This window comes from Schistocerca serialis, chromosome 7, assembly GCF_023864345.2.
Source record: "Schistocerca serialis cubense isolate TAMUIC-IGC-003099 chromosome 7, iqSchSeri2.2, whole genome shotgun sequence".
In the NCBI taxonomy this organism is placed as follows: Eukaryota; Metazoa; Arthropoda; class Insecta; order Orthoptera; family Acrididae; genus Schistocerca; species Schistocerca serialis.
Window position 1 is genome coordinate 340080978 of NC_064644.1, and position 144179 is coordinate 340225156.

The following is a 144179-nucleotide window of genomic DNA, read 5'->3' on the forward strand; positions in this document are numbered from 1 at the left end:
CTATGGTAATCTTTCTGTGGATATTATTACACAGAATATGGTCCAGATAGAGTGACAAGTACACTTAAATAAATGGTGAACGCGAACTTCATCGCCCGAATTTCGGACATTAGTTCAAAGGCATAATCTGAGAATTGTTATGGAAGATGCCTTTGGTCTCTGTTGAATCCTAACAATATGCGTAGTTTATCACCGTACAAACTAGTTTCACTCGTTCACTGTACATATCATTGGCCTGCTTTATTCTTCGGCCCCAACCTTGCGCGCGCTAGTGCTGCGTTATGTCTCGCGCTAGATTTTCGAGCAGCGTCAGTTATACGTTAACAGTGATACATACCAGTGTGGATAGGCAGAGTAATGAAGATTTAGTAGATTTACGGCTCGTTTTGCACCATGGTCTGGGGCAGTGTCTTTGTCTAGTAAGGGAAAAGGCATCGGTCACAGTTTAGAATATAGCCAGTGCTAGCATTGTGAATCAGTACTGTCAGGAATGGTAGCCGAAGACTTCCAGAGTTAGAAGATGCAATCGTTCTGTCAACGGCCTTGTCAAAGATAACAGAGGAGTGGGCCGAGGTTCAGGACACTCTCTTGCCTGTGAGCTGGGAAACTGCCCCTGAAAGGTGAAAGAATCAGCCATGATCAACGGTGTGAGGGTCCAGAAGGCAACGGAAACCACTGAATTAAAGACACATAATGTGCATCCACAGGACATGTGGCCTGTAATTGGAAAAGAGTCATAATGCGTGGCCCATTGGTAAGAGATTCTACATTTTGATCCCCAGGAGTTGAGTGCCATGGGCGAGGTGAGCATGAGAAAAGGATTGAATAACCAATGAAACAGTAACGTCCTGTGACTCGGACTTGGAATATCAAAAGTGTAAACGTGGTGAGGAAGCTAGAATATCAGAAAAGGGAAATAAAAAGGCTCAGTCTTGTGTGTCGGTGAAGTGAAATGGAAAGAAAAGAAGTATTTCTAGGCAGACGAGTATAGCTTAATCCAAACAGCAGCAGAAACAGTAGATCTCATTATGAGTATGAAGATAAGACCAAATTGAGTTAACGTGAACGGTTCAATGACAGGGTTTTTCTCATCAGAATCGACATCAAGTCAGCAGCGACAACAATAGTTCAGGTATACATTCAAACATTGCAAGCAGAAGATTACAGGATAAAGAAGGGACATGAGAAGCTTCAAAAGTTAATTCAGTAAATAAAGTGAGATAACAATCTAACATTCATGGGGAATCGGAATGGGGAAGGAGCAGAAGACAAGTCTACAGGACAATATGGACCTGGTAGTAGTAATGAGAGAGGAGAAAGACTGCTACAATTCGAGCTAGGAGTACCGATTAATCTGTTCAAGAATCACAAGAGGGGGACTTATACAATCAAAAGACTGGGAGATAGAGGAAGATCTCAGGTGAGTTGCGTCGTTGTCAGTTAGACATTCCGATATCAGGTACTGGATTGTAAGGCGTATCCAGGAGCGGATGTAGACTAAGACCACAATTTCTCCATCTAATAAAGGCCCTCTTTCTTCCTGTCCGCTCTTTCCTCAAAATTTAACATTGGGATTCCCATTGCCCTCTTACTGTTTTGTTTTTAATATCACAGAGGTTGTTTTGCATTTTCTAAATGCTAAGTCAGTCATTTAGGCTGAGTCAGTCATTTAGGCTGATGTTAATGAGAGCAATTGGAAAGAATCAAGTAGCATAGAAATCGGATACGAAAGTACTAAAGAATGAAGAGACATGGTTTAAGTTTTCTGAGCCTATAGGTGCTGCGATAACGAATAGTTCCGTAGGAAGTTCGGTTGAAGAGGAACAGTCATCCCTAACAAGGGGCACAGAAGTGGGAAAGAAAAACATACGCACAAAGAAGGTACAAGGAAAGAAACTATGGGTAACAGAGGAAATACCGCAATTGATCGACGAAGGAAGGAAGAACCTTAATGTTCATGGAAATTCAGTAATATAGAAATATTCGTCAGTTAGGAATAAAATAAACAAGAAGTGCAGGGAAGGTGAGGGTAAACGGCTGCATGAAAAATCTCAAGAAATGGAAAAAGCAATGACTATCGAAATGACTGACTCATCATATAGAAAACGCAAAACAGCCTCTGTGAAATTAAAAGCAAAACATTAAGAGTGCAATGGGAATTCCACTGTTAATTACTGAGGAAAGCGCGGAGAGGAGGAAAGAAGACCTTTATTAGATGGGGAACTCGTCTGATGACGGGACAGAGGAAGAAACGGGAGTTAATGGGAAGGAGACAGGGGATCCAGTATTAAAAGCATTATGTCAAAGAGTTTACGAAGACTTCAAATAAAGTAAAAGGGGTAGATAAAATTCCACATCAATTTTTAAGATCACTCTGGGAAGTGGCAACAAAACGACTATTCTTATTGGTGTGTAGAATGTGTGACACTGGCTATATACAATCAGACTTTCGAATAAACGTCTTCCACAAAATTCCGAAGATTGCAAGAGCCGACAAGTGCTTAGCAGATCACGCATAAAAGTTGCTGACATGAAAAGTATACCGAAGAATGAAAAAGAAAATTCAGGATCTCTTAGATGACGATTAGTTGGGCTTTAGGAAAGATAAAAGCGCAAAAGAGGCATTTCTCATATTGCGGTTGATAGTGGATACAAGACTGAAGGAAAATCAAAGGTGTACATAGCTTCTTCACGGCGAAGAATCATCCGACATTGTAAAATAGTGTAAGATGTTCGAAATTCTGAAAGTAATCTAATTAAACCATAGCAAAAGGCATGTAGGATAGACTATGTTCAAGAACCAAGTGGAAATTTAAGATTGGAAGATCAAAGAAGGTAGTGTTCAAATTAAAATTGTTCTAAAACTGCGATACAATCTTTCGCCACTACTGTACAGTCCATACGTGGATGAAGCAATGATGGAAATACAAGAAAGTTTCAGGAGTGGGATAATGCGATGATACCACAGCTATTTTGCATGAATGTGAAGAAGAATTACATGATCTGTTGATTCGAACGAGTACAGAATATGGACTGAGAGTAAAACGAAAGAACGTGGATATTTTGAGAAGTAGCAGAAACGAGAACAGCGAGAAACTTAACATCAAAATTGTTGATAAAGAAATTCTTCTACCTGGGTATCAAAATAAGTCATGTAAGCAATGACGGATGCAGGAAGGAGGAAATAAATAGCAAAAGTGGCATTCTTGGCTAAATTTGGACCTTAATTTCAGGAAGAAATTTCTGAGAATGTACATTTGGAGCACAGCACTGTATTAACCGGGATGTGCAGGAAAACCGCAACAAAAGAGAATCAGAGCATTTGAAATGTGATGATACAGAAAAATGTTGAAAATTATGGATGGAATGAGGAGGTTCTTCGTGGAATCGGTGAGGAAAGATGTATATGGAAAACACTGACGAAAAGAAGGGACAAGATAACAGGACATGTGTTACGATATCAAGGAGTAAGTTCCATGATAATACAGAGAGGTGAAGAGCATAAAATCCGTAGGGAAAGACGGGGATTAGAATCCATCTAGCAAATACCATAAGACACATGTTACAAGTGCCACTCTGAGGTGAGAAGTTTGGCACGGGTTGCATCAAACCACTCAAAAGACTGACGACTCAGAAAAAAAAGCTCCTCAACGAAATAAATTAAGATTTTGTATTTGTGGGGATCCACAGCCTCCAGATGTTTAACAAACGTAAACGTGGACCGTAGTAAGCTGTAATGTGATTTTTATTTATTCGTGCGATTAGCTAATTTCGACTACGTGTCATTGTCAAGAACCTGTAAACCCAACATGTAAAAGCATTACACTGTCTGCATACATTGCCATATATAAATAAAACTTAACACACCTCACTTTAAGATAAAACTTAAGTGCACCAATATGCAAGGACCCCGTTTACGCTTATTAAATAAATTAAGGTTACGTAATGATTCTGTAACGAGGCACCAGAGGCTCCTCATCCCTTATACAGGTTGCAGAAAAAATGCCACATGCAGTTCGTGACAGAGATTAAAACAAAACTTTGACTGTAAAATCAGATCATATGAAATTTGAAAACACATGTACGACAAAGATGCTGCCACGTCTTGCAGTGTGTTGGAATGTACATAGGCACATGTATCATCCCGCACTGCTGTAACAGTTGTAGCTCAGTGAATAGAGTGCAGGGACATAGAACCCCACGTACACCATGGGGCTATGGTCCAAATCCTCCGCTCCCTAGTTCCCGTCATTTATAAGCAGAAAATCATTTTGTCACATAACAACAATGTATCACGTGACAGTGGGAAGCCGGAGGTTCTAGTCCTCCATCGTGTATGGGCGTATGTGTCGTTCTTAGCATAAGTTAGTTTCAGTAATGTGTAAGACTATGGGCCGATGACCTCAGCAGTTTGGTCCCTTAGGAATTCACACACATTTGAACATTTGAAATTACATACATGTGTCTACTAACTGCTCAGTGCACAACCATATCTGCTCGTGTCAGTTTCACATAGGCCGCCTTCCCCACGGGGTACACAAAATATAAACACGTCCTTATTCCTTTGGTGCTTTGTGCATTCGATAATCAGCAGCTGGTGCTGCTCGTGCGTGTGCTGCACGGAACCCTCAAAGACGCCATCCCATTAAGAATGTTCTTCCTTGCCTGAAGCAACGCCTTGACAAATGACATGTTATGGCCTGACACATCTAGCTTCTGTCGTGGAGGTATTTTTAATATCCACAACAGCAATTACTGGTAGTGACACAACCTATGTGTCATCCGGGAACGTGGCTTTCAGGGACGATTTGGCATTAACTGTGGACTGGAATAGTCGGAGAAGTGCTTTTGGGGCCATACCCGCTGTCGGCCAACTTGTTTCTCTGTCTGACGCATTAGAAAACTTTCTAGTCGATGTTCGGCAACAGCTATGGTTTCAGCGTGATGGTGCACAGTCACATGTTGGAATGAATGTGGAAAACTATCTAATCAAAGTGCTTCCAGGGAAATGGATTGGTCATGGAGATTCAATATTCTGAACGACACGTTTCCCGAACCTTATTCCACAGGGTTTTTATTTGTGTAGACACATAAAGGAACGAATTTCTAGTACTCCATCCATGAACGTACAAGACTTAATATCTTGCGTGTATGCCGCTTCCGCAATGGTGGATGCAGATGAGTTGCGTAGGTTTTAGCAAACCATGATTCAGCCAGTGGCGAAGTGTTTACAAATGCAAGGTGCTCACGGTTAAACTATTGCTATGTTGCTGATACGCCTATCTACCGGCTCTGTGAAGATGAGAATTGACTTCAAACGTAAGAATTGACTTCAAACGTACGGAATGAAATCATCGTGCATAACATAATGTGCAGTGTAGTGTAGCCTTCCCAACATGTTTTTGTACCTCATTGGATACACACGAAGTTTCTGTATTCACTATTACTTTATGTTAGCTTTAATTGAGTCATGGACGACAGAAAGTGGTCGATTCAGTCTGGAAGAAGTTCATGTTATGTCTTAATGTTTTAATAAAGGTAACAGTGACAGAAAGAAATGTACAACATATCTCATTGTGGAGGGGTAAAATGAACACAGTTAACTGAAAAAAAATATTTGGAACGAATATGATTCGAACATCAGACGTCTGCATATACGTTCCCAAGGACATTGCCGGTCTCACTAAGATAAGGGAACTGCTCTGGTACAGTGCAGAGTCCGTGTTACCTGTTCTTGGCTACGCTGCAGGCAGTTAACAGCATTTCCAGGGTATTGATTTTTAAATCACAGTTCTATTAAAACTATTGTCGGGATAAGTTTCGCTAAGTAAACTTTAGACTTGAACTGAGATGAAGAATCGCATGCATTTCTTCAAGAGCGGCATTTTTTCTTCATCCAGTATAGCGAATCCCAAGAAAACATCGCATAACAACCTCCAGAATTTTGTCCATCGTTTTTAGGTTCACGTGTATTACAAATATTTGCTTAGAAGTACGATCCTCAAATGGTTCAAATGGCTCTAAGCACTATGGGACTTAACATCGGAGGTCATCAGTCCCCTAGACTTAGAACTACATAAACGTAACTAACCTAAGGACAACACACACATCCATGACCGAGGCAGAATTTGAATCAGCGGCTGTAGCAGCAGCGTGGTTCCAGGCTGAAGTGCCCAGAACCGCTCGACCACAGCGGCTGGAAGTACTATCCTCGACCTAGGTAAAAATATCATAAAAGACAGCAGCATCACCAGATTTTTTGACACACTTTGAACTACAACTTTTCATCCATTCTGTATCCCAGAAATCCTAAATTTCTGTTCGTTTCATACTGGCACCACGCGAAGCATATTTCCACCCATAGAAAAGAGTAAGTATGAAACTGAATATATTTGTCGATCTATTACTCTCTCTTTACCAAGCAGATTCGCACTTTGGCTTTATGTGTTAAAGTAAGCTGTTTGTGGGGCATGAAAATTTGTGCCAGACCAACATTCGTGCCCACAATTCCTACTTCTTGTGAACGCTCGCCGTAACAACTTCGGCTATCCGAACACGCCTCCAAGACAGATCCAGATTTCATATGTCAGGTATTCACAACCCATGTGTCCGCGCAGTTCGAGATTCGCATATAGGGGACATATATTATCATTTTAGCCTACAGGTGCATGGACACATCATTAATGTTAACAATGTTTGTATTTATACAGTACCTGTATCTTGACAGGTAATGTTTACCACAGCAGAATCAGTGACAGTGTCTCTTCCTTTACACACTTGCATGTGATGATACGGACATTGTATAAACACAGACATTATAACCCTCACTGATATTACTCTGTCATTGTGTTTAACAGAGTAAAGTCATAGCAAGGATATGAAGAGCAGCTCAGGTATTGCAGAAAACTTTTTCCCGTAGGTGTCAGCCACCTTTTTTTCGTTTTCGTGAGGGATATAGTAGTTTCTATTGGGTAACGAAGTTCTTTGCGATGCGAGTTGTTCAGTATCGAGTTTTCTACGCGTCACTGTTAATAAGTGAAACGACGTCTTGTGCGGGGAACCCCCGCTGCTGTGGCAGGTAATGGCTCGGCGCGCCAGCCACGTGCTGATTACGTGCGTCGCCTCTTTCATTAACCGCTGGACAGCGCCGGCCAGCTATAATTGACTTTCATTGTAATTTACTTATGCTTCATTAATAAAACAAGGGGGACCCGTGTATCACATTAATTGATCAGAGTAGTTCGCGCGCGTGGGCCACAGCAGCAGAAGGGTTGCCGCATTTTAAAATGGCCTCTCTCGCAGCCGGGTCGCCCCGCTGCAACGGTCAGTGATCAACGGCCGCCAGTCCCCACTCTCCTGGTGGGACTGGGGACGGCAAGCGTTGAAAATGAGCCGCCACCCCTTTGGGAGAGATGGCCCGCCGCACGTGCTGCACGGCTGCATACTTTTGCGGGGACGCGAACGGTCGGCTGCTCCTTGTCGCGCTGATGATTGTCGCAGAACAGCGGTCAGAGCTAAGCCCTCACTTGTTCTAGCCAGGCATTGTATTTTCGTAACAATGTGTGCCGTGCATAAATATTATATGTGCAAATCAGAAAGGTAGTAGAGCTAAATAAAGATAATAAAAAAAATTTTGCAGTTACACTACTGGCCATTAAAATTGCTACACCACGAAGGTGACGCAAAATTTAACCGACAGGAAGAAGATGCTGTGATATGCAATTGATTAGCTTTTCAGAGCATTCACACAAGGTTGGTGGCGGTGGCGACACCTACAACGTGCTGACATGAGGAAAGTTTCCAACCGATTTCTCATACACAAACAGCAGCTGACCGGCGTTGCCTCGTGAAACGTTGTTGTGATGCCTCGTGTAAGGAGGAGAAATGCGTACCATCACGTTTCTGACTTTGATAAAGGTCGGATTGTAGCCTATCGCGATTGCGGTTTATCGTATCGCGACACTGCTGCTCGCATTGGTCGAGATCCAAGGACTGTTAGCAGAATATGGAATCGGTGGGTTCAGGAGGGTAATATGGAACGCCGTGCTGGATCCCAACGGCCTCGTATCACAAGCATTCGAGATGACAGGCATCTTATCCGCGTGGCTGTAATGGATCGTGCAGCCACGTCTCAATCCCTGAGTTGTCTTGTGACAGCCAGAGCGAGAGCACCAGCAGCAGCGAGTACTGTTTGTATAAAGCGTTTTTGTACTTATTTGCTGCGCTTAGCTTTTAAATAGTTTTTCTGGGAAAACCTAGCGTAGTTTTCGCGTCTCGTATTTCAGTGAGTGTTTCTTGATTATCAGAGTAGCTCATCAGAAGATTATCTTGGGAATTTGTCACCGTATAGAGTAGGGTAAACATAGTCATGTGTAGGGACTGTGGTTGTTGTGAGCGGACGCAAGGAGAATTGGCCACTCTTCGGGGGCAGGTGGAGGCTTTGTCTGTTAGGCTCATCGAGCTCGAGGCGCAGGCGTCGGCTCGTAGTGGCGTTGGGGCAACTGTGGTGAGACCTATGCCTACTTCGGTGGCCTTGGAATCACATGGAACCCTTGATGTCGCTGCGTCTTCCGGCAGTGAGCATCTTACCGGTCAGCCATCACTCCAGGGTGAATGGCGGACAGTGGTGGGCTCGCGAGTGCCTGGCCGAAAGGCGAAGGTGGGATCTGGCCGCGTGGCAGCTGCCTTACCCCTTTCCAACAGGTACGGGGTGCTTCCTAGTGGTGATGACATCGTTTCCGAGCCACCACAGGATGCCTCGCCTGTTGGGCCAGTGGCCGATTCTCCGGCAAGGTCCCGACAGTCACAGAGGGCGGGCCTATTAGTTATAGGGAGCTCCAACGTTAGGCGGGTTATGGAGCCCCTCAGGAAAATAGCGGGTAGGTCGGGGAAGAATGCCAGTGTGCACTCGGTGTGCTTGCCGGGGGGTCTCGTCCGTAATGTGGAGGAGGCCCTTCCGGCAGCTATTGAACGCACTGGGTGTGACCGGCTGCAGATAGTAGCACATGTCGGAACGAATGACGCCTGCCGCTTGGGTTCTGAGGCCATCCTTGGTTCCTTCCGGCGGCTGGCTGATTTGGTGAAGACAACCAGCATCGCACGCGGAGTGCAAGCTGAGCTTAATATCTGCAGCATAGTGCCCAGAGTCGATCGCGGTCCTCTGGTTTGGAGCCGTGTGGAGGGTCTAAACCAGAGGCTCAGACGACTCTGCGACTATAATGGTTGCAAATTCATCGACCTCCGTTATTGGGTGGAGAACTGTAGGGCCCCCCTAGACAGGTCAGGCGTGCACTACACACCGGAAGCAGCTACTAGGGTAGCAGAGTACGTGTGGCGTGCACACGGGGGTTTTTTAGGTTAGAGGGACCCCCCCTTGGGCGAAACGATAAAATACCTGACGGCTTACCAGAGAGGACATTATCATCGTTGATAAAGAACGTCCGTCCTCAGAGACCAAAAACAGGAAAAGTTAACGTAATATTGGTAAACTGCAGGAGTATCCAGGGCAAGGTTCCTGAATTAGTATCTCTTATTGAAGGAAATAGTGCGCATATAGTATTAGGAACGGAAAGTTGGTTAAAACCGGAAGTGAACAGTAACGAAATCCTAGACACAGAATGGAATATATACCGCAAGGATAGGATAAACGCCAATGGTGGAGGAGTATTTATAGCAGTAAAGAATTCAATAATATCCAGTGAAGTTATTAGCGAATGCGAATGTGAAATAATCTGGGTTAAGTTAAGTATCAAAGGTGGGTCAGATATGATTATAGTCGGATGCTTCTATAGACCACCTGCATCAGCAACCGTAGTAGTTGAGCGCCTCAGAGAGAACCTGCAGAACGTCGTGAAGAAGTTTCGTGATCATACTATTGTAATAGGGGGAGACTTCAATCTACCAGGTATAGAATGGGATAGTCACACAATCAGAACTGGAGCCAGGGACAGAGACTCTTGTGACATTATCCTGACTGCCTTGTCCGAGAATTACTTCGAGCAGATAGTTAGAGAACCAACTCGTGAAGCTAACGTTTTAGACCTCATAGCAACAAATAGACCGGAACTTTTCGACTCCGTGAATGTAGAAGAGGGTATCAGTGATCATAAGTCAGTGGTTGCATCAATGACTACAAGTGTAATAAGAAATGCCAAGAAAGGAAGGAAAATATATTTGCTTAACAAGAGTGATAGGGCACAAATCGCAGAATATCTGAGTGACCACCATCAAACGTTCATTTCTGAGGAAGAGGATGTGGAACAAAAATGGAAAAAATTCAGAAACATCGTCCAGTACGCCTTAGATAAGTTCGTACCGACTAAGGTCCAAAGCGAGGGGAAAGATCCACCGTGGTATAACAATCATGTACGAAAGGTACTACGGAAACAAAGAAAGCTTCATCATAGGTTTAAGAGTAGTCGAATCATAGCTGATAAGGAAAAGCTGAACGAAGCGAAAAAGAGCGTAAAGAGAGCAATGAGAGAAGCATTCAACGAATTCGAACATAAAACATTGGCAAACAATCTAAACAAGAACCCTAAAAAGTTTTGGTCATATGTAAAATCGGTAAGCGGATCTAAATCCCCTATTCAGTCACTCGTTGACCACGATGGCACCGAAACAGAGGACGACCGAAGAAAGGCAGAAATACTGAATTCAGTGTTCCGAAACTGTTTCACTGCGGAAAATCGTAAAACGGTCCCTGACTTCAGCCGTCGCACGGACGCCAAAATGGAAAATATTGAAATAAACGATATCGGAATTGAAAAACAACTGCTATCACTTAGTAGCGGAAAAGCATCCGGACCAGACGAGATACCCTTAAGATTCTACAGTGATTATGCTAAAGAACTTGCCCCCTTTCTATCAGCAATTTATCGTAGATCGCTGGAAGAACGTAAAGTACCTAGCGACTGGAAGAAAGCGCAGGTCGTTCCCATTTCCAAGAAGGGTCATAAATCAGATGCGAATAATTATAGGCCTATTTCGCTTACGTCAATCTGTTGTAGAATAATGGAACATGTTTTGTGTTCTCGTATTATGACGTTCTTAGATAATACAAATCTCCTTCATCATAACCAACATGGATTCCGCAAACAGAGATCATGTGAAACTCAGCTCGCCCTATTTGCCCAAGAAATTCACAGTGCCGTAGACACTGGCGAGCAGATTGATGCCGTATTCCTGGACTTCAGGAAGGCATTTGATACGGTTCCGCACTTACGTTTAGTGAAAAAAATACGAGCTTACGGAATATCGGACCAGGTTTGTGATTGGATTCAGGATTTCCTAGAAGAAAGAACACAACATGTCATTCTTAACGGTTCAAAATCTGCAGATGTAGAGGTAATTTCGGGAGTACCGCAGGGAAGCGTGATAGGACCTTTATTGTTTACAATATACATAAATGACTTAGTTGACAACATCGGTAGCTCCGTGAGGCTATTTGCAGATGACACGGTTGTCTACAAGAAAGTAGCAACATCAGAAGACTCGTACGTACTCCAGGAGGACCTGCAGAGGATTAATGCATGGTGCGACAGCTGGCAGCTTTCCCTAAACGTAGATAAATGTAATATAATGCGCATACATAGGGGCAGAAATCCATTCCAGTACGATTATGCCATAGGTGGTAAATCATTGGAAGCGGTAACGACCGTAAAATACTTAGGAGTTACTATCCGGAGCGATCTGAAGTGGAATGATCACATAAAACAAATAGTGGGAAAAGCAGGCGCCAGGTTGAGATTCATAGGAAGAATTCTAAGAAAATGTGACTCATCGACGAAAGAAGTAGCTTACAAAACGCTTGTTCGTCCGATTCTTGAGTATTGCTCATCAGTATGGGACTCTTACCAGGTTGGATTAATAGAAGAGATAGACATGATCCAGCGAAAAGCAGCGCGATTCGTCATGGGGACATTTAGTCAGCGCGAGAGCGTTACGGAGATGCTGAACAAGCTCCAGTGGCGGACACTTCAAGAAAGGCGTTACGCAATACGGAGAGGTTTATTATCGAAATTACGAGAGAGCACATTCCGGGAAGAGATGGGCAACATATTACTACCGCCCACATATATCTCGCGTAATGATCACAACGAAAAGATCCGAGAAATTAGAGCAAATACGGAGACTTACAAGCAGTCGTTCTTCCCACGCACAATTCGTGAATGGAACAGGGAAGGGGGGATCAGATAGTGGTACAATAAGTACCCTCCGCCACACACCGTAAGGTGGCTCGCGGAGTATAGATGTAGATGTAGATGTAGATGTCAACAGATGGGGACGTTTGCAAGACAACAACCATCTGCACAAACAGTTCGACGATGTTTCCAGCAGCATGGACTATCATCTTGGAGACCATGGCTGCGGTTACCCTTGACGCTGCATCAGAGACAGGACCGCATGCGATGGTGTACTCGACGACGAACCTTGGTGCACGAATGGCAAAACGTCATTTTTTCTGATGAATCCAGGTTCTGTTTACAGCATCAAGATGGTCGCATCCGTGTTTGGCGACATCGCGGTGAACGCACATTGGAAGCGTGTATTCGTCTTCGCCAAACTGGCGTATCACCCAGCGTGAAGGTATGGGGTGCCATTGGTTACACGTCTCGGTCACCTCTTGTTCGCACTGACGGCACTTTGAATTGTGGACGTTACATTTCAGATGCGTTACGACCCGTGGCTCTACCCTTCATTCGATCCCTGCGAAACCCTACATTTCATCAAAATAATGCACGACCGCATGTTGCAGGTCCTGTACGGGTCTTTCTGGATACAAAAAATGTTCGACTGCTGCCCTGGCCAGCACATTCTCCAGATCTCTCACCAACTGAAAACGTCTGGTCAATGGTGGCTGAGCAACTGGTCCGTCACAATACGCCAGTCACTACTCTTGATGAACTGTGGTATCGTATTGAAGCTGCATCGGCAGCTGTACCTATACACGCCATCCAAACTTTGTTTGACTCAATGCCCATGCGTATCAAGGCCCAATATTACGGGCAGAGGTGGTTGTTCTGGGTACTGATTTCTCAGGATCTATGCCCCTAAATTGCGTGAAAATATAATCACATGTCAGTTCTAGTACAATAAATTTGTCCAATGAATACCCGCTTATCATCTGCATTTCCTCTTGGTGTAGCAATTTTAACGCCCAGTGGTGTAGTTCATAAACCAGTTTTAAACTGTGGGAGTCGCAGCACATGACTGTGAGGCAGTAGTTGCAAAGGAGTGAGATCGATTTGTAGCACTGAGGTGACATAAGTCGTGGGATACCACCTAACACAGTATCAGACCTGCTTCTTCCCGGCGTGGCGCTGCAAGTCGACGGGACAAGGACTCAACAAATCGCTGCGGTGGAGGATTTTGTACACGAACTGACCTCCCGATTAAGTGCCATAAATGTCCGATGGGATCAATGTCACGCAATCTGGGTGGCCAGACCATTCACTCGAATTTGGACCATTAGAAGGTGCACGTAAATCGGTTGCTTTCCCACTTTTTCTGGGATCGTATCCTCGAAAATGGGAAGAATTTTAAAAAGATATGATATCAGTCGTGTGTTTCGTCCGCCAGCAAAAATTAGAGCGCTCCTTGGCTCAGTAAAGGATGACTTGAAGTGTACAAAATCCCCGGCCGTTGTGGTAAATCTTATATTGGTCAGACAATTGGCACCATTCAGAACCCATGTGTTGAGCACCAGCGCCACTCACGTTTGTATCAGACAGGAAAACGTGCGGTCGGAGAACACTGACTTACGGTGGGACCTAGAATGCTGTATGAAAAGATACAAATAGTTGTCCATGCGTCTTGCTACTTTTGGGGAGTGTTTTAAGATACTCCATTGAAATTCGACTATCTGAAAAATATTTTTAATGAGGACGAAGCTTACTCTTTAAGTAAAGTTTGGAAAACTTAAAAACAAGGGTCTTTGGGGCAGCCGTCAGAATAGTCTTGGTGGTGATTTACCGACGTCGGATGTCTTGCTCACGTGCTGTGGGCGTTCTGCAGGATATAAAGGAGCCTCCACTTGCAGTCTGAATTCAGTTTCGGCGAGTAAAAGCTCATACCTCTCGCTGCCCTTTGCGACTTGTGCACCACACTGCTCTGCTTCCTCTGACTTGTGGATGGATTTTTCAATTCCTCTCCATAGTGTAGACTGTCACCAACTGGCGTCGTACCTATCAGCCACAGAGTGGGGCTGCAAAGAGCCCCGAGTTGCGCATGTGTCTTCTGAACGATACAGGCGAGACCGCGATTGGAGAAGCGTGCCGTGAAATTCAGTTTCAAGACACACCCCATTGTTTCATGTGAACGATTCAAACTTCAATCTACTCTTCTTCACCACTAAATTGCGACCTGAGTCTCTATCTACTACTGAGTAAACTGAACGATCTCATATGCGATTTCGGTATCTGTCTCTAACCAGCTGGAATCTTCCTTTACATCCGGGTCTTTTCCAGGTACACCTCCTCTTCTTGTGATTCTGTGCAGCGTATTCCTTACAAATGGTTGAAATTTATTACAGGAAGTCATTCCTGTTGTCAAGGCCATATTCTCTGGTAAATTTGTCATGTATTCCTCTTCTCAAATCAGTATTCTTATAAACCATAATTAATACATTTCATCTCCCTCTACATATTGCATTATACTTTCAGTATATTGGTTAACTTTACCTATCTCTCCATTATTTGTTTGTAGCATCGGACCTATACCCCAACTTTTATTGTGGGCATTACATTACTGATGATTCTGATGAGAGTAATCCTAACACTGAAGTGTTTGCAGTAACTCACTCTGGTCCTGTTTTTGTGTTTATGACGAATCCTGCTCACGTTCAATCATTTTCAGCTGCTGTTGGTATTACTCTCCCTTCGCCTCCTATTCTTATTTACGTTTCACTTCATATCCACTTCACATCCCTTTCATATCTTGACCGACCATTTTTATTTCCCGTTTCCAGTCTTCTAGCTTCCTTAATACTTTCAGACCTCTGTATTCCATGGTCAGAGTCTTGGAATGTCGCTCCTTCATTGTTAATCAAATCTTTCGGAATAGGAGATGAGCTACCGGCGGTAGTAAGGCTGTGACGGCTGATCACGAGTTCTGCTTGGATAGCTAAGTCAGAAATCCGTTTCTCAAGAAATACTCGGTTTCTGTTTCGAGTCCCTGTAAGGCATAAAGCTTCAGTCTGCCAGAAAGTTTCAAATCAGCACACACTCTGCTGTAGAGTGACCGATCATTATGAGGCATTTTTGGTTACTGCCCACATTCCACTGGATATACATTATCCTTTCCTCCTCTATCTTTGACAAGGCCTTTGGTAGAACGAGATCGAAAGTCTTCGGCCATCTGCTGATGATTTTTATAAAAAAACTAGGAGAATTTGCCTGGTATTTATTTATTCTAGTCCTCTCCCACCTCCTCTCTTCTCTCTTGATCCATTTTCTCCGACTCCCTATCCCTGTAGAGCAACTCTTCATCCCTGCTTCCGCCACTCTCCTCCACGGTCCCCTTTGCACCCACCACCACCTCCCCCTCTCTCCTTAACGATTCCACTTTTATAGCCTCTTGTATTGTCTGCTGAGTGATCGGACATTTTGTTCCTTTCATATTTAATACACTAGCAGAAGTAATTACGGCAGTCGCATTTGGAAAGAAGTTGTTACTTGTAACATTGTAACAGATATTGCTACGTTACCAGACTGTGTGCCGTTTAGCGACAACATTCATAAGAATTCATATAAAAGGGCTAATAATTATATTAGTTTAAACGGGTCTGGAAATGTCTGAGAATAACATGTCAGGTTTCACTCTGTATTGTACTGCTCTGGCTCCTTCCGAATTAGTACCTCTGAACATCTCTTCATCTCATCTTCAAATTGAAAATAGCATTTCAAGCAGGAAACTTTTACGAAGCATTAACTGAAAACTGGATTTCTTACTATCAAAAGGCCCCAAATCCGACTACGACTTTGCCGATAATATGCATAAAGCTATACTCTACTTTTACTGTAAATGTTGCCACGCGACTGTTCTCTCTACTTCCATCATTAGAAAATCATACTTCGCGATACAGCTTCTGCGTGTTTGTGTTTTATATTGTGCGTTCACTGATTGTTTGCTGAAGTATGGAACTACAAAGTACAATAATATTGAAAAACAAGAGTTACAACGATACGAATTATTTGTGTCTGAGTTATGCGTAACCACTGTACTGCAGGTAATGTGTGGAGTTTGTCTGAGGGCTGTGCGAGCGTGAGCTGATGGTAAATACCTTTTTATCAGACAACAATTTACAACATGGGAGCACATAATAAAATTGAAACTTTGGCGGTCAACAATAAAAATAATGAATTCAGAAAACTTCTGGTACCAGAGAAAAACACAGTTCACCCACACAGAATACTGGCATCTAACAGAACCTACTCTATAACACTTTTTTGTCCTACTTATACAAAATAATCTTATTTGTCCCAGGTAACTATACAAGTGGATATCTTCTAAGCCACAATTTACTTACATTTATGATTAACTTTACAAGCGGAGACAGTGATTAACTAAGACTAACAGCCAAGTCATTCTCATATCTACAGCTACTACTATCAACCTCCACCGCCTCCCAGACCAGCCCAAAAAAGATAGCACAGCTACATAGAATTACCAGACGCACTACAAGGAAAAACAGTACAATACAAAATAAAATCACTAGCATACAATCAAGGAACCATGGTCGCACCAGTTATATAATTTCACAATGAAAATGCTGTACTTCCGTACACCACACTCATGAATGCAATACTACATTTCACTCGACAGTATTGTTCACTGCTTCGCCGTGCCTCTACTGAAGCACAACAGACGTAAGTTGGCTTCACCTATCTAGGCGCATCCTGCTGTGCCGTAAACTAGTCGGCCAAATATATCAAGGCTAACCACTAGCGGCTACGGCTGCTAAGGGCACACGTCATTTAATGCTCTGCACAATCTTTTGGTAGCCAGTTTCTGCACACTTCCTCCTCACTGGCTATGTAGCTGCAACTTTCTCCTGGATACCGGCAAGAAGACGACATCTGCAACCCAGCTCGATGTTGACAACATACACCAGATCAAGCCCTTCACTGACTGTTGCAGGCTGCTGCCTTATGAAACAGCTCGGTTCCAGAACGCTCTCCACTGCAGTCTGTCGTGGTCTGTCTTCGTCAACGAATGCTCTCCTACGTACTGTGGCCAAACCGAAGATGAAGAAAAGCAAGGCCGACGTGCCATCCAGGCCCTGCTCTGCATACGTCGCTTCTATGTCGCCACCCACAGCAGTCCTTTATGTTGGCACAGGATGAAGTGCCCACCTCCACGTTGTCCTGCTGACTGTCTTCCAAACCGGACTCTGACCTGGCAACTGCTTGGGCTAACCACGCCAAAGCAAACAGTGTTTCGAAAATAGGATGCCAGGCACTGGCATTGCTCCATAACTTATCCGTTGCTTCCCCCTTTGGCGTCTGGCTCTGCTTTAAGTCGGTGTTACCACACGGTATCCAAACTGTTGATCCCTTCCGTTATCTCAGTCACTTGAAGTAAGCTGAAGGTGGCCCTGCGGCTACCCTCACACTGCTACACATACCTCTGGCTGGAAGTGAGTGCCTGGTGTCTACACGCATGACGGACAGAAAGAGAAGTGTGCAACGAAATTTCAGTGTTAATGGCTCACCATTGTTAATATCGAGAACTCATATCTGCAAAAACATTCATTTTAATCCTGTCGCCGTTAATCGTTCCGTCATTTTACAAATATTAAAACTGGAGGAAAAATACATGCGAAGTCCGGACGAAAAGTTTATGTAAGCACTTGAGAATATCAAGTGCCAGTTGTACGTAACTCAGTCATTTCTGAGTCTGTGACTGAAAGTGATATTTTATGTTATTATCTACGTTGGCATATCTACGTTGGTATAGCTACGTGTAATTCCACGATTACGACTCAGAATATCCTACCATGAGAGTTAATGGCACATGGTGCCGTTGCGGATATATGGTGCAGTAACAGAGGTATATGAAACGAGCAGAGATGAATGGCGAATCATTCCAGCGACAGTGCGAGATAACTGCAGAAATTCACTGATATACGGGATTTTTCACTGCCTGATAACATGAGAAAGAACACCTCGGAAAGGGGGAAGCTGTTCGCATATCACTATGGTCAGCACCTGTGGAATGTTGTTGAAAGACTGTGAAACCATTAGTAGGATCAGGCTTGACCACAAAACGTGGGACACGGTACATTTGTTACACTTTAAACCATGATGTGCGGCCATCTGACACATCTGACGACGAAGTGCTGGCACATATGATTTTAAACAAGCAAACGATCCCCATTGCAGTGGGCACAGGATCATTGAGACTGGATCGTTTTCCTTGCTAGGACGAATTACTTTTTTTATTCCCCCCAAGTCGATGGACGTGTCCAGTTACCTGTCATCCTGGCGAACGACTGTCCTAAACGTGCACCGCATAACGGACATAGGCCGGTATACAGTATTTTGCTGTGGGTAGATGTACCTGGACTTCAATGGACCTGTGGTACCGATTGTAAGCACCATGACGGCTGTTAAATGCATGAACATTACTGTTGAGCATCTCCATTCCTTCATGCTAGATGTCGTCCCCGACAGTGCTGCAAGGCCAGAATCGTTGACAGTGGCTTGATGAGCATGATAGTGAATTCGCGCCAATGTGTTGACCACAAAATTTACCTGGTCTGAACCAACGGAATACTTAGGGGTGATAACAGTTGTTAGTTCCATAACCACTATCTATCGGCCGGTAATACAGTGTAATTGCGTGACCTGAGCTATACCTCTGATACCACGTACGTCCGGAAACTTAACGAACCCATGTGGACTATAATCGGTATAGCGTTCCAAACGTCAACCAGCGTTCTATTACACAGGTGGTCATTATGATGTGGATCAACACTGATTGTACCAGTGGACAAAATAGGAGATACAGATACAGAATAATTTTTTTTTTGGTCAGGTTACGCTTTGGATAAATACAATTCTTTCTTCCCTTTACCCCGATATACGTCGCTGAAGTTACAGCAAGATCAGTGGAGTCACCATACACAGTCGCCGACTATCTGTGCAGCTGAGATATTTTTATGTACAGAACATTGTCATCTGTTCCACATCTATCTTTAAACTACTGCGCATTTTATTTATTTTTGTTGTTTCAATTTGTAAAAGTGTTGTAAATTAACTGAACTGCCAACTGGTGGCAGCTTCAGTGAACAAAAGTCCGTACACACATCACCGGTCTGTTTGCCTATTGCAGTCAGCTAGATAGCTTCTTCTGATATTGTCGACAGAAAAGATGGCTACTGCTTTTGACCGATTACTTTGGATTATTTCTGGATATTGTAATCGATTTCCTCTTACAGTTTGAAACTGTAGACATGAATGCGACAAAGCTCCTCGCTTTAAATTTAGATGTAGATGTTGCTTTCTGTTATGTGATTTGTATCCATACAACTATTATTGAACAATTAATTTCGTCTATTCTTTATCCTCGGAATATTGGCAAGTAGCGTCCTGTATAGTTTCAGAGATGAAGTGGGGCATTGAAATGATCGAAACTAGTAATCGTATACTTCCTTGCGGACTTGGCAAATAAAAGAAGACTGCAACATTATATTTAAAGAACGGCTGCTGCAGCCCTGACAGTGACGGCAATTATAGGATTTTTTATTTTCTTTGAGTCATATAAGAGGAAAGTTGCATTTCGCTGCTTGTACATATATAAAATCAGTGTGCAAGTAAAGTATTCACAAATTTAACAACAGGAAATTATTTCATTGTCACTTTTTAACACAATCTGCCGTTTCTGTTGCTTTGTGTATTTTTATTTATACATGTTTTCCTTTTATAGTTTGTCATCTATTATCATGGAGAACTTAATGTATCGAAAACTACGACCGAAAATGTTAAACCGTTGTCGTTCACATTATGTGAAAGAACTTGTGTTTCTGACCGGGTAAGCAAAATGTTTGCTCTTATTTTTCCAGGTTTCCGCGCTGTCCTCACGGTGAAAACTACGCTTTACACTTACACTGTCTCGCTATGACGGGAAAAGAAATGGCTAGGAGTTAAGTATGTTCTGGGCGTTAGTTTTGAATCTTATTTTGGCCTTAAGCATCTGTACAACCTTTGAGAGGAACATCTCTCTCTCTCTCCCCCTCTCTCTCAGTGTATATATATATATGTGTGTGTGTGTGTGTGTGTGTGTGTGTGTTTGTGAGTGAGATAGTGAGTGAGTGACAGAGAGAGAGAGAGAGAGAGAGAGAGAGAGAGAGAGAGAGAGAGCGAGAGGGAGATGGTTCGAGCCAAAACCTAGACAAAGACAAATTTACTTACAAGCAAAGACGGACACAACACCTTAAAGCGAAAATACACAGAGATTTATCTTTAATTATACATGAGGCACTCTTTCGCGAGTATTTGGTTGCGAAAACACAGTTTGTCCGTGTCCCTGATCGCACTGCCACTGGACAACACTTGAAGCGTCAGCCGTGTTAAGGCCAATATGCCCACACAGAGCGACTGCACGACATGCACTAAGGCCGAACAATCCCTTCGGTATCGACCGTCGACGGCAATTAACTGCCACAGTTCATGTAGCGGCGGCGGTCGAGCAGCAACAGCGGCGCAGGTGCGCACCATCCGCCATTACTCTCAACACCTGCGGCTACCCTCAGGGGTCAGTACCCGACAGTTGTCCGAGAGGGCAAGTTCTGACGTACTATTCAGTACTATTCATATCTCCACAAATGATGTAAACGGATGGTTCAAAATCAGAAGACGCTCGAGCCTGAGCAAGGTAACCAAACTGGAAAATCTCAACACCAGCAGAACCATTAATACGAGAAATGCTTACTACACAGATTAAAATTTCTGGATCATAGAGAATTAAGAAGATGGGACCTGGTTAAATTCAGCGCACCAGGAAACGTTTAGAGGTTCAAAATGAGAAGAACCAAAAATTGATGGGAATATGGGGAAGAAATATAAAAAACTAGTGGCTAACATTGAGAGAGCCAATAGTTAAAGCAGCGTAGAATGAAATGGGCAGAAAGCCGCACAAAAAATCCTTCGATAACTCACGAAGTATTGAATTTAATTCGCAAAATCAAAAATATAAAAAATTCGGCATATGAGAGAGGCAAGAGAGAACACACTTGTCTAGAACATATCATTGACAGGAAGTGCAGAATGGCTAAGACGCTATGGGTAAATGCTAGGCTAGAAAATCTGTATAAGTATGCAAGACTAGGGGAAGAGATATTTGCTGCCCATAGGAAAATTTATGAGACGTTTGTAGGAAAAAGGAACAGCTATACCAATATCAAGAGCTCGTATGGCAACCAGTACTAATCAAAGAAGTGAAAGCTCAACAGTGGAAGGAGTCGCAGAGGACTATGTAAGGAAAATGCAAGAAAGTACAAAGATGGAAAAGAGAAAGTAGATGAAGATAATAAGGGAGATATTATGACAAAGTTTGACAGAGAAATGTAAAATCTAAGCGAAACGAGTCCTCTATAGTAGACGACATGCTCTTCAAAACTGTTGAATCCCTGGGAGAGCTAAGTAGGACATAGTTATTTCATCTGATGTGCGAGATATACACTGCTGGCCATTAAAACTGCTACGCCACGAAGATGGCGTGCTACAGACGCGAAATTTATGCAACAGGAACAAGATGCTGTGCTATGCAAAAGATTAGCTTTTCAGAACAAACACACAAGGTTGGCGCCGGTGGCGACACCTACAACGTGCTGACATGAGGAAAGTTTCCAACCGATTTCTCATACACAAACAGCAGCTGACCGGCGTTGCCTCGTGAAACGTTGTTGTGATGCCTCGTGTAAGGAGGAGAAATGCGTACCATCACGTTTCCGATTTTGATAAAGGTCGGATTGTAGCCTATAACGACTGCCGTTTATCGTATCGCGCCATTGCTGCTCGCGTTAGTCGAGATCCGATGACTGTTAGCAGAATATGGAATCGATAGGTTCAGGAGGGTAATACGGAACGTCATGCTGGATCGCAACGGCCTCGCATCACTAGCAGTCGAGATGACAGGCATCTTATCCGCGTGGCTGTAACGGATCGTGCAGCCACCTCTCGATCCCTGAGTGAACAGATGGGACGTTTGCAAGACAACAACCATCTGTACGAACAGTTCGACGACGTTTGCAGAACCATGGACTATCAGCTCGGAGACCATGGCTGCGGTTACCCTTGACGCTGCATCTCAAACAGGAGCACTCGCGATGGTGTACTCAACGACGAACCTGGGTGCACGAATGGCAAAACGTCATTGTTTCGGATGACTCCAGGTTCTGTTTACAGCATCATGATGGTCGGATCTGTGGTGTCACCGCCAGACACCACACTTGCTAGGTAGCTTTAAATCGGCCGCGGTCCATTAGTACATATCGGACCCGCGCGTCGCCACTGTCAGGGATCGCAGACCGAGCGCCACCACAAGGCAGGTCTCGAGAGACTGACGAGCACTCGCCCCAGTTGTACGGACGACGTAGCTAGCGACTACACTGACGAAGACTCGCTCCTTTGCCGAGCAGATAGTTAGAATAGCCTTCAGCTAAGTCTATGGCTACGACCTAGCAAGGCGCCATTAGCCTTACATAGCTTGTATCTAAAGAGTCTCACTTGTATCGTCAAGAGCGATGTATACAACAAGGATGGATTAAAGTTAAGTATTCCAGAAGCTACCTACTTTTCTTTATAGCATTCATTACGTATCCTGTTACAGACCTATCTCTTGCCTGCGTGAACTAAACGCGTGCCTTTCGGCTACTTCCGTGGCGTGGCTGTCTTGCTACGCCACAACAGGATCCGTGTTTGGCGACATCGCGGTGAACGAACATTGGAGGCGTGTATTCGTCATCGTCATACTGGCGTATCACCCGGCGTGATGGTATGGGGTGCCATTGGTTACACGTCTCGGTCACCTCTTGTTCGCATTGACGGCACTTTGAACAGTGGACGTTACATTTCAGATGTGTTGCGACCCGTGGCTCTACCCTTCATTCGATCCCTGCGAAACACTACATTTCAGCAGGATAATGCACGACCGCATATTGCAGGTCCTGTATCGGCCTTTCTGGATACAGAAATTGTTCGACTGCAGCCCTGGCCAGCACATTCTCCAGATCTCTCACCAATTGAAAACGTCTGGTCAATGGTGGCCAAGCAACTGGCTCGTCGCAATACGTCAGTCACTACTCTTGATGAACTGTGCTCTCCTGTTGAAGCTGTATTGGCAGCTGTACCTGTACACGCCATCCAAGCTCCGTTTGACTCAATGCCCAGGCGTATCAAGGCCGTTATTATGGGCAGAGGTGGTTGTCCTGGGTACTGATTTCTCAGGCTCTGTGCACCCAAACTGCGTGAAAATCTAATCACATGTCAGTTCTAGTATAATATATTTGTCCAATGAATACCCGTTTATCATCTGCATTTCTTCTTGGTATAGCAATTTCAATGGCCAGTAGTGTATGATGCCGGTGAAATAACGTCAGGCATCAAGAATTCCGAAAGGCGCACGAACTCATTACAAAAGATGCAAGCACTGCTACAAATCGATCTCAGGGAAGATTAGTTTAGTTATGGAGAAATGTAAGAACTTGCGAGTCGATTGTGACCCCATGACACATCTTACGAAATACGTGAAGAAAATCAGCATTTTTAGATGAAGAGAAAGCTTCGTGGAATTAAAGACCAGTAAAAGAAGCAGAATACAGGCAGTATACGATATTATTTAACTATTAACAGTTACTTCGGAGTACAATGGAAGTAAGATACAATGTGGAAAACGTGGTGCTTCATTAAAGAAAGTAAAACACCTAGGACGAACATATGATTTAGAGTAGGTGTATAAATAACTTAAACATAATGCTGGTTTTTCTTTTTTCAATTCGTCACATGTAAAAGGGACTAGCAGATGCAAATAAAACGTATTCTGTAAATAGTGGATTCCTCTGTGTGTTACGGTCCAAACAGAGTTGCAGGTTTTATGTTTGAGACGCAATGAGGCTCGTAAGTCAGCCTTCTAATGTTAATAAGTATGTCCTTCAAATAGGCCCTACTGTTAGAGATGTAACGCAAGAAAACATGATAATTGTTGTTGAAGTAGCAATGGAAGTAATAGTAACAAGAAGTTATCCATAACTTTTGAAAGGAGTGGCAGAATGAAGGCTGGACTTTTCAAAGCATTGTAGCTACCAGCATAATTTAAAAAGACGAAGAGTACAAGGCATTGTTAAGCATCTCTACTTAGTTTTTAACTTTCTTCGACAGCATATTTTAGAATCTACCAGTTATTTTTTTTTCTTCATACTTCGTACAGTCCACATGTTACATCCATTTATCCCTGTTGGCCAGCTATACTCTTTAGCAAACTTTATTTTCATATCAATATCTGCGTTATTGGAGGAACCTCTCTGAGTCCATGCCAATATACTTGTCATACATCCCTTGCTTCGGCAATGCTACACTTGAGAAATCTCCGTTTTTCCACTACTGTCTAGTTCTTCCTTCTACTATTCTTCATCACCTTCACCTTAATTTGTTTATTCTGAAGGCATGTTCTTTGCTACCTATGAGGGTAGCTCAGAAAGTGATGCACCGCATTTTTGTCTTCAACAGTTCTTCATTGAACATAATGAGAATTCCACACACGAAAGAATGGTGTATTATCTACATACTCTATTTTTCCACCTAATCTCAATCCCGTTCTATGACCTTCCTTCGAAACAAGGGCGTGCATGCCCTGTCGGTACCAATTCTTGTCCCGGTGGCGGAGCCAGTGGTTCACTGTGTGAACTTCCTTTGCTGACTGACAGATGCAGCGCCAACTGCCGAGTTGCAATGCGTCTGTCCTCGCGAATGACATCAGCTCGCTGCATCATGTCACGTGTGACAGCCGTGGATGGTCTCCCCGACCGCTGCAAATAATGGAGCTCCGGCGAACCGCCTTCTGATGACCTCACCCTCCATGCCCAGCTACTAACGTACTTCTGTCGACACCAGATGCTCCATACACTTTGCACAAGCGTTTGTGAACATACTCGGCAGTTTCTTTCTATGCAGTGATAAATTCAATGGCGGCACGATGCTTGTAACGTACGTCACCTACACACGCCATTTTGAATCTGTCCTGCAGCTACGCTATCTGTCGGAAGTGACGAAAACTTGGCGCGCTCACTCAGGAGACTTCAATTAATACATACGTAACGATTCGAATTCGTAGCTTTTCGGCTGAGAAAAGAATGCGCTGCATTACTTTCTGGGCAGTCCCCGTATATTGTCAATTAGGGATCCGAAATGGGGCAAGTTCGAGTCTAATATCGAGAGTTGCATACTTCACATGACAAGATGCCGCTGTCACATCAGTTCTAACGGGCTTCCTTCGTTTCCGCTGTAGTTCTGTGAGTATGTTGACTCTGAGAACTTTGGCGCTGGGGTCGCGTCATGCTCGTCGACTCGTTCTCTGTTAGTGAAACTTGCAGGAGTGTAAAGTTAGTCGCGACTTATTGTTTCAAAAGAAGAAGAGTACAAGATCTTACTGCTGTAAAGCAGCACTAAAAAGGCGAAATGACGGACTGTTGAGATCACATGGCCCATAGAGACGCTACGTTTCTTTAGACTGTGGAGGATGTAAGACGAAAATTAGTTGATGCAAGTTATACAATTGCAGATATGTTCCATTAGAGGAAGAGTGATATCTGGAATAAGTTCCAATCTACAGTCCACGCTTCAGGCGAAAAACATACGAATTTCATAAAATGCAAACAAAATGGTTGCATATTCGTTTGTTCGACCTCCCAAATGAGAAAAAAAAATGTGCTGTTTAAAATGAAGGCTAGGCCCAGAATGATGTCAGTGTTCCACCACTGTGATAAAAACCGCATTACTTTTGTATTCATTTGGTCATAACAACTTGAGTTTACGAACTAACAGCGAGTTGAGGTTATCATTAATTTATTTTAATAACTAATTTCCTTTTAGTGATTGCATTTCATCTACATGTCATGTTTTCTGGTACTGTCGTTGCCAACCCGCTAATATGTGTAAGTCAACTTAATTCCTAGATATTTATGATTAGATACTAAATATTAAAATAAATTTACAGCAGTTATATCTACTTAAATGTACGCATAAACAGAACGATAGTCACTGCTAACGATTAGTCATTATGTTGGTATATAAAAACTGTCATCCCCAATGTTGCTTCTGTTATTGATGTAGGTCAGACATTTTGTGATACGTGCACTGAAGAATGGTTATACACTTTAAATTATGATTTTGTGAAATTAATTAATATAATTTACTATTTTATGGCGAAAATATCTTTTAGAACGGTTGCGAATGTAGCGGGAATGCTGTGGGTACGGGGTTATACCTGCGAACTCGTTTTTTCCGCTCTCCTTTAGAGCGACTCGAGTCCCCTTGATCCCCACGACAAGCTAGGGTCACGAGAAGGCAGCGGCGGAAAGTCACGAGTCGAGACTACGGGCACACGGAGATGGCGAGTTCGGAGATGACGTCACAGCACCCGCTGGCAAGCCTAAGGCGAGTATATGGAGCTCATTCCTGATCTCTACTGTGCATACTTTCGCCAGCCATGCCTTACAACCGGCCATACGGGCTACGTCTTCTAAAAACGTATTAATTACAATCAACATTTTTGCCATAGTTGCCAAGAATGAACGTTGTTTCCGTTCGAGTCGACATCGACTAGAGTTGTATATTTAAACGGCAGTCGTGTGTTGTATACACGGGTGACTACAAAATTACAAGGCCTTGAGTAAGCACCTGAGAGTAGCTGGCCAAACACGAGACGTGAGAGAACGTATGCGATGGGCCAGAACCTCGGCCTAATTACGACGATTCTTTCACATACCCAGCCCGCCCAACTCATGCCTATAGTTCCCCGCTAACGTGTTGTCTCTCCCGTCGGATCTAGCTTACAGATCTTTCCGGAGGCCGTGTTCCTTCGTGTATGGGGCATATCGACGAATTTTTAGGGTTTATCCGCGGACACAGGACTGCGGTGCATGTGACACAGGCGACAAGTCTTTCGAGAGATGCGACTGCCTCGCCGACATTATGTTGTAAAGCGTGGCGTATTCAGCATTATCTGATTGTAGTACATCTTCGGATTTTTAGACTAATACGTCCATTCGAGAAGAAGTTATTTTGGACGATAGTAGGGAGAAAGTTTTAGAGGTCGCCCGCAGTTTGACCGCTATCAACTCATATTTATCGAAAGAAAAATGACACGAAATGGGAGAAAAAATGGACTGCCAATAGACGTCTGAGATTTGTGAAAGTCTGATACCCTGGGATGTGGAATTTGAGCAGAAAAGAAGCCCGTAATACTTGCAAAATAATGGAAGCAACATAGTAACGCGCAGTTAAACAATAAATGTGTACTTTTTGTTCAAACTTCCTGCTTGATCAGAGACTGTGTGTGCCATCAAGAAGCGAACCTGGGACCCTCCCTTTTCGTGGGCAAGTGCTCTACGGACTTGCTTTGCTGATCTCGTTTTGTTCGTTGCATTTCTTCGGGGTGGACGTCCCTTGACACTTCTTCACATTCATCGTTGATCGGTTCACTCCAATTTTTTTATTACAGAAGACAGCTAATACTCTGACCGTACACGCAGAGCTACCGTGCCGGCATCGACTGAGCTATGCAAGCACGACTCGGCTGTCATTAATTACGCCAGTAACTCTATCTTCCAAAGGAAGAGGTAGGAGTCCAAATCGGCCACACAGTTTTAATCCGTCAATAAGTTTCAAGTCAGGTCACACCGGTGTAGAATGAAAATTTATTCTGGGAACTTTCATCTGGTTTATACAATTCATTCCTTCCTTATTTCGCTTTCTTCAGTGACCTCCACGTTTTGAGCTGTTTTATGTGAATTTGATCTAAGATTTTGGAGCTTTTTTTATTACACTTTGGTCCACAATTAGATTATCACCTCTAAATCTTTCAATCAACTCTTCGTAGGCGGTATTTTATGTACAGGCTGGCTCTAATTAAACCTTATGTACTTGAGCCAGTGTTGAGGGAAATTTATTTATCGTATGGGTACCCAGCTTTATAGGAAGGATGTTCAGACTGTGCTCTGCAGGACTTGTGTTCTTACTGGTGTTACTGTCATGACCTGCTGTTAGATGACGGAAGTGGTACGGCGACGTAGGATTGGATCCCCGGGCAACATTGTGTCTTACAGTTACAGACAGGTCAACCCGGGTCTGGGAAAAGTGAGCAGTGATTTATTCGTAAAAGTGTTTTATCAAAGCAATAGCAACAGTATTGCAACTCTTCACGTGTATCGACATTTTAAAGGTATACTGAGGGACTCTCTTCTCGCAGTGGGGTTGAAGAACATGACTTGGAAGTTTAATTTAACTGGCCATTATGGAATTGCGTCTGGGAGAGGCCAACGGCCAGTTGTGTCTCAAATTGTAGAAGAAGTTACTATTGCCATGCAAGAGAATGCTGGACGCAATGACCGATCTTGAAGCGGCGCACTAGTTGTGTCACGACATCTGAACATTTCATGGTCCACCGTTGTTCAGGGCAGCCGTAGAGCGATCCCCAGTGCCGCCCCACGCTGTTGTGGATGCAGATGTTCGTCATCAAAATGAGCAACGATTGTAACCTGAAACGGAAACTTGGTACGCAATTAATAGAACTTACCCTACCGTGTGGAGAATAAAATGTGTTTCTTTAAATGGTTTATTCGTTGTTTCTCTCCCGCATGTCCTTGCAAATGTTTCCAGAATGTTTAATTGTCCTACGATCACTCCGTAGTCATGGGTGCCCTCCAAATAGCGAAAGCTAAATTACACGATCCTGTCACTTTAATGTGACCTCCACCTCTGTTCGATGCCAAAGTGCAGTAACCACTCACGGACGGCAAGTAGCATCACTTGCAGTGTACGGCGTATAAAGGGTGTCTGGGGGCGGGGGGGAGGGGAGGGGCGGGAGCGGGGGTCACGGTTAAGAAGGCAGCCGTCTTGATAACACGGAAATGGAACTGTTTATCTGACGTCCTAAGGGGCGTGATTATTGGCGCTCGTGCCGAGGGCGGAATCATTTCCGAAATTACTAATTTTGTTAACTGTTTGCTTGCTGTCGTGGTTAAAGTATACCTTGCATGGAAAAATGGCGCTATCCAAAATTGGAGCCAAGGCAACTCTCGTGCACCACCACTTATAGATGACAACGTGCAACTGTTGAGCAACTGATCACCCAGATGGACCAATTGCCTAACAGCAGTGTTACCTCAACGAATATTCGGCGAATGTTTCTATGTGTGGTCTCGACAGCATGTGCGCGGTTCGTGCACGTATGGTGACTGCAGTTCATCTGCGAGAGATGCAGGCATCGGCGCGTCAGTCCTCCACTGGACCTTCAACGAATGCTGACAGCTTACTTTTTCTGATGAATCGCGTTTTATGCTCCAATGAGGAGACGGCCCTAGGCGTGTACGGCCCTGCAACATTCCTCGGAAGAGTTCTGGCCAAAGAAGAGAGCATTATAACCTGGGGAATGGTTTCGTGGCATTTCATGGGTAATTTAGTTGTTCTAGAAGGCACAAAGAATCAACACTAGTATGCATGTATCCTTACCGATCATGTCCACTTCCGTTTACAGTGTGTTTTTCTTTGCGAGGAAGTTATCTACCAGTAGGACAATGCAATATATCACACAGCTCGCAATGTACGTACGTGTGTCGAAGAATGCCGGGATGAATTTACCGTACTCCCCGGGTCACCTAACTGTCCGGATTCAAACCCAGCTGGGAATTAATGGGACCACGGGGCCAATTCGATTGGGTTGTTCTCGCCGTGTTTCTCAGCAGAGAAACCTAGTACAGATGGCTACGGCAATGGAGTCGGTATTGCTCCACATCTCTGTAGGTACGTTCAAGAATATCATTGACTCTTTTCCTGCAGGTCTGTCTACGGTCCGCGCATCAAAAGATGGTTACTCTGGCTATTGACAGGTGTAGACGTAAATCTGACTCAACAGTTTGCTGACGAGGGGAGTAAGGTAAACTCATCCAGGTGCTCTCAGGACCATGGTTACTCTGGCTTTTGACAGGTGGTGACGTAAATCTGACTCAACAGTTTGTTGACCAGGGGAGTAAGGAAAACTCATCCAGGTGCTCTCTGGACTATGCATGTACACTGGGATTTGTTTTGGTACGTTGCTTTGTATTGCTGGTAGATGCCATAGTGTTAATGGAACGCAAAGGATGTGCACGGGTAAACGCGGTCCCCAAGCATAGATGCATTCTATTCTTGACCCATTGTGCCTTCCACAATGATGAGATCTTCCCTGGAATTCAACGATAACATTACTCTTACCACAACGCCCCTTTTCGGCCCTGGAACCTTCAGAGGATTCTTGAAAGTGCAGTCATGGACTGTGCGGCTGGTCCCAGCGGAGGTTCGAGTCCTCCCTCGGGCGTGGGTGTGTGTGTTTGTCCTAAGGATAATTTAGGTTAAGTTGTGTGTAAGCTTAGTGACTCATGACCTTAGCAGTTAAGTCCCATAAGATTTCATACACATTTGAACATTTTGTTGATTGTCAAACGCTGATGGAGCATAAAGGTGATATAGGTGAAAAGGCAAATTGTCGCTAATCAATGGACGTCCAGTCGTGGTATTGACTTGCAAACCTCAGCCTTATTTGCCGATGAACAACAGTCAACAAAGGTGGATGAATCAGGCACCTGCTGCAGAGCACAGTGCGCTGCGAAGTCCGCTGCACGGTCTTTGAGGACTCACAGTCGTTAGGGCCTTGGCTCATATGGGCGTTCTATTGCTCAACAGTTGCATGTCTATTCGTCCATACCCATCCCTACAGCTGTCTTTCGCCTCTGACACATATGGTCAACGGTTAAATGGGCGCCGGTTTTCGATAGCGCCATTTGACACGGGAACAGTTTATAAACTTAGCCACAGCGGAAATGCTGCAACGTAGCGTTCCAGTACTGGTGGTGGTATAAGTCCACCTAAGTAGGTAGATTACCGTCGCTTTGACATGTCCTAACGCTCCTGCAATCTACCGTCTGTAGTAAATGGTTTCTTAAATTCGTGTGGTCCACGAAATTACTAGCCCATGCGAGTTATTGCTGAGTATTAATAATTTCTAGCGGAAGGTTTTAACGAACCGGTAGAAATTTGAACGCAACGGGTAACGCATTTTTGAACCACTACAGAAGGGACCTATACAGGGCTTAATAGGCATTATATAGCTTTTGTTGGCTTTCATGACGCAGAGTTCGACTGTGGTACTGACTGCCACCTATTCTTTATGATGGAAGGAGTAAATAATCAGTCGAGGGTAGAGATTAATTGACATTTATTTAGTACCGATGGTATTTCAACAACTAGTAGTGTTTCTCTTGCAATGTACATCATCAAAACCGGTCTCTAGTTAACATGGTTCAGTTTCGCCACGTAATTATGGAATGGGACAGAGGAGCGCAGACCTGGCTTCATTGTAATTCTATACAACCGCACAATTATACCTAAACCCACGGTTATTATATTCAGTTACTATACATTACTCCGAACAAGTTCCGCAAAGACAATACAAGCAAAACTAGGTCAGGGTGGAAGAGTATTTCGCAAATATTAATCAATTCAGCGGGCATTAAAATCCGATACTTTTCCTAGTGGCACGAGTATTTTACTTAACGCACAACACCGCCTACAAATCAAATCGTTATGGGGGTGCACAAGAAACATCATTTCAATGCTGTTCAACCCACATGGCGAAGTTTCAGCAGCCAACAGAAACCCAGAAAAATATGGACACACACGATTATTCCTTCCCTATTTTATACTCGCTCACTATCGTATGATTATTCATCGTGTACGATATATTTTCAGACCGAAACTACAGTTTATCAATGCGGCGGTTGCTCCAACCGACCACATGGCGCGAAAGGAAGTTCACAAAGAAAACATATGGAAAATAAATAAAAAAAACCCAAAATATTACTGTAAATGAAAGAGCAGATTAAAATACATTGAATGAGAGTATTTCCGTTAAGCACAGAGCAATAACGTGACCGTGAGCTTAAGGCACATGGTGCGTTGCCTGAACAAGGCACTAACGCAAGGTCTACTGAAATTCGAGTAAATTAAGACAATCAGTTCCCTTATGGGGTTCAGTGGTGATTTCGCACTTGATTTCAACATCTGGACTTCATTACAGAGCAGATTTCAGACAATCTAATACCTAGGTTAACATTACCAAAACGAGAGCTGCGTCTCCATGTCTGTCCAGCACCACGACCCAATAACAAGTGCTCTTCCAACCGAATTCGCCTAACCGTTCCGCTTACAAACGTGGTGGAGGTGGCGCGCCAACCTGACAGAGCCAATTCGCGCGCCTACGTGTCATCTTTGCCCTGACCTGCAAACTTGATCTCTGCTAAACTTGTTCACGCTTGGTGGGTTGGTACTACCCCACCCCAGAACGACCATTCATGCAGTGTTACTATCTGTGCCTAAAGCTTTCTGCTAGTTCACACACTCACTCATTTATACCGTCCAGGCCGCGCAAAGGAAAGGAAAATGGGAAACGTGGTACACAACAGAATATAATTCAATAAATAACCCTGTTTAGTCCATTCTCTCCTTTTGGACACCAGCTGAGGTATTACCTGCAAGAGAAGAAACTCTTGCTAATAATTTCTGCGTGCTAGCTATTTAATAAAACATTGGAACGGTATAACAAGTTCCGTTCCAATGCTTCCACCCTTGGGCTTGCCTTTGGTACGTAAGGCAAATCGCTCCGTTCCCGCATTACGACAACGACTGCTTTGTTTGTCGCGTCCCCCAGACACGCTTAATATACCCTCCAATGCAGGTGCTGCCACCTGCCATAGGTGAGTGGTTATTGTACTTTGCCGTCTAATACAAGTGGTAGTCAAATTAATTGGACGGCGTATTTTCTCACAGCTGTAAGCTGCCTTTTGTTTCAGTAAAAGGAAGTGAGAGACAAAGAGACCGTGGTTGGCTAACACGAGGCAGAGCATGCAGACGAGAGGGCGCAGGTAAGACTGGGGCACACGAGGGTGCTTGGCTGCGCGAGCCGTCAGGGCCGGCGCTGCCGGCGTGCGCCGCGCCTGAGGAGGAAGCGGCCGTATGGTAATGCGGCGGCGGCAGCCCCATTAACGCCCATCAGGCGCGCCGGCGCCCGCGACAATGCGCGCTGATTGGTCACCTTGTTACCGCGCCGCGGCGCCTCCATTTGAATACATAACTTCCGCCCGGCGGGCCCTTTCCGCCGCCACAAAGACGTGTAATGAGCCTTACAGCGGCGCGGCCAAGGAACTCTCCGCGCGCGCTAGCCTCTAGCCGCCAGCCGCTGTGTAGTTTCCGCTGCCGGCCGAGACAGCCTCGGGCCGCTCGTTAACGCGCGTGCTGCACCCTTTGACCCCTACGGGCAACTCGTCCGCAAGTGCGTGTCTGCTCAGCCGCGTGCACGTTTTAGTGTAAGAACTGTGCTTTCATATTCTGCTCTCTTCAGGCCGAGTTGGCATAAGGGTCCGATGCCAGTTACTCGTCCGCTTTGGAAAAATCTGTTCACAATGAGAGCTTTCACACTCATACTTCCTCCGCTTTTTCTGTGTCGCCAGTAAGAGGGGAGCTCAATAAGTAATACTTCTCTCTCTCTCTCTCTGCCACTATTTATGTATGGTGGTGTAATACGCGCAGGTATGATAAGCACTGTGTCCCTAAGGCTTAGGATAGGTTCCATACAATTCATATGACGAATACGCCACTGTATCCACAGTGCAGTGTTACAGATACAGAGGAACATCGCCTGATATGTGTGCATTCGGCTGCTGTGTGATGTTTAGTCCAAAAATGATCGCCTTCCACCTTCGGGTGGTGCCGCAAGCTTTATAACCACTGATATAACACGTTATCCCCGAACGAAGACCAATGCAGTGACTTGGATTCGAAGTCTGACTGTAATTTAGCTTTGGCATACTACACTTTTGGGTCGTACTACAAGACCACCACTCACTGATAATGCAAAGTCCGAGATATCGAATATATTACGCTATTTTTTTTAGGGAGTGCCTCGCTTCAGCCCCCACCCAAATGGAGTGTATCGAGTAGGAGAACGTAATTATTCCATATATGTATTCAGAACAAGAAAGGACCAGGACAGTGGAGAGGATCCGCCATCATACGTGAAGACGTACGTGGCACCAACGCGAGGTGCAACGGGATTGGCAAGGAACTCGCGAAGAGGAGGGAGGTAGTTCGTTATTGTTTTGAGCTGAAAGAAGCTGTTTATGTTTATTATTGCTACAACATTTGTGTAGAAGGAAGTGATGCTGAAAAAGTCCACTTATTCACGTTTTCCAGAAATATTTTATCTTATAGAGAACATCTTATTTTTTCACCCAATAGAAATTTTTATAAAGAAAGAAGGAAAACAGCAAAAAACCAAAAATAGAAAAACAGGAGTCAGAGCGTCTGCCTAATAAGCAGAAGATCCGGGCTCTCCTGCCTGTCTGGCACAAATTTTCAACTTTCTCCATTGATTTAAATCGATGCCTTCTCGCAGACAATTTATGTAAATCATTCGTGCCGTAACTTTTTCCTCTGCCAGTTTACGCTGAAAAATTACGGAATTTGGTTTGGGACATCGCGATATATTCCCGCTTCAGCCCCGACAGTTTCATGATATTTCGTTTGGTGGCGGTGCTATTAGCAGCCTTCAAAATGGCATCTATAGTGGAGGTGCGTTCCAAGTAGAGAGCTGCACTTGAGTTTCTTTTGGTGGAAAACCAGAACGTCGCAGATATTCCTAGGCACTTGGAAAATGTCTACGGAGACTTGACACTTAGCTTAAGCATAAAGAGTCTTTGGTTGCGGCGTCTGTCATATCGTAACACGGTCGCGTAAACCTCTCCAATTTACCGCAAGCCGGCCTGCCGCACACAGCTGTGTTACCGTATTGTTGGACCGTGCGAATACTCTCGTTCGACGCATCCACGGATTACAATGAAACACCTCGCTGCTCAACTGGATGTCTCTGCTGGGATTGCTGACGCACTCGTCCACCAGCTGCAGTACTTAAAGTTGTGAGCCCGTTGGGCTCCTCACAGCCTAGCAGGAGAACACAAGGGACAACTAAGGACCTTCTCTAGGGATTAATTGCGTGTTATAGGGCTGACAGTGACAATTTTTTGTCGAACGTAATCACAGGTGATGAAACATGCAGTCATCACTTCTAACCGGAAAGAAAACAGCAATCCATGGAGTGGCGCCATATCACCTCTCCTCCGAGGAAAAATTTAAAAACCGTCAGGCAGTTAAGTCATGGTAACGGTCTTCTGGGACTCTCAGGGGTTGTTCTGTTTGATGTTCTCCCTCACGGTGCAACGATCAACTCTGAAGTGTACTTTTCTGCCATCAGAAAACTGAAGAAATGACTTCAGCGTGTTCGCCGCCACAAAAATAAAAGCGAAATTCTCCTTCTCCATGACGACGCAATGCTTCACAAAAGTGTGCGCACCTGATAGGAGCTCACAAGACGTGATTGGATTGTTCTTTCTGGTCCTTCGTACAGCCCACATCTTGCATCTTCCGACTTCATCTGTCTGGCCCAATGAAGGATGCACTCCACGGGAGGCAGACGTAGATGATGAGTAGGTTATTGATGCAGAAAATCGTTGGCTCTGACGGCGACACGTATGCGGACGTACAGACCATCCTAAAAGGTGGCGCAACGTCGTCGTATTGAGTGCAGATTATGTTGAAAAACAGGGTTTTATAGCCAAAAGAGTGGGGAATCCTGAATAAAACCAAACGGCTTTCAGGAAAAAATGTGTTGCATTAGTTATTGAACGCCCCTCGTACACTGCAAAGATGTTTTGGCGAGATGACGCGGCAGCCAGTTGTAAGTCATAGCTTCCGCGTCGTTTCGGCGTGTGTGCCTGTTAGGTGTTCTATTCGTTTGCTGTCTGCGTTTCTGGGAGGTTGTCTGCTGCAAGCAGTCTTGTCTGTTGCCTTAAAGTTTCTACTATGGCTTCTGATGGTCATTCCCAGATAACTAGTCACAGACAGATAGTGAGACTGCGGCTCGGATCGTGCACCTTCAGTTAATGTTGCTGGCAGTTTTTAAAGATGTTTGATGAGTCTCACTTGTGATAACACTTAATGCCGTTGTTCAGCGAAGTGGTTAGCTTTAGACGCACATGGTGCAGAATCAAGTTTTCATTAATCCGTCAGAATAACAAGCTTGTTCAATACATCAAACTGTTGTTTATTTATATGTTTAGAGCGTATTTGTTGCGTCTAGAACTTTTTGTTTACCAGTTCTTTCTTATGTGGTCATCTGTACACTTGTCGTTTCATGTAGGGAAAATTATTGTATTCCGTCTTATATCAATGATTGAGTTTTGAGACGAAATAATTACCAGTTGAACTGAAGATTTTCTGATTTGCTCATATTCTCTTGCTACTAGTGAATTAATTTTTAAATATTTGATTATTTTCACGGTATTGTGCGCATTTTGTTTTCTGCATTTCACTTAAAGCATGAATATGTTGTTTTCCATTTCATCACTTGCACTTTGATATAGTCCTTAATTTTTATCTTTGCTTGGTTAGTTGCAATCCCTGTATCTAAGCAACCGGGAATATGTCAAACGTAGCGCAGGCAGTAAAATGGAAATGTGAAATAGTTTGGCTAGGAACACAGATTAGAGAATAATACAATACGAAAGATAAGTTGAATAGCGAGGCTTTCAATCTTTACGCGGTGCTAGAAAACTTTTTATGGCCCCCACAGTCGAAGACGGAAACACGAAGTAAGAAGTATTTATAAACAGACACAACAAAATTTTCAATTTATTCTTAGGTGTAAATTTGAATGTTGGAAACGAAGTGACACACAAAAAGGTACATAAATTTTGTGGCAGGGCTGTGAATGTAACTGTAATGGTATTCACAGGGTATGAAAAGAACGTCTTAAACAAAGGGCTGCACTATAACCTAAGCCCCACATGCGATACTAAAAAAATTAAGCAGACTGCAGTGAAATACCGCAAAAATGAGTACCTATGAACAAACCAATATGGCAGTTAAAGGAAGTTGACCATAGCCTAACTGCACTCTTCTTATGAGAACAGAAAGGAAATGGAGTTACTTAATGATTTAGATAAGAAACTATAATTACAGAAGGCTGTTATAATTGAGGCATATGAGGGTGCCTATGTGGTCATAGCACGTGATACTTACTGCACCATGAAAAGTTTTTGTCGAGAACGGAATAACAGAGGTAAAGGAAAATTCACCCAGGAGACTTCAAACAGATATATGGAAAAAATTAGAGAGTGACATGTTTCTCTTTACGGAGGAAGCATACCTAAGAGTGTGTCACTAACGTAACTGGGTATCACCGACTTCTATTTCTGTGTAAGGAACGATAGAAATCGTCAAAAACTAGCTCCTCACGTATAAAAAAGTAGCAATAGGATAAGTTATTAAATTAGTACGAATGTTGCGACTGGTGCCATTGTTCGATTATTTCACATTCAATGACAAAATTTATCAACGCAGAGATGGGTTGACAGTGGGTAACAGTTTAGCTAGAACCTCGGCCAATTGCTTGATCAACCAATTCGTTGACGAAAATCCTAATACTGGAGATAAAATCATGTATTTCAGGAAATATGTAGAGAATTCAGTTTCATTATACAGTTGCGGAAAAATTGGAAACTTAGCCCATAAAACGAATTCCCAGCAAATGCCTGATGGTGATAGGAGGTGGGCTGACTGAGCAAGCCATTCTAGAGACAGCTGGACCATTGATATTAATCAGAGCGTTTACTTCTCTTTAGTTCTGGCTTATGGCCATGAGTGAGTCGTTAGTTAGTCTGGTATGCTGTTGCCTCCTACAATAAAATAGTGTCACACCAAAACTGTAGAGTTTTGTGCATTTTTTTAATCTAAGCTCAGATGTTTTCTTGCAAGACTACAATGTGAAGATGTTCACACTTATGTTCGTTCACACTTATGTTCCTTTTTTTTCCAAATTAAGCTTAGTGTTCTTCATGTTAGTTACGTGTCTTGCAACTGTTTGTGTTTTAAGTAATATAAATAGCCTTAATGCTTTATTAAGAAATTATTATTATTGATGTTGCCACCATTTCATAAAAGTTATCTAAATACATTTGAAGGCAATTCATGTGTATTTTGTAATTCTTGTTCGTAATGAGATGTGATATATAAAGGTTGGTTTTAAATGAATTGATAAATACTTGCTACTAATTTGTAGATATATTTAGTGCTACTTAGTTATAAAGATTTATTTCTCTTACCGCGTTAGGTGGCTTAAGTACACTTGACCATTAAACTGTCGTATTCTCCGGCGTTTGTAAACGAGCTCTTGTAGTGAAGTATAGTATTCTAATTGTTCCTATTAAAAAAATTTTAATTTTGTTATATCCCAATGTTAAAAATCAGAACACTGCACTTTCTATCCCCATGCTACCTTCTGTCTCATTCCTTTTAGTGTGGAAAAGTTGACGTTACACATGAGCAACAAAGTTACTAGCAGTTTGCTTGGTAAGGTGAAAACGTTAGGTAACCAGTAAATAGTAAAGATATGTTCTCTGCGAGTGGTTTTGAGAGCCAGGGAGATAGCCACATACCTACTGTACTCTTCGCTAGTAGTTCTTCACTTCATTTCACTTCACTTCTGCTGGAGTGTCGGTGAAGGGTTATTCAGTGAAAGCAACACGGGACACTGAGGTTCATCGGTCCCAATGCCTGTATTACGTCGCCGGGGCACAGGAAAGCACCAGTCTCTGTGAGTCCTCGGTACCAGAACACATAACATACAGCCGCTATCGAAAAAACGCACTTATATACTCGAATAAAATGGTGTCTCAAAACAAAACGAAGAAAACGAACACCTAAAAAATCTGCAAGAATTTTTCATTAAGGGATGGACATATTAGTTTCGTTACAATCTTAGTGTTTCAGATAAAAATGTTAATTGTTTCAAAAATGCTAATCGATAATTTTCTATAGTATAAATTTTGTGGTAGTAAAGACGGTTAAAATGTTCTGTAGTTATATACCTGCAGATAGCGACCCTATTAAATTTTTATTGAATGGTAATCCTTTATGTTAATGTATTGCTTGTAGTTAATAAACTCACATGGATGTCGAAAGGAATCATTCACCACTTGAATTGGTTTATCAAAGTATGCTTCATAAGTGTATAATGGGTTTATCAAAGTATGCTTCATAAGTGTATTACTACATAAACTGGTTTTCCACATGTTGTTTATGAAGTACCGATTAAAAGACTGAACTGTGGAGCGAGTTATTGTTTTTCCGCTACATGAGACTATCACTTCGGCGAAACGATTTTTCTAGCTTCAATAATATTACGTCTGAACATCTGCGGTGACGTTATTGTAAGTGGAAATGTGTGGAGCTCTGTACGATCTTCTAAAGTCTTACGACATTAACACACACACACACACACACACACACACACACACACACACACACACACAAACATACAAGCACACTCAGAGAGATATAAACTGTCACTTCTTGAAGCACCTCTACCTCTGCCATTTCACGAAGAATAACATTTTCGAGAATTTCGGATATGAAAGCTCATCTGCGAAATTTTGAGTAACCTGTAACCGAAACGTCGTGGTATAGCGCTGAGTGAGCTAAGTGGGAGTATCTCTTTCCGTGAGGGGTGGTGTGTGGCTCACACGTAGCTGGTAACATTATTTACGCGTTACCTTCACAAGACCCTGTACATACAGGACTACATGGATTGTAGTATACCTCCATACGACAGACAGCGAACTTCTTGAGCAACTGTCCATTGAATACCATTACAGTGGATAGCGGTGTCATACACTGACAAACACAATGGTCACTTGCTTAGCGTAATGGTTAACCTTTGGAGATTAGAGGAAATTCTGATTCCCCGCGCTGCTTTGATCCATGACGTCACACATCGAGTAAACAGCATACTATACAGGAGTTAATAAGAGAACTACAGATAAAATGCAAGAACAAACAGCTTACATCCCTCACATCGCTAAGTTATGGTGCCACACAGGACGCCATAGATCGAAGCAGGCGGGTAGAATCACCAAGAGATTGTGTGATTAGCACACTGGGCTCGTATTGAGGTGAACGACGTTTGAAATCCACGACCGATCATCCTGAGTTACGTTGTCTGTGATTTCCCTAAATCACTCCACGAAAATGGCAGGAAGGTTCCTTTGGAAGCTCACGGCCCATCTCGTTCTCAATCCTTGAAACAATCCGTACTTGTGCTCAGTGTCTAGTGGTCTCGTTAAGGACGGGACTTCAAACATTTTATTTCTCAAGACGTGTGGAATCGGATCCGAAGTTTGATCCTGCCTCTGGAGTGTGATCCCGTAGCGATTCAGCGTGACACTGATACGCCAGCTCCCAGGTATGTGACACCAGATGTCTATGCCCAGGTGCAGAAATTCCCGTTAACAATAGGCGCGTGTCTGAGGGCACAGAGCAGGTGAGTAATGCTGTTCCACATGTGTTACACCGAGTTCAGTTAGGCACGAATATGCTGGCCAAGATATCAACGTGGTTTTGCCGTCATGCTCCTCATACCACTGTAGCGTGATGCAGTCCTTGTGAAATGATGCAGTCCTTGTGAATGGGACAGCTATCCTGCATCTTCGTTTACATCTACATCAATTCTCCGCAAACTTCCTGACTGTGTGTGGCGTAGGATACTTCTGGTACCACTAAGTGGTCTCTCTTTCCTGTTTTACTCGCGAAAGGCGCGTGAAAAAGCCTCTGTAAAGGCTCTAATTTATCGATTTTTCTCGTAGTCGTCGTTTCGAGGGATGCATGTGGGAGGACGTAATACGTCGTTCGACTCTCAAAATTTCAGTAGAAAATCTGTCAGTGATGCACAACGCCTCTTATCGCGCCTGCCACTTCAGTTTCCTGACAATCTGTGTAATGCTCTCGCGCCGACTACAGGACATCTGACGTAACGTGACTCTGTTCGTAGTAGCTTTTTTATATCTTCTATCAGCTGGACCTGGTAAGGGTCTTAGATTTATGAAAAATACTCAAGAACCGCTCGAACAAGCGCCTTATAAGCCACTTCTTCAGTGGATGAGTTACATTTCCTGAAAAATCCTCCTATGAATCTTTGACTGGAATCTGGTGTGCTTACTGTTTCCTTTACGTGGTCATTCCACTTAATGTTGCTCTGAATGGCTACTCCTAGATAATTTACGGTGGATACCGTTTCCAGAAATTTGTTATCAATACAGTAGTAGTACAATGATTTCCTTTCTTACGCATGCGCCATGGGTTACATTAATTTACGGTTAGGGTTAAATGTCACAGTGTGCACCACCCATCAATCCTCTGTAGGTCATTCGGCAAATCCCTACTGTCATCTGGCGCTACTACTGACAGAGACCGCCGATTGTTGAAGAGGGCCGTAATGTGTAATAGGCAGATATTTATCCAGAACATCACACAAGAATTCCAAACTGCATCAGAATCCACAGCATGTACTACGACAGTTAGGCGGGAAGTGAGGAAACTTGAATATCATGGTCTAGCGGCGGCTCATAAGCCACAAAACACGCAGGGAAATGCCAAACGACGTCTTGCTTGGTGTAAGGAGTATAAACATTGGACGATGATTGAACTGTGGGAAAACGTTGTGTGGAGGAACGAATCACGGTACACAATGTGGCGATCCGATGGCAGGATGTGGGTATGGCGAACGCCCGGTAAATGTCATCTGAGAGTGAGTGTAGCGCCAACAGTAAAATTCGGAGGCGGTGGTGTTATGGTGCCTTCGTGCTTTTCATGGAGGGGGCTTGAACCCCTAGTTGTTTCGAGTGGCGCTATCACAGCACAGGCCTACATTGATGTTTTAAGTACCTTTCTGCTTCCCACTGTTGAAGAGCATTCAGGGATGGCGATTGAATTTTACAACACGATTGCGCAATTGTTCATAATGCACGGCATGTGGCGGAGTGGTTAAACGACAGTAACATCCCCGTAATGGACTGGCCTACCCAGAGTCCTGACCTGAATCCTATAGAACACTTCTGGGATGCTTTTGGACATCGACTTCGTGCAACGCCTCACCAACCGACATCGATACCTCTCCTGAGTGCAGCACTTCGTGAAGAATTGGCTGCTACTCCCCAAGAAACATCCCAGCACCTGACTGAACGTATACCTGCGAGAGTGGAAGCTGTCATCAAGGCTAGGGCTGGGCCTACACCAAACTGAGTTACAGAATTAGCGATGGAAGGCGCCACAAACTTGTAAGTCTTTTCAGGCAGGTGTTCGAATACTTTGATCACATAGTATATAAAGGAAAGCAGATATTCCGTGATAATGCTCAGGTGGTGTACAGCTGTCGTGGTGCCTTCGATCACTACCGCAGGCTTCATAGAAGGCCCGCTGAATGTCCCACATAGCGGATTACAGCCGCCACAGGCCTGAAACCATAGCGTACTGCATGTCTCGACCAGTTGTCCGCAAGATGGCGTATACAGATACGATCATCGACCTGGTGTATGAAGGAACATGATTCGCCCTACCAGTCGAGGCACTTCCATTGATCCAATGTTCAGTCTCACTGATCTCATGTCCGCAGAAATCGTAGCTGAACTTCGTGTTGGCTCAACACGTGAGCACATACGGGTCGTCTGCTGTACAGCCTCATGTTCATCAATGTGTGCTGACTAGTGTGGTCTAGCAAACACTCGTGGCTGCACCAGTATTGTACTTAGCCGTCATCAACGTCTATTTTCCTTAAAAGAGCTAGCACATCTTCGATCTTGGGACTGATGACCTCAGTCGTTTGATCCCATAGTCCCTACCACAATCTAAAACACCATCGATCTCCACATTCAGTGTCATGCCAGGAGCCGATCACCTTCGCCGTTTCATAGATGCTCGTTCTCGGGCGCTGGGATATAAGTATCTGACCTGTGTCAAAATCGTTGCTATAATGATCCCACTTTCGTCTGTGTTCGGTTTCCCCACCGTGTCATATGGCCCCAAAGACACTTTCCGTCTGGTGATGTTCAGTGATTATAATGTTTTGGTTCATCAGCGTACAAATGCTTGCGCTGACGTGGTTCTAACATCTAAACACGTTTATTCCTCTCACTTCCTCCAACGAGTGAAGAAGTCCCAGTTCCCACTGTTTGCAGCAATCTGTAAGGGTCAATTGTGACAGTGTAAAAGAAAGCTCGTGACATGCATTTAACAAGGGTCACAGTAGATGGAATCTGCAGACAAGGCGCTCGGCAGGCCAGCGTTCCGCTAGAGCCCTCGGAGGCGGGAGGCCAACTACCTCTTAGGCTGCTCTCCGCCTTCCGGCTGACAACCCGATTATTCGGCGCCGTCTCATTATGCGCTAATCCCATTATAACCCGCCAGCGCCTTTTAACCTGGTTTGTAATTAAGAAAGTTGGGCGGGCGCATCTTCTGGAGGTGGTTCAGGTTTCGCGCGGTGATATCTATAGCGGCGCCTGACGTCGGCGGCGGCGGCGCCGCGTCCTGAATGCTTCATTTGCATGCCGTGAGCCGGGCGTGCGACGCCGTCACTCAGCCGCCGCGGCGGCTGCCTCTGCAGCAAACTTGGCGCTCGCGAACAGCGACCAATCAATGCCGCCTGTCTCGCAGCCGAAGCTGCTTGAGATATCCACAAAAACCATCACTTGCATTTCGATATACGTACTAAGCCTTTCTGGACAAGGTGGATGACAGGCCAACAGGATAAGATACGAAGGTACATCAGAAAGTCAGCTATAGACATCGTCCTACGCCAAGACCATTCCTCAGGAAGAGTTGTGCATTATCGTATGAGACTACGTGTTCTGGGCTCGCTACAGACACAGAGCTGCTGCGGTGCAGATAACAGTTGCAGAACAGTGTGCGAGTTAAATGGCGTGGAAACTGGAAACCTAATCAAAAAATGCATGTACGCTAAACAGTTCGAGGCTTATGGGTAAAGATATAAATTGCCCACTTCACTGTGAAATTCTGACGGTATACTGACCCAGCGCGATCTCGTGTCCAGCCGTAGTGAAATCAAGGCTGCAGAGACGTGGATGATGGCGATCGGGAAGGAACACCATCGACGTTGACCATATCCGGCGAAGTCCAGTTAATGGAGGAACTGATTCGCAGATTTTCCAACGTTAAGGACATTCAGACAGCCGTTCTCTGTTCGCTCCATGACCATAGAGAGCTGCGTTGGATTAGCCGAGCGGTCTCAGGCGCTGTAGTCATGGACTGTGCGGCTGGTCCCAGCGGAGGTTCGAGTCCTCCCTGGGGCATGCGTGTGTGTGTGTTTGTCCTTAGGATAATTTAGATTAAGTAGTGTGTAAGCCTCCCCCCATGAACCATGGACCTTGCCGTTGGTGGAGGGCTTGCGTGCCTCAGCGATACAGATGGCCGTACCGTAGGTGCAACCACAACGGAGGGGTATCTGTTGAGAGGCCAGCCAAACATGTGGTTCCTGAAGAGGGGCAGCAGCCTTTTCAATAGTTGCAGGGGCCACAGTCTGGATGATTGACTGATCTGGCCTTGTAACATTAACCAAAACGGCCTTGCTGTGCCCCGGTACTGCGAACGGCTGAAAGCAAGGGGAAACTACAGCCGTAATTTTTCCCAGAACATGCAGCTTTACTGTATGATTAAATGATGATGATCTTGGGTAAAATATTCCGGAGGTAAAATAGTCCCCCATTCGGATCTCCGGGTGGGGACTACTCAGGAGGACGTCGTTATCAGGAGAAAGAAAACTGGTGTTCTACGGATCGGAGCGTGGAACGTCAGATCCCTTAATCGGGCAGGTAGGTTAGAAAATTTAAAAAGAGCAATGGATAGGTTAAAGTTTGATATAGTGGAAATTAGTGAAGTTCGGTGGCAGGAGGAACAAGACTTTGGGTCAGGTGAATACAGGGTTATAAATACAAAATCAAATAGGGGTAATGCAGGAGTAGGTTTAATAATGAATAAAAAAATAGCAGTGCGGGTTAGCTACTACAAACAGCATAGTGAACCCATTATTGTGGGCAAGATAGACACAAAGCCCATGCCTACTACAGTAGTACAAGTTTATATGCCAACTAGCTCTGCAGATGATGAAGAAATACACTCCTGGAAATGGAAAAAAGAACACATTGACACCGGTGTGTCAGACCCACCATACTTGCTCCGGACACTGCGAGAGGGCTGTCCAAGCAATGATCACACGCACGGCACAGCGGACACACCAGGATCCGCGGTGTTGGCCGTCGAATAGCGCTAGCTGCGCAGCATTTGTGCACCGCCGCCGTCAGTGTCAGCCAGTTTGCCGTGGCATACGGAGCTCCATCGCAGTCTTTAACACTGGTAGCATGCCGCGACAGCGTGGACGTGAACCGTATGTGCAGTTGACGGACTTTGAGCGAGGGCGTATAGTGGGCATGCGGGAGGCCGGGTGGACGTACCGCCGAATTGCTCAACACGTGGGGCGTGAGGTCTCCACAGTACATCGATGTTGTCGCCAGTGGTCGGCGGAAGGTGCACGTGCCCGTCGACCTGGGACCGGACCGCAGCGACGCACGGATGCACGCCAAGACCGTAGGATCCTACGCAGTGCCGTAGGGGACCGCACCGCCACTTCCCAGCAAATTAGGGACACTGTTGCTCCTGGGGTATCGGCGAGGACCATTCGCAACCGTCTCCATGAAGCTGGGCTGCGGTCCCGCACACCGTTAGGCCGTCTTCCGCTCACGCCCCAACATCGTGCAGCCCGCCTCCAGTGGTGTCGCGACAGGCGTCAATGGAGGGACGAATGGAGACGTGTCGTCTTCAGCGATGAGAGTCGCTTCTGCCTTGGTGCCAATGATGGTCGTATGCGTGTTTGGCGCGGTGCAGGTGAGCGCCACAATCAGGACTGCATACGACCGAGGCACACAGGGCCAACACCCGGCATCATGGTGTGGGGAGCGATCTCCTACACTGGCCGTACACCACTGGTGATCGTCGAGGGGACACTGAATAGTGCACGGTACATCCAAACCGTCATCGAACCCATCGTTCTACCATTCCTAGACCGGCAAGGGAACTTGCTGTTCCAACAGGACAATGCACGTCCGCATGTATCCCGTGCCACCCAACGTGTTCTAGAAGGTGTAAGTCAACTACCCTGGCCAGCAAGATCTCCGGATCTGTCCCCCATTGGGCATGTTTGGGACTGGATGAAGCGTCGTCTCATGCGGTCTGCACGTCCAGCACGAACGCTGGTCCAACTGAGGCGCCAGGTGGAAATGGCATGGCAAGCCGTTCCACAGGACTACATCCAGCATCTCTACGATCGTCTCCATGGGAGAATAGCAGCCTGCATTGCTGCGAAAAGTGGATATACACTGTACTAGTGCCGACATTGTGCATGCTCTGTTGCCTGTGTCTATGTGCCTGTGGTTCTGTCAGTGTGATCATGTGATGTATCTGACCCCAGGAATGTGTCAATAAAGTTTCCCCTTCCTGGGACAATGAATTCACGGTGTTCTTATTTCAATTTCCAGGAGTGTAGATGAAATGTATGACGAGATAAAAGAAATTATTCAGGTAGTGAAGGGAGACGAAAATTTAATAGTCATGGGTAACTGGAATTCGTCAGTAGGAAAAGGGAGAGAAGGAAACATAGTAGGTGAATATGGATTGGAGGGAAGGAATGAAAGAGGAAGCCGCCTTGTATAATTTTGCACAGAGCATAACTTAATCATAGCTAACACTTGGTTCAAGAATCATAAAAGAAGGTTGTATACCTGGAAGAATCCTGGAGATACTAAAAGGTATCAGATAGATTATATAATGGTAAGACAGAGATTTAGGAACCAGGTTTTAAATTGTAAGACATTTCCTGGGGCAGATGTGGATTCTGACCACAATCTATTGGTTATGAACTGCAGATTGAAACTGAAGAAACTGCAAAAAAGTGGGAATTTAAGGAGATGGTACCTGGATAAACTGAAAGAACCAGAGGTTGTAGAGAGTTTCGGGGATAGCATAAGGGAACAATTGACAGGAATGGGGGAAAGAAATACAGTAGAAGAAGAATGGGTAGCTCTGAGGGATGAAGTAGTGAAGGCAGCAGACGATCAAGTAGGTAAAAAGACGAGGGCTAATAGAAATCCTTGGGTAACAGAAGAAATATTGAATTTAATTGATGAAAGGAGTGATATCGACAGGAAGTGCAAAATGGCTAAGCAGGGATGGCTAGAGGATAAATGTAAGGATGTAGAGGCTTGTCTCACTAGGGGTAAGATAGATACTGCCTACAGGAAAATCAAAGAGATCTTTGGAGAGAAGAGAACCACTTTTATGAATATCAAGAGCTCAGATGACAACCCAGTTCTAAGCAAAGAAGGGAAGGCAGAAAGGTGGAAGGAGTATATAGAGGGTTTATACAAGGGCGATGTACTTGAGGACAATATTATAGAAACGGAAGAGGATGTAGATGAAGACGAAATGGGAGATAAGATACTGCGTGAAGAGTTTGACAGAGCACTGAAAGACCTGAGTCGAAACAAGGCCCCGGGAGTAGACAACATTCCATTAGAACTACTGATGGCCTCGGGAGAGCCAGTCATGACAAATCTCTACCATCTGGTGAGCACGATGTATGAGACAGGCGAAATACCCTCACACTTCAAGAAGAATATAATAATTCCAATCCCAAAGAAAGCAGGTGTTGACAGATGTGAAAATTACCGAACTATCAATTTAATAAGTCACAGCTGCAAAATACTAACGCGAATTCTTTACAGACGAATGGAAAAACTGGTAGAAGTGGACCTCGCGGAAGATCAGTTTGGATTCCGTAGAAATGTTGGAACACGTGAGGCAATACTAACCTTGCCACTTATCTTAGAAGAAAGATTAAGAAAAGGCAAACCTACGTTTCTAGCATTTGTAGACTTAGAGAAAGCTTTTGACAATGTTAACTGGAGTACTCTCTTTCAAATTCTGAAGGTGGCAGGGGTAAAATACAGGGAGCGAAAGGCTATTTACAATTTGTATAGAAACCAGATGGCAGTTATAAGAGTCGAGGGGCATGAAAGGGAAGCAGTGGTTGGGAAAGGAGTGAGACAGGGTTGTAGCCATTCCCCGATTTATTCAATCTGTATATTGAGCAAGCAGTAAAGGAAACAAAAGAAAAATTCGGAGTAGGTAATAAAATTCATGGAGAAGCAGTAAAAACTTTGAGGTACGCCGATGACATTGTAATTCTGTCAGAGACAGCAAGAGACTTGGAAGAGCAGTTGAACGGAATGGACAATGTCTTGAAAGGAGGATATAAGATGAACTTCAACAAAAGCAAAACGAGGATAATGGAATGTAGTCAAATTAATTCGGGTGATGCTGAGGGAATTAGATTAGGAAATCAGACACTTAAAGTAGTAAAGGAGTTTTGCTATTTAGGGAGTAAAATAACTGATGATGGTCGAAGTAGAGAGGATATAAAATGTAGACTGGCAATGGCAAGGAAAGCGTTTCTGAAGAAGAGAAATTTGTTAACATCGAGTATAGATTTAAATGTCAGGAAGTCGTTTATGAAAGTATTTGTATGGAGTGTAGCCATGTATGGAAGTGAAACATGGACGATAACTAGTTTGGACAAGAAGAGAATAGAAGCTTTCAAAATGTGGTGCTACAGAAGAATGCTGAAGATAAGGTGGGTAGATCATGTAACTAATGAGGAGGTATTGAGTAGGATTGGGGAGAAGAGAAGTTTGTGGCACAACTTGACTAGAAGAAGGGATCGGTTGGTAGGACATGTTTTGAGGCATCAAGGGATCACAAATTTAGCATTGGAGGGCACCGTGGAGGGTAAAAATCGTAGAGGGAGACAAAGAGATGAATACACTAAGCAGATTCAGAAGGATGTAGGTTGCAGTAGGTACTGGGAGATGAAGAAGCTTGCACAGGATAGAGTAGCGTGGAGAGCTGCATCAAACCAGTCTCAGGACTGAAGACCACAACAACAACAACAACAACAACAGCGTGTAAGCTTAGCGACTGATGACCTTTGCAGTTAAGTTCCATAAGATTTCACACATATTGAAAATTTTTATTTATTTTTTTTTTTGACCGAAAAGCGGATGTATACTGTCAAGGAATGGAGTGATTGGTAGAATGTTCAATAATGGTTCAAATGGCTCTGAGCATTATGGGACTTAAGAGCTGAGGCCATCAGTACCCTATAACTTAGAACTACTTCAACCTAACTAACCTAAGGACATCACACACATCCATGCCTGAGGCAGGATTCGAACCTATGACCGTAGCGGTCCCGTGGTTCCAGACTGAAGCGCCTAGAACCGCACGGCCACTGCGACCGGCTGTTACGTTCCAGATTTTTTTTACAAGATAAGTAACAGACTATAGCTATGCATAATGTTTGTTTATTTTGGACCTTTTATTTATTCTTCATAGCCTGCCAGGTTAGTCGGGAGCGCTAATGCGCTACTTCCTGGACTCGGTTAGGCGCGCCGGTCCCGGATCGACTCCGCCCAGCGGATTAACGACGACGGCCTTTGTGCTGGCCAGCCTGGATGTAGCTTTTAGGCGTTTTTCCTCATCCCACTACCTGAATACCGGGCTGGTCCCCACGTCCCGCCTCATTTACACGACTCGCAGACATTTGATACAGGTTCGCACTATTTCATGGTCTACACTACACGCAGACAGCTGGGGTGCACTGATTCCATTCCGGGGGCGTACGAGGTGGCGACAGGAAGAGCATCCGGCCACCCATTCAATTAACCATACCAAATCCGATCGTAACCATGCTGACCCTGCGAAAACCGTGAAGATTTATTCTTCATAATTGCTGCCTATTATCTAAAAAGCTAAAATAGACCATGCAAATCACATTTCCTTGGATAGTTATAAGTTATGTATTACTTATTTGTTTCTGACCCTCCATTCATTTTTTTAAAAATGAGAGAGGTTAAAACTGAAAAAATGCAGCTACTTCTACTACTACAGAACTACATTGAAACAATTAACCATTTTCCCACCTACTAATCTACTACAAACAATAGAATTTATTCGGTGTTTGTTCATTTATTTTCATGTATTTAACTTGTACGTGATTGTTTCCGCTACTGGATCCGGCCTCATGGTACACCAATCAACAGCCATAGTTTGTTGGATTCTTTTAGCGTAGGGTACAACGTCAGCAGCGTTTCCTCTGTAGCGAGTAATTCCACCCATGACTGTTGCTTCTAAAAGTCCACACTTCCATTATCACTAGCACCAAAGCGATATAGATTCTTGAGAAAGTATTTCACACGGTGGTCGCTAACTTCAGTCATTGTCTCTCCATCTGCTGATTATGTTCTCTAGCCTGGATGGAAGCATGACGCTTTATGGTTGAATGCCTCGTGAAGTCTTCCTTGGCGTTCCTGGAAACTTCGGCTGCAGTGTCGTCCAAGGTGCGATAGTCTACTTGTTCCTTATTGCAGCTTTGGGATCCCACATTCTTAATACATGACGTCCATTAGCAGTTGGATATTCATAGGGCGCGCAGCCCCACAATGTATGTTCTGGCGTGCCCACCTTGCCGCAGGAGCAGCTATCATTCATCTGCCTTTTGATTTTGTATAGATACCTATCGTAAGGGCCGTGGATGGTCAGATAATGTATCAATCCACTCCACGGTTTTACAAATCTCATTTTTAATCTTTCCCTGACATTAGGGAGAAATTCGTGTATTCTCCTGCCAGTGCCTGAAATTGTAATATGCTATGTTTTACTGTCTTTTTCAAACTGGCTTCAGTTCCAAGCACCCTTCGTAAATCCCTTTCATTGCCTTTCTTTAGCCAGTAAAAGGCTCCCCTTTTCCTAATTTCCAAATCCGGTGGACATATTCCTAAAATTACTGATCATTCGGGATAGTGCCGTAGGTCTCCATTAATTATTTTGGTTACATGGCTAATCAACACAACATGTGAGATGCACTTTCACGCTGCTTCAGTGGTTCCACGTTAACATAGGCAAAAACAGCACAGCGCCGTCTTGAAAATATGGAGATCTTTAACTTTCAAAGAGTCAGCTTGCTACAGCAGTCCATATAGTGCGAAGGTTGTTACCACCACCTTGACCGAAAGCTGCTTTAATTGTTTTGGTGGCTTATGACGTCATCCCCATCGCGGCAAACAAAACCCATGCCAGAATTGCGACGTGTGCTATGAATTGAATTAAGTAAACACAAGATAAAGATTGACATCGAAAGGGTGGGCTAATTTCTAGCAATTCTATGTAGTTACCGAAAGTATATCTTATATTTCAGTAGAATCAACTTTCTTTTTGTTTAAGTTTTGACTCATCGTTATAAAGGGGCTCTCATCTGGCACAGGCGATGAGAATTAGGTCGAAAGTTTGCAAGCGATTCTAGATTGCCTAATGATCTGATAATTCAATGGAATTATATCATACATCCTCCATCATCCCTCTGCAAAGCTCCGCAGTAAAAGGCAAATGCTTTATGACGCGAAAATCTACACTGGATTTACACATATCTTCAACATGCAAGAATTTGAGTGAAACTACAATTGAATTGAAGTGAAATTCTAATTCTGACTTTAAAGTATATTGTATGGGTAAGTTACACTCCAAAAATTGGTGACGTACTTATTGCCATGAACAATGTCTGTAATGTCTAATGAGATTATTCCGGATTCCAAATATAAAATGATTTGGTTAAGTTAATTATCAGAGGTGGGGCTAACTTGTTAAGTGGATGCTTACAATGACCACCTGTGTCATGATCCTTAATGGCAGAGCGCTTTGGGGAGAACTTGCTGTATGTCTCGAGTACTGTTCCTGAGAATGCTACTCTATGGGAACACTTAAATTATCCATCTACAGAACGGGAGAGTCATGCGACCCAAATTGGTGCTAGAGATACAGATTCGTGTGAGATTGTTCCGAAAATCTTTCCCGAAAATTACTTCGAGCAAATGGAAAAAGGTTTCATGAGAGAACCTCTTAAACCTTTCAGCGACAAACACATCCGAACTATCCCCAATCAGTTAACGTAGAGAAGACAATAAGTGATCGTAAGGCTGTGACAGCAACAGGGTCCACAGGTATTAAAAAGAATGTTAAGAAACGGAGGAAAATGATATTTTATTGAAATGATATCCCTAATACGCATTTTTAAAGAATCCTCGAATGACTTTGCGTATGTTACTGCAGCCCTCAAAACTATCCGATATACAGCTGCTGGAAGAGACCGTGAAGATCCCAAGAAGAGCGTCGCGTTTCGTCATGGGTTCGTTTAGTCGACATGAGAGCGTTAAGAGATGTTCAGAACACTCCTTTAGCATCAAGATAAGCGTTGTGAATCACAGAGAGGTCTTCTATGAAAATATAGAGACAGCACTTGCCGAGAAGACTCCGAAGACATATTACTTTGTCTCAAAAACATCTCGTGAAAAGACCAAAACGAGAAAATTCGAGAAATTTGAGCTGATGCAGAGGCTTACCGACTATCATTCATCCAACGCGCTATTAGCGAATGCAACATCAAAGCAGAGATCAGTTAGCGGTGCCAGACGTAAACTTTACCACACGAAGTAGTGTGGCTTGCGGCTTACGACGTAGATGTAGACAGCAGCTGTTAAAATTTGAAACAATCACTAACGCAAATGCCTCTGGTTGGTTGGTTGGTTAGTTTGGTGAAGGAGACCAGACAGCGAGGTCATCGGTCTCATCGGATTAGGAAAGGAAGTCGACCGTGCCCTTTGAAAGGAACCATCCCGGCATTTGCCCGGAGCGATTTAGGGAAACCACGGAAAACCTAAACCAGGATGGCCGGACGCGGGATTGAACCGTCGTCCTCCCGAATGCGAGCCCAGTGTCTAACCACTGAGCCACCTCGCTCTCTGGTTGGTTATGACTAGAGAGGAAGTGATAGCCGTTAAGTGGTTTGGGAATTATGTCGTAGAGGTAGACAGCAGCTACTGAAATGTGGAATAATCACTAAAGCAAATGCCCCTGGTTCTTAATGACGAGAGTGTGAGTGCTAGTCCTTAGATGGCTTGCAGATTATGATGTAGATGTAGACAGCAACTGTTGAAATGCGAAACAATCACTTGATTGCTAATGACCAAACTGTAAGTGTTGGCTATTAAAATGTTTGGAGTGCTTGCTGTTAGGTGAATTGCAGATTATGGCGCACGTGTAGAAAGAGGGCACTAAAATAATAAATAATCACTAACGCATGTGCCTTTTGCTGCTAATGGCCGTAGTGTAAGTGTTAGCTGTTAGGTTGTTTCGGGTTTATGTTGTAGATGTAGACTGCAACGAAGCAACTATGAAAAGGCACAGCAATCACTAACAAATGTGTCTGATTGCTAATGACAAAATTGTAAGTGCTACCTATTAGGTGGCTTACGCATTATGATGTAGACATAGACAGCAGCTTTTGAAAAGTGAAAGGAAGACTAATGCAAATGTCTCTGGTTGCTACTGGGCAGAGTGTAAGTGCCTATTGTCAGGTGGCTTGTAGATAATGTCGTACATGTAGTCAGCACTTGCTGAACTGCAAAACTGTACATAACTCAAATACTCTGCCCGCCTTTGAACTTATGTTCGTGGTACCTTTTTGTTGACACGTCATTAAATATGAAAAGTGAAGCGGAAAAATAAATATCAAAGAAAAAACGCTGACCAGAGAGTAAATGAAAGCCTATCTACAGATTTTGTTGTTCTTTGGCAAAAATTCCGCTTCGCTTTTCATATATAATGAGGCGTCGACGAAAACGAACTACCAACTTATGTTTCAAATTTTGGACTAGAACTAAAGGAATCTGGAGCTGCAGGTGGATCAAACCAAAATGTCCAGACACTCTGTGACCAAAATGGTACTGAAACAGAGGATTACAGACTAAAGGCCGAAATACTAAATGTCTTTTGTCTTTTTCCAAAGCTGTTTCACAGTGGCAGACTGCACTGTAATTCCTTCTCCAGATTGTCGCACAGATGACAAAATGGTAGATATCGAAATAGACGACAGAGGGATAGAGAAACAATTAAAATCGCTCAAAAGAGAAAAGGCCGCTGGACCTGATGGGATACCAGTTCGATTTTACACAGAGTACGCGAAGGAACTTTCCCCCCTTCCTGCAGCGGTGTACCGTAGGTCTCTAGAAGAGCGTAGCGTTCCAAAGGATTGGAAAAGGGCACAGGTCATCCCCGTTTTCAGAAAGGGACGTCGAACAGATGTGCAGAACTATAGACCTATATCTTTATCGTCGATCAGTTATAGAATTTTGGAACACGTATTTGTTTGAGTATAATGACTTTTCTGCGGACTAAAAATCTACTCTGTAGGAGTCAGCATGGGTTTCGAAAAAGACGATCGTGTGAGACCCAGATCGCGCTATTCGTCCACGATACTCGGGGGGCCATAGATACGGGTTCCCAGGTAGATGCCGTGTTTCTTGACTTCCGCAAGGCGTTCAATACAGTTCCCCACAGTCGTTTAATTAACAAAGTAAGAGCATATGGACTATCAGACAAATTGTGTGATTGGATTGAAGAGTTCCTAGATGACGGAAAGCAGCATGCCATTCTCAATGGAAAAAAGTCTTCCGAAATAAGAGTGATGTCAGGTGTGCCGCAGGGGAGTGTCGTAGGAACGTTGCTATTCACAATATACATAAATGACATTGTGGATAACATCGGAAGTTCACTGAGGCTTTTTGCGGATGATGCTGTGGTATATCGAGAGGTTGTATCAATGGAAAATTGTACTGAAAAGTCAGGAGGATATACAGCGAATTGACGCATGGTGCAGAGAATGGCAATTGAATCTCAATGTAGATAAGTGTAATGTGCTGCGAATACATAGAAAGAAAGAGGCCTTATCATTTAGCTACAATTTAGCAGGTCAGCAACTGGAACCAGTTAATTCCATAAATTATATGGGAGTACGCATTAGGAGAGATTTAAAATGGAATGATCATATAAAGTTCATCGTCGGTAAAGCAGATGCCAGACAGATTCATTGGGGAAGAAACCTAAGGAAATGCAATCCGAAAACAAAGGAAGTAGGTTACAGTACACTTCTTCGGCTACTTCTTGAATACGGCTCACCAGTGTGGGATCCGTACCAGATAGCGTTGATAGAAGAGATAGAGAAAGATCCAACTGAGAGCAGCGCGCTTCGTTACGGGATCATTTAGTAATCGCGAAGCGTTACGGAGATGATAGATAAACTCCAGTGGAAGACTCTGCAGGAGAGACGCTCAGTAGCTCGGTACGGGCTTTTGTTGAAGTTTTGAGAACATATCTTCACCGAGGAGTCAAGCAGTATATTACTCTCTCCCACGTATATCTCGCGAGGAGACCATGAGGATAAAATCAGAGAGATTTGAGCCCACACAGAGGCATACCGACAATCCTTATTTCTACGAACAATACGAGACTGGAAGGGTGAACCGATAGAGGTACTCAAGGTACCCTCCGCCACACACCGTCAGGTGGCTTGAGGAGTATGGATGTAGATGTAGATGCAGTTCAGTTTTCAGTGCGCTACCTCAAAATATTTCATGTTTACGTACAATCTGAGTCAATGAAATTCTTCCTTTGCTACACTTGTTTGCTTACTCCGACAAAACTATGCCCTTTGCCATAGAATGTAATCAACTTTAAGGAACAGAGTTATGTGTAGTAAATGTGACTAATATTTAAATGGTTCAAATGGTTGTCAGCCCTATGGGACCTAACATCTGAGGTCATCAGTCTCCTAGAACTGACAAGTTCTTAAACCTAACTAACCTAAGGACATCACACACATCCATGCCCGAGGCCGGATTCGTACCTGCGACCTTAGCGGTCACGCGGTTCGGGACTGAAGCGCCTAGAGCCACTCGACCACAACGGCCACCTAACTAATGTTGAATCTTGAGTGCATTATTATAACCGTCAAATATATAATGTATCATGCATGGGCTAAGGTATCGCATATTCTCTTCCGTTCCCAGTAGTGTAAACGCTTTTTCGCAAACACAAGTGGATAGTAGTGGACGATGGCGAATTATCTTGGGAAGCGCCAAAACTTGAGGTCCCTTTCGCTTCGTGTAGTGTAAGACGGCTTCAGTCTATTTGCGTCATAGCGAAGTACCTAGCCGGCCACGCCTCTTCAGAGAGCACGTTGCGCCCTCCGGCGTGACTGCGCAGCCACAGTGGGCGAAGTCCCGGGCTGCCACGTATCAGCGCCCCGCCTACACCACACACCGGCAGCGCATCCGTCCACTGTGCCAAGTGCCGCATCGACATGCGAGCCGCGGCCAGCGCTCTGTTTGCTCGCCACGGACGTGCCAGGCCTCGCGGCTGAACCCCAGCTGGGATGCCACACCGCGCTACCAGCACCGCCACCCTGTATCGCTTTCCCGCCAACACGTACTTCCTCCCATTTAGTCTAGCAGTCCTTAACATTTTTGCCAGCTATTTCAGTACTCTAGTTCATCAGCAGCCAAGTTTGTTGATTCCTAGACTTAGTTCACACTGAAAAATACAATATACAATTATACACCTAAATACATTTCCGTTACTGAAGAAACCTTGAAGTCGTTATGTGACTGTTTATATACGCTGTCGTAAAACTTTTGGATCAAACTGAAACAGGTGAGCCTGGGTCGAGAACTGACGCCATTGAGACAGGGAACCTACATGCGTATTTGTTGTGCTACATGCGTACACAGTGTGCACCGCATAACAGTAGCGTAGCTCACAGTAACTGTTCAAAGTGACGACCGCCTATCTCAACACATGCACGTAGATCGCCCATAAACTCCTGCCACACATCCTCGAGAATCCCTGGTCTCTGTTGTACTAGAAGTTAGGCAGCTTGGACGCTAGCAAGCAGGTCTTCATTCGTTTTTACAGCGTTTCATACACCAATGTCTTGACGTAACCACAGAGAAAAGGAAAGTCCAGATGTGTGAGATTCATATGGAAGTCAGGCAGCGGCCGCTGGCCGAGCAACAGCAACAGCAGGGAGTTAACAGATTTATTGACATTTCACGAGCTTGTAACCAGGAGCGAATTATATAGCTTCATCTGTGTGCTTTGGTAGTTTCGTTTTTGAATTTCTGCATGTTAATTTAATATTTAATAGAGTTTCACGTTTTCGTTTGTGTTGGAAAGTAACTGAATTTGTGACTTTTGTAAGTTCTTAAGCATAAGCGAAATATTTAGTCTCCTGTGTGCTTTGGTAGTTTATTATTTGATCTCTGCGTGTTAATCAAATTTGCTAGACACAGGTCTTGTGTTTACGTCAGTGTCTACGGTAGTGTTTTGTAGTACATGTTGACAGTCGTTTGTTTGCCTGTGTAACGTAGTTTTCTACCGTATTTACACTACTGGCCATTAAAATTGCTACACCACGAAGATGACGTGCTACAGACGCGAAATTTAACCGACGGGAAGAAGATGCTGTCATATGCAAATGATTAGCTTTTCAGAGCTTTCACACAAAGTGGGCGCCGGTGCCGACACCTACAACGTGCTGACATGAGGAAAGGTTCCAACTGATTTCTCATACACAAACAGCAGTTGACCGGCGTTGCCTCGTGAAACGATGTTGTGATGCCTCGTGTAAAGAGGAGCTATGCGTACCATCACGTTTCCAACTTTGATAAAGGTCGGATTGTAGCCTATCGCGATTGCGGTTTATCGTATCGCGATATTGCTGCTCGTTTTGGTCGAGATCCAATGACTGTTAGCAGAATATAGAATCGGTGGGATCAAGAGGGTAATACGGAACGCCGTGCTGGATCCCAACGGCCTCGTATCACTAGCAGTCGACATGACAGGCATCTTATCCGCATGGCTGTAACGGATCGTGCAGCCACGTCTCGATCCCTGAGTCAACAGATGGGGGAGTTTGCAAGACAACAACCATCTGTACGAACAGTTCGACGACGTTTGCTCCAGCATGAACTATCAGCTTGGAGACCATGGTTGCGGTTACCCTCGACGCTAGATCACAGACAGGAGCGCCTGCGATGGTGTACTCAACGGCAAACATGGGTGCATGAATGGCAAAACGTTATTTTTTCGGATGAATCCAGGTTCTGTTTACAGCATCATGATGGTCGCATCCGGCTTTGGCGACATCGCGGTGAACGCAGATTGAAAGCGTGGATTCGTCATCGCCATACTGGCGTATCACCCGGCTTGATGGTATGGGGTGTCATTGTTTACACGTCTCGGTCACCTCTTGTTCGCATTGACGGCACTTTGAACAGTGGACGTTACATTTTAGATGTGTTACGACCCGTGGCTCTACCCCTCATTCGATCCCTGCGAAACCCTACATTTCAGCAGGATAATGCACGACCGCATGTTGCAGGTCCTGTACGGGCCTTTCTGGATACACAAAAAGTTCGACTGCTGCCCTGGCCAGCACATTCGCTACATCTTTCCCCAATTGAAAACGTCTGGTCAATGGTGGCGAGCAACTGGCTCGTCACAACACGCCAGTCACTACTCTTGATCAACTGTGGTATCGTGTTGAAGCTGCATGGGCAGCTGTACCTGTACACGCCATCCAAGCTCTGTTTGACTCAAGGCCCAGGCGTATCAAGGCCGTTATTACGGCCACAGGTGGTATTTCTAGGTACTGATTTCTCAGGATCTGTGCACGCAAATAGCGTGAAAATGTAATCACATGTCAGTTCTAGTATAATATATTTGTCCAATGAATACCCTTTCATCATCTGCATTTCTTCTTGGTGTAGCAATTTTAATGGCCAGTAGTGTAGTGTGGATAGAGATTGTCATTGCTGTATGCGAACATGAGCTGGGTTAGTGACACTCCAGGGTATGTTGGCTTCGGGTACAGAGCCTGAGAGTGCAGTGGATGGGCATAACTATTGTGGACCCCAATGGGGATTCAACGGAAGTCCAACATGACCCACGAATCTGCCGATCGGTCCACACCGATGATCAGCCTTGTTACTGCTTTGCATGGAGATTGACCTCTCACCTCTGGTCAAGGGAGAGATGGCCTGAGGGCGTGCGCTAGCTGCGGTGGCCGAGCGGTTCTAGGCGCTACAGTCCGGAACCGCGCGACTGCTACTGTTGCAGGTTCGAATCCTGCCATGGGCATGGATGTGTGTGGTGTCCTTAAGTTAGTTAGGCTTAAGTACTTCTAAGTTCTAGGGGACTGATGAACTCAAATGTTAAGTCCCATAGATCTCAGAGCCACTTGAACCATTTGAAGCCTAAGGGCGAGGCAGGCTGTGAAAGACTCCCCCGGGATCCAAGCATTTGGGCTTCCCAGTTAGTCTAACAAATAGGTTCCAGCTGTTGTCTGCGGCTGACAATGTCCTATAGCCAAATGCAATTGCTGGTCCTGTTTCAGAAGAAACCTCTTAACCTGCAAGATCCGGGCTGTCACAGAGGGTGGTTGGGAGTTCCTGTGTTTGGCGCGTTATGGGGCCCCTTAACCCTTTGTTTCCTGACATAAGAAAATTTTTACTTTTTAACATTTTCTTTGCAGAATTTATGCTTTTGTGGCCTCAAATGTCGGTAGGATTTTTTGTAAAATTTTATTTTATTTTTTGCAACTTTTTTCTCTCCTGGTACTCAGAAGTACCGTCAGACTCCATGGACAGAATCACAACATGCGCAGAAAAATGCTCCAATTTTTATAACTTGTACTTTGTTCCACATAAATATTAAATATTTTTACAGTAGAAAATTAACAGATATATGATATTTCTGATTTTTTAAAAAAATTTCGCATAAATTTATTCTAGAGCAACTTCACAATACATAGTAACTTGGCTATACATTTTTGACAGTATATACATATCACATATTTAGTGATACCTCATGAAATCGTAGGAAACAGTTCTTTTTCTCATTGCAGCACAAATACACTTTACATGTACTACATTGTGAATGTGGTCTCGACTGAATTTTATTTTTTGCACACATTTCGCATCGTCCTCTTTTACAACTGAACACTACAAAATGGTTTCCTCGGTTGCCAAGACGTGCATCCTTCGGAAAGAAAATTTATCCTTCCTTCTCTTTGGGAGAGTTATTTCATCTTTACCAGAGTTTCTCTTTTTGAGATTTGGCACTTGCTGTTCATTCATTAGCCCTAGTGCCACAGCACGCCTGAATTCCAGCAGTGGCAGTGCCCCATGTAGATCACTGAAAATGGCGTAAGCATTGACAAAAGCAATTTCTGTTGCTCCCCAGAAGAGACGGTGCCACCATTTCTTTGATCGCTTGTCAAGACCATAAGTTGAACGTAATCTGTCTGCATGATCCACACCACCCATGTTTTTATTGTAATCACATACAATAACTGGACATGGTATAGTCATACAAGTTCCATCTTTCCGTTTTCTTGTCACTACGCTCTGTTCGGTGCTATGGAAGTTTGACGCAAAATACACTACTTTATTTTCCTTCCATTGAAATACAGTTAGTTCTAAAGATGACACTCTGTGATTTGATTTAGACATTTTTCTTTAAGTAAATTCTCTGGCAAACCTTTCCTGTTTTTTCTAATTGTTCCAAAGGCAAATGTATTTACGGATTTCTGTGTGAGAAAATGTGGACAGAACAACTAGTGAGAGGTAACGCACTGTTGCTACAATAAAGTGTTCGCAGAGCCTGACGGTACTAATAAGTCCGCCTTATATTTTCCACTTTATCTCATTCACTTGTAACGTAATGCTTCAAACTGTTATAAAAAAACAAAGAAGGTAAGTACGTACAATGGAAAACTCAACGGAAGTTTCGATAAATTGCGCACAAATTCAGGCAACACCATGGAAACAAGCACATACAATCTTCTGTTTTCACAGCAGCGCGCGAAAAACAATTTCAAGCTCTGACCGCCAGAGAGGTCTATGTACTGCACAACAACAATTACGAAACAGTAGAGCAGAGTTACTGTTACGTACCGACAGGCTCTCAGATCACGAAACTGCACCACGAGAAAATAATGAGAGTCAAAACTTACTGGTACTTTTAAGTACCGTCAGACAACAAAGGGTTAAGGATGTGGCTGCCAAGGAAGGGAAGACAGCAAAAGTACACTCCGTGTGCATACTGGTTTGAGTAAGTCTAAATGTTGAATGGGCATTTCTGGATGCCACGAAGAGCACATGATTTTGCCAGCTGCAGGTCGTGGCTCACTGTGGTACCAATGATGTGTGTTGCTTTGGATTAGAAGATATCCTTTCTGGTTTCGAGCGGTTGTCTGAACTGGTAAAGACTGCCAGCCATGCTTGGGAGATTAAGGCCCAGCTCACCATTTGCAGCATAGACGACAGGATCGATTGTGGATCTCTGGTACAGAGCTGAATGGAAGGTCTGAATCAGGCACAGACGGTTGTGCACGGTTGCAGATCCCTCAGCTTGCGCCATATAATGGTTGGGCTCCGGGTTCCCCTGAATAGATCAGGACTCTATTACACGCAGAATGAGCTACGCGGTTAGCGGGAGCTGTGTGGCACACACTAGGCAGTTTTTCAGGTTAGAGGGTCTCGGGAAACACAAAAATGGCTCCAGTCTCAAAGGGAGCAATTCGAAAGCAGGAAGAATATAGATCCAGAAACCATAGATATAACAGGTGCAAATTCTTGTCTGTGTTTGAAGGTATCCAATTGAAATCGGTGCTGTGATTTTAAAACATACATGCCGACTTGTACTATAGCTCACCATAAGAACAAGGACGTACATTATATAGTAACACTTACTATACTCTGAAATAGGGGATTGTGTAATGATGTAAACATAGGTATTTTTCTATTCCAGGTATTGCAAATTTTGGACATAATTATGTGTGCTATTATGTAGTTTGCTATATCCTAGAATTTTTGGTCCCACCTTTTGCAGATCCGAAGATGGCAATAGATAATTGCCGAAACCGGTCACCTATATAATGATATGATCTCAGCGATCTTAGAAGCTGAAGGTTTATTATGTGTTCAGAACACTACAGATCGCCCCCACGACAATGCCATCAGAAATGTAGAAGGTACCACAAGTCCAATCGCTAACAGAAAGCACTGATGCTGAAATCTTTATAGGCCCTGAAACCTGGCTAAAGACGAAGGTAAGTTGTGCCAAAATTTTTGCGAAGAACCTAACGGTGTTCAGAAAGGACGGGCTGGATACATTTGACGGTGACGTGTTTGTTGCTGTTAGTAGTAGTTTACCTTGTAGCGAAATTGAAGTTGATAGTTCCTGTGAATTAGTGTGGGTAGAGGTCGTTCTTGGCAACCGGAATAAAACAATAATTGGATCCTTTTTCGATTTCCCAACTCGGACTAATTTACAACACCTACACGACTCATACAGCCATAATTGGTGGAGACTTCAAATTACTCTCTATATGTTGGCGAAAATAAAATCCGGATTTTCGTTTCAAACTTCTACCTAAATTGTGCTAAACGCATTCTTTGAAAATTATTTCAAGTACTGTAATATGGCTAATTTTTTCGTGACGTTATTGGATATGTTAATATTTGTAAAGGAAAGTGATATATTTGAAGAACTGTCGTCAGAGAAACAGTTGTAAGGCAACAGTGTCTTTGTCTGGGATGGGAGCACTGTGGAGTAGTAGAATCTTTGACAGACAGTAGTGGATAGCAGCGGTGAGCAACGGGAGGATTTTCGCTGAGTTTACAGTGTAATGCATCGAAGCACTTTTAAAACTATGTGAGTTGCATATTTATTACGAGGAGGAATGGTGACTCATAAGAATTCCTGGATAGCATACGGACATAAAAAACGTTTTGAAATGAAGAACAAGGTATTATTTGATGAGGATAAAAACGAATTTTTATTTTTATAGACTTGTATTCTTGGTCCATTTCACCCTCATAACAACCGAGTTTTTCATAATTATTCTACACACATCAAAAAAGTTTTCCATCATCTCCATTCCGAGATCTCCCTAACCTGTACAAATATTGGTATAGATATCAACATAAACATCATTTCCGCTCCTTTTATTGCTCATGAAAACCACAGATTGCATGTTTTACCACCATACAGCGAGTCCTTCAGACGTGGTGGTCAAGATTGCTGTACACACCGGTACTTATAATATCCAGTAGCACGTCCACTGATGCATGCCTGTATTCGTCGTGGCATATTATCCACAAGTTGATCAAGGCACTGTTGGTCCAGTCGGCCGCTGTGGCCAAGCGGTTCTAGGCGCTGCAGTCTGGAACTGCGCGACCACTACGGTCGCAGGTTCGAATCCTGCCTTGGGCATGGATGTGTGTGATGTCGTTAGGTCAGTTAGGTTTAATTAGTTCTAAGTTCTAGGTGACTAATGACCTCAGAACTAAAGTCGCATAGTGCTCACAGCCAACTGTTAGTCCAGATTGTCCCACTCCTCAACGGCAATTCGGCGTGGATCCCTCAGAGTGGTTGGTGGACCACGTCGTCCATAAATAGTCCTTTTCAAAGCATACCAGGCATGTGCGATAGGGTTCATGTCTGGAGAACATGCTGGCCACTCTAGTCAAGCGATGTCGTTATCCTGAAGGAAGCAATTCACAAGATGTGCACGATGGGGCCGCGAATTGTCGTCCATGAAGACGAATACCTCGTCAATATGCTGCCGATATGGTTGCACTATCGGTCGGAAGATGGCATTCACGTATAGCACAGCCGTTACAGCGCCTTTGATGCACATCAGCGGCGTACGTCGGCCCCACATAATGCCATCCCTAAACAGCAGGAAACCTCCACCTCGCGGCACTCGCTGGACAGTGTGTCTAAGGCGTTCAGCCTGACCGGGTTGCCTCCAAACACGTCTCCGACGATTGTGTGGTTGAAGGTATATGCGATGAGAACGCGATGCCAATCCTGAGCGGTCCATTCGGCATGTTTTTGGGTCCATCTGTACCGCCTTGCATGGTGTCGTGGTTGCAATGATGGATCTTGCCATGGACATCGAGACTGAGGTTGGGCAGCATTCAGCCTATTGCGCACAGTTTGAGTTGTAACACGACGTCCTGTGGCTGCAAGAAAATTATTATTCAACAAGGCAGCGTTTCTGTCAGGGTTCCTCCGAGCCATAATGCGTAGGTAGCGGTCATTCACTGCAATAGTAGCTTTTGGGCGGCCTGAGCGAGGCATGTCACCGACAGTTCTTGTCTTCTTGTATCTCCTCCATGTCCGAACAACATCGCTTTGTTTCACTCCGAGACGCCTGGACACTTCTCTTGTTGAGAGCCCTTCCTGGTACAAAGTAACAATGCGGACGCGATCGAACCGCGGTACTGATCGTCTAGGAATTATGGAACTACAGACAACACGAGCCATGTACCTCCTTCTTCTTCTTCCTGGTTTCCACCGTAACTGCTCGGCTGTCGGGCCCCCTCCGTCTAATAGGCACTACTCATGCATGATTGTTTACATCCTTTGGCGGGTTTAGTTATATCTGAACAGTCAAATGGAGTGTGTCTGTGATACAATATCCATAGTCAACTTCCACCTTCAGGAGTTCTGGGAACCGGGTTGACGCAAAACTTTTGTGACGTGTATATGATAACCAAACAAACTAATCAGTAACTTAAACTCGTTTACTGTGCGAAACTCTGACTATACTGATTATACAAGGGCATAATGCCATTTTCTGAGCCCTATTTACAAACTGAAGTCGTTTTTATAAAAATGCATGGCTACCGTGGATGTAACCTAACTTCTAAAGTTAATATGCAGCTGGACGTACAAAAATATTCCTGGCCCTAAACTGTATTTCCAATTACCTTGTGTTCTTGAGAAATATTTTTCTAGATTTCTCGAGAGCAGAGCACAGCATACAGCAGCAAAACAACATTAAAAACTACGACCGAAAATTCTGTACCACGAAGTGCAATGTGTGTGCATTCATAATAAACAGAATGGAAATTCCAACCAGTAAGAAGTGAATTCTAACAAAATTCAAATGATATTCAATATTCAATGGTAATTCTTTAAAAATCAGCTCAATGTTCACAAGAGTATTTACATAATATGACTTTAAGAAATAACTTTAAGCAAGGGAATCTCATGTTCCTGTCGGAGCAATCCGTAAGACAATCCTACTATCTGAGCTTCGTTACTGCTATCTCGTTAACGTAAAACAATGCTACAGACTTACGTGATTATCTCAAACGGTCAGCAGTACACAGAAACTCACAACTACTTTCCTTAGCTTATCTCTCCATAACTGCATCAAAAGTATTCATACTGAAATTCCATCAGTCACGCTTATAAAGAAAGTTTCCTGACTATTTTTCAAAATACGTCTGATACTCAACACTGATCAACGTAGAGTGCGTGTAACTGTGCTAGTTCTCACAGACAGATGCGGTACAACAACACAAAGATATTGCAGCAATAGTCGAAGATTACTCAGCTCACGGTTTTGCTCTGTTGTGAGCTATGCAAGAAACAGAAGTTACCGAATTACAAAAGTAACAGTGATACTTCACAGGGTAAGGGATTCACGGGTGGTAACATGTTCACGTTAATCAAGGCGGAGGGTCAGTCTGGAAACTGGCCTGCAAGCCTCGAATATTCGCAGGGCATTGTGCTAGCAGTCACACGGGGTCAGGGGTTAGCTATTTACTGCGAGCTCCAATGTTAGGCGGATTATGGAGCCCCTTTGAGAGGGTCTGGGAAGAAAGTCAGCGTGCACGGTATGTCTGCCAGGAGCGAGGGCTCATCTGAGATGTGAAAGAAGATTTACCTATAGCTATGGAGCGTGCCGGGTGCAGCCGTCTCCATGTTGGGGCTCATATTGGCACCAACGAGGCCTGTGGCATATGTTCTGAGGCTATTCTCAGTCAATATAGGCGGTTGCCAGAGGCTGTGAAGGCTGCTGGCCTCACGTGTAAGGTGCAAGCAGAGCTCACAATTTGCAACACTGTTTTAGAGTTGATCAGGGTCCTCTGTTGAACTGAGTGGAGGGTCTCAGGCAAAGGCTGCATCAGCTCCGTGACGGCCTTGGTTGCATATCTCTGGGCTTGTTTTACGGGGTGGAGAAACGTAGGATTTCCCTTTGATAGGTCAGGAGTTCACTACACAAAGGAAACAGCCAGTTAGGTAGCAGAGTACTAGTGGAGCGCACAAGGGGAATTGCAGTTAGACGTACTCTGATTAACTCTTGCCAGTCAATACACAAACATTGAAATTAGATCTTGTTCAGAGTAGAGACACTTCGAGTGTCAAACTTTTACCAGTAAACCGTCGAACTATTCGTAAAAAAGTTCCCAATTTACTGCACTCCAAGAAAGAGCTCGCATTCATATTGTTCTTGGGATCGAGAGATGGCTGAAGTAAGCTGGGAGATAGTGAGTCATGGAAATTATATCGGAAAAACCAGATTAGAAGCCATAGAAGGGGCAGTTTTCATTGCAGTTGACAAAAATATTGTCTCTATTAATGTCGAAAATGAGTGTGACGGTGAAGTTATCTGGTCGCGTATAAAAGATCTAGGTGCAATTGGAACAAACCTGCTTCCTTCTGCATAAGCCTCTTCTGTTCTTCTCGGTAGTTCCATTGCCTCCAAAACTGACTGAAAGATGTTAGTTGAGCTAATAGTCTATTGCAATACTGTGGTCGAAACCAGAGGTGGATTTAGAACACTTTACTTATTTTCTTGGGGTATCCACTGATATGGCCAATATCGGATCTCACATACATTTGAATTACAGGAAAGCATATTGTTACCTAATACACTAGTTTATAGGCTGTTAAATTTCCTAGTGGCAAAACTGTAACGCAGTAGAGCGCCTTATCACTGTCCTCATACACGTGTATACCTTTCCACCCTATGACAACCAGTGCGCAACAGATCATTTAAAAAAATTCAGCGAGAAGACAAATCTATGCGTTACCGAGATAAATGCAGTGTGCTTTCCTGTAGTTCATTAGTTTAAGGAAACTGCTGCATCATTTTAGACTTAGTTTCAATCGTTTGTAATCCCTGTGTGAATCTGTCTTGATGTAAGTCCTTTATGCTTTCTTCTTATAGATGATGAGCTTTGTATTTCAGGTTTTGGCACTGAGATTTCTTTACATTTGTTTGTTTCCTCCATCTTGCCATATTTCCATCTTCGAAGTAACAAGGAAGGATCAGAGCCTATATGATTACCTGTAAACATATGAGTACCTCCAGGGACTGTCTGCACAAAAAAGCATTCTAGCGATCTACCGTCACAAGCCCTTAAAACTGAGTGGGAATAACAGAAGAGAAGGATGAGAATTCTCACTATCCGTTATGCCATCGCACAATCGACGGGTGCTGCAAATTTGCTATGAAATGAGAGTAGTAAACAGATTTAGTTGAAACTAAATTGAGCAGAAAAACTACAAAGATCAACAGACAGGATTCATTGTTGTGCACATCAAGACGCTCTGTGTAATAAATTTGCAGTCGCACAGCACGTGACGAAACTCATGGTACGAACGACAGAATTTCTGGAGTCTCATGCATTATTCCACTGTCAATTGCAATAGTTTTCGCTGTAACTGAACGAAGTGTGTGGACACGACATACTACAGCCGAAGTACATTGGTTAAGTCAAAGGGCGCGCCTGGAACGATTTTTCAATTCAAAATGCGCTATTTTTGAATCTGTAAAGAGAAAGAAGAATAGGACCGAAAGTTAGAACACCCGAAAAGGATTGCAGACCGAATTTTAAGACTTGAGTGCACACCGAAAGGCCAGAAACCATGTAATTATGATTTGATGAGGAGGTATTTAACAACAAAACTGAAATGTAGTAGCGACAAATTCTGAGAAAAACAGTCCAGTTTCCCAGTGTCACTGGCGCTAAAGAAAACGCCCGGCCTGTAGAAAACATTGTGACCCTGAACGAATAATATGGATAGTTTTTTAAACATTTTCAGGACACTGCCATTCTTACATCTGTTTTCGAGCTGTATTCGAGACCATTTGCCATCTTAGTTGAAAATAGACAAAAAAATATATAAGTGTAAGTTCTCTAATGTAAGTCCCTCTTTAAAGACAAATTCTTATACGTTAAATGTGTCCAGGAAGTCTAAATTGTTTTCCTATTTATAGATTCCACGTCTCCATAACGAGGCTGCAAAAGTACTACGATATTTCCACCTATATATGTGTGTAAAAGATATTTTTCCGATTATAAAATTAAATAAATCTCATTTACGTGGCAGCTTGAGTAGGGAAGTCTGTGAAATTTTCTTCATCTGCCTGTATGCTGACAGTTTGTACCAAGTAAAAATTACATTAAGCTTTGAGCAGGACAGCAATAAACACTACTGAAACTGTTTTTGTTCGTGATGTGTGTTGTTAGGAATGTGAAATACAAACCCCCAGTCGTTTGCAGTACGACTGCATTGTCACTTAGATTCGGCACGTTCGCACCTTCTCCCCCTTCCCCTTCCTCTTGTCTATAGAGAGTGCCATTGCAGTGGGGGAAGCACACTTGTGCCAGGCCATGGCTCGCAAGCCCAATTCTTGGCCAGCTCTGCTGTAAGCTACAGCTAGCGAGTCCGCAGACGCTCGTATTAACACGTTATGTTAGTACGACCGATAATTCTACCAATACAGTTGTTGAAAGAAATTGGTTTCAGTAACTAAAGAGAAACAGTCGCTAAATCAAAGGATAAATCAAAGCATATCAGGTTCGACCACGCACTTGTAGTAAGAAATCTCATAAAACATGAACTATGTAAATAATATGTCGTAGCAGATAAGGTACCTAACTATGGTACTAATAGTTTAAAGTAAAGAATATATGTAGCATGGAAATGTACAGGATGGCAGTTAGTCAAGGAATATTTTAAGGAATTGGTTAAAGAAATGTATTTCAAAGGCCCAGTGGAATCTTTACAAGTTTTCTCCCACAGTAATTCACGCCATGTACACGTGACGCAAGTCACTTGCCTTCCCAAACTGAGACTTCTGTCCAGTTAAAGCTGCTGACGGGAGACGCTCTGAGTCCTCTGCTGAAACTGCTAGTGAATTCACACCATTGGTTTTAGCCAATAGCGTGCACGGGTTACCGATGACGTACGTGGACGCTGGAGTCTTCTGAGGTGCCGAACACAGTTGCATCTCCCTCTTGGAATCCAGACTTCGAGCAGAACAGACGTCTTCTTGGAAGACGGAGCCTCTGGCTCTGCTCTTCGCGACTGGCCACCAACGTAAGTCAACATGAACCGTTCCCCCTTCCGTTGACCATTTCATTTAATTGTTCGACCACCTACCCTGGCCTAAACCTGCTAACTTCCGACCCCGGGCGCGCCTTTTGTACTCCGTATGTCGAAATACACCCTCTTTAGTGTACTTAATTTCCTGTTCTGTCATTTAACTTCTGCCCTTGACGCCCACTATCAAATCCTGACCGCTCGACCTCCTGCACACTGCCGCCACGAGGCATATTTAACAACTTTCTTCCCCCTTACCTGCCATTTTATACATAAACGTTGGTGTCAGAAGTTTCTCTCCCCATCCCCAAACCACGTAGTCTTTCACATCTGGTGTCAGGAGTGGGGTGTAACAATTACATCCCCTCCTTCCCGGCACGAACTCTTTTTACAGAAATTTTGTGTCGGAGTCTTGAGGATCTCATCGTCAACATTACCTGTAAAAAAGAAAAATCTCGTCTATTTTCTCTACGTCTTTATTGAAGTAGCAAAATCCTTGACTACTTGTAGCTGTGTTTCACTCCTTCCTTTCTTTTTATTACACAACTTCACAGCTAGCAATTGCTACAGGCTTCTGAAGCACAGTTTTTAATGATAGTTCGGATTCGGCACTTACCTCCTCTGACAAGAGTTTAATAGCATTTCTTATAATCACATAATCCAAATTGGGAACAATTTTTTCCCGCACGTATAGTACGCAAAGACTGCAGCGGCGAGCTTTGTATAAGGGGTGATCAAAAAGTTTCAGTTTCAGGGCGTTGCTGCGGCGTAAATTCTACCGAGTGCGACAAGATGTGGTGTATACGGTGGTCAGACAGACTGCAAAGCTTATTTCAGAGTAAGGTACGTTGCGAAATAACTGTTAAGAAGGAAGTTCAATAGGTTGCACCGCTTCCGAGTTAATTAACGTTGAAGTTAGCCAATCAGGCCATTGTGTACGCAAATTCATGCGGCCGACCATATACGGTGTCACCAAAGGTGCTTTTCATCTAGCTTCCTAACATTGAACAAGAGAGCTATAAAAAACTGGACATGGGACGGTAGTTCGGATCAAACCTGAGCCAAAGGCTGAGCTGCCTCATGCTCTGTCACTAACCCTATGAGAACAACTTACACTAATTGTACCTGTTGAACCGCTTAAATATGCCTGCTCAAAGGCCTGACTGGCTAACTACAGTGCTAATTAAGTCGGAAACAGTGCAACGTATCCAGCTTTTTCTGAACAATTATTACTCACCAAAACCTACACTGCAACACCGTTACAAGATTTTACGTATGTTTTTGACCACCCCGTATGAAAGCACCGATCTGTAAAAAAGGGATTAGTACTGCATTCGCGCCTCAGCAACATGTGTGCGATGAAAGCAGAACTGTAAACTATAGCGATATTATTACCAAATACGTACGTCGAACCAGTGTGGTATCATTCCTTTCTTGGTTGCCTAAGAAGAAACACCGGTAGACATCCATCTGAGAATGAAGAATGTGAGTGGGGTAGCATCTCTGCCGATAACCACCAGTGTGGAATGATGCACGAAGTTCTGTGCTGGGTCACACGGTCTCATACAGCAAATGTCGTAAAGCAGAAGGTACACGATCTCTAATGGGAGACACTCGTGCACCCGACATGTAGTCCTTACCTCTTCCCAATGCGATTATCACGCCTTTTGTTTGTTACAAAAGGCCTCTAAGGGTCGACGATTTTTGTCGGACGAGGTTCTGCAACAATCATTTACAGACTTTTACACTGAGCAGGACACAGTGGTTTACCAATCCAGTGCGACGGTGGGATTGTGTGGTGTCACCGCCAGACACCACACTTGGTAGGTGGTAGCCTTTAAATTGGCCGCGGTCCGTTAGTATACGTCGGACCCGCGTGTCGCCACTATCAGTGATTGCAGACCGAGCGCCGCCACACGGCAGGTCTAGAAAGACTTCCTAGCACTCGCCCCAGTTGTACAACCGACTTTGCTAGCGATGGTTCACTGACAAAATACGCTCTCATTTGCCGAGACGATAGTTAGCATAGCCTTCAGCTACGTCATTTGCTAAGACCTAGCAAGGCGCCTTTACCAGTTACTATTGATATTATGAATAACGTACCGTCAAGAGCGACGTTCACCATTTATGAATTAAAGTTAAGTATTCCACCAGCTACGTCCGTTTTTTCTAAATTCTAATTTCCTTCTCCTGTTCCAGACCTCACGCCAGCCTGCGTGAGCTAAAACACGTGCCTTTCGGCTTCCTCTTGTAACCCGGTGTTGGCTCTCCTGCCAACCCACAACAGATTGGTGCCTCAATGCTCACGGCGATTTTGCCTGATTAGTATACCGCTTCTGGTCAATACGGCCTCGATACTGAAACGTTTTTATCGGCGTTTATAGTAGTGAGATGGCAGTGACACTTCTGGTGGAGCACAGATCGACAGCCGATGGTTAACTGAGTCGCCTGCCCAGCTTTCAGGACGAGAATGCGTTTATGTGCAGCGGTCACTTTATTTAGCGTGAGCCTCATGCAATGCTATGCGGAACAATGTGAAACAGGACAGGCTTTATAAATTTTCTGACGTTGATGGAGCACACTTACAACGTACAAGACATTAAACAATATCGAAGAGTCATTACAGGAGAGCTAATTTTTTATGTCGACTCTGCACCGCACCTATTAGTCAAACCGACCAGTCGGGAACTGCGAGAACTTTTCGACTGCGTTATTGCGGAAGTTGAGGAGTACATGCAGAGCGCTCAAAACGGGCCGGTGTCAGGTGCCGGCGGCGGCTGCTATCTGCAAGATTGATGCACAGATGAATTACCGGCAAGTGGGAACGGCGCAGGCCTGGCCGGCGCGTCCGGGCCCCCGCATGCATGCGGAATGGGCGCCAGTGATTGATCGGATCCGCCGGCGTGATGGATTGAAGGGCCGCCCCTTTCGCACCTTGGTGCGTGTCGCAGTCGGCGGGATGACCCCTGGCCGTAGCCAGGCTGGCCGCCAGATGGTCCGCTCTCTCCATTACCCTCACATTACGGCCGTTATAAAACTGGCCCACACCTCCCCCGCACTGTCATCCATCTTGGCTTCAGTCTGCCACGCAGTCTCGTTTTTATTGTCGTCTGGCGGATGTCACGGAGGCGTTTTGACTCAATTCTCTTACATTATTTCGGGACGTGCTGGCGCACTTCATTTTTACGTCTCCAGCTCTGCAGCACGTGACTGATGAGGACAACTAGCTGTGAAACGACTTTCTTCGAACAGACCGGTAGAACTATTTCAGAGATATTAATTTTACGTTAAATGGCTACACTGTCAGAAAAGGCCGCTCGCAGAATCGCGATTTGGGGGGGGGGGGGTCTTGGTGCTCAGTTCCTATCTGAGTTTGGAACATGGAGAAAAAGTTTTTAGTCTAGCCTGGAAAGTGCTCATTTGCATAGAAATTCAAACATCTGTCTTAGCGTAGCTATGTTGCAGTACATTAAGCAAGGTTCAAACGACGAACCGGAGCTGGTACCCTGGCACGTTGTACTAATCGATTAATTCCTGTTTCGAAAGATTTTATTGGGCTGAAACAACTGCTCGCCTAATGGCACCATTTGTATATGCACCATTCGGATATTACGTGCAAAAACAGTCACCTTAAATAACTCCGGACTGGAGCTGGACTAAAGGTTCACTGTGGTGGTCTAACATAAGTTTTAACGGTTTAAGAAAATCTCGCTTCGTTTAGATTTTATGTGCAGAAAGCACTTATTCCTCGGACGCTCTTGAGGTGCACCACTTCTATACTTTAAACTTGTACGAATCGATTCAAACTTTGCAAGAAAGTAGGTAGATGGATAACGTTGCAACGAAACTTTTTCGTCCAATAATCTTTATCGGTCGTCGATATGAGACGGTTCAAAGTCCAGGTAGATATAGTACATAAAATTCTTTCGTACGTGAACTGCATGTGAGGAGCGGTTTAAACTGAGTCAAATAAACAAACAACATATTCTTCCATTGAAATTGAAAACGCGCTTTCATAAATGTAGCTTCATTCAGATTTTAGTGCAAATAACAAGTTTTTCTGAACTTTTCTTGTACGCCCGTTACTTCTATATCTCAGATATGTGGGAACCAGTTCAAATTTTGCAAGAAGATAAATTTCACATGTAATTAAAGATCGTCCTATTGTTTTGTGAAAAGTCTGCCCGTTGCCACGACACAAGCAGCATTGTTCGAAAAACAATGAAAAAGAACCTACACCATGTCAGACGTCTCCTGAATCAACAAAAATCAGCATGGATTGGTAAGCTATTGCGGTCTACTGTAAAATTATGGTAGAGTAAAAGTTGGGAGTCAGAATGAAAAATTGTCCTAGCGTAGAAAAAAAAGGTGAATATGTCCTGTGCAGAGTTTCGGATGTAATAAAGGGAACTGGTTTTTCGACTTTACTGGCAGCTTCAAAGAAATTGAAATCAAAACGTCTTGACATATTTACCCTGTTTTAAAAGGTTAACCCCTCATCCCCAGCGCAGTGAACTCTTGTACCCAACACGCGTGAGTAGTGCAGGAAAAAATAGACATAAAAGCATACGCCTCTTCAGAGTGAGATGCATCTACAGTAGGAAGTATCCAAGAATGGGGATGCACCTATAATAGAAAGTATTCCAGAGTGGGGATGCAAGTGCATGTTCCATGTTGGATAACATGATCTGATGTGTCATGTAATACGACATGACCTCATATATCACGCTACTTTTCCTAGCACGATGCATTATATTACCTGACATTGGTACTAAAAGGAATAAGTAAAGAAGCGGGAACATGTGAAGAGGTTTTGATTTAAATGTCCTTGAAGCTGAAAGATAAGTCGAAAATCTAGTTCCCTTCATTTACATCCCAAATTCTACCCTCGGCATGTTTGCCCTTTTTGTGCTATGATTGGAGCATTTCTCAGTCTGGTAACAAAAAGTAATGCTCTACAATTTATTATGTGAAAACTTCTAAGGCTCCTAAAGTAAAACCAACGTTATTGACATTCTACGTCGTTGTGCTTCATGTCTACGTATGTGCAGCGCTCTGCCCCTAGAGGGCTCCGACTCAACATGTAGCACGGCGGTGTGTAACGTCAACTGTGTCGGTGCCTGAGAAACAAGGTGATGTACTCGAGTTTCAAATTAAAAGAGTTTGTCCACTCATGGACCACGCTCTTTTTCAGCATGTCGACGTCAGACCACACACGAGGGCAGCGACATGTGCACCATTCCGATGCCTTGGGTTCACTGCCATCCATCATCCTCGATACAGTTCGGACTTGGCCCATGTTAATTTAAAGAACACCTTCGAGGACTTCACTTTCAAGTAGTGCAAGTAGAGGTGGGACTGTGGCTCCTTCTACAAATTCAAACATTCTACAGTGATAACAAACTGGTCTCTTGTTGGGAGAAATGTGTTCATCGCCAGGCGACTATGTTCAGAAATATATATTTAGACATCAAGAATAGAGATCATTGTCATATAAATCAAGGACTGGGCCTTTTGGTCAGTTACGAGTCATTCGAAACTGGTCAAGACCTCTGTTCATTGATCTTCCAAAAAATCTTTTCCCTCTTGGTTCATAATGTTTTATGGCTTTAGTTATTGTGGCATCTGGCAACGGTCTGTATGTTCTTTCCATCTTAACTGATATTGCTTTAGTGTGTTAACTGCATTTTGCATATTCAGTTCAGCTCCGTTGTGTCATTTCTCTTTTCATCTACCTAGTAATATCCAGCCACGTACATAAAGAAATTCATTTCACTTGCTACTATTTTCTTTTCATCTCTCTTTTGACGAGTCCAATTTTCGCATCTTTAGAACAGTGCTGGTACAGCCGCAACGTAAGAGAACTGCAGTAGAGTACCTGTGTGGACTTCCCTTCCCAGTATTCTGCGTAAAGTCCCAGAGAAACAGTTAAATAGATCTAACTTATTTTGTATTGCGTTGTTCGCCCTGTATCTATTTTAAATGTATTAACATGGTTTATGATCTACCTTCAGATTCAGTCTTAACTCACAAGGGCTGGTCCCTCCTCAGGAACTGCCGCCTCGCCGTTGGCGAGGGGTTTGTGCATTCTGCTACGGCGAGAGCATAAACTGCCGGTAGGGCTCCCAAAGTCAGACGGTCTCTTGGGCAGGGGTCGGACGAAGAGCAGTCTACACGTTGGGGGACAGGGAGGCGGGTGTCTCCTAGGCGCAGGGAAGCCAACTCTCCTACAGGAGACAACCTCGATGAAAAACAGGGAAGGAAAACCTACAAAACCTGGAGAGAAAACTGTAATGAAAGCAACCATCTAAGGGAGACAGCCCTAAAAAGATAAACTGATGTGCTGGGATACTTAAAGGCGGCAGTCTCCCCACCTAGCTATTGGCCGGTTTCCTGTATAGGGAAATCATATTATAACTGAAGATCACCAGAAAAAGTTAAAGATGCAAAATATTCAAAAAGCTTCAAAATTTTTCACTTAAAAATTCGAAGTCATTACTTTTCAGGGCGCCCTCGTAGAAACAAGAAAGGAATTAATCAATAAATTTATTTGGAGCATTTTCAGTTACGCTTCTGAAGTGAGGACCAACTAATAAGCACATGAATGTTAGAGGAACCACAAAAAGCATCTTAGACTGAATGTAAGTTTTACGAACAAATGCAAAAACATTAAAGGTAAAAGGACGGGCTCATGATACACAGAAGAACAAAGTTTATTGGACTTAGGAAACGGCTGACAAATTGCCTCACAGAGGAGATCAAGAACGCAGCAGTTACAACAGAAACGTATTAATTTATCGCTTGCTGACAGGGGTGCAATATGTTAAAAATTCTTACAACAGAAACCCTAAGTGAACAGCAACGATCCCGATCTTGATCTGGAGAAGAAACATTCGCAGAAGATTACACTGATATAGTTCATGGAAGATTTTGTATGTGAGATCTATACCAAAAGAGAAACAGACTACCAGATTCGTACACTATGAAGTTATCCCTAAGTGGTGGCACTCAACGAGAGAATCCGCTCTAGTCTGTACGTGTACACAGGAAAAGATACTGAGAGACTGACAATACTGATAACGGACAAGAACTTTTCGCTGGATTGTTCACCCTAAGGTTTCAGAGAGATTTCATCTGAGGTGGACGTCGAAGCCCGTCGAAGCAGATCTTCCCCAAGCATTCTCGTCAACCGGGAAGTTACAAGACGAATCATTATCTACCGTTCTTCTGAACTACCAGCAGGACATTTGTCGCTTGTCGAATGACGGTATCCTCCTCATCTTACTTCACCGAGAGATTTAACTGTCCCATTTACATCATGCCTCGTTTTCCCTATTCAGAGAAGGGCTTTCTACGACCGCACATATATTGTAAGTAATCGGTGCGATAAGTCCACCTCAGCATGTCAAAATTTCCCTGCTGGAATCATTTTAGTCTGAGCTGGTCACTGATGACATTCAGTAGTTTGAACCTCACATTGTGGGGCTGAAGATTTATAAGTTGTGTATATTTCTGAGAATATGTACGTTTCTAGCATTCGTCTGACAACCAAGGGAACTCTCTTGGAAACTTTCGTTTCAACTAGGTGTTTAAGAGATAAATTAATTTATTTCTAGAATAACGTTGTTGCTCCAGATAAATTTAATGGTTGGTGTGTGTGTGTGTGTGTGTGTGTGTGTGTGAGAGAGAGAGAGAGAGAGAGAGAGAGAGAGAGAGAGCCTCCTTTACTTTTTGCTTCTTTTATTCCATACTCATTACAACAGGCCAGAAATTTTTTTCGGCTGAATCTTAGTTAGCAGTTGAGCAATCCCAATTGAAATTAATTAGCAGCTCAACAGTGCCTGTGGCGTTTCTAATCTCCTTAAGAACTGACTCCAATTTGTTTCTTAGAATGTGTGGCTGTTCTCTCCTTCGTTCGCCATAGATTCTACCTGCAGTCCGAGTAGCCCTTTCTCCTGTTTTCTTCTTCTTCCATAGCTCGTAATGGTCGTTCCCCATCTTAGGGTCCTCAGCCTCTATCTCCGAGGTACACTTTCAGTCCTCGCTCTCACACATTTACCCCACCGCATCTTCACAGATTACGTTACGCCGAGCGTCCCTTCTGACAGATATTATTACATTCTTCTTAGAGTAACTGCAGTGTGAAATGGTGATTCTTTCTCATATACAGTGTTTTGTTATTCAGTCTCTAACTCAACTGGTAGATTGTGCTGTTTCAAATCTTGCCTAGCTCCTCTACTCTCTAAGGACAAAAAAGTTACCACGTGTGAACTTTGCCGTAATTTACCGGGTTAATTTAATTTGACTTAATTTAATTGTCAATTTCAAATAAATGACGTTCATGTATACGCACACCGTCATATTTATGACAGCGAGAAGTAATTCTTACAATATGTCACTGACTGAATTTTTTTTAGTGTTTCACTTCAAAACAACTGCATCATAAGTAAATTCACATTACCTGCGAAACCTAATGTATAAAGTCCAGTTCTTTGCTAATACTTCCTGTTTCTTTAAAATAAATATTTTCATTTACGCCAACTAATGTTCAATTACGATGTATTAGTAATAATTTATTGTGCGTAGATATTGCTGTAGCAGTTCCTCCATCGTAATTAAGAACATTTTACAGATACTAATTTCTGTCACCCATTTCCTAATACTTAAAATCTTTTCCATTTCATTTCGGGGGCTATCTGAATACATAAAGAACCAAATCTACGTCTTTAATCAGGCTGAAATTTTAGATTCACAGAAGAACTGTGATCTCGACACCGACCCGTTGCTTAATGAAATACTTCAGAAACCTCACGCCACAGTGGCAAAATTTTAGAAGTTTATTGTTTTTAACATTTCAAGACATCTTTTTGTTTGCAATATTTATTTTTAATCCTCCGTTACTCATCCAAATTCGTAATGTATTGGTTTTCTTGAAATATGTCGGTAAATAACAAGGCCCCTTATTTTCCAACACGTTTTTCTATCGAATCTCTAGTTCATCCAAGTTTTGAAGGAAACAGTATCTATTTTTTCAGCGAGTAAGATCAAAATACGGTTCCCACTCTCCATCATCTCATGAATGTCGAAATAGCAGACACTCAGATAAATTTTTGCAACATACAATATCAAGTAAAGCTGTTCAACAGTGGAAAGGCACCTGGATCAGATGAAATGATTACGGGAAATTACTTGCTCCTCTCCTGGTAGGAGTTTATCGTATGGCACTGGAGGACTGCTCCACTCAGAGATCGGATGTGGAGGTCCTTGCTCTGTGATATGGGATTTACTTTTTTGCTATGACATCACGAGTGTCCTAAGATCATGTCAATAACCTGAATTCGTGACGTCATCAACATGGGGGATGGTGGGACTTTGATGGAATTAAAGATGGGACTGGTGGGAAATATTTTTTTCAGCCAGTCATGTGGACAGTTAAAATTCATTAAGTTCACTGACATTCTCTAGCAATAAGTAGCTTTCGCCGCCTACATCGATGCTCCACAATCCACCATACGGCGTGTGGCGGAGGGTAACCCTTACCATTACTAGTCATTTCTTTTCCACTTCCACTCGTAAACAGAGCGAAGGGAAAACGACTGTCTATATGCCTCCGTATGAGCCCTAATTTCTCGTATCTTTTCTTTCTGGTCCTTTGGCGCCATGTATGTTGGAAGCAGTAGGATCGTTCTGCAGTCAGCATCAAATGACAGTTCTTTAAATTTTCTCAGTAGTGTTCCTCGAAAATAATGTCGCCTTCCCTGCAGGGATTCGCATTCGAATTCCTGAAGCATGTCCGTAAACATGCTTTTTATTCGAATGTACCAGTAACGAACCTAGCAGCGCGCCTCTGAATTGCTTCGGTGTCTTCCATTAATTCGATCTATTACGGATCTTGAACACTCGAGCACTACTGAAGAATAGGTAGCACTAGCGTTCTATATGCGCTCTCCTGTACAGGTGAACTACACTTTCCGAGAATTCCCCTTTCCTACCACAGTTCTAGAATGGTCGTTCTTTTTTACGTCGCTTTGCAGTGTTACGCCCCGATATTTAAACGGCGTGACTGTATCAAACAGGGCACTACTAATGCTGTATCCGAAGATTATGGGTTTGTTTTTGGTACTTACCGGCATTAACTTACATTTTTCTACATATAGAGCTAGTTGGCATTCATCAGAACAGCTACAAATATTGTCTAGGTCATCCTGGATTCTCTTACACTCATTCAACTTCTACACCTTACAATGCGCAACAGCATCATCAGCAAACAACCGCAGATTGCTACCCACCCAGTCAGCCAAACCATTTTTGTTTACAGAGAATAACAGCGGTTCTACCACACTTCCCTGGGACACTCTTGACGATACACTTGTGTCTGATGAATACTCGCCGTTGAGGGCAATATATAGAATATTATAACTTAAGAAGACGTGGAGCCAGTCAAATATGTGTCAACCTATTCCACATGCCCGTACCTTCCTTAACAATCAGCAATGGGGCACCGTGTCAAACGCTTTCTGGAAATCTGTAAGTATGGGATCTGCCTGTTGCACTTCATCCACACTTCGCAGTGTATCATGTCAGGAAAGGGCAATGTGAGTTTTGCACTGGCGATGCTTTCTAAAACCATGCTGATTCGTGGACATAAGATTCTCGGTCTCAAGAAAATTTATTATATTCGAACAAAAAATGTGATCAAGGATTCTGCAGAAGATCTATGTTAGGGATATTGGCCTGTCATTTTTCCGTCCATTCTTTTACCCTTCTTATGTACAGGAGTCACTTGTGCTTTTTTCCAGTCGCTTGGGACTTTACACTAGGCGAGCGATTAGCGATAAATGCAAGTTATAATAGATTTTTTTATAAACAAATCTTCTTCTACCGCCGGCCACGGTGGCCGAGCGGTTCTAGGCGCTTCAGTCCGGACCCGCGGAACTGCTACGGTCGCAGGTTCAAAGCCTGTCTCGGGAGTGGATATGTGTGATGTCCTTAGGTTAGTTAGGTTTAAGTAGTTCTAAGTTCTAGAGGACTGATGACCTCAGATGTTAAGTCCCATAGTGCTCAGAGCCATTTGAACCATTTTTTTTTTCTTCATCTACCAGTCACGATATTCTTTATTTACTCTTCGCACTACGAGTATCGGGTAATGATTCCCATTTACAAGTACATTTTCTTAGTGTATTAAGCCATTTCTATTGGTGTTGTCAATGTGTGAGAGTCTGCTTCATGTCGTTGACTTTTACTGCAATATATATGAAACACGCTATTTATTAGTTGGTTATCGATTCTCATATTGCAGCAAAAGTCAACGAAATGAAACTGTCTCTCACACATTTACAACAGCAATAGAAGTGGCATAATACACACAAAAAACTCACTTGAAAATGGGAATCATTTCCCGAAACGCGTCGTGCGGAAGGTAAACAAAATCGTGACAGGTAGCAGAAGATTCATTTATAAACAAACCTATCGTTTTCACAGGCACAAGCTTTCCAAAATCATTTTAATGGCTGGAATCAAATGCAAGCTAGGTAAGGGGCCAATGCTGTAGAGTATTCTTTTGAAAACCAAAATGGGATTCCATCCGGACCTGATGACTTACTGGTTTCTATCTCCTTCAGCTGTTTGCCTACGCCAGGCATGCCTATTACTAGGCCGTCCATACGGGAGTCTGTTCGATGGTTAAACAACGGTATGATTGTACTATTCTCCTGCGTAAACAACTTCTTGAACGTGAAATATAAAACTTGGGCTTTCGTTCTGCTATCTTCAACGATGAAACCAGACAACAGACCAGGTCAACAAGGGACAGGATGGAAAACTTATACCTGTTTAGCGATTTTGCAAGGATCAGAATTTTCTCAGATTCTCTCCCAGATCTTATGCTAAGGTGTGACGACTGTAATTGTTGTATCATTCACTCATAGATCTTTCACAGAATCAAGAATCTCTGCTAATCACTATTTGTTGTCATTTGAGCGTTGTCTTTTGGACCTAGAGTGTAACAGACTCTGGTCCATCAGAATATTCCGAATCTCAACTGTTAAATAATGGGAGGTCTTTTCTGTCCGTAATCCACTTACTAAACACATAATTCGCAAGAATACTATTTACAATTAGCTTAAACTTTTCCCTTAATTCCTCTATTTCCATCTTGTTGTGACTTGGCAAGACAGCCAAGCCACTACGAGGTGAAGCCGAAAGGCACGCGTTTAAGCTCACGCAGGCTGGCGTGAAGTATGGAACAGTTAAAGGATTTGAGTCTAGCAAATAAAGTACGTAGCTGTTGGAATACTTAACTTTAACCCATAATTGGTGAACATCGGTCTGACGGTACATGCATCACAAGATAAATAGCAAATGATAATGGCACCTTGCTAGGTCGTAGCAAATGACGTAGCTGAAGGCTATGCTAACTATCGTCTCGGCAAATAAGAGCGTAATTTGTCAGTGAACCATCGCTAGCAAAGTCGGCTGTATAACTGGGTCGAGTGCTAGGAAGTCTCTCTAGATCTGCCGTGTGGCGGCGCTCGGTCTGCAATCACTGACAGTGGCGACACGCGGGTCCGACGTATACTACCGGACCGCGGCCGATTTAAAGGCTACCACCTAGCAAGTGTGGTGTCTGGCGGTGACACCATACATCTTCCTGGAACTAAGTGATGTCAATTCCCTTTAAGTGAGATGCTAACAGCTGCTTATTTTCTATTTCTACCGGAAAAACTCTTCTGGCCTACTAAAATGATTTATTAACTTTTCTAGTCCTAGTTGGTACAATGACATCATGAGCGCTAATCCCAGCTTCTATACTGACTTCGTCGATAAGATTCAGCCTAATTGTAGGTACAAGGTCTATGATTTTTCCATTGCCTGTGGGCTACCGAACAAATTTTTCATGAGTTTTCGGGAAACCTCTTCGAAAGTACTTCGCACGACTGTCTGTATCGGCCCCTGCTATGAGTCCTTAGACATACCAGTCTATACTTGGTAGTTTAAGGCCGACTCCAACTAGTGTGGCATGGTCTGAGTATTTAAGCACTACTGTCTGCAAACTTTCTTTGAATAAATCTTGAACTATCACAGTAGAATTGGATGGCCAATAAAATATCCAACAATAAATTAACTTGTTTTGACCTAGACCACTTATAGGCGACCATATAACTTTATTGTCACACGCAACTTCGACCTCAATAAAGACAATATTTTTGTCAACTGCACTATGGCTTCTAATCCGTCTTTCCAGTATACGTCCCAAGACTCGCTAGGTACCTTAGAGTTTTCGACTTCTCGTTTCAGCCAGCTCTCGGTCCCGAGAACAGTTTGAGCGCAAGAACTTCCCTGGACGGCGGTATATTCAGGAAATTTGTTGCGAATACTTCTTCAATTTACTGACAAAATTTTAACCGGCGGGATGTCTTTACTCTGGACGCGGTCTGACTTCCCTTGTTGCGTATCTACTCGCGAGTGTTCATTAAAGTACCTCAAACTACCGCATAGCCCCTAAAGCCCTCATGTGCACTCTCTTGGATGATGGATAGTCCCTGGTGGACGAAATTGTGCTTCGACTAGAGAGATCTATGTTAACTCCGAAAATTCACTATAACTCTCTCTGGTCTGCTGTTCTCTCGAAGTATCTGGAAATAATTCGAGGTATCAAGACTCAGCGACTCAGAGGTTTTTCTACAGATTTTCTTTTCTTCATCAATGCCTCTGAGTAGATTTCATATATCTAACTAACATCGAAAAGGTAAGTACAAGTAACCTAAACATTTTCACCCAGAACAAGTGCATAGTGTCTGTATTTAATGCTGTTGCACCAAAAACTAATGGAGTAACATAGGAGTGAAAACCCCATTCAGTGAGAATTGTGTTTTAACGTTTACTTGTACTTCTCCATAGTAAGTTCGCAGATCGAAATATGCATAAAATTGCGGGTAATGAAATAGCGGCGAGGGACGAGCTTTTGACGTGAGAATAACATATTTACTTTTATAGCTCTCGCTGAGAGGTGGACTTTAAGCTGTAAGTTAGCTTTTCAGTACTGCCCATGTGCGTTTTACAATATGGCATATGCGTCGTATTACACCAAGTGGATATCAGCAGAACAGGACATGCCAGAAAAAGGACAACTCTCACTTGCCGATGTCTGCCCGCATGCCTTGTGTCAGTTGACCATCACCGTAAAGAAAGTCAGATGTGAATTAAAAATAACTTGAAGGCTGATTGTGCCTTAAACCAGCTATAGTGCAGAAATCGAAATCTGCAGGCAATCAAGTGCTGCTTTACATAATATTAGAATAAATGCTTTTGGACATGGTGCAAACATACAGAGTGTTCTGATAATTTTTGTGCACCACGTAAAGAACTTTGATGTAGTGCTAATTACAATGTTTACATAATTCACGGTAAATACTTTTGAATATAGCGTAAAAAATGTAAGACCGTTTGCATACTTGTCCTCTCGTCTGTACAAGTCTCCTCGAATTAGAAAATAATGTATGACTAGTAAATACCATTACTACTAATAAAATTTGTATTTTGCATATAATGTGCTTGTTACTGTCAAGAAAACAACGGCTTTCTATAGCTGAGGTTGCTCATTAATAGGTTTCCTTTTATATGGGAAATTGCCAAGGATTCGGAACCACAGACAATCAATTTGTTTCAAAGCAGTTTGCAATTTGGATACTGGGTGGGGCTCTGAGTAGAGTAATTGCTTCTGTCGATCTCATTTTAGAGTGGACAACGGCCTGTTATGACTTAGATATAACTTGAATAAAATGGTTAATGGAAAATCATCACCACTGAAGTATATCTTATAAGGAGAATGTAGTTTTTTGCCTTTTTTGTAAATTTCAGAAATCAGTTTATTATTATTCAGGGAGAGGGAGTCAGTTCACAGGTTGTGTACAGCGGAAACCACCAAAGACTATATTTAAATGTTACTGATTTTTAAAACAAAAGTAAAGGAACGTGGTACTCCTCTTCTGATCTCCACTTCTTCTTGTGTTCTCTATCGAATAGAGGTACATGTAATTGCTATTTGTAATCCGTAATTATTATTGAATAATAACAGTTAACTTCATACTTAGCAGGTGTTTCCAAATCATTTGTGGAATCGTTTAGTTGGTCACATGAATTTGTTGTTGCTTTATGTTTCAAACAGATACGTATGATAGTTAATTGGAACTGTCGACAGGTGGTGCTGATTTACCTCGATGGGGACAGCTGAAAATGTGTGCTACGACCCGGACTCGAACCTGGGACTCCCGCTTACATGGCGGACGCCGCTCTATCCAACGTTGTTTTTTTTTTTTTTTTTTCCCACGCTGAGCTACCGTACAGGCGATCCATCTGAGCCACCGAGGACACAGATGAATAATGGGACGGCAGGTGTAGTGTAACGACGTAATTTTTTTGTAACCGATTTTCGTTTGATATATGACCATGTGCAGACTTCGTCACCTACGTCAGTTACAACCCACTTCAAAATGATTTATATTCTTTTTAAATTGTCATAGAATGGTTCTTGAACGAAACTGTAAAACATCAGTTGAGTCGTATGCAAAGAATTACATCACTTTGGGCCAATTGGTTTTCGTAAACTTTTTGGATTTAAATTTCGTTTGTTTCTCCTCAGAAATTATATTGACACACGTTATCTTGATTTAATCGAAATCAGAAACACACATTGAATAAACCTTTGAGATTCAAAGTTTCGATGAACGCTGTCAGAATTCAGTAATCTTGTCAAATATATTATTAATCCGTTCACATAATTCTTCATAAATAAATCCTCAGAACACGTGTTTCAACTTTAGTAGCATCCACTATTTTATTAGCTTCCTACACATACAGATGTGAACTTGACCGTTGACAAACTAGGACTGACTTTTCAATAAGATTAAGCTCTCTATGACGTCATTGTTGTACAAAAAGAGCACAAAAAATTCATTTTTAATTTTTAGAAGCACGACGCAACAACTCGGTTCCAGGATCTTCTGTTGCTCTTTGGCTGTCGACCCGCGACGTATAGTGGCCAGCAATTTCCTCTCTGGTCGCGGCAGCGAAGATGCTGTCTCCGTTCGTTGCGCCGCCCTCTCCGTACATGAAACATAAAAAATACAAAACTTTTAGATAATTCACAGCTATTACAAATATTAAGAAAAATACATAAACAAAACTAAATTAAACTTATATTCACCTGCAAACTGGGCTGACACTGGTGGATGGGTGACGCTTCAATTTCGTCCCACTACATACCTCACCCACAAGCTCAGTTTGTCAGGTTTTAACCGAAAATAAGACCTTTTCTATATACCATATTTAACTGTTAATACATTTTCCTCACATTTTACGTAATTTAGAGTCCTTGCTCTTAGATAGATTTAATCCTTTTAATAAGATATTGTTGTGACTATTTGTCATTTACTCTTAATTGTGCTATTATGGTAATTCATAAGCGAATATATGGAGATTACTCCTCTTCATTTAATTGTTGTTGTTGTGGTCTTCAGTCCTGACACTGGTTTGATGCAGCTCTCCATGCTACTCTATCCTGTGCAAGCTGCTTCATCTCCCAGTACCTACTGCAAGGTTGCAGGTCCTTCTGAATCTGCTTAGTGTATTCATCTCTTGGTCTCTCTCTACGATTTTTACCCTCCACGCTGCCCTCCAATACTAAATTGGTGATCCCTTGATGCCTCAGAACATGTCCTACCAACCGATCCCTTCTTCTGGTCAAGTTGTGCCACAAACTTCTCTTCTCCCCAATCCTATTCAATACATCCTCATTAGTTACGTGATCTACCCATCTAATCTTCAGCATTCTTCTGTAGCACGACATTTCGAAAGCTTCTATTCTCTTCTTGTCCAAACTGTTTATCGTCCATGTTTCACTTCCATACATGGCTACACTCCATACAAATACTTTCAGAAATGACTTCCTGACACTTAAATCTATACTGGATGTTAACAAATTTCTCTTCTTCAGAAACGCTTTCCTTGCCATTGCCAGTCTACATTTTATATCCTCTCTACTTCGACCATCATCAGTTATTTTGCTCCCCAAATAGCAAAACTCCTTTACTACTTTAAGTGTCTCATTTCCTAATCTAATTCCCTCAGCATCACCCGACTTCATTCGACTACATTCCATTATCCTTGTTTTGCTTTTGTTGATGTTCATCTTATATCCTCCTTTCAAGACACTGTCCATTCCATTCAACTGCTCTTCCAAGTCCTTTGCTGTCTTATATTCACCTGCAAACTGGGCTGACACTGGTGGATGGGTGACGCTTCAATTTCGTCCCACTACACAGGTACTTATCCCATACACGCTTCCTGTGAGACCCACATTCCCAACTGTCCACAGTCTACATATGTAATGTACCTAATAGATATATGCCCACCCACTCATAACTCGCGCACACTAAGGTGACGATTCCCGTAAGAGTTCGGGCAACCTACGCGCATTGGTACAGACGAAGGTCAATGGCTGGGTAGCCTTTAACTGAATATTGGACGATAGTAACTGTTCTCGAAAGAACAGATACCATTGATAACTGTCCAGCTTCTCTAGAATAAATGATAATTAATTGATATCGTCAGATGGCGACAGGTGTTGTTGATATACCAAATATCTATTAGGTACATTACGTACGTAGACTGTGGACAGTTGGGAACGTGGGTCTCAGGTGAAGCGTGCAAGGGATAAGTGCCTGCAGTCGTGCTGTTCATCTGTGTCCTCGGTGACTCAGATTCAGATGGACAGAGCGTCTGCCATGTAAGCAGGAGATCCTGGGTTCGAGTCCCGGTCCTAGCACACATTTTCAGCTTTCCCCATCGAGATATATCAAAAACACCTGTCGGCAGTTGACTGTTTCAATTAATTATCATTTATTCTACAGAAACTGCACGGTCATCAGTGGTATCTGTTCTTTCGAACAGTTACTATCGTCATATAAATACGTATCAGTGTTGTGCTGTCAGTCATTTAAATATTGCATACATACAAAGACGAATCGGCACATCTTTGCTTGAAGTGCGAACTGGTATTTGTCACTACATTTTTAAGTGGAATTTAATACACTATCCTCCCAGTCAAACAATGCTTTCCAACAAGGAAGAAGTACAATTCGTCTGATACGTCATGCGATAGCAATAGTATGATAAACAATCCAGTGAGGTTCAAAGTAGTAATTTAACTTTTATGTGAAGTATGTTACATTAATAACTGCATTGTGCCATGGCACTTATAACGTGCTTTTGCCAAGGCAAACCATTCTTAAATGCAATTCATACTTTTTTATGACATTGAGATATTTTTTCCCAAATTTTATTCTAACAGTACAGAAAACACCACAGAATTGGCTCAGCCTGTGGGTAACTGGAGTCGGTATTGAATGGTCACATTCAGTTATTCCATCGTAGTCATGTGTCTTTGCGAAGGGTTTTGAAAAAGTGAACAGAAAGACTTGGTCCCAGAATATGAGGAACATAAATGGGTTATTCGGAAAGTGGGGAACGATCAGTCGCCTAATGGAAAGCACACTGAAAATCCGATGACGTTTTGCACAGGTGTGATGGGCAGTGTCTCTAGTACACCCATCGATCACGTTACATCTTTCGTTTTAGTTCTGAGAACATAGGGAACACGTAAAGATACCTAGAACAACAGTGTCTCCCGCCAGGTACGAGGGCTTGTTGAGAAATTTCGCCCGAAGCTATGCAACCGGCATTACATAACTGTTGTGCGTTTTCTTCTTCAAGAAAATTCTAAGCCGCATTCTGCAGGGGCAATGAAGTTGCTCGTACATCGTTTTCAATTGGAATGTTTGATTACCCATAACACAGCCCGTGAGTTTCATCTCTGCTCACGTTAACCACTAGATATAGGACAACATTTTGCCACGGACAACGAGCTGTAGGGCAGCGTAGAGAAATGGCGGAAGGCACTGGCAGCTGCCCTCTGTAACGAGGGAATTGGAAAATTGGTACAACGCTACGACAAACGTGTAAGTCGGGTCGGTGACTACAGAGATAAGTAGCTGGAAGTTGTAGCTAAGTGTTACAAATAAAACAGTTTTGATTTTCACTGTGTTTTCCATTTCGCGACCTATAGTTCCTTACTTTCCGAATAGCCCGCATAATATTCAGGACAAGGGTTACTAATGTATGTTGGCCAATAAGAACCAGTGACTGCTGATTTAAATATGAAGTTCTTGGAACAGTGGTGTCATGACCGTTACTTGAAACATTCCCCAGATGATATCAGTGAGCGTGATGTACATTGTTGTTGACCAAAGCAATAAACCCACGTACGTCTTTTTTGTCACGCCTCCTACAATGTTTCTTATTCGAAACACACAGGAGTAGCCGAAGAGACACAAAAAATATATTATTTAATGCTATAAATTGCACTTTATTACTGTTATTAATTGCTTTATTCGGGTTCGGGGAAAGCAGGATTAAACCCCTATTAGGATCTTAAACAATTTCACCAAGATAAAGTGGCCATTTAGGGTCAGCGTTTACACATATTACAAAGTAATGGAGAGATGTAAATTAATTAAGTTTTTGTATTTGCGTCATGATGCAACTAATCCTATAGTGTGTAGCGCACACTTCCCTTTGAGATATATTTATTTCATTTTCATATAAGGTGCCAAAATTGTGAGTTCTTCAGTTACATTTTATTATTTATTTGCAACTGGGGCTCGTATTTATGAGTTAGAATAGACGATTTGCTCTAATGCTACGGGTTTTCTACACTTTAGTATGTTTCTGCTCTGTTTATTACCCTAGGTCATGGTTGATAAACGCACTATATTGTCGTGGGAAGATTTAGTGGTGGTCATTATTTCAAGTTCGGCACATTCTTAGGCATTCATCAGTCAGCTAAGGCGAAACACAATTGTCAGCATTGTGTAAATATGCTAAATATATACAGAGATGCATAACTAAGGTAAATAACGTATTATGTTCAATAGTGTGTACCGTCTAGCAGTCTTGCTCAACAATGTTTTTGGTTTACTTTCTAACAATCTATTTGAATGATATTGGTGAAAGAAGTTGTCAAAAATTTTATCTAATACTGCTAACGAATGAACACTGATGCACAGACTTTCATAAAGTCATTGTTGGACATGTGTTAAACAAACGCTCAGGTAAGCCCAAGATTCAATTACCATTTATTTCGGTCAGTGTGCAAATTGCAAATACTGTCATGAACTATGTAAACTACTGTCCAAAAACGGGCGAATACCTGTAGCTCAACGGTCTCTAATCCACAAGCGCTGCTCCTTTACTCGTATGAGTAATGGACATCGCACATCATGTGAACAATGCACGCGATCAACCCAGATTAAATAACATTATTAAGAATTTGACCTCTGCTTGGAAACGACTGCTGAATGTTTAGTATTTTTGTGAAGATGTTTAGCAGATTTCGATAAAAAATATTTTTAATATCTTTATTTTTCTTCAATGGGGGACGCTACGTTATGCTAGCGTTGTTCTCAACTACACTTTGCCGTGCTATGCTACGTTGCGCTACGCTAAGCTTCGTTATACCGAAGCAGAACTGACGGTCTGTCTGAGGTGCTTCACAATGTGTTATGGTCTGCTAGAAGCTGTTTAGTTGGTTGTTTTCATTATTGTTGTGGCGTGCTACAGCACTATGATGGGTACGTAATGTGTTGTTCATCAGCGCTGAACGACGTTGTTTGGCAGATATTGTGGTTTATCGGTGTACGAGTGATGTTGTTGTATTTGCCACTGCGGTTTATTGCGGTGTTGTCCTTTTTAGTTGTGCCTCTTCCGTCATGTTTGTGCCGCGTATTGGACCAGTGTAGTGTTGCTCCTATCATGAGCTCGTATTTTGTCAAACTATGTGAGATAAGGTAGCTGTGTGTAGCATAAGTGGAGAGTTTTATTTCGATCCCAATACGCTCCCTTGTTCGTCTCCTGTTCAAAATTGTAATAATTTAGGATTTTGCTACTCTTGACTTACTGTAGATGTCTGTCATTCAAGTAATATAAAGGATTGTGATGGTTAACTGTAAATTAATTTATGAAGATCGCTATTACTTGATTGATTTTAAGTGTTAACTGCACTCGTTGATTATATAACAGGTGGTGGGATAAATGCGAGAGCTATTGATGTAAGCTTGCCACCCGTTAACTTTGTTAAAGTCTAGTGCACAAGTTGCACTAATGTTACGTAAGGAAAGGAAGGAAGATAACTGTTTAACATCCCGTCGACATTGAGGTCATTGGGGACGAAGCAGAAACCCGGACTGATTCAAGGATCCGGAAGGAAATCAGCCGTGCCCTTTTATAGGAACCATCCCAGTATTGGCCTGTAGCTATTTAGGGGAAACACGGAAAAGATAAATCAGAATTGCCGGACACATGTTTTTAGCTGTCGTTCTCCCGAATGCGAGTCCAGTTTGCGAACCACTGCGCCACCCCACTCGGTGAAGGCAATTAATATTATAAGTCGAACAGTGCTTTTAAAGAAAATAGAGAAGTAACTTGTAAATGTCTTTAGTGCTTCGCAAGGAGAAAGACTTGTTTTTTCTGTTTGCAAATGTGATGAAATGCAGACGGCTGCTAAACTGTTTTGTGATAGACGACTGTAAGAATGCTTCCACCATGAGCAGTCATATGACTGTGTATTTATTAAGACAGGTTGACTCGGATTACGTCCAGTGAAACCACCAGCACACCCCACTCCCTACACCCACACCCGCTAGTGGTCAATGGAAAGGAATACCACTTAAGACCAATTGTATTGTTTCATAACGTCAATAGTACGTGACTTAATCAGTACCTTCACGAGATTTCATTCGTGCATTGCTTCAAGGTATTCCTCAGCAATTAACGCAAAACAAGAATGTTTCTAGGGAGCATGTGACACCACTGCACCATTACTGTAAGGCAGATTCTATAACGAGAAGAATATACAAGTAGACCTACCTACTGCCAGGATAGCGAGAGTCTCCGTACTTCATGTTTTACGACACCTGGCCGGTGCAGGCAGGAGGCACGTTCCAGAGAGTGCCCCGACAAAGAGTGAGCACCACACACCGGCCGGCGCACAGTGGGGAAACAATGGCTGCCGCCGGCAATGAAAAGGCGGCAGCGACGGAGCTGAATCCAGGGAGGAGAAAGAAGGCCGGCCTCTTTCGCAGGTAGGCTGGCAGGCACTCAGTGATTAATTTAAGTCACACTCGGGGATTCTCCGGGCCGCCTTCCACCGGAGCAGAGGAAGAAATTGGCAAGCAGCGGTGCGGAATGAGATGAAAGACCGACGAAGAAGGCTTTCCCCGTTCAATTACTTAAAAATGGCTGCAATACCCTAATAGGATTGGGGCGCTTCCCTACGCCTGTGTTTTTAACCGTCTCTCCAAGAACGGGGAACGTAATTCACAAAGATCGTTGTAATTAATTTCGTCACCGGGAGATTATGCCGAGTACGGGACCAATCGTCGTAGTATTATCAAGCCTTTTAGTCCTCAGGAAGCGTATCAGTGAAGATCAGCATATGCAACTGGTGAATACTAAGTTTTGGAAGGACCAGCACTCAACGCGGTCACGGAATTTAAGGCTGGTACTCGGTTATGCAAACGCTGTGCTACAGTCTCTCAGTAAAAGTATCGTCCGTAACCCATTGCTATACAAAAGATAGAATGCAAAAACACTTGCATCGGTAAGGAACTAATTGTCGTGATGCTTGCTGTCCACAGGAAGTTAAAAGTGGTGTAATCCATGTGTAGCCTCAGGGCAATTAACACCCAAAAATATCTTGAGAAGCAGAAGGGATGAATTCATTCTTGGAGAAAGTCAAATGAGATTTACTTCAAGGCGGTGTCCATTAATTGATGAAATAGAGTAAGTACACAAATTTCAGGAATCACTCTTCTCCCGTGCGTGTTCCTCCCAGCATACGTAACGGCCGCTGTGTCCGAGCGGCTCTAGGTGCTTCAGTCCGGAACTGCTCTGCTGCTACGGTCGCAGGTTCGAATCCTGCCTCGGGCATGGATGTGTGTGATGTCCTTCGAAGTGCCATTGTGCTTAGAGCCATTTTTGAACCAGCATACGTCAATTTACAGTGGACGGTTAAAACACGTCTGTAGTAAACGTAACCGTCTACTGGTACGTCAATGATGGAACCTGATGAAACTTATCGTAGCGTAACGATACACGTCTCGTGCGCTATCGACATTAATAATAATCCGAAAAATGTCTCCTTGCGAAAGATGCTTTAGCATCGAATAAGTAATTGAGGTAAGTAAAACGGAAGTTCGCTGGATACATCTGACAAACTTACTAAAACTTTGAGTATCACTTAATATCTTATTTAGTAAGTACACAGCTTTTATTAGAAGACAAAAGTAATTTGCGTTTACCAAGTTGCAAGAGAGGGTACTTCAGCTAAGTTTTTCTGTGTGGTCACAGAACTTTCCGTGGCAATTCAATAAAACTCATAGCTTTTGTCGTGATTTATTAGGTCAGCTACTTACTCATCAAAACCGCCAATTTGGAACGTGTCTCTGACATCCTTTCTTATTTCTCATAAAAATGTGAGTCCACTTCTTCAAATTTTTCATACCGGTTGTGGTAATTATAAGTGAAAATGTACCACGTAATTATTTAATAATTTTTTTTTAATGTGAGCGTAATTTGATTTTTGCGTAAAATTGACATCTGAAAATAGCGACTGGGCTCATCACGTAGCAGACACTGGAATCTATTGAGGAAGTGCAGAAGTGGCTACCATTATAAATACGAAAATGCCGCTCGTCACTTGAGCAGAGCACCGCGATTTTTGTTAGCCGCAGGAGGACTCTTCAGAGTCACAAGCCTTCCATCATTGCTCGTCTTAGTCCTCGCGTACTAAAATGCATGGTAATTTTTATGTTTGTGTTACTTGGGAAACGTTTCTTAGATGATGCATGAATATGTCTTATGGAATAGTATATTTAGTTTTCGGCTGATATATTGCGGACAGTGACTGAAGCGTGAATTTTTAAGCAATATCTGGATCCATAGATGAAATGGTGTTTAACATACCTGCTACAGCTTGGTCAGAACGAAGTCCAGTATACTGTTCTTCTGCTCACAATATTGTGATGTTGCACACACTTATGATCTGAATCACTGTACATTCATACGCATGTAATTCGAGAAGTATTGCAAAGCAAACCGCCATTGGTATTGTTCCGAACCCTGTTGGAATTTACCTTCTCTAATTTGAGTAAGTGATGAAAATCTGTAATCGAACTACTTGGTCAATGATTTAAATCTTGATTTTAGTAATCCAAATTTATTATCTTAAACGCTGCATCATCTCGTTTCGTCGATCCGCTTTAGGTAGACCCCGATACATTATGAACATACAGATGGATTCATTTGCTCATTTTAACGACCTTGAAATAATTCAGACGCTTCATTAAATTACTTAATGCATAAATTCCACAATAATTAGATAATAACACTTCAAGTAACACCAAAGGACATGCTGTGGAACGTTTATCATTCACTAAAACATTAACAACACGATTTCATCATTATTGATATCAAATGTATTTGATGCAATCAGTAATTCCTGAACATCCAGCAGAAATAAAACGTGCGCAATGTATTTCTGTCATCAAAGCATAAATGAGATAATTCATCAGCAACTCAAACTACACCTACATGTAATCATTGAGTTTCTGTCATTGTAAACGTACAGTCAAAGATGGTATTCAATCATCTAATATAACCTTTGCAATTTGTTTACCTTAATTTCTAATACTAGCTTGTTCACACGAGCTGTCAAACCGAGGTACCTTGCGTTCTAAATCTACGATTTATTGTTGCTCGCTTCTGCAAGTAGACAATTGTCATACACGCAGAAAATAAGCAGAAAATGAGTTGACATGAAAGTTGCACTTTTTAGACGTTCTTCAGGTACGTGAGTAGGAATTATTTAATGGCATCACTGTTTCGCGATGGCTGCTTCTTTACTTACACCTACTTGTACAAGTTGAACAGAATGCCTCATAGGAAGAAGAATGAAGATTGTTTTTAATGCGTAATTTACGTTACTAGTGCGGCCTATGAAATTATGGTTTCATCTATTTAAATTCTGAAATTCAGTTCGCGAAGTAATTATTTAAATTTATCATACAGTTTTTAGACATCCATCTCACTCCTCAAACTAGATAATAGTGTCATAGGCAATCTTACTACACTACGTTTTTGTTCTGGGAAAAAGGTGTTCGTAAAAGTTGTCAATGTTCCTGCTAGGCAGTCCTCCAACGCCACGCCACGCGGTTGTTTGAGATAGCAGACATCTTCAGTATAGATTTATCTCAGAGATATTTTTCATTCAGTAGGCCATTTTGAAAATGGTCAAGTGACTTAGCAATGAAAAACTGTCACTCACAGAGCAGATGAGCATAAAGTTTGATTAAATACTTCGACGAATGTTTATAATTTTACAGTTAGGTTATATTGGCTTCAATACCTCATTGTAACAAACGGTTTGAATGTCTGGGATTACGCAGTCCGCAGTAAAAGTAGTTAGATAATTTATCTGAAGACTTTACACCAGCGCAAGTGTAGTTGTTTTAATAATTATTGGCTTCCTTGGTACATATAATACAATCTGACCGGATGACAATGAAAATACACAATCTAGTCAAATTAACGTGACCACTACCTATGTTAGAAGCCAAGGTGTAATAACCACTCACACACGACAGGTAACAGCACTAGCAGTGGAGGGAATAAAAAGCGTGTCGGAGGTACGCGGGAAACAACGCAGTAGTTCCCAGAATTAGATTTTCACTCTGCAGCGGAGTGTGCGCTAATATGAAACTGTGAGGATGGGGCGTGAGTCGTGCTTGGGTAGCTCAGTTGGTAGAGCACTTGCCCGCGAGAGGCAAAGGTCCCAGGTTCGAGTCTTGGTCCGGCAAACAGTTTTAATCTGCCAGGAAGTTTCAACGCAGTAGTTGTCGAAATGCGACAACGGAGTTATATATCTGGCACACGGCTAGAATTGTAAACTTTTCGCTTGCTGCCGTACTTAAAGTGAGAAGTGCATGGCAAAATGGAGCTATCCAAAACTGTCACCAAGGCAACAGTGATACACCATGGGTCACAGCCCAGGAGATGTGTACAGGTAAATACACTTGAAACTGTTGAGCAACAGACCGCCGAGATTAACCAAGGTACTAGGTTGGAATTTGCACCCCAATACCTGAACTGGACGTCCACTGATTGGCGACAGGTGGCCGCTTCAGATAATCATCTTTCATACTCCATCTAACACACAGCCGTTAGCATGTGCTGCATTAAACCCTTGAAAGCCAACACCTTGCAACCATAATCCGAATGGTTCAAGCTGGAGGAGGAATCGTTAGGATCTGGGGAACGTTTTCGTGGCATTCCGTGGGTGATCGCGTCATTAGGAAAGCACAGTGGGTTAATAAAGGTATACACCAATCCTCGAGGATCATGTCAAACCGTAAATGCAGTTTGTTCTTCATCGGCAAAATAGCATCTACCAGTAGGACAATGCAACGTATCATACAGCTCGTAGTGTACGTGCGTGATTAGAAGAGCACGAGGATGAGTTTATCTTTCTCTCCAGGCCACTAAACTCCCTGGATTTACAACCAAATGAGAATCTGTGCGCTTTGGCTCCTCAGCTGATAAGCCTAGAGCAGCTGGCCACGGCCCAGGAGTCAGCCTGACTCCATATCCCTGCTGGTACCTTCCAGAACCTCAGCAAATCTCTTCCTGCGCATCTCGCAGTAGTCCACGCTGCAAAAGATTGTTACTCAGGCTTTCGGCAGGTGGTCACATTAATGTAAGTGGACAGTGTATATTTAAATTAAAGCAGAGCTCGTATGAAATCGTAATTACGTTTAAAAGATTAATAGTATCCATTCTAATGTACAGATATCCAGCATCATTTCTTCACTGAGGCTTGGTGCTCAAGTGGAAGTAATCTTACTGACACGTTATAATGCCCTCTGAAAATAGATTCCTAGTTGGGTTAGAAACATTCATGTACTTATTGATCTTTATATTTGGACCGGGTTAATTCTTAAAAATAAAAAATTCTCTTATTTTCGTTGTGACTTCAGGAACACGTTGGATATGTGCAAGAACAACTGGTTGTATTCACGTAGTTTAATTTATAGTTGAGTGTTATATCTATATTAACTTCCACGTCATAACAAGACTGTAATCAAATTTTGAAGTTTTAACAGTTACACATGTATGTAAGCGTGTGTGTGTGTGTGTGTGTGTGCCTGTGAGAGAGAGAGAGAGAGAGAGAGATTTGGGGAACTATGGTCACGTTGACCACACTGGTATTGTTCATAATAAACTAAACAAAATCTTCAGTGTTATTTCTCCACCAGGCATTACTGTTCAACTTACGTAAGTACACAGCCAGCTGTCTATATGTTCATTGTTTATTTTTAGTTGTGTATTGTCAGACTTATATAATTACACTGTATTTGTAGTAATTCTTTATTATTTGAATGCATTTACATTTGCATGTTTTAAATGTTTTTATAAATAGTATTATAATGATTTAACTTGGATGATTACTACTATTAAACGAAAACGTAATGATTATGAACTCCATTCCCTGCGATGGAGTATCGTTATTTAGAAAAATTTCACGTGCAGTACATGTCAGACTATATCGAAAGTAAAAATACGTGGAACATCAGAAGCGTCTAAGGTAAGGTCTTTAGGTAGTTTTAGTAGGAGAAAAGATAATACGGTAATACAGTTGCTCTAATATGTACATTGGAAGACAGAAGTAGCTAATTCTGGTATTGCTTGTTATGGCAAAATGGAGTATTTCAAGTATGACTAGTTATTCAAACTGTGAAATGCAAAATTAAATACGTCTTTGTAGGTATATTCATCGTTTAATTAAACAACATTCAGTGTATAGCGCATGTGTACTCCATAAGAAAGTGTTATGAGGCTCTAAGTACAGTTATTGTACGCATTACATGTGATGTTCTCCTGCGATACTGACGGCCAACGATGACCGAAATCGACAGTTAAAAAAAAGTGCTGCGCTGTATGGCATGATACTGTTCCAAACCTACCTACTCACAGATACGAGTATCTCAGCGCCTGTTCCTCATTCTTGTCTTCTTCTTGAAATAATTATTCCTCAGCAAAACGTTTTATGTCATTTCTGTTGATTATATCTTCACCTCTTACTCTGCCAGAGCACTTAGTTTTTAACAGCTGTGTCCACAATTGAAATAGGTCCACAGTTGTTATTAAGTGCTAATGTTATCCTGTTTAAACTTCCATGCAATATCGTTTTACTAACGCCCATTCCTTTTTAGATTTTTTTTCAGCTTATACCTATTTTGTTACGTGATAAATTTCGTAATGTTGTTATTTGTTATATGCGTTAGGGCGTTCGTTAGGACTTCTTTGATTCTATGGTTTAAGTTCATGTACTAGTTGCTACTTGTAGGTTTCCTTACTCTGAAATAAGCATTAAATTCCTCGTAATTTCCACTTGCAGTATCCACTGTCTTCATTCTTTAGAGGGGAAAAAAACTGGTAATGCTGAAGGTGAATCAGTAATTGGTGTTAAATGACCGGAACACCGTAATTCTAGGACTTCTCATTTCTTTTTGTTGAAAAAAGTGTATTGTTAACGTCATTTACAGTTTTACTGGTATTATTTGTCATCAAATAGAAGTGGGGTTTAGTTGATTTGTTCCCAGTAAGTCAATTCCGAAATGTGTCACGTACACTGGAGCTCCTCTCCTTGATTATTGCGTAACTAGAGTTCCTCTTTTTGATTATTGCATTGAAGTGTGGTCAGATTTTGTTCATAACTTCATTATCATGAGTATTAGTGGATTACGATGATACTTACTGTGTTCCAAACGTCTGGTTTAGACTTCTGGCCTGTGTCATATAATTACGTTTCCAAAAGTAAAAGTGTTAAATATACTTAACACTCCGTCGATCATTATGTACGAAAGTTCCGCAATTGTGAAATGGGTTGCGAGTCCAGTCTGAATAATATAGTGGGTAGGTGCATCAATAGGGTAAAATATGGGTGCGGTTTCGTGTGACACAAAATTATAGCGGTAATCTCTAAAAACGATTCAGTTATATTAAAAGCTTTATACAAGAGTACCACGGCAACAGGTAAACAATGTTTAGAGACCTACGTGAATGCGGACACCCCAGAGTATATCTGATCACGTACGTAATAATAATTACTTCATATTTAAATGATGAAGCTCATCGTCAGTATTACGATCTTCTCGTATTTACACAACATGAGATGGAAAACAAATAATCTTTTCTGATTCACTATTATTGCTCACTCGGAATGGAGTGCCACAAAACTGTCTTGAATTGTCAAGTATCCTAGAGGTCAGAATCGTCACAGTGACTGTCATCTGCAAGGATGAATCATAGTGGTATGCCCTTCTTCCTGGTTTTTTGCAATTTTTACTCTTGTGCCCTGTGTCCATCCTACCAGCAGCGAGCTTACGACTGAATTATTCCTATTTCGTTTCCAGCAATAGAAATCGTTTATTCTATTACGGGAAGATGTGACAGCGACGTGACAGTTGCTATAGGGTACTTCACCCTGAAATCCTTGCTTTTCTGTCCGACTCCTGTTTGCGTGTCACTTATTATATGAATCGTATACGATTTAAAAAATATTCGGTATTAATTCAGTTAATCTGTCAACATTTCTTTTACTTATATTTGCAAATACACAATGCAATGGTTAATATACTGAGAAGCGCAGCACGTTAATACGTTTTATCATCACATTTTGGTAATGTAATTTACGAAACGAACCATATGAGTAAGAATTAACGTTACGCTATATGTGACAATTGGAACAAGACTTTGACTCACCGATGCTGCGGGAACAGTGCTAAGAAAGTCATATAACGTCATTGTCAACAATGATGATTTACAGAGCGTATCAATACTAAGACAGGCTCTATGGTATTGAAGTATCATGAAAGCCCGCTTTGTTCCTAGCCTATGGAATGTAAACTATGGGGTCTAACACTATCATTCAAAATTTCATTCCAGGCGATGATTACCCTCAGAGCAACAATGAACATAATTGGTTAATGTGGTTGGCAGTTGGTTAATATCCGCGGATGCAGGTACAAATAAATAACACGTTTTCGGCTAGCATTCCGCCCATCTGCGTGGACCCTCTTCATATGTTAAGTGTCAAGCCTAATCTCTCACAGGATATCAAGTGAATTTTAAGTTTTCGCTCAATAACAAGGTAAGAAATGTTGTGTGAGAGTACTGTTTTGAGCGAATTGATTAGAAAGTGGATTCCTATCATTAAATTAGAGTCCACACTTAAGCTCGACATCTTTCTTTTTACCATCTGCCTTATGGCTCGTTTGGTGCCTTTCGCCATGGACTTCCTTTCTGTTCCTACCTCTTCGGTTCAGTGCACCACTTGCGTCTAACGTACTTAATTATTTGTTTGATATATTCCAATCTATTTTGACTCACACTTTTGACCCCCTAGAGCTCCCATGACCACCATGAAGTTATTCCTTCGCCTCTTAAAGCATATCTTTTCAACCTATCCATTCTCCTTGACTTTATTTTGCAGACGACGTTCTTCTCGCCGTTACTGCGGAAAACCTCCTCATTCCTTATCTTACCAGTGCAACTGATTTTGAGTCTCCTCCTATAGCACCACATCTTGAATATTTTCCTTCTTTTCTTTCCAGATCACCCCAAAGACCATAATCAATTTCCATACAATTTTAACAACGCAGTACTCCAAGACTGCGTTCTCAGATGTTTCTTCTCTATATAATGGACGATTTTCGAAATCAGTTGATGTCTTTTGGCCAGGAATGTCCTCTGTGACAGTTTTCTTCGTCCATTACGTGTTATTTTGGTGAAAAGGTAGCAGTGTTTCTTTGTTTCGTCTATTTCGTGGTCCATCATTTTGATGATATGGGTATTGATGATCTCAATTCTGCTCTTCCTCATGACTTCGTCTTTCTCCTATTTATTCTCAATACGAAATCTGCGCTTATTTGACTGTTCTTCGCAATCTTCAGGTCCTGGAAGTCGTCTTCATCATCTTCTTTGAGGATAGAAACTGTCATCAGTGAATCTCTTCTACGCTTTCACATGAATTTTGATCGCATTACTGAACATTTCCTTTATTTCCACAATTTCCTCAATATATAGGGTGGTCCATTGAGTGCGAGTGGGCCAAATATCTCACGAAATAAGCATCAAACGAAAAACTTCAAAGAACGAAACTTGTCTAGCTTGAAGGGGGGACCAGATGGCGCTATGGTTGGCCTGCTTGATGGCGCTGCCATAGGTCAAACGGATATCAAGTGGTTTTTTTTTGTAAGTAGGAACCCCCATTTTTATTAAATATTCGCGTAGTACGTAAAGAAATATGAATGTTTTAGTTCGATCACTTTTTCGCTTTGTGATAGATGGCACAGTAATAGTCCCAAACGTATAAGTACGTGGTATCAGGTAACACTCCGCCAGTGCGGACGGTATTTGCTTCGTGTTACATTGCCCGTGTTAAAATGGCCCGATTACCAATTGCGGAAAAGGTCGATACCGTGTTGATGTATGGCTATTGAGATCAAAATGCTCAAAGGGTGTGTGCTATGTGTGCTGCTCGGTATCCTGGACGACATCATTCAAGTGTCCGGACCGTTCGTCGGATAGTTACGTTATTTAAGGAAACAGGAAGTATTCAACCACATGTGAAACGTTAACCACGACCTGCAACAAATGATGATGCCCAAGTAGGTGTCTTAGCTGCTTTAGCGGCTAATCCGCACATCAGTAACAGACAAATTGCGTGAGAATCGGGAATCTCAAAAACTTCGGTGTTGAGAATGCTACATCAACATCGATTGCACCCGTACCATATTTATATGCACCAGGATTTGCATGGCGACGACTCTGAACGTCGTGCACAGTCCTGCCACAAGGCACAAAAGAAATTACAGGACGATGAGAGATTTTTGCGCGCGTTCTATTTAGTGACGAAGCATCATTCATCAACAGCGGTAACGTAAACCGGCATAATTTGCACTATTGGACAACGGAAAATACACGATGGCTGCGACAAGTGGAACATCAGTGACCTTGGCGGGTTAATGTATGGTGCGGCGTTGTGGGAGGAAGGATAATTGGCCCCCATTTTATCGAAGGCAGTCTAAATGGTGCAATGTGCGCTGCTTTCATACGTAACGTTCTACCGATGTTACAACAAGATGTTTCACTGCATGACAGAATGGCGATGTACTTCCAACATGATGGATGTCCGGCACATAGCTCGCGTGCGATTGAAGCGGTATTGAATAGCATATTTCATGACAGGTGGATTGGCCGTCGAAGCACCATACCATGGCCCGCACGTTCACCGGATCTGACGTCCCCGGATTTCTTTCTGTGGGGAAAGTTGAAGGATATTTGCTAACGTGATCCACCGACAACGCCTGAGAACATGCGTCAGCACATTGTCAATGTATGTGCGAACATTACGGAAGGCGAACTACTCGCCATTGAGGGGAATGTCCTTACACGTACAGCCAAATGCATTGAGGTTGACGGACACCATTTTGTGCATATGTTGCATTAACGTGGTATTTACAGGTAATCACGCTGTAACAGCATGCGTTCACAAAGGTACATGTATCATATTGAAACAACCGAAATAAAATGTTCAAACGTACCTACGTTCTGTATTTTAATATAAAACACCTACCTGTTACCAACTGTTCGTCTAAAATTGTGAGCCATATGTTTGTGACAATTACAGCGCCATCTGTCACAAAGCGAAAAAAGTGGCCCAACTAAAACACTCATATTTCTTTACGTACTACACGAATATGTAATAAAAAATGGGGGTTCCTATTTAAAAAAAAAAAACGCAGTTGATATTCGTTTGACCTATGGCAGCGTCATCTAGCAGGCCAACCATAGCGCCATCTGGTTTCGCCCTTCAAGCTAGACAAGTTTCGTTCTTTGTAGTTTTTTCGTTTGACATATTTCGTGAGATATTTGGCCCAGTCACGATCAATGGACCACCCTGTATAGACTGAACGGCAGGGGTGGAAGTCTACAACCCTGTTTTTCACCCTTCCTAAACCAAGCACTTACTTATAGGTCTTCCATTCGACGTACTGTACTATGCCATCTCTTATACATGAAATCATTTGGAACGGCCTAAATGACAAAACGAATTCATTCACAGATAAAATAATACAACAGAAGTGGGAAAATAGCACCTTACGTTAATATTTGGCTAACTAAACTTTTGCCAAACATACATAAATGTCATGATAGTAATAAATAGTGAATTTAGAATTTAATATGAAGCAGCACACAGAGAAACATGAACGTGTCGGCGTACAGACAACCTCCTGGGCGAGTGTGTGGCTGCTGTGTGGGTTGCATCAGCTGCAGGCGGCGCCACCCCATAACGGTTGCTAAGTTATGGGGGCCATGGCGCGGCGGTGCCAGACGTCCGGCCCTAGTTAACACAAACATACGCACTCACGCGCGCGGCAGGGACGTGTGTGGGTGTGGCGCAGAGTTATGCACCAGACACACGGCACGGCCCCTGCTGGCAGGGCCTGTAACCAGCGCACCTCGTCGGCGTCCGCCAAGGCCAGACTGAGTCAGCTAGTCCGTCGCGGTCTTTACGTCGGCCACGGTCTTCGGTGCTACATGAGTCACCATCGTCGAGTATATGGAGGTATCGCACTAGCCAGACTAGGAGTTTCAATGAGGAAACTTTTACTTTCTGTGATTTGACAACTAAACCAGAATCTGAAAGGAAATAGTTGCACTAAACTGACTTCAGTGGATCGATAGATCGCCGCTGGCTCCCTACTTAGCCAGTACTTGTACGAAAACTCACGCCAGTACGGTGCCTCAAGCTATAACATAAAAGCTTATATGACTCCCATGTACAGGACAGTCAAAAACAGTCTCAAAGGTTGTATGGGTTTTGCAGGGTGGATTATTGTTAAGAAAAAAATTCGATACTTTGCGCCGTTTCCGTCCTAATTAGTACTGAAGTCAGGGAATCAGACCATTCCGCGAGAAAATTCAAGTGGACCGCCGAAGACGGTTTCATCGAGCATGTTCTTCTCTTGGTTACCTAAAACCGAACAAGTCAACAGATATTGAGCAACTATAAGGATCTAACGGGAACATAAGGCTGAGCACTCTCTTACGCTATCACTTTGCTTTGCGATGTTCAAAACATTGAGACAGGTTGATTAGGTATTGATCAGCACATAGAAGTGTGTGTTTGTGAATTAATGGTTAAAAGTAGTTTGTTTTTAATTGTGACTGTGTTTAGATCCCCACTGGGAAATTGTATACTATTTATGAGGAATCTGAAATCCATGCTGTGCTATCTCTCAGACAGTAGATTGCAGTTGATAGTCTGTGATGACTTCAATGTAGATCCTCTAAAGGATTTTGATAAGAAATATGACCTGGAAATCTTATCTGGGTCCAACAATATAGTGTCAGTAATTAACTTGCCAACAAGGGTGGATTAAGACAGTACGACGCTAATTGATAATCTTTTCTTTTATGAGGCTCAGAGTAAGAAAATAACACTTTCCCCAGTAACAAATGCTCTCCCTGATCATTATGCACAGTTAGCATAATAACATAGCGCCTTAGAGTATGGATACTTCTCAGTTGGAATAGTTAATGAATTCAGGATAAATATCTTGAAGAACAGTTCACAGAAGATGACATGGGATTTTATTTATAATGAATCAACTGCTAACATAAAATTTAATCGGTACTGTGATAAATTTATATCATTATTTGAAAATACCGTTCAACATAAGATAATCAGAAAGGGTACTAAAAAAACTCGGTAAAAATCACGGATAACTAGAAAGATTAAAGTATCTTGTGAAAGGAAAAGGGAAATGTATCTTTTCGCAAAAACAAGTAAGACACTACAAAAAAATAGTCAATTTCACTATGAAAAGTTATCAGAAATTCAAAGAACATGCACATAATGTCAGAAATCAGTAGTTACAACAACATACTACAGGTAACATGGCATTTAATGAAGCGAGAGGCAGGATAACCAGCCATAGAACAACACAACAGCACTATTGAACTGAATGGAAGGACTATAAATGATAGTCTACCGGCAGCAAATTTAATTAATGATTATGTTTTAAATGTGGGAATAAGTATACAGACAAGCAATTCAAGAGCAAAATCACAGAGTATGTTGAAAATGTAACTTCTATAAAATTCAATCATAAGAATGTATCACCAACTTCTTCTGAAATTAAGAAAATTAAATAGAGTTTAAAAAATAAAGGTTCATTAGGATTTGATGATACGTCCAATAGATTACTAAAAACTGGTCCCCATGTAACAGCCCCAGTCTTATCTGAAATATGCAGTGCATTACTAGCATAAGGCATTTTTTGGAGGGAACGAAATATGCCATTGTTAAATCCCTCTTTAAGAATGCATTAATTACTGACCTGTTTCCCTGCTGAAATCATTCACCAACATTTTTGAGAAGGTGATGAATTCTAGAATAGTATCTCCCCTTAGCAACAATAGTATATTTAGTATATTAAAAGGCTTGCTCTGCTGAGAATGCCACTTACATTTTTAATCACCAGAGTTTACAAGCATTAAGCAATAAAACAATACCGGTTGATTTTTTCTGCGACTTCTCTAAGGCATTTGACTGCTTGAATCACAATATTCTCATAGATAAATTAACATTTTATAGGACTGACAGTGTAACCTGCAATTGGATAACGTCAAACCTAACCAAAAGAATGCATAAAGTTGTACTTAGTAATTCGAGCAGTATACACCACGGACATAATTGTGACTGGGGGAAAATCACATATAGGTTTCCCCAAGATTCAATCTTAGTTCCACTACTGTACCTCATGTAAGTAACGATCTTCCGTCTAGTATACAACAAGCAGAAATAGTTCTTTTAGCAGATGACACTAGTACTGTAATCAAACCAAGCATACATGCAGAAATAGAGGAAATGGTAAACAAAGTTCTTAAAAGTATCATCAAGTTGTTATCAGCAAATGGTCTCAACCTCGATTTTAAAAAGAGCCAATATATTCAGTTCCGCACATATAGAGGTACTACACCAACGATAAGAGTAATATACGGTACAGAAATAATAAATTCGGAACTTCAAAATTCTTAGGGGTTCATATTGATAAGGATTTAAATTGAAAAGAAAAAGAACACATTTTGGAACTCCTCAAACTACTTAGCTCAACCACATTTGCGCTTGAATAATTGGAAATCTTGTGGAGAGACAAATCAGTCAATTGACATATTTTACACATTTTCGTTGATTAATATCATATGGAATAATGTTCTGTACAAACTCATCTTTAAGAAAGAAAGTCATCATTGTACAGAAACGTGCCACGAGAATAATATGTGGTGCTCAAGCACGATCATCTTTTAGACAACTGTTTAAAGAGTTGGTCATTCTAACTGCGGCTCCACATTATATTTATTCCCTCATGAAGTTTGTTATAAATGATCCGCTATAATTCAAGAAGAGCAATGAGATACGTAATTACAATACCAGATGGAAAAACAACGTTCATTACGCTCCATTGAGGTTGTCTTTAAGCACAAAAAGCGGTACACAATGCTGCTAAAATCGTTTACCCAGTGATATTAAATGTCTGACAGACAGCAAAGTCAAATTTGATAACAAGCTAAGATACTTTCCCCTTGATAACTCTTTGTATTCCTTCTATTCGAAATCTTAAGAAAGTAGCCATAAGTACAAATTAATCAGCAGTGTTAATTATAATGACTCGTTCCATATCATTATGACCTATCGTGCAAAATGATCCGTGGAAGATGTTACCAACTAACTGACACTAATTGTATCTGATGGGCCGCTTGAATTTTTGCTCGTGCCAGCTGGCTGGGTAACTTCAGTGCTAATTAACTCGAACACAGCACAACATAAATTTTTTTTAACGTTAAAGTCTCAGCACAACCTACCCTGAAACACCCTTACAAGCTTTTCAGACTGTTTCTAGTAACCCTGTATAATTAAATTAAAACGTATTCTCAAAATTTCAGACGAATATCTTTAACGCCGACTTCCTTCGTAATTATTGATCATTATCACAGTGCGTGTATAAAAAATTTCCTTGGCACACGCAAGCTTGTCTATGTGCCACACTACAGGCTACAGACTATAAACAAAGGTTCAACCAAACGGAACAGGATCTCTAATAGGTGAGTGGCTTGAAGAATTTTTAATTAATATTTCTCATCATCGGAGACCAGGGCATCGCCAGGAGTGCACCAGGGAAACCAGCAGCAGTCTGCAGCTTTTAGCTAAAAACTCTGTAGTGCAAGGGAATGTGTCGTAGTTGAATGGCTGTCGGAGTGTACAGGATGACTTGGAGAGAATTTCCGTTTTGTGTGACGAATGGCAGCTTGATCCAAAGTGGAGTTGATGAGAAAGAAAAAAACCTGTAATATTCGAATATAGTATTTGTGGTATGCTACTTGACACAGTCTTACCTATTAAATATCTAGGCGTAACGCTACAGCTGATTATAGGAAAGAAGAATATTGGACTTCGGATTACAGGGACGTTTCTAGAAAGCGTAACTCTTCGACTGCGATAGAACATTTGAGTAATCCATTCTTGTATACTCCTCGAGTCTCTGGGATCCTTTCGAAGTCGGACAAAAGAAAGATATCGAAAGTATTCAGAGTCGTGTTACTACATTGTCACTGGTATGTTTGATGAACACAGGAGTATAATGAAAATTATCAGGGACTGTAATGGGAATCCTGGAAGGAAAGACGGTGTTCTTTCCAAGTGACCCTAGTTAGAGAATTTAGAAGACTGGATGGCCGAACGACTCTTCAACCAGTATCGTACATCTCACACCAAATACTTTAAACAATTGCATATTTTATTGGAATGTACCAGTACAGCTCTGCACGAAATGTTTTTTCAACCGTAGAGTTGTGCGGGAACAGAATGCTCCACGTAGAACGTGTGTAATGCCCATTTTGTGTTCGATTACCGATCCTTCGTGGAAAAAATTGTTAAATAGCTAGAGATATTCGAAACTCTCAGGAGAAATTGATATAAGCTGTAGAGTATGACGGAATATATGGAATACATGTAAGAATTAAGAGGGAAGTATAGGAATGGAAAACCGAAAACGACGTGGATGGGTTAGAAATGGCATAGAACAATGTGTAGTCTTTCGCCCTTACTCACAAATCTACTCGTAAATCAATCAATAATTTAACGAAAGGTTCAAGAATGAGAGTAAAATTTTTGGATGAAAGGATACTATGATATGGTTACTGATGACACTGGTATCCTTATTGGATGCTAGGGCCTGCTAAACGGAATGAACAGTCTGATTAGCACCCACTGTGGACACAGAGTAAACTGAAGAAAGGCGAATGAAACGAGGAGTAGCTCAACTGGATCAGCGATAAATTTAACATAAGTAAACCCCACAAAGTAGAGGAAGTATAATGATTGTGCTACTTTGAAGGCAAAATTGTGCATGACCGGTGAAGAAAGGAGGATATAAGAAGTAGACTAGGAGGCAAAAGTGTCATTCATCGCAAAATTAAATCTACTAGATCAAACAATTTGAGAAGGAAATTTCTGACAGTATGTATGTGGAGCATAGTATTGTATGGAAATGAATAAAAGATTGTGGGAAAATAAGAAAATTAACGAAGCGATTCAGATGTGGTGCTAGTGAAGGATGTTGAAAATTAGGTGGTATGATGATAAGAAATAATGGGTTTCTGCGCAGGATGAGTGAGGAGAGGAACATAAGGGAAATGTTGACATGAAGAGAGGATAGTCTGATAGGACATGTGTTAAACCGTCAAGAAATGAAACTTTTTCTTGGTGACAAGCTCAAAAGAATGATGAAAGGGGAAAAGTTTAAGGTTTACCACAATTTCACTTTCATGTAGTTTAGCTGGTTCAATTTGTTCTAAGCACTATGGGACTTAACATCTGAGGTCATCAGTCCCCTAGACTTAGAACTACTTAAACCTAACTACCATAAGGACATCTCACACATCCATGTCCGAGGCAGGATTCGAACCTGCGACCGTAGCAGCAGCGAGGTTCCGGACTGAAGCGCCTAGAACCGCTCGGCCACGGCTGACCGGCTTTCATGTAGTAAAACTGCTGCATCAGGCATGACACTTTAATTTGTTGCTAATTTATAACTAACTCTATTTGTGACACATTTTGCAGACAGCGTTAGCATATTCCATTGAATTTACCTGCAAAATAATATCATTGAACGACACATAGTGTAGGAGATACGACGTCATAAAATAGAGATGCGTGAAAACCTGCTGGATAGTGCATGACGTTTGAATTTCTCTTCTTTGCTAGTAATTCTATTTGCAACATTTCGTAGTCAGTGTACACGTATATAGCTTTATGTACCGCAAAATTGTATCATTATATGACACTTAGTTCAGGAAATATGACACTTAGACGTTGAGCTGTATGAAAAGCAAATTGCAGGGCGAAATTCTCTAGAGGAAAAGGTCAAATGTGTGTGAAATACATGTGATATGTGCGCATGCGAGCAAAGCAGCGGGTATAACACCACTCCTAAACCTCTGGTTGGATTTCAGCCAAATATGGTACACATAACGCTTCCTATCTGGAAAAACTTCTGTTGGCATGGTGGAATAACGTGGCGAGAAAGAGGGCGACGAGGAGATGAAGAGACAAAGTAGAAAGAAGGACGTGCATGCAGATGCAAGGGCGGAGAGAGGGTTAGGGGAAAATGGGCAGAGAAAAGAAAGAGGAGGCGATGGACAGAGAAGGGGGTGGAGGAGAGGGACAAAGATACCGGGAGGAGAAAGGGGCAGCAGAAGGAAAGAGTAGATGGAGACAGAGAGAGACAGGGAAGGAAGAAATGGACAGAGACAGGGCGGGAGAAGGAGATGGACAGTGGGCGGAGGAGATGAACCGGGAAGGGGAAGAAGATGGACCAATAGAGCTGGAATAAATACATCCCCGTACTAGGCCGGGTACTCACTAGATTATCTATATATTCTGTTATGTATTTATCCTACTATACAGAATAAGGACAATCATTAAAATTTCGTTATTTGCTATACTTTGTGGCGTAGCAATTTTAATGGGTGGCAGTGTACATCGTTTTCAAAGTGGTATCATCAACACTGATGGAATTCGCAAACAAAAGTCTCATACACATTGACCATTCGAAACCCAGTACTGCAGAATTACTCGAGTATTGGTTCCTTATCTCGGGTTATTCAATTTTTTATCATCTTGACTGTGTTAAAGATTATTTTACGCCGACATAATTATGTGTCATGTATTCGAGATACCACGTATCCGTTCCCCTGACATCGGTATGATGCAGGCTGGCCAACGAAAGACAATTACACATAGAATAATAGAAACAAACAGCACTAATGAAGACTGTAACAGTAATGAAAGCAGATGAAAACATACAAATGCATCACACGTTTCACTTAATAGGTCACTCACACAAGCACGCTATCTGAACGTAAACAGATTTAGTTTCTATATAAACTGATAGAACCGAAACAGTGCAAATTGATTGAATTGATAGGTAATGACACTCTCGGCAGACTCCTTTGTAATGCAGCAGGCCATGTGCAGGGCACTGCGTAAACTCTCGTTCATTACGCAACAACATTTGGAATAAAGCTATCGCTTTTCACAGTGCTTCCTTCAATCAACGTTTAATATTGCAGTAAATAACATGCTTTCCTAAATATAAAAATATTATGGGGGAAAACATGATGACAATCGAGCTCATCATGTAGTGTTATCTACACATCTACGTGTATACTTTGTAACTGCTGAATTTCTATCAAGCTATCACCGCTTTCCGGTTTCATTTTCGAATGTTCCTCGTTTTAGTTCAAATTTCTCCAATTTTACCTGCGTAGTCTTTTTACGAGATATCTGTTGGAGAGAGCTGTATATTACTTGACGCTTCTAGGGCACCAGATTTTGACGCTGAGCTACACAGCGTCGCAGAGCTCTGGTACTGGAGTTGAACGAGCAACTCGGTGTACCTTTCCACAGTTCATAGACTAACCCGTCACAAAAAGCACTGGATTGAGTTGTTCTTTTCTATTTTCTCTACCAAATCTAGTTGCGAATGGTATGAACCTGCGAATTAATACCATATATTGGTGGAAAGGGGCATTCGTGAGACACATCGTCCTTGAGTGGATGGCACTTCTTAGTACTTTTCCAATTAATCTCAGTTTGGCATCTACGTTTCCTGCGATTAGCTTTATTTGGGATTTCCATAATAAAAGTCTCAACAAATTCACTCAAAAAATTTATTGCATGTGATTGTTTCCTTTTATTGTTCGGCAATCATGTAATCAAGCATTGAGGGGTCTTTCCACCTGTTCATGAGCGATGCGTCACTTTGATTTATCCTGTAATTCAGCTGGAATTCCTGTTTGATGCGTCGATGTTCTATAGGACTTTTTGCATCTCAACAGTTTTCCAGCGGAATATATGCATTGATTTGTGAGAAATTCTTAATGTCGGGATCCCATTGTTAACATTAATTACTTAATATGCGAGAGTAAATTTCATTATATAGATGCAACAGTACTGCGAATATCTTTCTTAGAAAAAAAATTCTTTTCTTTGTTTGTAATGCAAGAGAAAGCATGGAAATTCTAAAGTATGTTCAATTTCATAATGGAGCATACATATTTTTTCATTCCCGCAAAAGTCATTTACATCTTAATACGTAATATGATGTACAGATACTCAGCCAAGGTCTAATTTGTTACTAAGCTGTGAGTTAGTTACTACAGAGAAACCCGCCCGGTAAGCAGTGCGGTCTAATGCACGGCTTTCCGGATTGGGAAGGAGCGCCTGGTCCCCTGCAAGAATCCGCCCGGCGGCCTTGTGTCGAGGTCCGGTAAGCCAGCAAGTCTGTGGATGGTTTGTAAGTGGTTTTCTATCTGCCTAATTCCGCCACAGTTACACTATGTCGGCGACTGCTGCGCAAACAAGTTCTCCGCGTACCCGTACACAAATATTACTCTACAAGGCAAACATATGGGTTACACTCGTCTGGTGTGAAACGTTCCCTGGGGGAGGGGGCGGGGGATGTCCACCGGTGGCCGAACCGCACGGTAACCCTGAAAGAGTGGTTCGGTGTGGAGCGGTGGAGGGACGAAGTGGATTGCGGTAATCGTCGTGCGGCTGTGGACCACTGCGGCTGCGGCGGGGACGGAGCCTCTCCGTCGTTTCTAGGTCCTTGGTTAACATACAATACAATACTACAGCGAAAACTTATTACCAGCCAGCAGCCCTTGTCATGTACATCATGCCTGACCGCGGCACATCTAGTGTCGTTGACTATTTAACGTTCCTGCAACACTACTACAGAACGTTCTGCCGGTGGTGACATCAAAGTCTGTGCCAGGCACCTACATCGCCTCTTTATGGCGCTACCTCTGCTGATTATTGTCTATTAAACGATATATTTCCCCTTGCTACAGTATGCAGGGACGCGTGAACACCTTTATGTGAGGTAGGACTTCTGACGATACATTGGGTACAGTACTACCTACTGGCAATAGCACAACTGTGAATAGCTCTTTAATTATGGCAAATAGCTGTATAAATCCCAATCACAGTGCTCCACAGTAACCTCTTGTGACATCAATGCTGAGGTACTCGTGAATATCCCATCGTGAAGCAAGACTTAACGGTAATAAAATACACGCAGTACCACCTGTTGCCTTGCTTGATGGAAGAGAAATATGCTGAAGATCAATGAAACGAAATCTAGTCCGAGAATGATGAAATCAGAGAGATGCAGGAAGGAGTCTCCACTCACTGTGAAAAACCTTAGTAAGAATGAATATCATTTCACTTGTGTCTTCGTGGGGAAACCTAGTTGCTCTCTATCCATACGATTAGACGGAAGCGTAATGGCTTTGCTCAAATCGAGTAAACGTCTGCCAGTTTATCATGTAAGGCCACCGAATTCTTCATTCTATCAACAAGGTAAGTCATTCCTACAGAAGGGTATTTCACCGAAAAACTAGTTGTCCCATTACAGTGCTCCCACAGAGCACAGGGTTTGGGCTGTTTGTTATGAAGATCAGGGATTTGGCGGTTCTGACCTCCATCGAAGAGGCGTCAAAAGAAAGGACGGAGTATGGATAAGAGGGCGTGTGACACCTTTGTGTCATTTAATACGACCGCGATGGCTGTGAGCAGAATTGTGGTGAATTTTGGAGCCAACGAGACACTATTAACCCACCTTACACTACGCATGACTTTCTTAGCTCTATCCTTTTTTAGACACTTTGCTTTTTGACAGTCGCCGAGTGCGAGAGTAACGTAGTAGGGCGCCATGCTTTTGCAGCATTGTAAAGGTAGGTTGTAGGGACCTTTGAGTCAAATTTGAACTTACACCTCGCAACAAGAGACACTTACGGAGGTTTCGAAAAAGTGGACCCTTAGTTGTGTTGTGCAGAATATATAGCAAAGATTGGATGAGCGTAGGTGGTAGTGGGATGGTTTCAGCAATAACAACACCATAATATCTATCGATATTACTGAAGATTCAGATTGCTAAATAATTTGAGTGAAGTAAGAATTAAAGGTGGATCAAACCTGGTTATCAGTTGCTTTTATAGACCCCTTGCTTCAGGTACAATAGTGGCGGAACATTTTAGAGGAAAGTTGGAGAATATTTCTTGTAAACTTCTTGGTTATGTTATAGTATTAGGCAGATATTTCAACTTACTGCAGACTCAAGTGATTACTGCGTGTATAGGGTTAGGGAATCGCTAAAAAATGTTCTAAATGCCTTATCCAAAAATTGTCTTGAGCAATTACTCCTGTCGGAAAAATTCGTGTTGCGTTCAAGAAGTAATGCGACACGTTTTTCTCTCGACCAGTTTCGGATAAAAAAATGCGAAATTTGTTGTGGGACAACGTGGAAGATTCCCGCTTCAGCCGCTACTGTTCAATGGAGTTCCGACAGGTGGTGGCGCTTTACGTAGCTTCGAAATGGCGTCTGTAATGGAAATGCGTTTCAAACAGAGAGCTGTCATTGAGTTTTTTACCGCAAAATCAGAGCATCACAGAAATTCATAGGCGCTTGTATAATGTCACGGAAACATGGCGGTGAATAAGAGCAGATTGTCACTGGGAGAGGCGACTGTCATCATCGCAACAAGGATGCATAAAATGGACAGATCTCTCGCTTGATAGCCTGCCGCACGCAGCTGTGCCACCCTCAGGAAATTGATGAAACAACTTCAGTGTGTTCGTCGCCACGAGAATGTAAACGAACTCCTCTTTATCCATGACTAAGCAAGACATCTGCACACCCGAGAGGAGGTCAAAAACTTTATAGGACTGTTCTTAGCCACAGTCGTGATCTTCCTTCTGTTTGGCCCAATGAAGGTTGCACTCGGAAGGTTGATATGGAGGTTATTGACGCAGGAAGACGTTGGGTTCGACGTTGAAAAAATAGAATGGTACCATGCGGGCTTACAGGCGTTCCCAATAAGATGACGTACGCCTGGCGCTTTGTACGGAGTTGTGTTGAAGATGATGGATTTGTAGCCTAAAGAGTGGGGAGTAAAACGGTGTGTTTAAATCCTCAATAAAACCATCCAAATTTCAGAAAAAAATGTTGCATTAAATATTGAACGCTCCTTGTAGATGTACATGTGAGAAACAGACCCCATCTTTTAGACTGGGCGTGGAACAAGGAATCGGCGGTTATAAGGTCTTTGCAGCAATAATTATAGGGCTGTATACAGAATATGAAGGAAAGCACAAATTTTTTCTGCTTAGCCGGTGTGACAAGAAACACATTCCGGATTACCGGAGGAGCTAGCATGAAAATTTCATCTCCAATCCCAACAAATGCAGAAAACGTTTTAGGCGGTATGTGATAAACTAAGTAGTAAGGGATGGAAAAAATCCACCGTGGTTGATACCCATGTTAGGCAGCTGCTCGAAAGGAAACAGAGTTTCTGAAGATTTAAAGGTAGCCAAAGCCTCACAGATAAACAAAACTAACCCGAGTTGAAATTAGTCTAAAGGGAGTCTTTCGTGAAGCGTCCAGAGAATTCGAAAGTAAAATTCTATCTGACGACTTGACAGATCTGTTCTGGGCGTCAGAGCAGAGAGGGCTCTGAGACGACATCAGCCAATAGAGCGCTGACCGACCTCTCTCCAGGACGACAACGAAACGCCGCATCATCTACACGATGACATAAGCACTGTGCCGCCTGGCCGCGGTCCAGTTGAAGTCTATCCGTTCTACGAACACTACAGCAGTAACATAGAAACTGTATGATTCCACTTGTATTAGGCATGCCTACAATGAAGAGACCTCTTATTTGTCTGTCACAAATTGCTTGCAACGTCTGTTTTTCTGAAGTTCAATATTGTAATTCACCTTACTGCAATAAAAATTCATTAACATGATTTGCTTGAATTGTTGTCTAGCGATCCGAGAAAGTGGATTTCCTAGGCACCCTATATTATAAGAGTGGGCAGGACACAGCATTGGCGAAGAGAACCCAAAAAAAAAAACAGCCGAGCCTTACGGCCACGGAGTTTCTTTTGTGTTCTGCTGGTGCCATACTTCTCTCTTGTCTTTTCTTTGCAGGGTTGTTTCTTAGCTTTAATGGTGTCTTTTACAGTGTTTTTGTTAATCAATGTTTCCAGGTGGGCGTTGCGGAAGTTTTCTTTGCTTTTGTACTTATTTTTATTGCTTGCCTTGTCTGTTTATCGCATTTGCATCTCCCAACATTCCCAACCCACCTAACCCACCCTCTGCACAGGTGCCTCAGCTGCAAGCGATAGATGCATCGCAGCTAATGCAGATGATTCAGTTTCAGATGTAGCAGATTGCATCTTTACTGAATACGGTACAACAGTTACTGGCGTATCAAACGAATGCTGTACAGCAGGCACCTACAGTTTCTACAAGTGCTATGCCGCCTTTCTGCCAGTTCCATGAACAACAAGAGGAATGGCTCGAGTGGTTGCAACAGTCTGAAGCCCACATAATTTCTCACAACATACCAGGTACTGTGAAACTTCTCTATCTATTGTCCACGGTAGGAGGTGCAGTGTTCAGACTCATTCAGAAATTATTTCGTAACGCCGTTCCCTGTGTACTTTCGTATGATCAGGTTGTCGATTCGCTAACTATTATGACCAACAAGTGAATGTGGTATCAGCTCAGTACGAGTTCTACAGTTGCAAGAAATGGTCAGAACAAACATATCGCTAGCGGGTAACAGATCTGCAGGGTATGACGAAGAAGTGCTAATTCAAATGTGCTTGTGGTGCTTGATATTCAGACATAATGTTCTGTGATGCGATTGTGTACCATGTTACAGATGTCAAACTTAGAGAGTAGGTTTTAAAACAGTCCAATCCATCAGTTCAACATGTAGTGCAAATACTAGATCAGTACCATTCAGGTGCCCTGGCGGTCGATAAATCTGAGCAGTCAGCAATTTCTTAGGTTGAGTCCCATTATTCAGTGGCAGTTTGCATGCGCCACGCTGCGTAAATAATTCTCCACGCAGCATAAGCAGCTCTCTAAACAGGCTAACGGCGTTAAGTGATGCCCTGGTTGCTATTCACGGCACAAACGCCAAGACTGCCCCTCCGGACACGCACAGTGTTACGCTTGTGGGAAGAAAGAATATGTACAATCTGTATGTAATTATGCAGGCTTTCGTGGCCGTTTTCACTGTAGTTAAAATCTTCTAGGTTATTACGACGCGTCATATTTCTACTAAAACGATCGACGTTTCGACTCCTCAGGATCTTCTGGTGTCCACTACGGCTGTTCCGTCTCATAGGCGTAGTCTCCTTCGTTCTGTCCTACTACTGGTGTCTGCTCTCACTGTCTCTGTCTACCTCTGCTCTCTCTTACTGCTACTAACTCATTCACTCCTTCCCACTGCTGCTGTCTCTTCGTAGTATCTGTCTCTTCGTCAGTGCTATTGTCACACAAACTGCCTCTTCTTATCACTGGATCTCACCCACTTACTCCTTCTCTTTACTCCACTCCCACTGACAGTGTCTCCCTCTTTTCCTAGCACTGTTCCGCTACAGTGAACTATGTTCCACAGCGACTGTGCCCTCTATTTCTCCCACACTGTCACTGTCTCCTCCTCTCTTAGCATAAGGAAGGGCGAATATGTTTATGTGCAAATAAATTTTTTCCCGCCGGTTGCCTTCTTATCCCTGCTACAGCAGTGCTTGTCACTCATATGAAAATAACACGCGCCAATAAAATTTTGATAGCTTACCTATGAGAAACTGAAATAAAATAGAACTAATTTTACACCTTTCATCGGAGTTTACGCGCACAAAAATTTTGCATTTTCTTCACTACTACCACATGCAGCTCCCAGACCCTTCTGACGATAACTGAGACACTTTAAAGCATATTTATCCTTGACACGCCACTTTAGAAACTACTTTTCCGCAACCGGGCAGTTGCGTATTTTACGTATACTGTCCATACCCAAAAGTATCTGATCGACCTGAATTGGCTTTGGCTCATCTGCATGCAGCTCACATAACGTAGCTGTCTTACAGGCCCTCTGATCTGTCTGCAGTACAGTCATTTGAATATACAAAGTGGATACCACAAGGGATCACTACAGAGCACTGTTATTTAAGGTAATCAGTCCAGATGCAAATCAACGCTAAGATATTGTAAATATTAGGAAATGCATCATTCGAGATGAGACTGTTCTTAATGCTAGCAAACTGAATTTTATTAACAGTAAGTGACATTTCAAAATCACTACCACGCTCATTAGAACTGTGTTAAGTAACTCCGCCACTTAAGTCTTTCCAACTGTATCTAGATAGAATTAAGTATTTTTATAAACCAGAGAATTTGAGAAAATAATTGGACCCCTGAAGTTCTACAAAAATTCAAAGTATTTTTACTCTTTAAAAGGTTTTCCCACACCTGTGAAACGTAGTTCTTGATACGAGTGTTTTGTCATAAACTGCATGTTGAAGTGACCAGTTAAAAGCAATGCGACTAACAGCCGCCATTGCTCCATGGAAATCTCTAAATTAACATCGTGTCACCAGTAATTTCTCTGTACTCACGATTCAGCAATAATTTGTGCACATGTTACAATTATAAACGACATGAAGAACCTTTTTGTTCTGGATCTGTATTGAAACCCAACACCTACAGCCATTGTAAGGCGGTATAGCTTTCGTGCCTCACCGTACCTCACCGAAACTCGATCATAGAGACGTTTGTCATTGGTGACTAGGCTGAAATAGCCGAGGAACATCGAAGTATCAGTTAGCAAATTTGAACTTGTAAATTTTTTGCTTTGCCTGGAATCAAGTCCAGACTCTTATCTCCATGTCACCTACCTCTGAAAAACAGTTAATATAATTTCAAGTGACAAAGTTTGCACGTTTTAAAACGAAGCGCCATGATATAAACTTTTGTGACGGAGACTCAAAAGCAGAACGTAATCAGATTGTTAACTAAGCAGAATCAGGTGTTAGATATTGAATCTCTTCAACAGCTGCGAGAAGTTTGAATTTGATATGAGGATACAATTTCTTTGCCTGACTGTGGATCGGACCCGGCACTTAACACTGTTGTTTTCTATCCACGAATTGCCTTTGGCCAGTAGTGAGATGTGTGCGTGTTTGACTAGGATGAATGGCGCCTATCGTTAGTATTGACAACATATGAAAAAACATTGAATTGGAAATTATTTATCACTAGTAGTTCGGTGTGCAAATGGAAGGGCTTGAAACTGAAGTGTTGGCAGAAGAGCCAACACCGTGTTGCTAGAGGAGGCCGAAATGCACGCGTTTAATTACACTCAGACTGGCGTGAGGTCTGGAACAGGTCAGAGAAATAAGACTAGCAAAACAGGAGGTACTGGTAGAATACTTTACTTTAATCCACAATCGGTGTACATCTCTCTTGACTGTACATAATTTCCATTTCAATATACACTGTTAATGGCGCCTTGCTAGGTCGTAGCAAATGACGTAGCTGAAGCCTATTCTAACTATCGTCTCGGCAAATGAGAGCGCATTTGTCAGTGTAGCATCGCTAGCAAAGTCGTCTGTACATCTGGGGCGAGTGCTAGTACGTCTCTTTAGACCTGCCGTGTGGTGGCGCTCGGTCTGCAATCACTGACAGTGGCGACACGCGGGTCCGACGTATACTACCGGACCGCGGCCGATTTAAAGGCTACCACCTAGCAAGTGTGGTGTCTGGCGGTGACACCACAGAAACGAAGCCAGTATATCATTGTGCTAGGTCAGCATTCAAACCCACGTTGAGACATAGAGCAGTTAAATATCTTGGAGAAATCAACGAAATTACCGAACTATACCCTTCGGTGTGGGTCAGATACCACGAAAGAGGAGAATTCCACTCCAGCACCAAATTTTGCAGCGTCCCAAGTTCAAATAAAATAAGGGTCCTGTGACCTTAAATGACCATTGGGTCATTAAATAAAATAAAATTTCTCGCTTAAGGAAGCTCACAGGCGACAGAGTTTCTGTTTGCCGAGACTTCCACCTCTGCTATGGCCCAACCTTAACCGCATCTGCCTCATTTGGTAGCGAGGGGCTATGATGTTTATAGCGTAGATTCTAGACTACAGTACACCCTTACATTTTTCACTTGGCATCCCTAGAGGTGAAGGAGATCTGTTCGTTTATCTTTAAAATACTTGCCGGAAGTGGAATTCGAGCCCATACCTTGCAATTAAGAGGCTAGGATCAATGCACCAGACCACTGAAGCCTACATTTGTTACATTCATGATCGTGTCGTAAAGTGTGATGCTCTTGGCTCACAAATTAGATGCGGGAGAAAAAAAATCAGTTCTCCATTGACTGGTAAATTATCAGCAGGATTCTGAAACAGAGATTATGTTAGTCTCATTTCAGGATGATGTAAAGATGGTTTTAGCCATCATAGCCTCGACTGGAAGCCAATTAGAAATTTTTTTCTATTTCAAAAAATTTCTTAGATCGAGAAACACCATCCATGAGTGTGAAGTTACTAAATACTTCGATTGTCCTGCCATTATCGCTATTAACTTCTTCATTCTGCATTGCTACAGGCATGCTTGGTCATTTTTCGAAGCAGTGGCTCAAATACAGAGATGTATTTAGTTCTCTGCAAACGGTTGTGGCGTTCTGTAAATGTTGGACTGTCTTTTCTTGTCATTACTACTACGAAATACTGGAGATCGTAAGGCTTCCTTCGGTTGGTTAGATATTTTCGTGGGGCGGAATAATCTACCAAATGAACATTCTCCTGTAAAAAACTGATTTCAAATGAACGGAGACGCTGAGCTGTTGAACTGGCCTCCAGAAGGTGCTGACCTGAGTACCATAGAGCACGTATGGGATGAGATGTAGGATATTCTTAGGTGTAGAAGGCCAGCACCCACAATCATGACAGCCCTGTCCGAAGCATTTCATTATGAATGAAAAGAGCTATCATAGAATAACAGATTCATCTGGAAACTTGGAGCCTCCACTCACCATCAGCCAAATGCAGTGGTAGAAGAGGACGAAATTTTACATAAGAGTAGCAGGTTATACATAAAAACTCACTAGTTTCAGTGATTTCAAAGCCTCTTCATTTTACATAATCTTGCAGCATTTGATCAGAAAGACTGAGGCCAACATGAATTTAATTTTTTGTCATATAGCACGTGACGCCAGTGCTGATGAATGCATCAAAGATAAAGTATTTAGTTTTTTACGCTGAGAAAAAGCTTGCTGACGAAAGCAAAAGAGAGGTACGATTTTCTTTCAATGCCAAGCAGAAATTACAGTACATAAAGGAAGAAAGTGGTGCAAGACCGGCGGCGTAGACGTAATACTTTAAAATTACGCATTTTTAATAATTTTCACTCTTCTCCTAATATAATAACTCTTACCATCAATTAAAATACATAAAAGGGGCAGGATTAGATACCCCTAACTGCGGATGAGAAACTGACTGTTGTAACTAGTACGTCATTCAGCCAACCACGTACGTTACTCTTAAGAAATGGTATGATATAGCTTGTGATGTCACATCTTTCCCATGAGAAATAAATGGTACAGGTGAGTGAAAGGTTCACAGTGCGTCTTCGACATTAAATTCCATGTACGGAGTTATGCAGACCATAAGCTAATTGAACGTGACATAGTAAGAATTAGGCTAGGTTTTATCAGATCTGCTTGTTTTCGGGATGCCGTGTGTGAGAGAACTTAATAGCTGCTAACACAAGTGTCATAAAATTGCGACACAGTGGCGGTGAAGTTACTCATATGGCAACTGCTCTTGCAGAAAATGGCTTGAGAACCTTTGAAGCCTATGAATATGATCGAAATGCATCAGAAAACGTAGTTGAATTAAAGACTTTTCGTTTCTGTCTCACAACAAAACTGTTTGTTTCAGTCACAGTTGTGAACTGATTCAAGTATATCACACAGTAATCAAAATGTATATTTAGAAGGAAAATTCATCTATTCTGATGCAGATACGAAAAGAAATATACGATAAAGCATTCAGTTCTGCTATTCAATACCGATTTCGCCGCCAGATATATCTCAGAATGCTCACTGCTTTAGTAAAGTTGGTCCCCGGTATGATCCTCCTAGTGACATACAACTCACATACTACTATCGTTAATTGTCTCTTGGATCCTTTTCTCAACGTTTCTAGTCAAGTAATTCACTATTTCCAAAATAGGCAATTCTTCTCAGTACTACAATACAATGAATGGAGGTTATGAGATGGTTTATGACGCAGAGCTTGCCTTATGATTGAGTAAACGAATTTCGTTCTGGCCGTTTGCAGATCGAATACAGAAAACGATAAAATGGCTTACAAACAGCACTGTTTCTCCAGCAAGATCCGAATTGACTAGTATATCAGGAAGCACAACGAAAATCGAGTGAGTTGGCACTAAGCCAACGTAACACTGTTGCGAGATGTCGTTTTCCATTACGTCCATATTTCCTAAGGTATATTACTCAGAACGTGAAATTAGAGCGCAATCTTAGCGTGGGTCACACCTGATCTTTTCTTTATGAATTGTTGCCACGGTTGCTAAGTTAAGGAACCAGAATACTGTGGAATAATTACGTCCAGATCAGTATACGATTAAGCAGAGCAACAGTGTAATGCTGCGACACAGCTACTACAGTGTACCATAAATGTAAATGAAGTTTGGGAAGGCTAAGTCGTAAGCGAACCACTGATATATAAAAAGTGTATGACATGACACCGAACCACAATAACTGCTGGAAATCTACGTGCTTCCCACATAAGTTGTGGTGTAAGTCACATCGAGACACAGCTCCACACCAGCAGAAGACACGACTGGACAACGATTTCTGGCCACTAACTGACAATCTCACCCATAAATACTCCAATAGCCGCTGCAGCAGTTAACAATGAACACAATAGTTAAATGCTAAGTTAGATTAAGATAATTTGTCTTTACGTAACAGTTTTCTATATGTATAAGCACCTGAAGATGAGCAAAACATCCGTGAAATGTGTTGCAATATGTCAAACTAGCTTAGCAGCCGCTGCTTTGGTCGACTGAACTGTATGGCCTGCAGAATTAATTTTTTATTTTTATTTAATAGAATTTTTATGTTGCAATACCTTCTAAGCTACCCATGCTAATCTAGGCCATATACGCATGGAATTTCTGATCAAAAAGCGATTCTGGTAGCTTGATCGCACAGTTATTGTTAATCATTCTCGTTGGGATGTTGTAGGAATAGTTTCATAGCAACTTTCATATATCTAACCGAGAAGTGAAATACCAATTTTCATAAATACAGTTTCGAAATTTTTTAATGTAACGAAATATTTTCTTAAAAATTTTCATCCTCTAGTTCACTACCTTATGGGTTGAATTTCCGGGAACACTTAAACACGTACCCTATTTCTCTAACTGAGAAGTTAAATACCATTTGTCGTACATGTAGCCTTAAAAGCCCTTTAGTAGTTCTTGCAAAAAAATTTCCACTCATGGTTTTACTCCTTTACTGGTTGAATTTGCAAAAATGTGGAAGCATATATTTTTAAGTTTCTGACTGAGAAACCAAATACCAGTTTTCGGAGTTTTAGCTTCTAAATTCCTTAGTTGCGACATACTTTTAAACAGCCTTTTACCCATTAGGAGTGGAATTTCGGCCAGTTTCTTCTTAAATGATACCTACAGTAGAACATGCACATCCTTTCCAAACTTCAAGTTTCTGTCCTTAACGGTTTGGGCTTCGCGATGCTGAGTCAGTGAATCAGTCTGATCTTATTTCACCCCAATAGGGGTTGAATTTACAAAAACAGTGAAACGCGTATTTTTTTCGTCTCTAATTATAAAGCCACACCAATTTTCAAAAATTTTAATTATAAAGCCACACCAATTTTCAAAAATTTAGCATTTAAAATGCTTTTGCAATGAAATATTTTCTTAAAACGTTTCGCCCCCTATTTCACTCACCTAGGGGTTGAATCTGCAAGAACAGTGACATGTGTTTGTTATATTTATAACAGAGATGCCAAATACAAATTTTCATAGATGTGGCTTCGACTTTTCCTCCTCCTCTGTCTTAACCGATAAACACCCCAACGAATTTATGTAGCAGATTCCTACAAAACGCTTAAGTTTGTATTACAGTGCCATGTAGATCAAAAAGCAGTTTTTATGATCGTCAGGTGACTGACCGAGTGTGCCACATATCACTGATTTTTATTTGTTAATTCGTAGGTGCTTCTCTGTCGCTTGTTTTCACAATTTTCTCTGTAATGGACATTGAGGAACTGAAACATTGGATGATCGCCATACCGAATATTCTTATTTACCTTAAGTATTTCTCTTCAGGGCAAAGGCTGAATATCCAGCCAGAATTACTGATAAGAAGCTGGTTAATTTAGGTATTAAATCTGCGTTCGTTTTCATAATGAATGGATGTGGTGGATAGTGGGAGGGAGTGGGAGTGAACGATGGTGTGGTAGATGGTAACACTTATCGTCTTGGTAACGGAATGGCTCTCCTGCGATAGAAATTGACTCGTTGGCAGAAAGATGCGAGCATAGAGCATTTTGCAGCGATTAACTGGCATATAGTGGGACTGTGTCGTGTGTTGGGTGAAGGTTGATGTGGTTGATGCAATTCACACACTGTTGAGTAATTCTTCCTCAGGTAAAAATTAAGAATAGCCTATAATCTGATATAGTTTGGTGTTATTATTCAGTAGCATATGAATAGTCTCAGAAAATTCTACAACCGTCTCCCTTCAGTGCCACAGGAACAGAACTCACTAATTGCATTTGACTATTGTGATAGCGCAAAAGGCATGGTTAATATTAAAACGTTCAGAGCTAAATTAATAACACAATAAACAAGAGATGCACAGAATCTCAGCACCACGCTCAGCTTGGTGATCCTGTCGTTATTCCGGGTTCTCTCTGTCTTAAGCGCACTACACGTTGAAATATAGGGGCTTTTCGCTTTTATCGACAAAGCATCAGCAGCCGATATATTTTAAACATAGCGAATGGATGATACTTATTTCTTTTAGTATTTATGAAATTAATGACAGTTTTACTCGACGATGACTTATTCTAGACATTCCTGTCAGCGTTTAGTGTTCCTTATTCCACTTCCTGATAACAGCTGCTTTCACGTTAGCAGGAGATGGAAGCTGCGCTCCACACACATTCACTAGTTTAATTCTCAGCAGAATTTTGAGTCTGCGTTTTCTGCCATTTCTTACTGTTTCCTGCTTAGGAACCTTTCTCGATCTGGAACTTCATTTTATTCATAGCGTACGAAGTGTCTCTGAGCGTATAACCTTTTGCAATCGATGCTGCGTTGCATCTTCATTTGTATGCTTGGATTCATGGATAGTGCCATTAACATCGATCTCAAAAAGTATTTTACAAGCATATTATTAAGTGAAAAATTGGCTGTCTATTAGTAACATTGACAATATAACTACTGGAAATGTTCTAAAAACGTGAAACATGTCTTAAAAATGACCTCTGTAATTTCAGTATGCTAAAGACAGAAAAACAAAAATAATTCTGACAGTTAATGGCTTGTATTGTTTAGTTTGCAGTCGGTGCCTTTGAGTCCCGAAACCTAGATGCAGAAACGCAAATAAGGGTCATTCACACATGCTTTGAGTATTTCGGCGCTCGGCAGCCACATCTTTGGGACATGAACTGTAGCCATGTCCTAGAACGCTCAAGTCTGGTATTGCCCGCTAGAAGTTGGAACAACACACGATACGTTTGGCAACCTTATGAATGACTGGATGACGCAGAAGTAGCCTACAAAATTCACTTGATATATGGGTATCATTTCTACTACATAACGTGAGTGATTTTCACATGTGTGAATAAAGTTATCATATTATGGTTTTGAGTCCAGGAAAGTCATTTGAAGTGGAAACTGTAGTTACTCTCGTCGTTTACATTGACAAATCGTCTGTCCTAGCCGAAAGTGGAGCAATAATGGAGAGCACAACGCTGCAGTATTTCGCTAGCTGTGAGGTAACATCGTTGAAATAATAGGAAGGGAGTGGTAAGGTGTCAAACCACTTTACAAACATAATTTAAAACAAATTTATTCTTAGTCTCTTCTGAGCCTTAAACACTTGAACACAAATGGTCGGTTCACAAAACTTTAAACAAACTCTGAGGACCAGCACTAAAAGAACATTATTAACTGGCTGCTGAGAGTAAAATAATATTGACAATTAACAAAATGTATATAGAATTCCAAGAATCTCCAAGTATGACGTTTCTCCTTAAAACAAACCATTGCAACTCAATTTTCACAAATGACTGACTCGGAAAACCCTCAAGACAGTCAATGAAACAACAGATACCGATCCTTGTGAAGCGACTGACAACCAAGGGTTAACTACAGTACCTAACTTGTGTGTGAGTTTGGGGAGGGAGGGTTATGCACCACAATACTGGCACAATACTGGCATTTACGTATGGTAGGTCCTTCACTGCACTTGTTGACGTTTTTCTTTACAATAATGCACGTCTTGGCTCTTCTGATTAGACTAATTTTTCGTACCTGTAACATAAACCTGTTAGCACCAGGCGTGGACGAGAAGTCACAGCACTTAATTAAGATCTTTAATAACGGCAACAAACATAAATAACCCCACGCACACACACACACCGAAAATCTGCAATGGAAAACAATTACAAGTATTTTACAAATATTACGATCCCGCATCGTTTGGCATTGAACAGCACAAACCTATTTAATTTTAACCTTTCAATTAAGCCGCCTGTGAATTAAACCAATAGATGATTGTTTGCTTTTATACCAACGTAACAAACCAATAATTTGAGTGACTTCCAGACACTTCAAGTAATTATTTGACCAATGCAAGCAAAGGCAATTGACTTTATGAAACAATTCTGGATCAGCAGCACTGCAAACAGTGTAAACCAGTTACTCACATTCTACAAACACTCAGTAAGTCAAGAGCTAGTTTAAAAACACCTCATTTTACAGAAAGCACCAGGGTCAGCCCATTTAATCGTGCTAGATTTATAAAAATTCAGATATCATCTATCGAGCTAATCTATACATAATGGAAGTAAAAGGAACTCCCTTTAAGGCACGAAATATCTGAAGTAGTTCTTTAAATATGAACACCGAACCAAATTACAGGCAACTGAAATCTAGACATATCTTAACAGTGAAAGAGACTTGAACAGTACAACATGAACCAATTACTAATATTAAATCAGTTAGACCAACCAGCTGTCTCATAACAAACGCTCAGCAGTGAAATGGCACAGAATAGTATATAATGTGGTATGTATTAGCGTAACTGTACTCATACTTCTACTGTAACCAGACTGGGAGACACAGTGATGTTTTAAACCGCCTTTTAGCTACCAAACCAACGGAACCAACAAGCGGAGGCTGCTGTTTGTGAACGCCAGTTCACACCGGCCCCTCCCCTCAGACTCGAGCACAACACTCCGCACACTCACAGTGGACGACACGCCGCTCAATGCACCGCGCCTGCTCGCTCTCTCCCTCTGCCAGCAGCCATGTGACCCGACACCTCGCGGAGTATCCTCGCACCATCGCGGAACCAAATCTGAAAGACTCGAGAACAGCCGAGACGCCGCGCGCTCTTAAATAGTCTTCCAGTGAAAGACCCTCCGACCAGCATCTCTGATCGGAAAACTAAACCACAGAGGTACACTGTGACACAGGACAGCAAGTAAACACAGACTGTTTCGAAGTCAACAATGAGTAATAGGTTACTATTTCGTGCTGATATACGCACGCTCCCGTTACAGATACTTTACGTTTCACTATAATAGACATTCATCATAAGGCTGTCGGGGAAGCCTGAATTTCATCCGAATTAATACAGTGCATATTTTAAAGCTGTTGTCCATTATTTTATTGAACGCAACAGTAAACATCCGAGAGAGATCAATCATGTACAGGATATTCCCTAGCATTATCTAAAACAATCTGATCACGCTTAGGTAGTTTACCGGTTCAACGTCTACCTATTGGAACTGGGTTCAGAATGTCGTCGAACCAGGTTTAGAGTGTATTTTCGTCCTTAGAGAAATTTTCATGAATGGTTTTCGATAGCGAGTTGAAAGATAAACAACTGAGGGAATCAGATCAAAAGAATAAGTGGGTGAGGGATCACTTTTGAAACTCCTGGATGTTTTCTTAAGGATATCTTCAAGGTGCGATATCTTGTAGTATCAACACGTGATAATGTATTATCGGTAGTTTTTCTTACTCTGAGACCGATGCACGTCTTAGTTGTTGGCAAAAATTACCAGCTGCGATGTATTCTCCCAAGGAGTTTTCGTAAGGTCTAACACCCTTTCTGAGCCACTATAGGCCAAATATTATGTTCACACTACTCTTTGCTAGAGTATATGTCTTTTTTTCGGCGTTACCCCTTAATTTTTCTTAAGGGGCTGACACACCATAAGATCAAAAGCACCTGGACACCCCCAAAAGCATACCTTTTTCGTACTAGGTGCATTGTGCTGCCACCTACTGCCAGGTACTCCGTATCAGCGACCTCAGTTGTCATTAAACATCGAGAGAGAGCTGAATGTGGCGCACCACGGAACTCACGGACTTCGAACGTGGTCAGGTGATTGGGTGTCACTTGTGTCATACGTCTGTACGCGAGATTTTATTTAATGAGCCAATGGTCATTTAAGGTCACAGGGCTCTTACTGTATTTGAGCTTGTGACTCTGCAAAATTTGGCGCTAGACTGGGATTAGAATTCGGATCTGCTCTTTCGTGGTATCTGACCCACACGCAACGATATAGTTCGATCATTTCGTTGTTTCCACCAAGATGGCAAACTGCTCTATGTCTCCACGAAAGGCACATAAGTTGGTTCGGGTCCTGGTTGGCACAAAAATATCCATGGTTTTATTTCAAGCCTTACCATTTGCACACCGAGCAACTAGTGATCAATAATTTCCGTTTGCTATCTCTACATGTGCTAGCAACAATAACGGCAGGTGCCGTTCTTTCTAGTTAAACATGCACACATCTCACTACTGGTGAGCAAAGAATTCGTAGATAGAAAACAACGGTTGTAGGCGCCAGGTTCGATTCCATGTCAGTTGAAGAAATTGTATCCTCATTTCAAGTTCAAACATCTCGCTGTAGGTGAGCAAATTCGGTGTCTATCATTTGATTTTACGTAGTTAACCATTTGACTACGTGCTGTGTTAGAGTCCTCGTCACAAAACTTTATATCACGATACTTCGTTTTAAAGATGCATACTTTGTCACTTTAACTTGTATTATACGTCTTTACGGGTTATTTAACAGGCAAATAATGGTCTTCACATGATTCCAGATAGCGCACAAAAAGTTTCTAGTTCATATTTGCGAAACGGTACTGGTGAGACCTTCGATATTTCTCGGCTCTTTATGTCTAGTCTTGAATGACGGACGTTGCTGTGATCGAGTCATGGTCAGGCACGAAAGCATTGCTTAATTACAATGGCTATTGGTATTTGGTTTCAATGCAGATCCAAAACAAATAAAATTCGTCATGGAAATTGGAAAATTGTGGTAAGTTCTATGGGAACAAACTGCTGAGGTCACCGGTTCCTAGTCTTACACACTCCTTAATCTAACTTAAACTAACTTATGCTAAGGACAACACACACATCCATGCCCGAGGGAGGACTCAAACATCCGACGGTGGGAACGCGCGCGAACCATGGCAAGGCGCCATAGACTGCATGGCCACCCCGCGCAGCAGTTCCGCATGTCTTAACACGTTCACAAATAGTTGATAGGCCATGAGAACAGAGAAATTTCGGGTGATACGATGTTAGTTTTGAGATTTCCATAGAGCCCTTGATGCTATTAATCGCAATGCTTTTAACTGGTTATTTCACCATCCATCCTACGACAAAAGACTTATATCAGGAACGACGGTTAACAGGTAGGAAAAACATTTTAATTATTTTCGTGGGCCTTTGTCCCACTCCAACGCGGGGAAAGCCTTGTTGTCATGGATTTGGCAATGTTAGTTTCAGAGGGTTGCCGGACACCCTTCCTGTCGCCATCCCGTACCCACCGGGACAAAATTTGTGAACCCCAAATGTCTCTGCTAGTGTAAGCCACGGAATGGTGTGAACGTTTTTAAATGTCTGCGAGTCGTGAAACTGAGACGAGACATGGGGACCAGCCCAGTATTCACCTAGTAGGATGTGGAAAACCGCCTAAAGCCACATCCGTCGTGGAAATGAGACGAGACATGGGGATCAGCCCAGTATTCACCTAGTAGGATGTGGAAAACCGCCTAAAAGCCACATCCGCCGTGTGGATGCGATCCGGGGTTAGCACGCCTACATGAGCCCAGAAAGCAGCGCGTTAGCGCCCTCGGCTAAACTAGCGGGTCGTGGGGAAAAACCTTTTAAACAGTAAAAATATTTCGAATTGTCATAAAACATCAGAAATCCAGATATTGTTTCAAAATCTCTTGTATATGAGCTTCCAGCACGATGGTGTAACTGGGGTCAGCATATTTTGTTCATCAATAGAACCAAAAACCAGTCCAAGTTACAAATACATCAATTTTCATTCGATGACTAGTCCAAATCACTAATATTTTATTTTCCATTTAACGACTAGTTTCGGGCCAAGGCCCATTTTCAAATCACCATCACGAAGTCGAAAGTGGTATTTCCGAAGACGTCAACAAAATGTGTAATGTACATTTACAGTGCATACAGATAAAATATTTGCAACGTGGACTGGTTTCTCGTTCTATTGAAATCTTTTGTTCCTAAGGATACCTAATTTTTTCTAGAACTGCTGGATTAGCTTTTGTGGTGGAGGTAGTTAACTCAGTTCTAATGAGCGTGATAGTTATTTTAAAATGTTACTTACTGTACTAAAACTGAGTATACAAATGTTAAGGACTGTCTGATCTCTAACGACGCATTTTCTAGAGTTTACAGTATTGTGTTGTCGATTTACGTATGGAGTGATTACCGTAAAGAAGAGTATTCTCTACTGAGCTCTCGTAGTAACCGTTTCGTACAGTCAAACGACTGATTTGCAAAGAGATAAAGAGGACTTGTAAAACAGTACATTATGTGGGCTGCATGCAGATAAGGCGAAACACGCCGGCCGGTGTGACCAAGCGGTTCTAGGCGCTTCAGTCTGGAACCGCGCGACCGCTACGGTCGCAGGTTCGAATCCTGCCTCGGGCATGGATGTGTGTGATGTCCTTAGGTTAGTTAGGTTTAAGTAGTTCTAAGTTCTAGGGGACTGAAGACCTCCGATGTTAAGTCCTATTGTGCTCAGAGCCATTTGAACCATTTGAGGCGAGACGCAGTAGCTGTCGTTCGGGTATGACAGTACAAGTGGGTGAACTTTGGACCTATCTTTCTCAGAAATGGGTAATGATATCAAAAATAGTTTCAACGTTCTTGAGACATGAGTCTTAGAAATATACAAAAAAAAAAAAAATAATTCAGCCATTTGCTGTGCGTAGCCGTTCTGGAATTCGATACTCGGCTTTCGGAGCGAAAAACCATATTTTTCGGGTATTCTCAGGAAGTACCGATGAACTAAATGGTGCCTCCATAAAATCATTCAAATGTCCCGTTAGAAAAATTAATGAATTACTGTGCTGATAAACCTCTTACATTATTTGATATTCAAACAGCTGAGCGGAACGGAACGTATTCAGACATTTCGCTCTTTACCTATTCTGATCAACACTAAACTGACAGCCAATATTTTTAGCGCAACGCAATCTGACTTTCAATAATCCCTACAAGAGAATGGCCCTGACTAACATTAACCTACACGTTTCACAAATCACTTACCTTCGTTACTCGAACTGCTGAAATACAGCGAGCGCCACTACTGCCAGCTAAATAAAGGATTCAAACTACTGAAGGCACTAACTACTGATTGGAGTAGTTAGCAAATGAAAGATTTTGATAAAGAACGAACAATGTATTTACCTTAATAGTGTTCAAAATTCATAATATATACAGCTGTTCACGGCATCCAGTCTTACAAATTTACTGTCTCTGATGGCACACGTCCACATCATCCGTTCTCAAAACTCCACCATCTCACTCCCCACATTCACCACTGCTGGCTGCTCACCTCCAACTGCGAAACGCTACGCGCTGTTAACAGCCAACTGCCCAACACTACAATACCATATATTACAACAATGACAACCAGCCACAGACTGCACACAGCACAGCCAGTGATTTTCATACAGAGCGCTACGTGGCGTTACCAATATAAAAACCTAAACAGCCTACTTACATCATGAAGCTGTACAAATCAATCGATCTGCTCAGTTTGCTTACGATGGATTAGGTCTGTTATCTTCAGGCTTTGACGCTGCCATGTAATGTACCTGAAGTAAGACGATCCCTCTGTTTAGAAGGAAAATGGTCCCTAGCCAAAAGGCTGGGCAGAGATCTTGACCTCTCTTTCTATCACCAACAGTACCGTCTCTAGGCCCCCCAAAAAATCCGTTTTTATGGAATATTGTTGTTTCGGCTGATACATCGTTTGCAGGATATGGTGGTAGAAAATGACAGGCTGAGATTCACACCAACGATGGGTGCCGTTACCCAATATCGCAAGCTGTAAACGGAGTCCAAAGGGCGAATGTCGATTCCGCTTCAGTAGTGAGTTTAACCTGCCAGACCGATGTTTGCAGCGCGAACAGGTGCTTGCAGTTTGCACGCGATGATCACGTTGGCTGGTAGCACGGAAGCGGTGCCAGGCCAGGACAGCGGGTCCGCCCGGACGTCTACACGCGGCCGGCGGCCGCAGATCAGCGAGCGACGCGGCCCCGGGCAGGGTCACGCACGCGCCGCCACCCGCAACTGCGTGACCTGCTGACGCAGAAGCAGGCCAGCAGGTCCCCATGCTGCTCACGGCTCCGGCTTCTGTACGCCACAGGAAGCCTACGTGCCGTTCCACACTGCTGCACGAATTATGTGATAGGAAAAACAGCTATTCTGAAAACGATATTATAAACGTGAGGGCCATGTGGAATGTTCGCAATCTGGAATTTCTTATTCACGCGATGCATTTACCTTTACGGTTCCGCAACTCAGCCGTTGAAAACGAACTTGTATGCTAAAACTTTACTATCCGTCTGTCTGTCCTTCAGTGCGATTGTTAAATTCGTTTTTCTCAGGAAGGGTAGAAGCATCAAATTGAAACTTATGTCACGTAATAAGGCCTATGGTCCCTTGGCAGAGTCGAAAAATAAAGCTTCTAAGTCAACGCAGTCAAAAGATACGGTAATTTTTCACATACGTTGATATCCATAAACTCACTAACCAAACACTGTAGGGGCTGGCCGGAGTGGGCGAGCGATTCTAGGCGCTACAGTCTTGAACCGCGCGACCGCTACGGTCGCAGGTTCAAATCCTGCCTCGGACATTGATGTGTATGATGTCCTAAGGTTAGTTAGGTTTAAGTAGTTCTAAGTTCTAGGGGACTGATGACCTCAGAAGTTAAGTCCCGTAGTGCTAAGAGCCATTTTTTTGAAACACTGTAGGGAACTCCCCGTTGACCTAAGACCACGAAATTTGGCAAGAAGCAAGGTTTCACAGTATTAGTAAAGGAAAAAATCTGAAAATTTTTAAATTGTAGTCACGTCAGATGAAAATATACTATTTTTTTTTAAATTTGCCGTCAGAAGTCAAACTTGCAATGAAAAAGATCTGAGTAAGCTGTGAATGTTTGTTTCACATACAGCTTGGACGCCATATACCGGTATGTACGTCCAGCAATCGCTCCTGGCTATCTGATGACGGATGTATTCCGAAATGCTCCATATGAGCAATAAAGTCATTTCTTGCCTGACTTTTGACTTTTATCATTGCCAACCAGTCAACCAGAATCGAGAATATTTTGTTATTATAATAAAGGTCGGCTACCACCTGCATGACTTCAAGTCACATTTACGTTATTGAAATTAAAGTACAGGGCGTATCAAAAAGAATTATCCGATTTGGCACGTCTATATTTCTGAACTAATAAACATATAGAACGATTTTTATTTTTTCATGAACGAGAAAGTCATAAACTTGTTTCATACCTTTTCAAAGGTGTTCAAAATGCCCCACCCCCCTTGAGCTGCACGGCATACTCGTATGTCTATGCGGTATTCGATTTTTCCCACACTGCAGCAAGCAGGTCTTGAGTTACAGCTTCCACAGCTGCTGTTATGAGATTTTTCGGTTCATTCATTGTTGTTGGTAACGGAGGCACTGAAACAGAGTCTTTTATAAACTCTTACAAGAAATAAGCACAGACAGACTAGACCAGTGACCTTGTTAGCCAGTAATGTAAAGCAGAATCATTTGGTCCAGTGCGACCGATCCATTGTTCAGTAACCCTCTGATTTAAGAATTCCCGCACTTCCAGATTCCCGTGTGGCGGTGCCCCGTTCTGTTGCAAATGAAGTCTTTCTAAAGAGTCTCCAACTACGGGAAAAGAGAGTCCTCAAGCATATCGAGATACGTGTTTCCTGTAACAGTGTTCTCGGAAAAGAAAAATGGACCATACACCTTTTCCCGTCGAACTGCATAAAACACATTAAATTTTGCAGAGTCCCTCTCATCCTGTACAGCTTCATGTGCTTGTTCTGTACTCAATATTCTCCCATTATGACGTTTCACCCTTCTGTTCCAACGGAATACTGCCTCGTCACACTAAGCGTGGAAGAAAGCTGTCATCCTCCATCTTTCCAAGAACGAAATTACAGGAGGCCACGCGTTTTCATTTGTCCCCTTCACGAAGAGCTTGCAGTAGCTGAATTATTTCATGTGTAAAAGTCGACGCAACACACGCCGGACATACACCGGCGGCATGTTTAGCTGTCCAGTTGCAAGGCGAACGGATTTCTGGGCTCTGGCTCTGAGCACTATTGGGCTTTACATCTGAGGTCATCAGTCCCCTAGAACTTAGAACTACTTAAACCTAACTAACCTAACAACATCACACACATCAATGCCCGAGGCGGTCGCGCGTTTCCAGACTGAATGGCATAGAACCGCTCGGCCACACCGGGCGGCCCAACGGATTTCTGCGGACTCCTTGTCAAAATATGGCGGAAGCTTTCGACGCCTGTGTTACACTCTCGGGGACGGCCCGTTGACTTGCCTTTACACAAACAGACTGTTTCTCGGAATTGTTCATGCCATCTTCTAATGTTCTGTGCTGTATGAGAATCTACACCATACCTAGTACGAAAATCATGCGGAACAGTTATTACTGAACCGCACTGCGCAAAACGTAGAACTAAAAATCCTTTCTGTTGCCTCGACACCTTTTTCACTAGAATTGAAATGGGCGTACACTGTTTCTATAGCGGAACTCATCTAAAACTCGAGAGTTTGCATTGTCCAGTAGTACATATTTCAAATAACTTAGTAGTTACGAATTTTTTTTAAATCGCATGATTCTTTTTGATAACCCTGTATTTTTCGAAAGTATAGAATCTCTGGGACCTATAAATCGCTACTATAGGTTTCGGTAACTCATCTACATCTACATCCACATCCATACTCCGCAAGCCACCTGACGGTGTGTGGCGGAGGGTACCCAGAGTACCTCTATCGGTTCTCCGTTCTATTCCAGTCTCGTACTTTTCGTAGAAAGAAGGATTGTCGGTATGCTTCTGTGTGGTCTCTAATCTCTCTGATCTTATCCGCATGGTCTCTTCGCGAGATATACGTAGGAGGGAGCAATATACTGCTTGAATCTTCGGTGAAGGTATGTTCTCGAAACTTTAACAAAAGCCCGTACCAAGGTACCGAGCGTCTCTCCTGCACAGTCTTCCACTGGAGTTTATCTATCATCTCCGTAACGCTTTCGCGATTACTAAATGATCCTGTAACGAAGCGCGCTGCTCTCCATTGGATCTTCTGTAACTCTTCTGTCAACCCTATCTGGTACGGATCCCACACTGCTGAGCAGTATTCAAGCAGTGGGCGAACAAGCGTACTGTAACCTACTTCCTTTGTTTTCGGATTGCATTTCCTTAGGATTCTTCCAATGAATCTCAGTCTGGCATCTGCTTTATCGGCGATCAACTTTATATGATCATTCCATTTCAAATCACTCCTAATGCGTACTCCCAGATAATTTATGGAATTAACTGCTTCCAGTTGCTGACCTGCTATTTTGTAGCTAAATGATAGGGGATCTATCTTTCTATGTATTCGCAGAACGTTACACTTGTGTACATTGAGATTCAATTGCCATTCCCTGTACCATGCGTCAATTCGCTGCAGATCCTCCTGCACTTCAGTACAATTTTTTGTTACGACCTCCCGACACATCACAACATCACAACATCATCTGCAAAAGGCCTCAGTGAACATCAGATGTCATCCACAAGGTCATTTATGTATATTGTGAATAGCAACGGTCCTATGACACTCCCCTGTGGCACACCTGAAATCATTCTTACTTCGGAAGACTTCTCTCCATTGAGAATGACATGCTGCGTTGTGTTATCTAGGAACTCTTCAATCCAATCACACAATTGGTCTGATAGGCCATATGCTCTTACTTTGTAACAGGAAAAAAATGCTCAGGATTCTCGATTCCTCAGATGGATGAACTGTCTACATACATAATTAAGTTTTTACGGAACCCGAAGTGCGCGAGTTCTTCTTGCAACTGGCCTATTTTTTGAACTTGTTCCCTTGAAAGACAGTACAATAAATTCATTTTGTACTAAAGACATTCAGTCGTAGACTCGAGGTTCAGGATAGCCTGTCTCATTTCCTTCTACGTCACCCATATTTAAAATTTCCTGCTTCCAAAAAGCCTGTCTCTATAGTCTAAACCTCCCGAAGGGTGTATTGGCATTACGTGATAATCCTCCCGACAACCTGTTACCCTGAAGCTCTGGCTTGAGCACGGTGTCCTGCTTGCTGACAGTCTATGCCGGTCAGACTCTTAATATAGTGTGTTCACTGCAGTGGTACGCGTCCTATAGGCTATCGGTCGTCGACTTTTCTCTCAGTAATTCTTGTTTCAATTGCCTGTTTCCTTCTGGCAACGCGTCCAAAATACAAGGCATGTTCGTTTATTAAGATCCGATCGGTCACGTAATGGGAACCACATTAGAAATTCCATGCATCTTTGCGTAAATACGTTGAGCAGCGTATCTAGTATGCCTGCGTTAGCACCACGTCGCTCTTTTCTGTTTAGAGCACTCAGTGAGCACGTAAAGATGCCCAGTGAAGCGTTTTCCCATAGAATTTGTAGTACTAGAGAAAGGCCTAAGATATTACTATTATGAAAATTTTTCCCGTTACGTCACGGCGAATAAAAATACCGATTATACTTTAGTTCCGTAACAAGTGACAGGGAAGTTCAAACACGGAAAACATGAACAAACATTGTAGATAAATGATAGCAGATAATCGTGAAATGATGTAAATGAAAGTTCAAAGACGGCAAACACGAACAAAAAATGTAGATAAATGATAGCAGATAATCGTGATATGATGTAAATTACGTATTCACGTAATTATCGGGTTACCGGCTACTAGTATGGTGAGGCACGATACATCAAGCAATTGAAGCGGCTTCCGGTTCCATTTTTCGAAGGCAATTAACCCATCTACCTAACACGATTCTTACGAAAAAAATTATGCGTAAGGAATTAAGGAAAATGATTGGATACTCGATTTCAGGGTAGTTTCGCTGAGCGATATTGAGTAGTTAAAGAGAGAACACATACTGTGTTCGGTCGCTCTATCCTCATGTTATACGGTGAAGCTCCAAAAAAACTGGTGTAGGCATGCGTATTCAAATACGGGAGATATGTAAACAGACAGAATAGGACGCTGCGGTCGACAACGCCTACATCAGACAAGTGTCTGGAGCAGTTGTTAGCTCGGTTACTGCTGCTGTAAAGGCAGGTTATCAAGATGAGTTTGAACGTGGTATTGTAGTCGACGCGCGATCAATGGGACACAGCATCTCCGAGGTAGTGATGAAGCGGGAAATTCCCGTCTGACCATTTCACGAGTGTACAGTGAGTATCAGGAAGCGGGTAGAACATCAATCTTCGACATCGCTGCGGCCGGAAACGGTCCTGGAAGAATGAGACCACCGACGACTGAAGACACTCGTTCAACGTTACAGAAGTGGAACCCTTCCATAAATTGCTACAGATTTCAGTGCTGGGCTACCAGCAAGTGTCACCATGCGAACCAATGAACGAAACATCACCGATTTGCGCTTTCGGAGCCGAAGACCCAAACTTGGACCCTTGATGACTGCATGATAAAAAGCTTTACGACTCTCCTGGGTCCGTCAACACCGACTTTGGACTGTTGATGACTGGAAACATGCTGCATGGTCGAATGAGTCTCGTTTCAAATTGTATCGAGCGTATGAACGTGTACAGGTATGGAAACAACCTCATTAATCCATGGACGCTACATGACAGCAGGGTACTGTTCAAGCTGGTGGAGCCTCTGTAATGGTGCAGGGCGTGTGTTGTTGGTGTGATATGGGACCCCTGATACGTCTAGATACAACTCTTACAGGTGACGTGTAACTATGCATCCGGTCTGATCACCTGCATCCATTCATGTCCATTATGCATTTCGACGGACTTGGTGAGTGCAGTAGGACAATGCGACACCCTGCACGTCCAGAACTGCTAAACAGTGGCTCCAGGAACGCTCTTCTGAGTTTAAACACTTCCACTTGTCAGCAGACTCCCTAGACATGAACATTATTGAGCATATCTGGGACGCCTTGCAACGTGCTGTTCAGAAGAGATCTCCATCCCTCGTAGTCTTACGGATTTATGACAGCCCTGCAGGATTCATGGTGTCAGTTCCCTCCAACACTACTTCAGTCATAAGTCAAGTCCACGACACGTCATGTTGCGGAAGTTCTGCGTGCTCGCAGAGGCCCTACACACTGTTATGCAGGTGTACAAGTTTCTTTGGCTCTTCAGTGTAAGATCAGGTTCGATACTGCAATCAAGCATTTCAAAATCATATCTGATATTCTATCTTAAGTTACGGTTCATAAAAACTACTTTACAACAGCCAGACGACAAGAGACGCCATGGAATGCCCAGAGTAATTGAAGTCCAGTTTCATTTGTTTTACTACAAAAGATATAAAGAGCTTATTTCCGTTTGACACCTTTTGCAATTGTATTTGAGGAAATGTTTTTATTGTCAGTTTAATTGCATAAAATATTTCACACTGAAAAACAAAAACAGAAATTTACGACATATCACGATGTTAATATATTTGTAATGGTATATTTTCATCTCACACTTCACGCGATTATGAAGTTAAGTGGGAGCAATGCCAATATGTATTTCATGGCTAGCACGTATAACGCTGTACTAGAAAATGGTGCGTAGAGAAATGGTATGTCATCTGACTTTTGGGAAAACACCATCCATACAATTCCGAAGATTTCAAGAGCTAACAAGTGCGAGAATTATCACACAATCAGCTTAACAGCTCATGCATCCAAATGGCTGACAAGAATAATATACGGAAGAAGTTAAAAGAATGCTGAGAATGTGTTAAATGGCGACCATTCGGCTTTAGGAAAGGTAAACGGACTAGCGAGGTACTTCTGACATTGCGCTTAGTAATGGAAGCAAGACTAAAGAAAAACCAAGACACAGCCGTACGACCTCTCGACCTAGAAACAGTGTTGGACCACGTCAAATGGTGCAAGATGTTCGAAACTCTGATTAAATTGGAGTAAGCTATAGGGAGAGACGGATAGTATGTAGTATGTGCAAGACCCAAAAAGGAAGAATTAGAGTCGAAGGGCGTAAGACAGGGTCGTTGAACTTAATAACTGTACATGATCTAATGGACGTCTGAAAGGTACACGTAAAATATTTTCTGTGCTATGTAGATGAGTTTAATGTCTCCTACATGTTTTTTATTTATTTATTTATTTTTGCATTTCATTGGCTTTCGGGACGTGTTTCTTCTCTTTCTTAGTTAATCACTCTAAAATTTGTATTCCTTTTTCCTTAGTACACTGTAAACAATTCACAAAGTAGTGACAGAAACTAAATCATAGGAGGATAAATAGTCCCTCATTCTGCTTAAAAGTACCCCAAAGCCTATGAGAGAAAAAAACAACAATAATCAGAGAAGTACTTAAACGAGTGTTGAGACCTTCCGTTTCTTAGCATTTCATTCTAAAACTTCGAAATATACTCGAATTTCCTTTGGTTGTGAAATACAGCACTCTCAAACAATGCGATGTCACAATACGACACCCAGTGCCCGAGCGGAAAAATCTGCTCCGGCCGGAGTGGCCGAGCGGTTCTAGGCGCTACAGCCTGGAACCGTGCGACCGCTACGGTCGCTGGTTCGAATCCTGCCTCGGGCATGGATGTGTGTGATGTTCTTAGGTTAGTTAGGTTTAAGTAGTTGTGAGTTCTAGGGGTCTGATGACCTCAGAAGTTAAGTCCCATAGTGCTCAGAGCCATTTAAACCATTTTTTTTTAAATATGCGACCCAACCGGGAAGCGAACCCGGGTCCATTCGGCTAGCAATTCGCCGCACTGACCGCGCAGCTACTGAGGCGGACATTGCTATATCTTAATTAGAACGAACATCCAAGTATAGCCATCTGATGTAGGCAGATAATTAGAAAGCAATATATTTGTCTTTGGTAGCTTTTGCGCAGATTAATTGCAGTTCCCTTCATAGAATGATCTTCACTGGTGGTACTTCTATTTGTTCATCGATTATTCGAATTAATTCCCTTCGACTACCTGAGAAGCTTGTGAGGTTCATGCTGACTGCATCTGTACTTAAAATTGGTTTTCGTTTGAGTCTGGATTCTTTCCATTACAGTACCAAACGCTGAACTTGCTAGAAACAGAGCAGATGCTGGAATTAATGGTACAGAACAAGAGCAGGGAAGTGCAAGGGAACGGCGGTCGGCAATGCGACATTTACCCGCCGCAACAGTGACGGTGCCGACGTCGACGCCGCGTCGCCAGATAATGAAGACCTCACTCAGGCGGGGGCCAAGCGGGCGCTGCCACTGCCCGAAAGGTCGTCCGTCGCTGTTCGTGTTCATTATTTTAATTGGAATGTCTCAAAAGGAGCAGGCTAGCCGGAAAAAGGCACACCCCGGCACTAATTGGAATTCCCTGTACAATAAATGTATGCAGTACAATAAATGATATTTTTTTCTAGCGGTCAATTTCCACTTTCATTTTATGGAGTTTTTCATTCAAGGCCTTAATGCAGATAATTGTGAAAGCACGATGATATTAATTTACCGCTTATTGGAACCATCAATTTTTCTCCAGAATATTGCCGTAACAAAGGCTTATAATATTTCTCTTCCACCACTCTGCTGTATAGGCATATGCTACCGTATCAATCTGAAGGAGAATCGTCAGCATACAGAACTGTGCTTGTGATGTGAGGTGTTGCTTTCGCTGTCGATGTACAGTGGACCACTTCCTCGATAGGGGTCCTTTAAGAGTTTGATGCTGTACTTCCCTAAGCTCACATTTGTTTTGACTGCTTCACATGCAACATGTTGAGAGTGGAATCTGATCTGCAGCACAATTTGTTTTTTTATGGGGGGAGGAGGATATGACACAGTCACTCCAGAGCAATGAGTTGCCCGTTCGGATAAAGCTGCAGCTATTATTCGTATCGTAACATACGTGGTTGTTTAAATGTGTTGCATAGTCACTACCAAACAGATGCCAGTTGTCCATTTATGTAAACGTACGACAGTTTCAGCAATATCCCTGAAATAACATGCATCACACAGCAGTTTGAACACCTTATCTGAACACCAATAGCGTGGAAAGCTACTACTTGGACACCTAGCGGGGAACCGGTGCACCTGTGCCGTATTTGTCACATATAAAAGTTTCTTCTCTATCTCTCGTAAACAACGTAAAATTTGTGTACGTATTTCTTTTATATCCTATGGACACCTTCACACTGTAATGACAGAAATTACCTCATTGCAAGTTAAACAATCCCACATTCTGCTTAAAGGTACCCCAAAGCTTATAAAAAAGCAAGAATAATCAGGATACTGTTTTAGGAAAGTACTTAACCGGGGCAGATCTTAATTCTCATCAATTTCTTGCCATTCCATTCTAAGATTTCGAAACATAATCGTATTTCTATTGGTCATGAAATAGAAACTTGTGCAGTTAGCATTACATAACGTAAACTATTACGATGAAATCCAGTAGAGTAATATTGGCGACTTGGTCAAACCATGCACTACGTGTGCAACATACGCCCGTCGGTTTATGCCAATGTCTGAAGAGTCCAGTTATGATGGTTGTGAAGGAAAAAGTAAGGTGACTACCGTGCTTTCTCTCTACCTCACCGAATTCCCATTCTATACGACCTTTACATTTCATAATCACAAGACAAGATTACTACTGTCTGAGTAAACCCATCGGTAAAACAAAACATTAAAAATTTCTTCAGAATTATGTTTCCCGCCTCTGATATACGCTTGGCTCCGTTCTAGGCCCAACTGAAAACTCTGTTTTGTCTGAGAAAATTCGAAAGCACCTTCTTTGCCATCATCTTTATAGCTCACACAAAAGTTAACACGTAGGTCATTTCCGTTTGTTTAACGCTCACTTCTTCCTTTCATACTTGTTTTTTTCGCCTTTCTAAGCAGTTCATCTCTGCTGCACCTGCGTTACAGCACTTATCTTCCCTAGTTTCAGTCCATTCCCTAAAGTATTCTTTACTATAGCCCACTATTTATATTTTCTTACTCGTAAGCTGTCTCCACTCTACTGTTTGAAAAAAGAGTGCTAATAATTTATTACTGCTATCACTATTACTGAGTTTCGTCCGTCTATGATAACTACCTCTAATTTTTGGACGAAGTACGAAATGTATGACCACTTCTTGAACATATGTCATAAACAGGATATAATATAAAAAGGATGTCAGTTAGCATGTAATAAATTTTTTTCACTACAAGTAAACAAATATTTTCACTGCTTATTTGTTGTGTATTGATATGTTATAAATGGATGAGTAGAGAATATAACACAAACTAAGCAGTTATCGCAATGAGACAACACTGTACTTTATCTTAGTTTTGGAGAGTCATACTGGATAAAGAGAAGGGTTTTTACATTAATGCTCTTTCCCAGTATAATGCTGATACTATATTTCGATGAGACAGCATAGGATGATCCTCAGACTTGGAAAGCACTTTCATCTGTGAGTTTTATTCTTGCTGGAGCCCAATAAAATTCTAAGTAATGTTGTCACAAGCTGTATACATTTAGAGATAGGGCGTCAGGAACAAGGAGGTTTAAGTAAGTCCCAGCACTTACACTATGCTTCTGTGCGTAAGTGGCTAGCGTAGAGGTGTGGAAGTGTGTATGTGTTACTACTTCTAACTGCTTGTGCGACGGGTCTGTCAGTGACATCATCATCAGGCGTACAGATGTCAACACTGAAAAGAGTATAGTGCGCGAAGTGTGTTGTACATCTCGCAACACCGATGTTTCTTATTCCGTAGATGATACAGAAGTAATATCGAGGGACACTGTCTAGATTTTATAGAACATCAAACTCACTTTTACCTGAAAACCGTCATCTACTAGATAAAAATACTGAGTTTTGAATGATATTAAATACTTTGTCATCTTATAAATTATTTGATTACTTGTTTCACTTTGGTTCAAGAAAATAACTTAAAGCAGCTATTTATCTCACGAATTCTAACTGTAGCGACACATACCTCCTGCTCAGCTATCAAGATACATTAAAGAAGCTATGGTTTTGGACTTGGGTTTTCCATTCTCAGCAGAGCAGGTGCTGCGAGTGGTATCTATCAGTACCACTTGCAGGTGAAAGGCACCGCAGATTCTCGAAATGACTACCTCCAAGACCAGTGTAGGTGCAGGCGGCTTTAATATTGAGTCACTATCACTGGTATTTCAATAACAAAAAACATTCTTCAGACATATTTATAATAAATGACTCCTTCCAATTCATGAAGATAAAACACCTGCAGATTACAGCCGCTCTCTACAAGTTCATTTCCGAAACGTCCTCTAGCCGTTAGTTCTAACACGTTACTGGTGCTTTACACAGCATGCGTCTGCCGACGCTTGTGAATAGATATAACTCAAAATAAGTGTACAAAATACATTATCAGTTTCAGTATAATTATTGGAAAGGTTCCTGTTATATATTTGATGCACAGAAAAAAGTTAGTTGATTTAATTTACGAATTTTTCAATAAAAAATACAAACACGTTAATTCACCGATTTGTTTAATTACCGAACTGACTTCGACTGCTAGCATAACGCCCGCACGTACAAAATTATAAGCGAACTAGCTGATACACCACATATCTAAATCCAGCTTGCATAAATCCTACATATGAATTGTATCGAGGTAAATGATGAGGCATGTTGAACTTTTAAGCGCAGGTATAGTTTCAATCGACTGTTCCGGCGATTATTTACAGTATGCCATGGTCTAAAATATTTGCGTCAGATATTTCACGACACAGTTAGAGGCTCAAGGTACCTAATGAACAACTACGTGCAATCCATATATTGTAACCTAGTACATAGATTCCATACATAAACCTATTGGTTCCCATAAATAAACTTATTCCACTTTTACTCTTGTTGATCCTTATACATTTAAAAGCGCTTCGTAGTGACCGAATAATGAAGGTCCTCCAGTAAAATAAAAAACATCTAGGTATGAATATGAAGAGGAAGCTAAGTGACTTAGATGGAGACATGCTGTGCCAGTTTGGTATGGGCTTATACGCATTACGAAACGGTCGATTAGGGGATTGTTGATTGCGAATTCGACGTGAAAGGAGAGGCAGTCACGTACCATTTCTGAGAAAATATTCCCAAACGGAGTTTATCGAGGCCACCAAACGGCAACTGAAGCAGTTCCTGCCAGTAGCAATTCTAGACACTGACGTCCATCGTAACCAGCGCCTTGGATGAGCACCAGCCGACAGCC